Source organism: Macaca nemestrina, chromosome 17, assembly GCF_043159975.1.
Source record: "Macaca nemestrina isolate mMacNem1 chromosome 17, mMacNem.hap1, whole genome shotgun sequence".
In the NCBI taxonomy this organism is placed as follows: Eukaryota; Metazoa; Chordata; class Mammalia; order Primates; family Cercopithecidae; genus Macaca; species Macaca nemestrina.
The window spans coordinates 64,722,126-64,864,480 of NC_092141.1; the positions used below are offsets into that span (position 1 = coordinate 64,722,126).

General features: G+C 41.4%; 15 protein-coding genes and 1 pseudogene across 25 annotated transcripts; 9 read left to right on the plus strand and 7 right to left on the minus strand.

The window, feature by feature from the left end:
* Window positions 1-4,361: 4,361 nt before the first annotated feature.
* On the minus strand, window positions 4,362-5,069 carry LOC105472179 (keratin-associated protein 4-3-like). Of its 2 annotated transcripts, XM_071082003.1 has the most exons (2): window positions 4,648-5,069; window positions 4,362-4,542 (listed from the first exon to the last, which is right to left on the minus strand). In XM_071082003.1, exons 1-2 carry the CDS (start codon window positions 5,067-5,069, stop codon window positions 4,362-4,364), a joined length of 603 nt encoding a protein of 200 aa, XP_070938104.1. The 2 variants fall into 2 exon arrangements, with proteins under 2 accessions (XP_070938104.1, XP_070938103.1); XM_071082002.1 differs by having other exon boundaries at window positions 4,362-5,069.
* A 10,148-nt stretch (window positions 5,070-15,217) lies between these two features.
* LOC112424975 (keratin-associated protein 4-2) lies at window positions 15,218-15,808 on the minus strand. 3 transcript variants are annotated; one of them, XM_071082005.1, is made up of 3 exons: window positions 15,558-15,808; window positions 15,386-15,512; window positions 15,218-15,307 (listed from the first exon to the last, which is right to left on the minus strand). In XM_071082005.1, exons 1-3 carry the CDS (start codon window positions 15,806-15,808, stop codon window positions 15,218-15,220), a joined length of 468 nt encoding a protein of 155 aa, XP_070938106.1. The 3 variants fall into 3 exon arrangements, with proteins under 3 accessions (XP_070938106.1, XP_070938107.1, XP_070938105.1); XM_071082006.1 differs by having other exon boundaries at window positions 15,218-15,472; window positions 15,650-15,808; XM_071082004.1 differs by having other exon boundaries at window positions 15,218-15,808.
* Window positions 15,809-21,505: 5,697 nt separating this feature from the next.
* LOC105472410 (keratin-associated protein 4-3-like) lies at window positions 21,506-26,417 on the minus strand. Its single transcript, XM_071081926.1, has 3 exons — window positions 26,302-26,417; window positions 25,977-26,213; window positions 21,506-21,731 (listed from the first exon to the last, which is right to left on the minus strand). The coding sequence occupies exons 1-3, from the start codon at window positions 26,415-26,417 to the stop codon at window positions 21,506-21,508; spliced, it is 579 nt and encodes a 192-aa protein (XP_070938027.1).
* Window positions 26,418-34,993: 8,576 nt separating this feature from the next.
* Window positions 34,994-35,746, minus strand: LOC105472181 (keratin associated protein 4-1). The gene has a single exon (XM_011725203.2). The coding sequence runs from the start codon at window positions 35,687-35,689 to the stop codon at window positions 35,306-35,308; it is 384 nt and encodes a 127-aa protein (XP_011723505.2). The 5' UTR covers window positions 35,690-35,746; the 3' UTR covers window positions 34,994-35,305.
* A 5,586-nt stretch (window positions 35,747-41,332) lies between these two features.
* On the plus strand, window positions 41,333-42,537 carry LOC139359370 (keratin associated protein 9-1). The gene has a single exon (XM_071082008.1). The coding sequence runs from the start codon at window positions 41,473-41,475 to the stop codon at window positions 42,319-42,321; it is 849 nt and encodes a 282-aa protein (XP_070938109.1). The 5' UTR covers window positions 41,333-41,472; the 3' UTR covers window positions 42,322-42,537.
* Window positions 42,538-58,257: 15,720 nt separating this feature from the next.
* LOC139359301 (keratin-associated protein 9-6-like) lies at window positions 58,258-58,820 on the plus strand (annotated as a pseudogene).
* Window positions 58,821-71,631: 12,811 nt separating this feature from the next.
* Window positions 71,632-72,186, plus strand: LOC105472172 (keratin-associated protein 9-2). Its single transcript, XM_024789880.2, has one exon. The coding sequence runs from the start codon at window positions 71,632-71,634 to the stop codon at window positions 72,184-72,186; it is 555 nt and encodes a 184-aa protein (XP_024645648.2).
* A 5,492-nt stretch (window positions 72,187-77,678) lies between these two features.
* Window positions 77,679-78,398, plus strand: LOC105472417 (keratin-associated protein 9-8-like). Of its 2 annotated transcripts, XM_071082010.1 has the most exons (2): window positions 77,679-77,861; window positions 77,910-78,398. In XM_071082010.1, the coding sequence occupies exons 1-2, from the start codon at window positions 77,733-77,735 to the stop codon at window positions 78,300-78,302; spliced, it is 522 nt and encodes a 173-aa protein (XP_070938111.1). In that variant the 5' UTR covers window positions 77,679-77,732; the 3' UTR covers window positions 78,303-78,398. The 2 variants fall into 2 exon arrangements, with proteins under 2 accessions (XP_070938111.1, XP_070938110.1); XM_071082009.1 differs by having other exon boundaries at window positions 77,679-78,398.
* A 4,835-nt stretch (window positions 78,399-83,233) lies between these two features.
* Window positions 83,234-83,803, plus strand: LOC139359371 (keratin-associated protein 9-2-like). Of its 2 annotated transcripts, XM_071082012.1 has the most exons (2): window positions 83,234-83,392; window positions 83,441-83,803. In XM_071082012.1, the coding sequence occupies exons 1-2, from the start codon at window positions 83,234-83,236 to the stop codon at window positions 83,801-83,803; spliced, it is 522 nt and encodes a 173-aa protein (XP_070938113.1). The 2 variants fall into 2 exon arrangements, with proteins under 2 accessions (XP_070938113.1, XP_070938112.1); XM_071082011.1 differs by having other exon boundaries at window positions 83,234-83,803.
* A 5,023-nt stretch (window positions 83,804-88,826) lies between these two features.
* On the plus strand, window positions 88,827-89,396 carry LOC139355368 (keratin-associated protein 9-2-like). Of its 2 annotated transcripts, XM_071082014.1 has the most exons (2): window positions 88,827-88,985; window positions 89,034-89,396. In XM_071082014.1, the coding sequence occupies exons 1-2, from the start codon at window positions 88,827-88,829 to the stop codon at window positions 89,394-89,396; spliced, it is 522 nt and encodes a 173-aa protein (XP_070938115.1). The 2 variants fall into 2 exon arrangements, with proteins under 2 accessions (XP_070938115.1, XP_070938114.1); XM_071082013.1 differs by having other exon boundaries at window positions 88,827-89,396.
* Window positions 89,397-94,357: 4,961 nt separating this feature from the next.
* Window positions 94,358-95,205, plus strand: LOC139359372 (keratin-associated protein 9-2). 4 transcript variants are annotated; one of them, XM_071082018.1, is made up of 2 exons: window positions 94,358-94,721; window positions 94,875-95,205. In XM_071082018.1, exons 1-2 carry the CDS (start codon window positions 94,432-94,434, stop codon window positions 95,098-95,100), a joined length of 516 nt encoding a protein of 171 aa, XP_070938119.1. In that variant the 5' UTR covers window positions 94,358-94,431; the 3' UTR covers window positions 95,101-95,205. The 4 variants fall into 4 exon arrangements, with proteins under 4 accessions (XP_070938119.1, XP_070938117.1, XP_070938118.1 ...); XM_071082016.1 differs by having other exon boundaries at window positions 94,358-94,638; window positions 94,753-95,205; XM_071082017.1 differs by having other exon boundaries at window positions 94,358-94,560; window positions 94,708-95,205.
* Window positions 95,206-100,202: 4,997 nt separating this feature from the next.
* On the plus strand, window positions 100,203-100,742 carry LOC105472170 (keratin-associated protein 9-8). Its single transcript, XM_011725186.2, has one exon. It carries the CDS (start codon window positions 100,203-100,205, stop codon window positions 100,740-100,742), a length of 540 nt encoding a protein of 179 aa, XP_011723488.2.
* A 9,489-nt stretch (window positions 100,743-110,231) lies between these two features.
* Window positions 110,232-110,801, plus strand: LOC105472171 (keratin-associated protein 9-8-like). Of its 2 annotated transcripts, XM_071082019.1 has the most exons (2): window positions 110,232-110,360; window positions 110,409-110,801. In XM_071082019.1, the coding sequence occupies exons 1-2, from the start codon at window positions 110,232-110,234 to the stop codon at window positions 110,799-110,801; spliced, it is 522 nt and encodes a 173-aa protein (XP_070938120.1). The 2 variants fall into 2 exon arrangements, with proteins under 2 accessions (XP_070938120.1, XP_011723490.2); XM_011725188.2 differs by having other exon boundaries at window positions 110,232-110,801.
* A 14,820-nt stretch (window positions 110,802-125,621) lies between these two features.
* Window positions 125,622-126,647, minus strand: KRTAP29-1 (keratin associated like protein 29-1). The gene has a single exon (XM_011725185.2). It carries the CDS (start codon window positions 126,645-126,647, stop codon window positions 125,622-125,624), a length of 1,026 nt encoding a protein of 341 aa, XP_011723487.2.
* Window positions 126,648-131,474: 4,827 nt separating this feature from the next.
* LOC105472168 (keratin associated protein 16-1) lies at window positions 131,475-133,140 on the minus strand. Its single transcript, XM_011725184.2, has one exon. It carries the CDS (start codon window positions 133,088-133,090, stop codon window positions 131,537-131,539), a length of 1,554 nt encoding a protein of 517 aa, XP_011723486.2. The 5' UTR covers window positions 133,091-133,140; the 3' UTR covers window positions 131,475-131,536.
* A 5,938-nt stretch (window positions 133,141-139,078) lies between these two features.
* Window positions 139,079-139,935, minus strand: LOC105472166 (keratin associated protein 17-1). Its single transcript, XM_011725183.2, has one exon. The coding sequence runs from the start codon at window positions 139,873-139,875 to the stop codon at window positions 139,561-139,563; it is 315 nt and encodes a 104-aa protein (XP_011723485.1). The 5' UTR covers window positions 139,876-139,935; the 3' UTR covers window positions 139,079-139,560.
* Window positions 139,936-142,355: the final 2,420 nt, after the last annotated feature.

The window sequence follows — 142,355 nt, forward strand, 5'->3', positions numbered from 1 at the left end:
AATTTTAGACCAATATCCCTGATGAACATCGATGCAAAAATCCTCAATAAAGTACTGGCAAACCGGATTCAGCAACACATCAAAAAGCTTATCCACCATGATCAAGTGGGCTTCATCCCTGGGATGCAAGGCTGGTTCAACATTCGCAAATCAATAAACATAATCCAGCATATAAACAGAACCAAAGACAAGAACCACATGATTATCTCAATAGATGCAGAAAAGGCTTTTGACAAAATTCAACAGCCCTTCATGCTAAAAACGCTCAATAAATTCGGTATTGATGGAACGTATCTCAAAATAATAAGAGCTATCTATGACAAACCCACAGCCAATATCATACTGAATGGGCAAAAACTGGAAACATTCCCTTTGAAAACTGGCACAAGACAGGGATGCCCTCTCTCACCACTCCTATTCAACACAGTGTTGGAAGTTCTCGCTAGGGCAATTAGGCAAGAGAAAGAAATCAAGGTATTCAGTTAGGTAAAGAAGAAGTCAAATTGTCCCTGTTTGCAGATGACATGATTGTATATTTAGAAAACCCCATTGTCTCAGCCCAAAATCTCCTTAAGCTGATAAGCAACTTCAGCAAAGTCTCAGGATACAAAATTAACGTGCAAAAATCACAAGCATTCTTATACACCAGTAACAGACAAACAGAGAGCCAAATCAGGAATGAACTTCCATTCACAATTGCTTCAAAGAGAATCAAATACCTAGGAATCCAACTTACAAGGGATGTAAAGGACCTCTTCAAGGAGAACTACAAACCACTGCTCAGTGAAATCAAAGAGGACACAAACAAATGGAAGAACATACCATGCTCATGGATAGGAAGAATCAATATCGTGAAAATGGCCATACTGCCCAAGGTAATTTATAGATTCAATGCCATCCCCATCAAGCTACCAACGAGTTTCTTCACAGAATTGGAAAAAACTGCTGTAAAGTTCATATGGAACCAAAAAAGAGCCCGCATCTCCAAGACAATCCTAAGTCAAAAGAACAAAGCTGGAGGCATCACACTACCTGACTTCAAACTATACTACAAGGCTACAGTAACCAAAACAGCATGGTACTGGTACCAAAACAGAGATATAGACCAATGGAACAGAACAGAGTCCTCAGAAATAATACCACACATCTGATCTTTGACAAACCTGAGAGAAACAAGAAATGGGGAAAGGATTCCCTATTTAATAAATGGTGCTGGGAAAATTGGCTAGCCGTAAGTAGAAAGCTGAAACTGGATCCTTTCCTTACTCCTTATACGAAAATTAATTCAAGATGGATTAGAGACTTAAATGTTAGACCTAATACCATAAAAATCCTAGAGGAAAACCTAGGTAGTACCATTCAGGACATAGGCATGGGCAAAGACTTCATGTCTAAAACACCAAAAGCAACGGCAGCAAAAGCCAAAATTGACAAATGGGATCTAATTAAACTAAAGAGCTTCTGCACAGCAAAAGAAACTACCATCAGAGTGAACAGGCAACCTACAGAATGGGAGAAAATTTTTGCAATCTACTCATCTGACAAAGGGCTAATATCCAGAACCTACAAAGAACTCAAACAAATTTACAAGAAAAAAACAAACAACCCCATCAAAAAGTGGGCAAAGGATATGAACAGACATTTCTCAAAAGAAGACATTCATACAGCCAACAGACACATGAAAAAATGCTCATCATCACTGGCCATCAGAGAAATGCAAATCAAAACCACAATGAGATACCATCTCACACCAGTTAGAATGGCGATCATTAAAAAGTCAGGAAACAACAGGTGCTGGAGAGGATGTGGAGAAATAGGAACACTTTTACACTGTTGGTGGGATTGTAAACTAGTTCAACCATTATGGAAAACAGTATGGCGATTCCTCAAGGATCTAGAACTAGAAGTACCATATGACCCAGCCATCCCATTACTGGGTATATACCCAAAGGATTATAAATTATGCTGCTATAAAGACACATGCACACGTATGTTTATTGCGGCACTATTCACAATAGCAAAGACTTGGAATCAACCCAAATGTCCATCGGTGACAGACTGGATTAAGAAAATGTGGCACATATACACCATGGAATACTATGCAGCCATAAAAAAGGATGAGTCTGTGTCCTTTGTAGGGACATGGATGCAGCTGGAAACCATCATTCTTAGCAAACTATCACAAGAACAGAAAACCAAACACCGCATGTTCTCACTCATAGGTGGGAACTGAACAATGAGATCACTTGGACTCAGGAAGGGGAACATCACACACCGGGGCCTATCATGGGGAGGGGGGAGGGGGGAGGGATTGCATTGGGAGTTATACCTGATGTAAATGACGAGTTGATGGGTGCAGCACACCAACAAGGCACAAGTATACATATGTAACAAACCTGCACGTTATGCACATGTACCCTACAACTTAAAGTATAATAATAATAAATAAATTTATAAAAAAAAAAGAAAGAAATTACTTTGAGCTTCCCTCCCTGCATTCAGGTGCATGTAAGTCTAATAAATGGAATATGATGTTGTTATATTGTTAACCAGTTTCTACTGCTGCCCTGTTCCTGATTTCCAGGCTTACACAACCAGGATAACAATCTGGCTCCTGAGTGGGCCCCTGCTTCAGCACCGGCTGGTGTTCTGAGCCTGCACTGGCTCTGATGTACCCAGACGCAGCATTGTATTGAGGTCCTGAGCCTTTTTCCTCAGTCAGAGTGAACAGAAGCAGGTTCCAAGCTGTTACGGGGTTAAAACCCTGGTGAGCCCCTTTATGGTATACGAGAACAACTCTAAGATTTCCTCAAGACTTTGAATTACGGGAAAAGAATCATACGCTTGAGGAACCCAGATGATGGGTGCCTACTGATGACTCAGTGGAGATCACTTTTATTTACATTAATTGAGTTTTTTTTCTTTGTAAGGTGAGTGTGTGTGTTTTACTTAATATAAGTTTGCATTATGTTTAGAAATCTCTCATAATTTCTTCTAGTACTTTAGCACTTTCGTTTTCCCCAGCTTTATTGAGGTATAGTTGGCAAATAAAATTTTACAAATATCAAGTGTACAACATGATGCCTTGATACGCATATATTGTGAGCTGATTATCACAACCAAGTTAGCTAATAACCTATCACCTAACATAGTTACTATTTTCTGTGTGTGTAATGAGAACAATTAAGATCTACTTTTTCAGAAAATTTCTAGTACTCAATACAGTATTATTAACTATAATCACCATGCTAGTTACTAGATCCCTAGAACTTAGAACAAATGTCAGATTTTGGGATTTGACATGTACTATGGTCCTATGAGAAGTGATCACTGAGGGAAACTGAGTGAAGGGTACAGGGAACTTTGTCTTATTCAACTTCATGTTAACCTATAGTTATTTCAAAATCTATAGTTATTTACAAAAAGTAAAAAAAAAATACAACAGAGGCTAATTGGTAGTAAAAGAGAGCCTGCTTGTGTTTGTCAATCAGGCATCTTTATCTCATTGACATTTTGTGATTACCTTCATGTGTTTTTGAGTTATTATGATCCTTTCTTAAGAGAAAAGTAATCCTAGGTTGACAGAGTTTAAATACCATGTCTGAGATCATAGTTGGTATGCAGTACAGTCAGGATTCAGCCTCAACTCTGCATAATTCTCAAGTCCACAGAATATACTCTACACTGAGCTGCTTCTGTTTAAATTAGTTTAAATCACATCATGGGAGGTAGTTTATTAAAAACAATTTTTTGTGCTGGCAGTTACATTCCACAGCTTTCATACTATATGTGTTAGGTTCAAAAATGTCTCTTAAATTCTTCTCCTGTTTCTACTGTGAGACTGAATTCTGGCTTGGATAAAATCTCATTGGAGAATGCCAATTGAATGTTTTAATTGTGAGGGTGTTTGACAACGTGTACTCCTGTGTTGTGCAGAAAAAGAGACAGAAATACATACCATTGTATTAATAACAAATGAAAAGAGATAAGCATTTTTGGTGCTTTTGAACACTATGAAGTTTTATTGAGGAACATCAAACAATTCCACATAAAAATTGATTCGACAGAATAACATTAGAAAGAAACATCTAGAAGGGTATCATTTGAAGTTTTATGTATATTGAATTAGAATAAAGAATTCTAAAACATGTGATGTGGAATTTGCCTGTAAATTCAGATTCAATAGTAATAAAAAGCTTCTATAAAAGAGAATAAATACTAATAAAGAGACTGGGCTTTTTCAAATCAGTCCATGCCTCTGTTTTCATGACATCAGGAAGTCCCCAAGTTCTCTGAATAGACGCTTTCTGCCTGAACTGAAGGATGGGGGAAAGAAGGTGCACAAATCCAGAGCAGGTCACTCAGCAGCAAGAACTGCCACAGCAGATGGGGCGGAAGCAGGTTGTTCTACAGCAGGTGGTCTGGCAGCAGGAAGGGCGGCAGCAGCCGGACGCATAGCAGTTGGGTCTACAGCAGCTGGAAATACAGCAGGAGGGCCGGCAGCAGGTGGGCAGGCAGCACACAGACTGACAGCACTGGGGCCTATAGCAGCTGGAGACACAGCAGCTGGGGCGGCAGCAGGTGGTCCTGCAGCAGGAAGTCTGGCAGCAACTGGGTCTGCAGCAGCTGGAGATACAGCAGGAAGGCCTGCAGCAACTGGAAATGCAGCAGCTGGGGCGGCAGCAGGTGGGCTGGCAGCAGCTGGAGATACAGCAGCTGGGGCGGCAGCAGGTGGTCCTGCAGCAGGTGGTCTGGCAGCAGCTGGGTCTGCAGCAGCTGGAGATACAGCAGGAAGGCCTGCAGCAACTGGAAATGCAGCAGCTGGGGCGGCAGCAGGTGGTCCTGCAGCAGGAAGTCTGGCAGCAGCTGGGGCGGCAGCAGGTGGGCTGGCAGCACACAGACTGGCAGCACTGGGGCCTGCAGCAGCTGGACACACAGCAGCTGGGGCGGCAGCAGGTGGTCCTGCAGCAGGTGGTCTGGCAGCAGCTGGGGCGGCAGCAGCTCTCCTGGCAGAGATCTTGACCACAGCTCTGGTCAGAGCAGACAGAGCCACAACAGGAGTTGTTCATGGTGTCAGAGGGCGGAGTTTCTGGGTGGGTTTCCAGGAGAATGAGGTTCTGGAGTTTAGAAGTCTCCTTGAGCCACAACCTTTTATATACTGCCCCAGTTTCCTGTTGTCACTATGTTTTTCTTGTTTTTGTTTATTTAGTTGTTAAATAATTATCAGATTACACAATAGTGTTTGTCCGTTTAATGGTTTAAAATCACTGGGAAGAAAATACTCTTGTCCAGTTGTAATAAGATCTATACCATCTACTTTTCCTCGATTCTCACCTCAATGGCATCTTCTAGACCAAAATTATCTTCCTCTTCCTCCACACAGGGCTATCAAGTGATGCTTTGCATTTGGAATTGCATTTCTCACTCTCTTTTCCTGTACCCCCACCAGAATGAGATTTAGTCAGTTACACTACCAATTACACGTTTCTTCCAACGACCAAGGGAGAGGAAAGCCCTTCTGCTCAGTGTGGCATCTGGCCTGGGATGAGAAGAAAAGGTTCTATTTCGTGTGTCATTTTTGAGCAATAAGGAAAGAGATAGCTCTTCCTTTATGTGACCTTGATCACCTCTACACCACTGGAATGGGTTTCCCCGGATGTTTCAAACTTTGGGTCCTGTCCTACATCCTTAAATTCCGGGAGACTACTTATCTGGATAGCTGGTGTTACTAAAAGGTCCTAGTTTCTTAAGTTCCCACTTTACTGTCTTACAGGTTTGTGTCATGTCTCTCCAGCTGGTCTCTTGGATTCTAGAAGACATAGCCTCACTTTTATTCCTCATCTCATTTTTAATTGTGAATATTTTTCAATACAGCAAAAATGTTGAATGTTCAGAATTTGCATCTCATCAGAACTGAGTTCCAGTGCTGGGAAATTACCAGATTCATTTTTTCAATCAATCTGAAATGTCAGAAGACTTCAGCAGATTCCAGCTTACTGAATTAAGATTTTGCCTTATCCCCTAGTTAGTAGTGGGCAAACTCAGGCATGCCTTAGAATCATCTGGATGGCTTGTCAAAACACAGATTGCGAGGCCTACTCTCAGAGTTTCTGACTGCTGGGGAGAGACTTAGTTGTAACAAGTGCCCAGATGATGTAAATGCTGAAGGTTCGATGGCCACACACAGACACCTCCTGCTTCATTCTGTTCATTCAAGCTTTACAGAAGCACGTGGCTCAAGGTCCTGCCTTGTTTATAAAACAGAGGTGTTAAATGGATAATCTGAGAGACACAAGTTGTCAGCCATTGGGATTACAAATATGATGTAGATTCTCCTTCAGGGGAGCTCACAGTTTACTAGAAGGAACACACAAACACACACACACACAAACACACACACACACACACACGCACAGTATTATACTGTGATAAAGTAACCTCAAAGGAGCTCATCATAGTTTAATTAAAAGAATCATACTTAGAACAAATTAGCAAACATGACAATTTGCTGGATTAATTAATAAATAAATATTTTAATTTAGTTTGTATTTATTTTTATGATATCATAAAATTTACATCCACTGAAATGAACAAATCCCAAATGTACTGTTTGATGAGTTTTGATAAACAGGTACATCCATGTAACCCCCACACCTATCAAGATAGAGAATGATATCATTTGGCTGTGTCCCCACCCAAATCTCATCTTGAATTGTAGCTCCCGTACTCCCCATGTGTGGTGCTGTGGTATCACGGGAGGGAACCGGTGGGAGGTAATTGAATCAAGGGGGCTGATTTTTCCCATGCTGTTCTCATAATAGTGAATAAGCCTCGTGAGATCTGATGGTTTTATAAAGACCAGTTCCCCTGCACATGCTCTTTTGCCTCTGCTGTGTAAGAGGTGCCTTTGCTCCTCCTTCACCTTCTGCCATGATTGTGAGGCCTCCCCTGCCATGTGGAACTGTGAGTCTTTTTTAGAGACTCACAGTTAAACCTCTTTTTCTTTATAAATTACCCAGTCTCTGGTATTTCTTCATGCAGTATGAAAATGGATGAGTACTGAGAACATTTTCATTATACTAGAAAGTTCCCAAATGTCACTTCAGTAAACTCATCACTTCATAGAGGCAGCCATATGGGGAAATTATTAGCCATGTTCTAATAATTTTTCCACCATAGGTTAGTTTTGGTTTGAAAATTCAAACAAATAATTTTCAGCATAATTGTTTTTTTCTGTCTGTCATCTTTGCCTTGGTATGTGGCTGTGAGAGTTGCAATGTTGATGCATGCATCACTAGTTCATTCAGAGCTATACTAATGATGGGCAGGGCTTCATTTTAACTGTACCAGCCAATGTCATGGTAGGGTGACCAACTGTTTCTCATTGCCCAGTCTGAGAGCATTCCCTGAACTCAGGGCTCTCATTGCTAAAACTAGGAAGTCCCAAGAAGTAAGAGACAAGTTGTTCACTCTATGATGGCGTCCTTAAATGTCTTAATTAAGATCATTAAAGACCAAGCACCTTGCAATATTTCTATCACATTAACTTGTTTAGCAAACACTTGATTTATGAGTCTTTACTTTGTGGTCTGTGTTTGCAAAGCTGGAGAACGTGAAAGATTGAAACTATTGTATTGTGAAACTACATGGAGTCCTGAAGAGGGAGGTGTTTATTTGATTTGCTGTATATCAGGGGCTGAGGAAAAATTTTAAAAAAAACATAAAAGAAAAAGGTTTAGATTATGAGGGGAGAGGTTTCCATATAAATTTATAGGAATTAAGAAAACTCTATCACCACAGCTACAAAGGCAGGTACATTCTGAATGTAGGGAAATGTATGGAGAATCACAACCCCTCATCCAGGGGTTCTACAAGTTGGTTGAATATTAGAGTCACTCAGGGAGTGTTAAAAACTACTGATGCCTGACTCTTGCTCAGAAACATTCTGACTAACTGCTGTGGGTTATGGCCTGGGCACCAGAATTTTTCAAGTTTCTCAGGTAAAGGGCAGCCAAGCTTGAGACCCATCTGCTTAAACTGTCTGTATGACATACATTGTATAATATTCAATTGGGAACAGAAGCAACTAAAATAATTAAAATACAATTGGTAGTATCTATATAGTAGAGAAAATGATACTGGATTTTAAACACTGAATTTGGAGTATTGTAAACTAAAACACTGATAATTATCTTTGCTATTTTAGATGACTCTAATACCAAAACCGACATTCCCACATGGATGATAATGGAGCAATAGGGCATGAACCACCATGGGAAATTTCTATAGACAGCACACTGGATTTTTACAAAATGAGCCTCAAAAGCAGGCGAGATGTCTGTCATTTCATGTATTTGCTGCTAAATTCTACTCACCGTCTGGTGAAGCATACTTGATATTAACTTGAGGACCACACACACAAGTTATGCCAAGTCTATCTAAACTGTCCTTCTTTTATTATATGGAGTAGTAGAAGGAGTGTAAGTTTTTCTTTCATATTCATTTTTAAATTTTAAACTAATTTTATTGTTGTCTTTTTAGAAGTTCATGATAAAAGACCTCACTTAGGTAAACATCAAGGAAATTAGAATGAAGTGAACTCAACTGATATTTGCAATCAACACTGAAGAACATGTGTTGTGTTTACCCCGCAACCTGGACACATCGTATTAACATACCCTTTAAAGAATGACATGGGAAATGGGCTTCTCTTGTCAGGTATCGCATCTGTTATGTTAGTACTCTGACATTTTTGGAATGAAAACCTAGTATGCACTTTGGAGATAAAATGTAATTTCATTAGGTGAGTTACTGTGACTTAGTTATAAGACTGTGAAATACATAGAGAGGCCTACAAAAGGCATGTCTAATTGATAGATAAATTACCATATTTCCCATTCAATTAAGTTCCTATTTATAATAAAAATGAAATTGTATTAAAATATTTAAGAATAAGCATTAAACAATGTTACCATTCTTGGTATGAAGTGGTATGTGTAATTAGAGCAATATTTAAAATAATATGAATACCCATATGCCATTCGGGAAATCTCTTTGTTCTAAACTGTCTTCAATCACTGCTTTATCTTGACTTTTAAAATTTAAATACGATGAGTATTTCAGTTCACCTTGGATTTTAAAAAAACTTTTTAAGTGAAAAACACATATACTAAAAATGTATAACATATATACATTAATTAATTATTGATATAACGAATAATTATTAAGCAAGCATGTATGTACCCAAAGCCTTCGTCAAGAAATAGAATCTTGTCATCCATAAGAGGTGCTCCTATATGTCTTTTCTTGACTGTATCTCCCTCCCTCCATTCTAGAGGTAATCGCTATTCTGATTTTAAATCTTTCTACTTTTTTTAATAGTTTTTCAACCTAGATATGCATCCATAATAATACAGTTTATTTTCCCACATTTTAAAATGTAATCTAAATGGAATCATAGTATGTGTATTTTGTGTTTTGATTATCTTGCTCAACATTGTGTAAGAGCTGGGGCAGCAGCCTCTAAGTTAGCCCCACTATTTCCGCTTCCTGGAGCTCACGGTCTTAAGTAATTCCAACCCTTTGAGTAACTTACTTCTAACCAACATCATATGGTACATTGAATGATTAAGTTATCTTACAAAAATTGTTACTTTCTTCTTGTTGGCCAGCTCTGGTTTGCTCTCACGCTCACTCTCATTGGGTTTGATGAAGCCAGCTGCTGTAAGAGACAGTGATCCATGTGGTAACAACTCGAAGACAGCCCCCATCCAACAGCCCACAAGGAACTGAGGCTCCCTCTAATTGTCCTTGGGAGCTGAATCCTGTCAACAACCACATAGTGAGCCTGGGTGTAGCTGCTTCCTAGTTGAGGCTTTAGATGAGACTCTAGTAACAGTGAACACCTTGATTATAGTCTTGGAAAACACTGTGACGTAGAGAACATAGGTAAGGCATGCCTGAATTCTTGATCCACAGAAGCTGTGAGATAATGTGTGTTGTTTTAAGCTGTAAGTTGTGAAGTGATAATATAAGGCAACAGTAGATAACTAGTATAGATTTATCTGGTAACACACAGCCCATGGAAGAAGAGGAAGGGATCAAAAGGTGCAGAGAAGGGAGGCCCAGGCGGGTGGATCACGTGGTCAGAAGATCGAGACTATCCTGGCTAACATGGTGAAACCCTATCTCTACTAAAAATACAGAAAGTTAGCTGAGCGTGGTGGCATGCACCTGTAGTCCCAGCTACTCTGGAGGCTGAGGCAGGAGAATTGCTTGAACCTGGGAGGCAGAGGTTGCAGTGAGCCGAGATCTAGCCACTGCACCCCAGTCTGGGAGACAGAGCAAGACTCTGTCTCAAAATAAATAAAAAGTACAGAGAAGTGGAAATATTAAAATAGCTCTGGTCTTAAGGCCAAGCAGCTGACTATGTTTCGAGGGTGAGTCTTGGAGACACTCTGTTTACTAAAGCAGTAAGGAATGAGCAGGTAAGAGAGTAACCAGCATCAATGAGAAATTTAGGAGTGCCTATTCCATAAGGTCAGCATTCGTGATAAAAAGTTTTGTTATAGAACTAAGCTTCCCAAGAGTAATGGGGATGATAAGATCTCAGAATAGCAAAGCCAGGAGGTAACATTTAACTTTAAGAATGAGTGTAGGTATAATTATATGATATGCAGCAAGTGAAGAATGGCAAACTAGGGAGAGTATTTTGTGACTCACAGAGATCTATGATTATGGACTACAGAACATGGTGGTACTCAGAATAGGACATAGGTGGCCAAAAAGGCATAGGAATAGCTGTAGACTCTGTGGATCAATATCTATATCTATACTCATATCTATATCTATATCCATAGCTAGCTACATCTATATCTATATAATCTATATCCACAGCTGACCCTTGAACAGCACGGGTTTGAACAACATGGGTCCTCTTATACATGGATTTTCTTCTGCCTCTGTCACTTCTCAGACAGCAACATCAACCCCTCCTCTTCCTCATTCTACTCTCAGCCTAATCAACATGAAGATGACCAAGATAAATACCTTTATGATGATCCACTTCCACTTAGTAAACAGTAAATATATTTTCTCCTCCTTGTGATGTTCCTAGTAACATTTTTTCTTCTCTAACTTACATTAATGTAAGAATACAAAATACAATACATATAACACATAAAATGTGTGTTGATTGTTTAAGTTTTCAGTAAGGCTCTGGTCAACAATAGGTTATTAGTAACTGAGTTTTGGGAAAGTCAAAGTTATTCTTTAATTTTTGGTTGCACAGGATATTGGCACTACTAACACTTGTCTCATTTGAGGGCCAACTGTATATCTGTATCTCCATCTGTGTATATTTCAAGAGCTTAAGATTAAACGAGCAAAAAGATAAGTTGCTCCAATGGAAATTCATAAACCTTTATCCAGTTTCCGGATGTGAGTTGATTATTGGACCTAGAATGTATCAACTAAAGGAGAGGCCAGTCCTCCCAAAAACGGGGTCACAGTAAATAGTAGCCTCACTAGTCCTTTCCCATAGATACCCACAGCCATCTTCTCAGGGGAAAGTAGAATACCCATGCATTTGGATGCTGTTGGACACCAGATCTGAGTTGACATTGAAAGCTGGAAACCCAAAATGTGTAACACAAACCCCATTAGGATCTCATAATCATGGTCAGAAAATAAATGGGGTCTTGGTGCAGGTTAGTCTTACAGTAGTTTCACAGGGTGCACAGACCCACCATGGGGTCATTTACCCCGTTCTCCAAAGTAGAGTTCACCAGTAACCTTCCTTGACCTACGGAGTAAGAATTATTACAACAGGAAAGTCCCAATGGAAGCTCGTTACATTATCTGGGACCTCTCACACATTCTCCACACAAACGAGTGGATAAAAGCAAGAAATTAGAGACATATTCAAGACTTTAAAATGCAGGAGAGGTGAATACTGCCTTCATATGATTCACTAGTTCAGACCCAACAAAAACCATCTAGATCATGGCAGATGACAGTGGATGAATGCAAACCCTATCAAATAAAAATGTAATTATAGTCAATGTGATTGATGCATGTAGAATCGTTTCTGGGGCAAATGAGCACAGTCTCCAATATGGGGTATGTGGCAACCAAACTGGCAAATATATGCTTTTCAATAACCACCAGGAAGCAGCATAATAAGTGAATCCATTTCACCTGGAACAGACAGTGGTGGTAACACTCTGTGCTGAACCAGGGATATGTTAATTCTCCTGATCTTTGTCACAGTATCATCTCAAAAGATCTAGGCATTGTGAACATCCTACAATACAGCATGTTGACCCACAATATTGATAATGCCATGTGAATCAGACTTGATGAACATGAAATATGAATTCTGTGGAGATCTTGCTAAGATCCATATGCTCTAGAAGAGAAGAAACAAGGATTCCAGAGGCTGCCACACTGGTAATATTTTTAAGCATCATGTCTAGAGCATACCAGGACACCACTGCTGAATATCCGACCTGCCAGCAAGAGAGCAGCCCGGAGTCCCTCATAACGTACCATCCTATGAGGGGATCAGCCAGTTACTTGCTGTTGATGGAACTGACATACAGTCAGGCGATGAGTGCTTCAGCCAGCACCGTTACATGGGGGCCCAAGAGAACTTGATGTGGCAGTGTGGAATCCTACCTAACTTCACCTTTGGCTAATCAACCCCATATGGAGCACAAGGTATGTAGCAGTGGGCAGGTAACCATAGATACCCTGTTATCCACCCTGTTATCCACAGTATACTTTATACTGCACTATCCAGAAACAGCTGAACGGATAGTGTGATGCAACCACCTCTTGAAGCCGTAACAGAGATCCCAGCTTGGAGATGACACCCTGTGAGGTGGAGTGCTGTTCTTCGGGAGGCAGTAAGAATTATTACACCAATCACCATCACATGGTAGTGTGTCCACAATAGGTAAAATACATTAATACAGAAAACCAACATGTGGAAAGAGGAGTTGCTCACTCACCTTCATGCCCTGTGAGCCACCTGAGGGAATTTATGCTCTCTCCCAAATAACTATAAGTTTTATGGAGAGGTCCTGGCTCCAAGAGGGGAGGAGCCACCTCCAGGAGGCATAGTAAGGATTTAATTGGAATTAAAGCTATGGTTGTTAGCATAAAGAAAAGAGCTATTCCCACTGGCAATTGGCCTCATCATCATGAGGAAGCAGGACCGCTGTTATGCCAATGGGGACAGGGAGGAATATATTTAGCACTTAAGTGATCCCCTGGGGCATGCTTGGTGCTTCTACTTCCAGCCTTGACTGCAAATGAGCAAGTTCAAGGGCTCAAGCCTGATAGGGACACAATAACCAAGGCTCAGAGCTCTCAGGATGAGGACTCGGGTTACCCTACCAAGCAAGTGACCTAGACCAGAAGCGGGGGTGCCCGTGACCCCTCCTCTCATACATTTCTCTAGAAACTGCGACCAACCAGTTGGAGTGAGCCTAACGAGAGAAACAGCTGGAGCTAAGCAGTGCCAGGGGTGGACTACAGGGCTCCCTATCCTGATCCCATTTGCCAGAAAGATGCCCCATCCCCAAGCTAGTGTAGGTAGGACAGCCAGCGGCTCCCTGTGTTCGCCTGCACGCATCTCCAGGTAGTTGTCCTCAGCCTCCAGGAGCCACCTCATCTGGAGGATTCTGCCCTCTCTGCATCCTCTTCCTCTCCCATGGGTGGCCCATAGCTGGTGGTAACTGATGTAGGATTGCAAAGTTCCAACTACCTTGCCTCTCAGAAAGATGGGTCTGTAATACCATTCACATTCTAGAGCCTCCTGTGGGGTCAAATGAGAATAAAATCCTTTTGGGCTTAGCCTCTTCTACAATCCTATTCTGTTTCCCACTGTTCCTTACTGATTTCTCCTGAGAGCATTTTCTTATAAAAATCACTCGTGCAAACATCCTGGTTTTAGGTCTTTCTTTGGTGCCTTCAACTTAGCAGCATGGCTCAGGGTGAAACCTTTTTCAATATAGCCTTTTTTAGGATAAGAATCACCAACATAGTGGTTGTGTCCTATCCCTCAGATAAAATGATGTGGAAGAAAAAAACAATCGAAGACAACTAGTTTCAAAGCAAATGTGCATATTGAAATAAACACTTTAAAAATTAAAATGCTTAACAGAAGGCCAAAAAAGTAAATGAACAAATAATAGAAAAACATTTTAATGCACAAAAACTGAAAAGCAAAAAAAAAAAAACCAGCAAAATGTTCAGAGGTGTCCATTCAGGTGACAATAAACTCAAGAGTTGACCAAAATCTATGGTAACCATTCATATTGCACAAAAACATTTTGAAGGACACTGATAGTGAGATTGGGAATACTGCTGTTTTAGACTGTGTGCCCTCTGGAGCAAACCCACAAAAGAGGATCTGAGAACATATAGTATATTTGGGCAATTAACCTAAGAAACACTGGAGGAAACTTGAGAAATGACCCTGGGAAGGAGGGAAAGTCATTATAGAGTGAGTTCATGATCAGAATGTTCCTGTAGGCATCTGGAATAAATCCCAATGAGGACCTCTGGAAAACTGGTTTAACATACCCTCCACTGGAGGGAAACAAGTCAGGGCATATATCACCAACTCCCACTCATTCTCTGAGTGCTGTTCCTAGAGGCTTTAAGTCTCCAGCCCAGAGTTTGCTCCTTTATCCAGAGAAAGTCCTCAGGCAGAGTTTCAGGTGCCTGCTCTAAGGAACCATTTTCCTGTATTTGAATGGAGAGTGCTGATAGAACAGAGGTGGAGCCCCTGATATCATCTGCTGTGGTCTTCTCCCTCTGCAGGGAAGAACAGCAGAAAATTTGACGGGTAAGGACGAGAATTCAAGAAGGAAAAATAATGAGACACAATGCCCATATATTATTTGTATGCCTCAAAAATTAAAATTTATTTAAGATAGAGGAATAGCTCCATGGGATAAATTATGGTAGAGAGCAAATATTTCAATTCAGGGAACATGGGAGTTGACATATTTCAGAGAAAATTCAAACTTGTATTCATTTGGTAGAGGGTAGCAACATAGTGTTGGGTGAGCATATTTGGAGGCCAAACGCAATCCAAGAATTGGTTGGAACTGAGGTTGTCCAGGTGGCCTTGCATGATTCAGTTCACAGGTGGACTCTATCAAGAATGCTGGTGAATAAAGGCAGGTGAGTGTAGGTGAGGGCATCAGCAGCAAGAGCCACTAGAGCAGGTGGGGCGGCAGCAGCTGGACACACAGCAGCTGGGGCGGCAGCAGGTGGTCCTGCAGCAGGTGGTCTGACAGCAGCTGGGGCGGCAGCAGGTGGGTTGGCAGCACACAGACTGGCAGCACTGGGGCCTGCAGCAGCTGGACACACAGCAGCTGGGGCGGCAGCAGGTGGTCCTGCAGCAAGTGGTCTGACAGCAGCTGGGGCGGCAGCAGGTGGGCTGGCAGCACACAGACTGGCAGCACTGGGGTCTGCAGCAGCTGGACACACAGCAGCTGGGGCGGCAGCAGGTGGTCCTGCAGCAGGTGGTCTGGCAGCACTGGGGCCTGCAGCAGCTGGACACACAGCAGCTGGGGCGGCAGCAGCTGGAGATGCAGCAGCTGGGGCGGCAGCAGGTGGGCTGGCAGCACACAGACTGGCAGCACTGGGGTCTGCAGCAGCTGGACACACAGCAGCTGGGGCGGCAGCAGGTGGTCCTGCAGCAGGTGGTCTGACAGCAGCTGGGGCGGCAGCAGTTCTCTAGGCCACAGCCCTGGTCAGAGCACACAGAGCCACAACAGGAGTTGACCATGGTGTCAGAGGGTGGAGGTTCTGGGTGGGTTTCCAGGAAGATGGGTTTGGAAGGTTTGGAAGTCTCCTTGCCCCAGATCCTCTTTTATACCCTGCTAAGGCCTGATGTCATCAGCTGCAGCACTCTTTCCTTGTTGTTCAGCTGCAGCACTCTTTCCTTGTTGTTGGTGGTCCTGATAAGCAGGCAATTATCAAATTAGGCAAGTTTGTTGTTCTGGTTAACTTCATCCACACAGATGGAAACACTATCTCCTTTCCCTAATGTGTCAGGGCTCCTCAGCTCAGCTCTTCCTGAACCAACTCCTGTGGTAACTCTCTTACTATAACTTCCTCCTAGAGCTGCCATGTGACATCTGCCTGTAAGCACATACTATGTGCTTCAGCCTCATTTGCTTCACACATCATGACTACTCTTGGGTGATTACTATTCTTACAGGCCCACGACTCTTCTTGGTGACTCAGGAGGATAAAACTACATTTTAGTCTGATGGCTCGTTCATTATGGGTCAGATGGCCTGTGAAGGTTTCAGTGTGAAACAGATGACCACTGGTGTGAGAACAAGAACACTGTAGGACCTATCCCTTTTCCATCTTCTGCACTCTGAATTTTCTAGACCTTCTGATGAGAAATACAGAGCTGTTTTAAGGTGGACAACTAAGCTGTGAAAGTTTGATGTTTCCTTTTCCACAGAAACAACCCTCCAAAATTCAGATTCAGGGTCTCTTGTGGAATGTTGGCTTCAGAGAACAGCTATACTAAAAGGTCCAAGTCCCTCATTTTTTTGCTCCCTGGGTCAGATTTTCCTTGTGACTTTGCCTTTCTGCGTTCCTAGCTCTAACAGAGCACATGAACTCATCTCCCCAGGTTCCAAAATTTTCTTGCCAACCCAAGTTGGATGACTCAGTATCCTTGTCTTGCTCTAATTCACTCCCAGCCCTCTTGCTTTCTCTGTTGAATTGCTGGGCCTTGAAGATGCCCTATAGTCTGCTGCTTCCTTATAGAAGTTGCTGATCCAGTTTCACACTTTGCATCTTTGCTTTCAAAAAATAAATCAATGAAGAGAGAGAACGAAAGCAGAAAACAGATATCAAGAACAAAGGATATCAGCCTATGTTTTTTCATGTAGGGATGGCTGACTATCATTTCAAAAATGTGCAATGTTGTCAATTCGTCAACTCATCCCACCCTTGAGGAGTCAAGGAACCTAGGGAAGGGGGTGGAAAAATGTCTGACTCACCATGATGGAGATGTTTTATGAACTGGGCCGCCTCTGCAGATAATCAGGGGAGGGGTTTCAGTGTAAGCTGGTGTTTCTAAGGGAGATCCAAGAGCCAGATGGAAGGGATTGGATGAATGATAGAGATTCCCTTTCTGCTCTCAGTTGCTTACAAGTCTAATAAATCAAATTGTGGTGTTCTTACAATGCTGCTATGTTCCTAGCCAGTTCCTACTCCTTCCCTGTCCCTAATTTCCAGGTGATTCAACTGGGGTGAAAACAACCTGGGCTCCCAAGTGGACCCCTGCTTGGTGTGCTGGCTGGTGTTCTGAGCCTGCACTGTTCTCTGGCTCTGATGTACCCAGCCATCGTATTTTATTAAGGGACGAAAGTGGTTTCCATGATGCTGTGGGATTAAGACCCTGTGAGCCCCATTGTGGTGTACGAGAACAACTCTAAGATTTCCAGGAGACCTTGTATTCTGGAAAAGAATCATGCCCTTGAGAAGCCGTGATGATTGGTGCCTGCTGATGACTCAGTAGAGATCACTTTATACTAACTATTTATTATTCTTTATGGTGTGTGTGTGTGTGTGTGTGTGTGTGTGTGTTTTCCTTAAGATAAATTTAGTTTATGCTTAGGAATCTCTCATGATTTCTTCTAGTACTTTAACAATTTCATGTTTTCTACCTCTACTGAGCTGCAATTGAAATATGAAATTGTATGTATATAAGGCATACACCCTGATGCTCTGATATGTATATATTATGAAATTATTACCACAATCAAATTAGTTAACACCTCCACCACTTTACATAGTTACCATTTTTTTGAGTGTGTATAGTGACAACATTTAAGATCTACTCTTTCAGCAAATTTCAAATATACAATACAGTGTAATTAACTATAGTCACCATGCTGTACATTAGATCCTCAGAACCTATTCATCTTATAAATGAATATTTTCTCCCTTTGACCAACATTTCCTCATTTCCTCTATCCACAACCTTTGACAATCACCATTCTTTCTATGAGTTTTTAGATTCCACATGTAAATGAGATGATTTGTCTTTCATTGTCTGACCTATTTCACTTAGCTTAATGTCCTCGAGGTCCATCCATGTTGTCCCAAATGACAGGATTTTCTTATTTCATGGCTAATAATATTTCAGTGTATGTGTGTGTGTGTGTGTGTGTGTGTGTGTGTGTGTGTGTGTAAAATCCTTGCAATCTCACATTGGTGTTTGTGCCTTTGAGGACAGTCTCCTCTTCTACACTTTACAAGTTCCCTTCAGCAGGGAAAGGCTCTCAGCAGTCAGCCCAGCCTGGGATTCTGGACGGTGAAGCTGGTAGCATTTGTGAACAGGCAGGGCTTACTCTTCAGGGTCTCTGGGTGGGTAAAACTCCTGCCCAGGCCCTGAGGTTCAGTGGGGCTGCTGCCTGGGCTTTTGTTGATGTGTGGCTACTGGCTGGGATCCATGGCTAGGTGTGGTCACTGAACAGTTTCATTTTTACGTTGACTATTTTATCTGAATGAAATTTGTTTTGATTTAACAAATGAAATTCTCTCCTTTTTCTTCATTATGTACATCTTTCATTCATTTCTTTTATTCTTTCTTCCTTTTTTCCCTTTCCTTCTTTCTTTGTTCCGGAATTTGACTACCTGTTTTATAGTATATTTGAAATAATCCTTTCCATACTGCTTTTAAGACAGCTTTAGGATATAATTAATTTGTATAGACCTTCAAGTCCATTTCTGGACTCTATTTGATGGCAAACTTCACTGTTTGAAAATCTCTGGGTTAGATATCTCTAACGTGACTTCCAATTTACAAACCTATACATTTATGACTTTTTTTTATTCCCTTTTACTTGATGACTCATTGTTACCCTTTATCCCTGCTATCCATGTTCATGCTCATCTTTTAAAATGTATAATTGTCCTCAGATTCAGTCATGTAAAATCCCATTTTTAAGAGTATGGATTCCTATAAGACATAGTAATTTTCCCTACATGCTCATCCTAGGAGAGAAACAATTCAAAATAAAATACCCAGCCACAAATACCTGAAAGACATTTCTGTCTTACATAAATTATGACTTAAAAGAGTGATATAAACTCTTCAAAAATTATTTTTCCCAACAACCATATTACCAGGTTAGTGCTAAATGCACCGAAGTCCTCTAAATATTAGCCATAATTACATAGGCCACAGGAATAAATACAACCTGCATTTTTATACTTCTGGCAACGCATTTTGCCTGTTTTGTGCCTATGTTCATTTCAAAATTTAACTGAGACATAAGCTAATGTTTACCCAGAAAAGTGTATTTAGATTATCATAAGAAAAGAGTGATACCCTTACAAGAAATACTAAAATGTTAGAACTCTTTCGTCCACAAAGAAATAGAAGGTTAGCTAAGAAACTCTTAACAGCCTTGGCTAGGCACGGTGGCTCAAGCCTGTAATCCCAGTACTTTGGGAGGCCGAGGTGGGCGAATCACGAAGTCAGGAGATCAAGACCATCCTGGCTAACACGGTGAAACCCTTTCTCTACTAAAACTACAAAAAAATTAGCCAGGCGTGGTGGCGGGCACCTGTAGTCCCAGCTACTCAGGAGGCTGAGACAGGAGAATGGCGTGAACCCAGGAGTCGGAGCTTGCAATGAGCAGCCATCGTGCCACTGCACTCCAGCCTGGGCGACAGAGCGAGACTCCATCTAAAAAAAAAGAAACTCTTAAAAGCCTTAAAGTCAAGAGATAAAGAGAATAAAGATAAATTTACTAAATCCAAGAATACCAAGAATACTACTATTCAATAGCATGTCTTGCAACTAAAAAGCAGCAAATTTTACCCACAAGTAGGAAGCCGCAATACATTTTTCTAAATAAATAAATTTTAAAATTTGACCTTGAAGCAGCCAAGTTGTCCTTCAACAGGAAAATGATTGAACAAACCAAACTATGCTGCACCCATATCTTGGAATACTACTAAGCAATAAAAAGGAACAAACGAAAGCAAACGTTTTATTGCTAATAAGCAATAAAAAGGAAAAAACAAATGATACACTCAATAACTTGGATGATATCAAGGGAATTATGCAGGCTCAAAAGAAAGTCAATAACCAAAGATTAAATACTATAAGAGTCCATATATACATCATCTTTGAAATAAAATGATAGAGATGGAGAACAGAATGATGGTTGCCAGGTGTTGGGACGATGAGTGGACGGGTGTGAGTACGGCCTTATGGAGACAAAACTCTTCTGTATCTAGATCGTGATGGTGGTTACATAAATCTATACACATAATTGCATAGAACTACACACATACACATACACGCACACATGCGAGAACAGGTAATACTAGTAGAATCAGAACATGTTCTGTGGATTGTACCAATGTCAATTTCTGGGACTTGACATATACTACAGTAATCAAAGATGTGACTATTGGGGAAACTTGGTGAAAGGTACATGGTATTTTGTCATACTTTCTTTTATTCAACTTCATGTTAATGTGTAGCTATTTCAAAATAAAAAGTTTAAAAAAAACAAATTAATTGGAGGTAAAAGAAAGCATGCTTTCATTTGTCTGCCTGGCACCCAGGTTCAAGCGATTCTCCTGCCTCAGCCTCCTGAGTGGCTGGGACTACAGGTGCCCACCACCACACCTAGCTAATTTTTGTATTTTTAGTAGAGACAGGGTTTCACCTTGTTAACCAGGATGGTCTCAATCTCTTGACCTTGATCTCACTGAATTTTTATGTCAACCTTAATAGACTTTTGTGTTGTTGTGATCCTTTCTTTAGAGGAAAGAATCCTAGATTGAAGAGTTGAAGTAACATGTCCAAGATCGTAGTTGTTACGCAGCACAGAGTTCAACCTCAGCTGTAATTCCAAAGTCCATGGAATATCCTCTGCACTGAACTTCCTCTATTTAAATTGGCTTAAATTAATTAATGAATGTAGCTTATTAAGGACTTTTTTGGTGGCACTTGCAATCCATAGCCCTCATGTTACATGTGTTAGGTTGAAATATGCCTTTTTAAAATTCTTTTCCTACTACTACCATGAGACTTAATTCTGGCTTTGCTTAAAATTTCACTGGTGCATACCAATTTAATGTTTTAATTATAAAGGCCCCTGACATGTACTGCTCTGTGGTGCAGAAAAAGAAATGTACATAGACCATTTATATTAATAAGAAATAATGAGAGATGAGCAATTTTCATGCCTTTGATAGCTAAGAAGTTTTATTGGGGAATATCAAGCAATTTCAAAGAAAATGCATTCCACAGAAAAATATTAGGAAAAAAAATCTAGAAGGGGAACCTTAGAAGATCCAGGTTTTCCAAATCAGTGCTTGGGTCAGTTTGTAAGTTCCTGATATTAGGAAGTCCTCATGTTCTCTGAATAGACGCTTTCTGCCTGAACTGAAGGATGGGGGAAAGAAGGTGCACAAATCCAGAGCAGGTCACTCAGCAGCAAGAACTGCCACAGCAGATGGGGTGGAAGCAGGTTGTTCTACAGCAGGTGGTTTGGCAGTGGGAAGGGCAGCAGCAGCTGGACTCACAGCAGCTGGGGCAGCAGCAGCTAGAAATACAGCAGGAGGGACGGCAGGGCGTGGGCTGGCAGCACACGAACTGGCAGCTCTGGGACCTGCAGCAGCTGGACACACAGCAGCTGGGGCGGCAGCAGGTGGTCCTGCAGCAGGTGGTCTGGCAGCAGCTCTACTGACAGATGCCTTGGCCACAGTTCTGGTCAGAGCAGATGGAGCCACAACAGAGGTTGACCATGTTGTCAGGGGGGAGGTTCTTGGTAGGTTTCCAGAAGAATGAGGCTCTGGAGTTCAGAAGTGTCCTTGGGCCACATCCCCTTCTATACTGCCCCATTTTCCTGTCGTCACATTTTCTTTGTTTTTGTTTACTTAAAAACTAAATAATTATTAGATTAGACAATGTATGTCCATTTAATGATTTAAACCTGTTGGAAACAAAACATTCTTATCCAGATGTAATAAGCTCTATCCCATCTTCCTTTCCCCCTGATTCATGATGATGACATCTTCTAGATCACATTTTCTTCATCTTCCTCCATAGAGAGCTGTCATGTGATAATCTGGGTTTAGAATTACGTTTCTCAGTCTCCCCTTCTACATCCTCTACCAGGATAGAATTTTGTGAGTCACACTTCCAGTTTCTTGCAATGACCAACAGGGAGGAAAGCCCATCTGGTCAGTGTGGCATTTGACCCGGAACAAGAGGAAAATGTCTTATTTTGTGGGTCATTTTTAGCCATAAGGAAAGGAAACAGCCCTACCTGTGTGATAGTTGGTGACCTGTACAGGTTGGTGACCTGTGTGATAGTTGGTGACCCACTGGAATGGGTTTCTTTGAGTGTTTTGAATTTGGGGTCATGTTCTATATCCTTATATCCTAACAGGCAACGCATTTGTATAGTTGGTGTTACTTGCAAGGTCACAGTTTCTTAAATTGCTACTTTGGTGTCTTGTATGCTGGTATCATGTCTCTCCAGCTGGTCTCTTGGATTCTGGAAGACATTGCTTTATTTTTATTCTACTTACCCCGCAGTGGTAGTCTAACTTGGCCATGCATCGGAATCAGCTGAGGGCTTATTGAAACACTGTGTGCTGGGCCTGCCCTCAGCTTCCGATTGCTGGGAAGAGCTTCATTTCTATCTATAGCCCAGATGATGTTGGTGCTGAAGGTCCAGGGACCACACTTAGAGACCTCCTGCTTTATTCTGGTCATTCAAGCTTTGCAGAAGCACTGAGATAGAGGACTTGTATTGTTTGTACCACAGGTTTGTTAAATGGATAATTAGAGAGACACGTATTGCACGCCATTAGGATTACAAACATGATGCAGATTCTCCTTCGGGTGAGTTCACAGTTTATTATGAGGACCACACACACACAATTGTAATGTAATGCATTAAAATGAGATCAAAGGAGGTCATAGTAGTGTAATTCAACTAAAATAATTGTGCTTAGATTAGCCAGGCACAGTGGTGCACACCTGCAGTCCCAGCTACTAGGGAGGCTGAGGCAGGAGGACCATTTGAGCCTAGAAGGTCACGTCCAGCTTAGGCAACATAGTGAGACCCCAGCTCTCAAAAAACAAGTTTTTGAAAAAAATGAATTGGGCTTAAAGGAAATTAGCTAATGTAACAATGTGGTAGATTTATTCATAAATCAATATTTTTATTTTTTTATTTATTTCCTATAATTTTGTAAAATTTACATAAGCAGAAAGGCACAAATCCAAAATGTACTATGTGTTGAGTTTTGATAAATGGATACATTCATGTTACCCTCCCACCTATCAAGATAGAGAAAATTTTTAGATGGCTCTAATACCAAAACCGACAGTCCCATATGAATGATAATGGAGCAATAGAGCATGAACCATGATGAGAAATTCCTATAGACAGCACACTGGATTTTTTTTTAAAGAAACTCAAAAAAAAAAAGCAGGAAAAAAGTCACTCTATGTACTTGCTGCTAAATTTTATAGTCTGGAGAAACAGAAGTGATAATTCACGTGAAGACTGTACACAAAAATTAAATAAATTCTACCTAAATCGTACCTATTTTATTACACAGAGTGGTAGATGGAGTATAATTTTTTTAATTTTTTTTTTGTTTTTGAGATGGAGTCTCACTCTGTCACCACATTGGAGTACAGTGGTGCCATCTCAGCTCACTGCAACCTCCACCTCCTGGGTTCGAGCGACTCTCCTGCCTCAGCCTCCCAAGTAGCTGGGACTACAGGCACACACCACCATGCCCAGCGAGTTTTTTGTGTTTTTAGTAGAGACGGAGTTTCACCATGTTAGCCAGGATGATGATCTCCATCTCCTGACCTGGTGATCTGCCCACCTCTGCCTCCCAAAGTGCTGGGATTACAGGCGTGAGCCACTGCGCCTGGCCTATTACGAACATTTTTAAAGCCTTAAGGATGAAGAAGTTTTTAAATACAGTAGAATTTACTAATTTCAAGAATACTAGAAGTAGAATGTTTTGCAACTAAAAAGTGGCAAATTTCACCTACAAGTGGAAAGTCTCAATACATTTTTTCTAAATAAATAAATCTGAACCTGAAACACCTAAAATGCCTTTCAATATGGAATACTACTCAGCAATAAAAAGGAATAAACTGTTGATATAACTTGGAGGATCTCAGGAGAATTATGCTGATGGTAAAATCCCAACAACCAAAGATTACATATTATAAGATTCTGTATTTTATTTTATTCTTAAAACAAAATTATAACAATGGAGAACAGAATAGGGGTTTCCAGGGGTTGCATATGATGACTTTGAGGAAGAGGTGTGACCTTCTGGACATGGGACAATTCAGTATCTGATGGTGATGATGGTTACACAAATCTATACACATGATAAAATTGTATAGAACTGCACACAGACATACACACACAAGTGCATGTAAAACTGGTAAAATCTGAACAAGTTTTGTGGATTGTACCAAGGTCAGTTTCTGGAGTTTGATATGTGCTGTGGTTATGTAAGATCTAATCATCAGGGAAACCTGAGTACAGAGTACATGAAACTTTGCTGCTCTTCTTTCCCAAACTTTTGTGAATCTATAGTTTTTTGTTTTTTGTTTTTAATTTTTATTGTTTTTTGTTTGTGTGTTTTTGTTTTTGTTTTTGTTTTGAGACGGAGTCTTGCTCTGTCGCCCAGGCTGGAGTGCAGTGGCGTGATCTTGGCTTACTGCAACTTCTGTCCGCCCAGGTTCAGGCAATTCTCCTGCCTCAGCCTCCCAAGTAGCTGGGACTACAGGTGCGTGCCACCACGCCTGGCTAATTTTTTGTATTTTTAGTAGAGACAGGGTTTCACTGTGTTAGTCAGAATGGTCTCTACCTCCTGACCTCATGATCCGCCCACCTCGGCCTCCCAAAGTGCTGGGATTACAGGCATGAGCCACCGCACCTGGCCCTGAATCTATAGTTATTTTGAAATAAAAAGTAACACACACACAGGCATACATATGATGCTACTTGGAAGTAAAAGGGAGCATTCTTTCATTACCCCACCATGCACCTTTATTTGTTGAGTTTTTATGAACATCTTAATAAGCAGGCATTGTGATCCGTTCTCTAGAGAAAAGCAATCCTAGTTTGAGAGAGTTGAAGCGACATATCCAAGACCATTGTTGGTGTGCAGTACAATCAGAATTCAGCCAAAGCTCTAATTCTCAAGTCCATGGACTATTGTATACACTGAGCTTCCACTATGTAGATTGGTTTAAATCAATTCACGGAGTGTAGTTTATTGAGGACTTTCTCTTTTGGAGACAATTGCAATTCACAGGTCTCATGTTACATGTGTTATGTTCAGTGATGCCTCCCTGTAAACATTTTCCTATTTCTGCTGTGGAACTGAATTCCATTTTGGATTAAAATCTCACCGGTGAATACCATTTTAATTTTTCTATTGTACGGTCTCCTGATAACATGTACTCCTGTGTTGCACAGGAAAAGAGATAGAAATATGCACAGACCATTTCATTATTAACAAATAATGAGATGAGCAATTTTGGTGCCTCTGAATGATAAGAAGTTTTATTGGAGATCATCAGACAATTCCACATGAAAATGGATTCCACAGAAAAACATTAGGAAGAAAAAAGCTAGAAGGGGAATATTAGAAGACTTCTGTATTTTGAATCAGAATCAGAAATTCTAAAACAATTTGATGCAAAATCTGGCTGTAAATTATGATTCACTAGCAATAAAAGTTCCTATAAAAGAGAATAAATAATACGGAGCCTGGGGTTTTCTGAATCAATGCATGGGTCTGTTTGTAAGTTCATGACATCAAGAAGTCCACATGTTCTGTGAATAGATGCTCTCTGCCTGGAAGGAAGGATCAAGACAAGAAGGTTCATGGACCTAGAGCAGGACATTGAATGATCATAATGGCCACAGCAGATGGGGTGGCAGCAGGTTGTTCTATAGCAGGTGGTCTGGCAGCAGAAAGGGCAGCAGCTGCTTGATACACAGCAGCTAGGGCGACAACAGCTAGACACACAGCAGCTGAGGTAGCAGCAGGTCGCCTGGCAACAGATAGGATGGAAGCAGCTTGAATCACAGTGGGAGGGACAACAGCAGCTAGAGATACAGCAAGAAGGTCTGCAGGAACTAAAACTGCAGCAGCTGGGGCAGTAGTCGGGGGGGCTGGCAACACAGGCACTGGCAGCACTGGGGCCTGTGGCAACTGGGACAGCACCAGGTGGTCCCACAGCAAGTGATCTGGCAACAACTGGGGTGGTAACAGCTCTCCTGACAGAGGCCCTGGTCATATCTCTGGTCAGAGCAGACAGAGCCACAACAAGAGCTGGCCATGGTGTCAGAGGGAGGAGGTGCTAAGTGGGTTTCCAAAATGTTATATTTTTAAAATCTGGAAATCTCGCCCTATATCCCCTTTTATACCCTGCTGAGGGAGATCTTCTCTGGTTATTGTTTATTCTAATAACTTAGCAATTGCTAAATTAGGCAATTATGTTTTCCAATTTAAATGAAAAATAATTTTTTCCTAGTGGATTAGAATTTATCGAATTGGTTCTTCTAGAGGTCCATCTTGCATGTCTTTCTTTGTATACATCGTCTTGGTTCAGATGCTGGCTAAACATTTTAAGCTAAATGTATTGACTCTCACTCCATCTGCCCTTTCCTCCTGAACCATCTCATTGTCCTTCCTTGTGAGCCTCATCTATGTTTACAAATATTCCACCTTCTTCCGTAGATCAGGTGTCATGGGAAGCTTGACCTGGAGTAGTTCTACATGTCATGCTTTCCAATCTGTGGGTCATACCATGCCCACGATTTTTGTAGCAGCCCTTATTGGAAAATGGTTTAGTCACAGATCCACTGCAAATATAATGAAACCTCGAAAGTACAGGATCTTAACATTTGGAAGTCAAGTCATCAGTGTGCTCAGCTGTAACCAAAAATGGTCAGTGAGCAAGGAATTCCCAGGACACGCAAACTGAGCTCTCATCCCGTCTCTGGGACTTGAATCTGTTGGGAGGGGGAGGGGGAGGGAGAGGGAGGAGAGGGAGAGGGAGAGGGAGAGGGAGAGGGAGAGAAGAAAAAGAAATTCAAGTCAGGCACAGTGGCTTACGCCTGTAATCCCAGCTCTTTGGGAGGCTGAGGCGGGTGGATCACCTGAGGTCAGGAGTTCGAGACCAGCCTGGCCAACATAGTGAAATCCTGTCTCTACTAAAAATACAAAAAATTAGCTGGGCGTGGTGGTGGGTACCTGTAATCCCAGCTACTAGGGAGGCTGAGGCAGGAGAATCACTTGAACCCAGGAGGCGGAGGTTGCAGTGAGCCAAGACTGCACCATTGCACTCCAGCCTGGGCAACAAGAGCAAAACTCTGTCTCAAAAAAAAAAAAAAAAAAAATGAAATTATTGTTTGGTCTCAATAAACTTGCCAACAGGTAAAGTGGGCACTCGTTTGGGGAAAAAAATGAATTATTTGGCATTTTCTCTAACATAGGTTTTGGCTCATATATGCAAAATCTGTTTCTTTGTTCACAACAGAAATGCAAACTTTTCTCCAAATAAATAATCAACACTAAAAAAACCTTGAGGGCCAAAACAGTTTCCAATACCAAGACAGTATTAATTTATTGAGACTTAGTCACTTTATCACACATAATTCACTGCAAAGCCTAGACCATGCAAAGCAATTATAAGATTAGGAGCCCATTCTAATAAAGCAGTGTGAGGCATCTGGTCATTCGACTGACCACCAAAGTAATAGGCACAGAACCTGGAGGTCTTGTGCGTCATTAGTTTAAGTTGTTGCTTTTTATATAGTTGCTTGGTGGTATGAGTGATGGGAGGAGTAAATGTAGTAACAGATGAGAACAACGCCAGGTGCAGTGGACAAAGGGAATGAGAATGACTAGCACATTGGAAACACGGTTGTTGACTCAGGGCTGATGGTCAGGAATGACATTCAACAGCAGGAGGATTCACAGGAGACTCCGTGGGTGTGGGACCCTCCCAGCCAGGCGTGGTGGGATATAATCTCCTGGTGTGCCTTTTGCTAAGGCCGTTGGAAAAGCACAGTATTAGGGTGGGAGTGTCCCGATTTTCCAGGTGCCTTCTGTCAAGGCTTCCCTTGGCTAAGAAAAGAAATTCCCCAACCCCTTGCGCTTCCCGGGTGAGGCGATGTCCCGCCCTTCTCCATGGGCTGCACCCACTGTTCAACAAGCCCCAGTGAGATGAACCTGGTACCTCAGTTGGAAATGCGGAAGTCACCCGTCTTCTGCGTCGCTCACGCTGGGAGCTGTAGACTGGAGCTGTTCCTATTCGGCCATCTTGGAACCTCCCCCCAAGAATCAAATATTAAATTAGATAATTGTAAACATTTTTCTTTCAATGTCAGATATAATATATTTTTCTATGATATATTTTAATCTACTATTTTTTCTTCCAAATCAGCTCTTGTCATCCTTCCTTGTGTGTGTCATCTAATTTTCCAGAATGCAGCTCTCTACTCCAGTTGGCTGTCATGGGACTGACAATTTGTTACTAGGTGTCCATACATTCCTCTTTCAACCATGACTCAACCAAAGCCTAGTCTGGAAATATGGGTTCAGGACACACAGCAGATGGGGTGGCAGCTGAAGAAAGTCAATGGGAATGAAGTAATCCCCACTGTGGAATGCTGGCATGAGGGCTTGCAAAGAAGCAGAGGAATGTCCCCACAGAGAGTCACATTTGAGCAATGAGGAAGGACATGGCTGCAAGTGAAGACAGGGGTTCGTGAGTTGGGGAAAGAAATTCCAAGCAATGGATTTGGCATATTTCGCCATGTCATTAACTTGTTCTTATAGGCAATATCACTTTATTAAGGACCAAAATTGCAAATTAAATTATTGTCCCTCTGAAATAACAAAGTGATACACAATACCCAGTAGTGCAGCCTAGAAATCTGTATTTATTTTAAAAAAAAACAAAAACAAAACAAACAAACAAAAAAAAAACCCTGCCAAACATGTTCTGGGAAGATGCCCAGGAGAGAGGGTCCAGGGCCATGACTTTTCAACTCCTTGCTGGTGCAATTCCATCCATGAGAATATCGCCTAAAATAAAATACATCTGTGACTTTGTCTTCTCGAGAAGATAAATCAGGAGTAGGGCTCTGTAAAATATATAATCATAAGCCAGGCTTTTTATTAATAGAACAAAATGGGAAAGACTAAGAATTTATGACTTGAGAGGAAATCAGTATTTCTGCTGGAGCTTGTGTGGGTCGAAGACCAGTCGCCTTGTTGTTAGATGAGAGTGGCTACTTCCCTGAGCCACATGGAGACCCAGCACATGGGCAGAAGTGCCTTCTTCTGCTTGTTATCTGCAATTATTGGGAAGCTCACTGATTTAGTGTCCTTGCAGAGAGGTGCACTAGTGGATGCACCTGGTTCTTTTCTATCCAGTAAAAGTACTAAGCCCCCCTGATTACACTAGGTCGAGTTTATTTGTCTTCTGTGAAGCAAAATCTCATCACCTCTACCTCATCTTGCTGATGGGGAAGAGGTACCACCTTTCAGGAGGGGCAAGCTGAGAGGATGAAGTGAGGGCAGGGCAACCTAAGTGTTCACTAGCAGGGTTGGGAGGTCATCTTGGAAAAAGTGGGTCCTTATCATAGTCCCAGTGCAGTGTCACAGGGATTCTGTCTGGAGGTAAAGGCAGACCTTAAAGACTAGGGTTTCATAGTTCCGCCTGAGGAGATTGACTTTATTTGATACAAACCATGGAGAACTCCAGGCCTAAGGGGATTGTCAGAAACCATGGAGATTGTGAGGTTGGTAGCTCTGAGATAGAAGCCTGATACAAGCAAAGAAGTCAAAAGTTAAATACACACAGCTGGTGGAGAGGCAGCTGAAGAGTTCTGGGATTATGATCAGCTCTGGAGGTCAGACGGCTGTGAAGCAAAATTGTATGTATTTTCACATTTCCTCTCCTCTCTTAACTGATGTAAAAAGCAATTGCATAAAACAGTGTGGAAATAATTGTATTGTTGGTTCTATAATAACTGGAGAGGTAAATGCAAAGGAAATCCATGGGAGCAAAGCTATTGGACTGGGGTAATGATACCAGATGGGAACAAATCCACAGGAAGAAATGAAGAGAATGGTCAAATAAAAAGGTTAATGTAACTCTGCAAATATATACTTAGTCTTTACTCTTTACTCAGCTTGTTTGAAAGACATAGAATTGCATAAGGTGATAATTATAAGAACATATTGTTGGACTTTTACATAATAGACATATATAGTAGTAATAGCACAAAAATGGAAAGGAGCTGGAGCTACATAAAAATAAAGTTTCTATATTTCACTGAAACTAAGTCAGCATAAACGTGAAGTACATTCTGATAAATTAAGGTGCATATCTTAAGCCTTAGACTGTACACACATACATACACACACACACTCAAAGAAATTAATATGTTAAACAAGAAAAAATCCACTTAATATAATAGAAAGAAATCAAGGGCTAGGCACAGTGGCTCATGCCTGTAATCCCAGCACTTTGGGAGGCAAAGGTGGGAGGATTACTTGAGGCCTGGAGTTCAAGACCAGCCTGGGCAACATAGTGAGACCTCATCTCTACAAAAAGTAAAAAATAAAAAAAATTTAGCTGAGTGTAGTGGCATGTACCTGTAGTCCCAGCTCTTCAGAAGGCTGAGGTGGGAGAATCACTGGAGTCCCAGAGTTCAAGGCTGCAGTGAGCTATGACTGTGCCACTGCACTCCAGCCTGGGTTACAGAGACCCTATCTTGAAAGGAAGAAAGAAAGAAAGAAAAGGAAAAAGAAAGAAAAAGAGAGAGCGAGAGAGAGAGAAAAAGAAAGGAAGGAAGGAAAGAAAGATGGGAGGGAGGGAGGGAGGGAGAAAGCAAGAAAGGAAGGATTAAATTATGGTGATGGTTGCACAAAGTTGTTTGTGTAAAAACAATATATTACATATGTTAAATGATGAATTAAACAGTATGTGAATTACATATCAATAAAGCGCTTTTAAAAACTGAGGCTAAATATATTACAATAAATATGATAGGAATAGAATTACCAATTAAAAGACGGTGATGATGCATACCTACACAAATATGCCCAACTGATTTTTGTTTTTTTTGAGACAGATTCTGCTCTGTTGCCCAGGCTGGAGTGCAATGGCATGATCTCAGCTCACTGCAACCTCCACCTCCCAGGTTCAAGTGATTCTCGTGCCTCAGCCTCCTGAGTAGCTGGGATTACAGGTGCCCACCACAATGCCTGACTATTTTTTGTATTTTTAGTAGAGACAGGGTTTCACCATGTTGGCCAGGCTGGTTTTGAACTCCTGCCCTCAAGAGATCCTCCTGCCTCAGCCTCCCAAAGTGCTAGGATTACAGGCAGGAGCCACCAAGCCCAGCCCCAACTGATTTTTGACAAAGGTGAAGGAGTCATTCAATAGAGGAAGATAGCCTTTCTCAGCAAATGGCACTGGAGAAATTGGACATACATATCCCCCAAACAAAAACACACACACACACAAACTTCTGCCTAAATCTCACACCTCATTACAAACGTAAGTCACAATGCACCATGGACTTAAGTGTAAAACATAAAACTGTAAAACTTTTAGGAGAAAACACATAGGAGAAGATTTGGGGCATCTAGGGCTAGACAAATATTTCTTACTCTTAACATTGAAAATACCAATTCATAAATGACAAAATTGATGAATTGGACTTCGTGAAAATTAAAAACCTTTTTTCTGTGAAACATGCTGTTAAGAAGATGAAAAGGCGACTATAGAGTAGCAGAAAGTATTTGTCAACCACATTCCTGACAAAGTACTAGTTTCTGGAATATATGAAGAACTCTCAAATTCAGCAATAAAAAAGCAGAGTCCAATTTGAGCATGGACAAAAGACACGAAGGGTTATTTCACTGAAGAATTTATACGAATGGCAAAGCAGCACATGAAAAGATGTTCAACATCATGAGCTCTTAGGGAAATGCAAATTAAAACCAGGGGAGATATCACTACACACCTATCATAGCTGCTAAAATAAAAAAGAGACACCACCAAATGCTAATAAGGACGTGGAGAAATTGCATCACTCATACATTCCTGGTGGGAATGTAAAATGGTATAGCCATTCTGGAAAAATGGCAGTTTCTTGGAAAACTAAATATGCAACTCTCATAAGACCTAGCAATTGCACTCCTTGACATTTATATCAGAGAAATGAAGACATGTGTACACCATAACCTGTTCATGAATGTTTATAGCAACTTCATTCACCATAGCCAAAGACTGGAAACAACCAGATGTCTTTTGGTGGGTGAATGGTTACACAAGCTGTGGTATCTCTGTACTATGGAATATTTCTCAGTGACAAAAAAGAATGCACTATTGATACACTCAATAGCCAGGATGAATCAACGGAAAATTATGCTGGGTGAAATAGGCAAGTCCAAAAAGTTTCATGCTATATGTTTCCATTTATATGTAATTCTTGAAATGAGAAAATTACGGAAATGGAGAACAAATCAGTGATTTCAAGGAGTTAACAAGAAGGTGGAAGTGGGAGGGAAGTGTGTGTGGTTATAAAAGGACAACATTAGAGATTCTTGTGGTGATGGAAATATTCCATATTTTGATTGATGCAACTGGCATAAGTAGTAACGAAATTAAAGTTAAACAAAACAAATGCAGTTTTTATATACTACAAAACTGTTTATGATAAAGGAACAAAATCACAATCATACAGAGTTTGCATTGACAGATTTCTCAGCCCTTGCCATTTGAAACAGATGTGTGTACACTTGCCTGAGTATTAACAAGCAAGAAATGTGCAATGAGAATCTTAATGAGACAGCAATGACTGCCTCAGTGTAAATGACTACTAATCAAATATTGAATTTAAGAATGTGACTTTCGGTGGCTCACGCCTGTAATCCCAGCACTTTGGGAGGCCAAGGCGGGCGGATCACGTGGTCAGGAGATCGAGACCATCCTGGCTAACACGGTGAAACCCTATCTCTACTAAAAATGCAAAAAAATTAGGCAGACTTGGTGGTGGGCGCCTGTAGTCCCAGCTACTCGGGAGGCTGAGGCAGAAGAATGGCGTGAACCCGGGAGGCAGAGCTTGCGGTGAGCTGAGATCAGGCCACGCGCTCCAGCCTGGACGACAGAGCGGGATTCTGAGATTCCGTCTCAAAAAAAAAAAAAGATTGTGACTTTCTTTATGATGCTAATGCCATATTGCTCTACTGATATGATAATGTACTTTAATTTTTGCCATTTTCTTCTTCGTCCTTGTCTAAGTTTTGCTTCTAACTAAAGTCCTTAACTCTTTGGCCATTTGATATTATTTGGTTATGGAATGGCAATTATCTCGAAAACATGAGAAACTGTGATAAGTTTGTACTTCCAAAGGGAAAGCAGTTGCTAAAGAACAGAGAAAACAACCAGAGGTCTGCCTTGGAGCTAGGCTGCCTTGGGTAAGACATTCACTTGTCATGGGGAGATGAGAGGCTGCTCTAAACACGGCAACACAAGCTGTAGAGACAACACATAACATTTCTTGACAATTTGCTTCACCTATCCCAGACAAGTGTGGACAGTAATTGGTATTTAAGTATAAATGCATTACTATGGCAATTATACTAATCAAAATGAGAAATCTACCAATATTTCTCGCTTTACCTTCCTGCTGTCTACCCATGAGCTGAGTGGCTCCCCCATCATTTGCAATTACTTTCCACTGCATCTATGCTTCACCTTGACAGGCTTGGCATTACCGCTTACTGCACTCCTGCCCGTATTTTATGATCCTTCATGATTATTATCATTACTGAAAGGGATATTATTTCCCCATTTTAGAACATCTATAATTTTTTTGGTCCTTTCCTTAGGATAATTTTTATTCTATTGACTCCTGTATTTTGCTCAAGTATATATTTTTTTCATGTAGAAGTGACATCAGGCAGAACAAGCAAAGCCATGTGGCTACAGGAGACATACGTTTTGCTTGCCTGAATATGACCAAGCTTACCTGAGATACAAGAAGCCTGTAGAGTCTAAGCATATCCCAAGAGTGCGTTCTTAGCTCACAGCTTAAAATTACAGCCTGAGTCCTTCTCCTTTACAACTCTACCATTGCCTACCATTCAAACCCTTACTCAACTCCTCCCTGACTCTTCCCCAAAGAGGATATTTCCTTGTCCATGTGTGGCTCCACCTTTGACTAAGAGCTTCCTCATTTGCCTATGACTTTCATGTCATTAACATAGAGGTGATGGGATGAGGCCAGCGAAGTTTAACCTCCGCCACATTTGGTCAACAGCAACTGTTTCTTAGCTCGTCTCACTCTTGTCCTTATAAGAATGTAAACATTTTCCTCCTCTTCATTTCATGGGTCTGTGACCTGTACATCTTCCCTGTACTGACTTAACTCATTCTATTATTAAATGTGTGTATATATCTATTCCTTACGTCTTACTCTTCTCCAAGACGGAAAGTTCTCCTCTGATCAATACTACCCAACATAATCTATCTCCTTTGCTCTTTCTTCTTATTTCCAAGATTAGATGGTGAGCTCCTTGTAGGAAGCTCCTGTGCCTCCCAAATCTTGATGTGATCTCCAGAGCCCAACAGTGCAATGAACATGACAGATAATCAATCATTTTATTGATTGAATACGAAACTTTTGTTAGTTAAATACAGTGAGTTATCTTCTTTTGAAAAATTTATGAAGTCCTTTCTATAATATAGGCATTAGATTATATTTACAAAATCAGCTTTCTTTCCTGGTCATGGGGGAACCCAAACTTGTCTTTATCTTGAGAGAAATAATGCTAAAAAATAAACTGACAACCAATGCTCAAAAATAATTGAAAAAAGAAAATAGAATTTCTGATGTTAAGATAGTATTTATTGAAGAACAGTTAATATGTAATTTTGAAGGTCAAGTCAAGCATAACAATCAGAGACTTAGAGGTTTAGTCCAGCTGCATCATGCATCTGAGGTCTGAATACTGGAAAGAGATCCACAGAAAAAATGAGTGGTATGAAATGTAGATGGATGCCCTTTCACCAGTTGCTTAGTGGAATAACAGGATAATAAAGCTGGTGGCCATTTAACACATGGACAAGTTGGTATAAATGACACTTTCATATTGGTGTGATGGTGGCTGGCTCATGGTTGATAGTCCAATATGAGGTTCAATAAGAGGATCCACAGCAGCTGGGGCGGCAGCAAGTTGTACGGCAGCAGGTAGTCTGACAGCAGAGTGGGCGGCAGCAGCTGGACACACCACAGCTGGGGTGGCAGGTGGTCTGACAGCAGATTGGGCGGCAGCAGCTGGACACACCACAGCTGGGGTGGCAGGTGGTCTGACAGCAGACTGGGCGGCAGCAGCTGGGGCGACAGCAAGTGGTCTGGCAGCAGGTAGTCTGACAGCAGGATGGGCGGCAGCAGCTGGATACAACACAGCTGGGGCGGCAGCAGGTAGTCTGGCAGCAGCTGGGGCGGCAGCAGGTCTCTTGGCAGAGGCCTTGATCACAGCCCTGTTCGGAGCAGGCAGAGCCACAACAAGAGTTAACCATGGTGTCAGAGGGTGGAGGTTCTGGGTAGGTTTCCAAGACTGTGAGTTTTTCGAATGTGGGAGTCCCCTTATCCCATGTCCACTTTTATACTCAGCCGAGGAGCTGCTGTCACCACATAAAAGCTATTTCCTTGTTTTTATTTATCTTAATAGATAGGCAATTATGAAATTGGTTAATTGTGGGAAAAAAAAATCTGTATAAAAGGTGGAATGCACTTTTATTCTTTCTCTGTGTTAGGATTTGGCCAATCCAGTCTTTCCTCCTCCTCTTGTCTTCTTCTATGTGTCACCTAATTTCAAATACTTGTAATCTTACTCATCCAGCCGATTGTCAGGTGACAGATCACTTAGAACTCAGCATTCTGTGTGTCATCCTGGAAACTGTGTGTATCACAGCAGTCCTCAAATGGGATGATGTTTCTTGTTTTCTGAAGATTCTTCTGAGAAAAATAAACTGTGAAATGACTAGAAGAAAACAGCAGAAATTGTCTTAAAATATTAGAAGTGGAGTGGATTTTCTAATACAGAAAAACTTAATAGCAATGAAGACAAGGATTGAAAAAATTTGCAACAGAAAAAAATTTAAATGCCTGATTGAGAAAGAAGGCTAAAGAGCAAGCTGAAAATAAATTATAATACCTTAGCCAATCTAAAAATAAATGAGCTAATTTTCTTAATGTATGAATACCTCTTACACCTCAATGAGAAAAAAAAAAGCCAACAACCAAACAGAAAATTGAGTAAAGCATATTAACAGTCATTTCACTGAAAAAAGAAATTTAAATGCCTTTTGAGCTTCTGAAAGATGTTGAGTCTCACTCATAATTTAAGGATTTTTTTCAAATTATTATACTTCAAGTTCTAGGGTACATGTGCACAATGTGCAGGTTTGTTACATATGTATACATGTGCCATGTTGGTGTGCTGCACCCTTTAACTCATCATTTACGTTAGGTATACCTCCTAATGCTATCCCTCTGCACCCCCACAACAGGCCCCAATGTGTGATGTTCCCCTTCCTGTGTCCAAGTGATCTCATTGTTCAGTTCCCACCTATGAGTGAGAACATGTGGTGTTTGGTTTTCTGTTCTTGCGATAGTTTGCTGAGAATGATGGTTTCCAGCTGCATCCATGTCCCTACAAAGGACACGAAACTCATCCTTTTTTATGACTGCATAGTATTCCATGGTGTATATGTGCCACATTTTCTTAATCCAGTCTGTCACTGATGGACATTTGGGTTGATTCCAAGGCTTTGCTATTGTGAATAGTGCCACAATAAACATGCGTGTGCATGTGTCTTTATAGCAGCATGATTTATAATCTTTTCGGTATATACCCAGTAATGGGATGGCTGGGTCAAATGGTATTTCTAGTTCTAGATCCTTGAGGAATTGCCACGCTGTTTTCCACAATGGTTGAACTAGTTTACAGTCCCACCAACAGTGTAAAAGTGTTCCTATTTCTCCACATCCTCTTCAGCACCTGTTGTTTCCTGACTTTTTAATGATTGCCATTCTAATTGGTGTGAGATGGTATCTCATTGTGGTTTTTATTTGCATTTCTCTGATGGCTAGTGATGATGAGCATTTTTTCATGTGTCTGTTGGCTGTATGAATGTCTTCTTTTGAGAAGTGTCTGTTCATATCTTTTGCCCACTTTTTGATGGGGTTGTTTGTTTTTTTCTTGTAAATTTGTTTGAGTTCTTTGTAGGTTCTGGATATTAGCCCTTTGTCAGATGAGTAGATTGCAAAAATTTTCTCCCATTCTGTAGGTTGCCTGTTCACTCTGATGGTAGTTTCTTTTGCTGTGCAGAAGCTCTTTAGTTTAATTAGATCCCATTTGTCAATTTTGGCTTTTGTTGCCATTGCTTAACTGAACAACTTATTCATTCATCAAACCATCTACTGAATACTTACTGTGTGCCAGCTTCTACTGCATGCTCTGGGGATATGGCAGTGAATACTTGCTATTTGCGATGACAAATGTAAAATATTTAAGTTTAAAAACTTCAATAAATTAGTAAAATTATAAGGAAATTGACATTTTAATACACAGTTGGCAGGGATCTAAATTGAGGCAACTTCTTTAGATGGTAATTAACAGAATCTGAAATTTAACAGTATCTTGAATTAATTTACCATATTTTGAAATGTGCATGTGTTTTGATTGAACCGTTTCACTTCTAGAAATGTATTCAACACATGCACCTATACATACGCTCCAAGATATAAGTTCACTGGTATTCTTTGCAACATTGTTTGCAAGAATAAAGCCTGATTTTAAATTCTATTGGGGTTATAGAAGGGAAAGCCCTTGATGTAGGCAACACACACTCATGCTTAGAGGCAGTGAAGCATCACTTTCTTTTTATCACCAAAGAAACCTCTTTGACCTATTCTTGCAATTTCTCTGTATGTGAAAAATGATGTTAATTTTAACAAAAGAAATTAAGAATGTTATTTCTTTAGGCCATCCCTATCCCATGCAGACACCTACTTTCCATTTAGACCGAATTATTCAGGAAGGAGGGAAGAGGGGATGGAAGAAAGGATACAAGAACATATTTAGAATATATTTTTATGGACATATTTTATGACTGGGGTATATATAAAAATTATGAAAATTCTATTTGTTAGGCATAAGATGGTATAAAAATATCCATTCCATCTAAGTTATTAATGATTTTACTCAAATTCTCCATATCTTTGTTTACTTTTCTTCTTCAAATGACCGTTTTTGAAATAGAGTGTTTAAAGTCTCTGCTATGATTGTGGTTTTATCATTTTCCTATTTATAACAGGACTTTTGTACTTAGTTTGAATGTGGCCCAACTGTTTATGCCAACAAGAATATTAATGTTTTTCAGACCTAATTAATGTATCATAAGGAAGTCACTGTCAAGGTCAAAACAAGTGCAGGTATCATAGGCTTGGGATTCTGGTCTAACTGAGCCACAGTTCTATGGTCATTTGTTTGTTTAGAGATAGTTAGCCCTCTCTGTCTGAAGGCAGGGGAGACAGCTTAGAGATAACCCTTCTCCTTAAAAGGACTATGTTTTCAACACGGCGGTTGACTCAGGCTGGTGGTCAGGAGTGAAATTCAACAACAGGATCCACAGGAGATTGGTGGTGTGACAGCAGACTGGATAGTAGCAACTGGACCCACAGAAGCTGCAGCAGCAGCAAATGGTCTTGCAGCAGGTGCTCTGGCAGCAGCTGGTATGGCAGCAGATCTCTTGGTAGAGGTCTTAACCACGCCTCTGGTGAGAGCAGAAGGAGCTGCAGCAGGAGCTGACCATGATGTCAGAAGGTGGACGTTCTGGATGTGGGTTTTCAGTAGCCTAAGGTACCAAAGTTCATAAGCCTTCTTCTTTCCAAGTTTCCTTCTCTACTCTGCTGAAGACTTGCCAAATAACCTGGGTTATTTTCTGGCTATTGTTTATCTTACCTAAAGAGAAATTATCAGACTCTCTGATTGAAGTATGACATTGTAGCAGTTAGCCTTGGTTTTTTAAATGGGTGCAAAGGTAATTTCCATTTAATCAATTGTTTGTCCCTAAAAGCACCATTTTTTCTTCCTTTTTTGTTTTAACATCATCTCATCCATTCCCTCTTATACTTTTCAGAGTGTGTCATTTGATATTCTGAGCATAGGACGAGTCATTCTTTTGTGTTCCAACCATTTAGTTTCCTGCTCCTGAATGAGCTGCACAGCCACAGTCCCTTCACTTTGGACAGTACTTAAAATAGATGTAAACATGGATATGTTAATACCCAAAAAATTAGACCCTGATACGTTATAGCAAATAGCTGCTAATGAAATCAGCATAGCACACTTGTAAATTATGAAGAAGTTAAAAAACATTTAAGGCACGTGGCTTCAAATTTAACTTGTTCAGAATAGAATTATTCATTTTGTTTCTTTTCCAAACCAATGCCCTAATTCTCCACTCCTATGGCAAATGGTTGTTAGTCCAAATTTTCAAGCTAGGGCTGGGTGTAGTGGCTCATGCCTGTAATCCCAGCACTTCGGGAGGCTGAAGTGGGTGAATCCCCTGAGGTCAGGAGTTCAAGACCAGCCTGGCAAACATGGTGAAAGTCCATCTCTACTAAAAATACAAAAAATTAGCTGCTGGGAGTGGTGTCACATGCCTATAGTCCCAGCTACTCAGGAGGCTGAGGCAGGAGGATCACTTGAACCCGGGAGGCGGAGATTGCAGTCACCCAAGATCACGCCCCTGCACTCCAGCCTGGGCAACAGAGTAAGACTTCATCTCAAAAAAAAAAAAAAAAAAAAAAAAAAAATCAAGCTAGTGAATGTAAAGTTGTTCATTCAATAATCGTGTTTTGGTTCCAACTATGTGCCAAACCCATTCTCAGGATGGAGACACAAGTGAAGAATACTCCACCCCATCCCCTCCTTCACTATAACTTCATTCTGACTCAATGAACTGCACCAGGTCCTTTTACAGGATGAACTGGCAATGCCATTACCCATATGCTGGACCAGCAAACGGGGGCTGTGTCCACCTTCGCAGCTGAAGTCAGGATGCCTCAGCAGCAGAGATGGCAGAAATTTTTAGCCACAATTTAAGTCAGAGCAAATCAAGCTGTATCAAAGGACCATTTTGTTGCCAGTGAAAATAAGAAACTCTTTATTTCAAAAGATTAGCCAGATATGGAAATTGCTAAGCGTCCAAAACATTATGCAACTTATTCTGTCTTTTCCCCATTAATACACATGATGGAGTCATTCTCGTCCTGTTTGTTCCTGCATTTAAAACACACAATGGTGTGTGTATTTTTAAACTGCAATTCAAAGCAAAATATTTCAGTTTTCTGACTAACTGCTTTTAAACTTTAATTTGCACCACTAAACATAAACATCATGTACCCAGACATATTACCCAGGCATGTTACCCAAGCATGTTACCCAGGCATGTTTGTACTCAGGGCCATCAACAGATGTGGAGGTCAGCATGGAAAAGATTATGTCAATTACAATTGAGCCCAGTCCCCTGTTTCAGGAATTGAGGTACCAAAGTGGAGTTGCTGTTACTATTAGAATTAGCATCATTGAATCTGTGTTTGTGTGACACAGATGAAAAATTTGATGAAAAATAAATTTTAACTCAAAATATTTTAAAATATGGTTTACATTTGTCACCTTGAGTTAATCACCATGTTCTAGTGCTGGAGGGGAAAACGTAGGTGGTGACAATAGTTCTGGCCGCTTCAAGTTAGTTTCAGTTGTCAGGGGATCAGTCAGCGTACTCTGTCTTAAAGAATGGTAATTCAGGGGAGGCACAGCAGCTCATGCCTGTAATCCCATCACTCTGGGAGGATCGCTTGATTTCAGGAGTTCAAGGCCACAGTGAGCTGTGATCGCGCCACTGCACACCAGCCTGAGTGACAGAGCAAAACCTTGTCTCTAAAGTAATAACAACAATAAAATGATAATAAATAAAAATATATACTTTAGTTAAATGATGCTATTGATGTTGATCACCTCTCTCACTTCTGGAAACAAGTTCTTATGGGTTATCTATTAAGTAGAAGAATCATTTATTTTCAGAAGATTCATAGCACTTAAGGAACACTTCCTCCCTGGGCAATTCCCTATAGGTGATGAAAAATAATGTCATAAATAATAACCAGGAAAATTCTGCTCATTGGTTCCAAATTTGGGAACCAGTGTATAAAAGGTCCAGATATTAGAAGGGGTCATCAGATTCTTGGAAACTCACCTCTGAACAGGAGCCCACCCTCCATCCCTGACACCATGACCCACTGCTGTTCCTCTTGCTGTCAGCCTACGTGCTGCAGGACCACCTGCTGCAGGACCACCTGCTGGAAGCCCACCTGTGTGACCACCTGCAGCAGCACACCCTGCTGCCAGCCCTCCTGCTGTGTGTCCAGCTGCTGCCAGCCCACCTGCTGTGTGTCCAGCTGCTGCCAGCCCACCTGCTGTGTGTCCAGCTGCTGCCAGCCTTGCTGCCGCCCAACTTGCTGTCAAAACACCTGCTGCCAGCCCACCTGTGTGACCAGCTGCTGCCAGCCCTCCTGCTGTGGGCCCAGCTACTGTGGCCAAACCAGCTGTGGGTCCAGCTGCTGTCAGCCTATTTGTGGATCCAGTTGCTGTCAGCCTTGCTTCCACCCGACTTGCTATCAAACTACCTGCTGCAGGAACACCTCTTGCCAGCCCACCTGCTGTGGGTCCAGCTGCTACCAGCCTACCTGTGGGTCCAGCTGCTGCCAATCTTGCTGCCGCCCAACTTGCTGTCAAACCACCTGCTGCAGGACCACCTGCTGTCAGCCCACCTGTGGGTCGAGCTGCTACCAGCCTTGCTGCCACCCAACATGCTGTCAAACCACTTGTAGAACCACCTGCTGCCAGCCCACCTGCTGCCAACCATCCTGTGTGACCAGCTGCTTCAGCACACCCTGTTGTCAGCCAACCTGCGGTGGGTCCAGCTGCTGTAGCCAAACTTGCAACGAGTGCAGCTGTTGTCTGCCTTGCTGCCGTCCCACCTGCTGCCAGACCACCTGCTGCAGGACCACCTGTTGTCGCCCCAGCTGTTGCTGCAGTCCTTGCTGTGTCTCCAGCTGCTGCCAGCCTTCCTGCTGCTGATCCACTTGCTGCAGACCCACCACCCACCAGAGACATATTTCCTGAAACATTCTGTCAAAATTCCTATGCCCCCAAGAAACATTCCCTAAGCTTTTCTGAGAAACAACATTCTGACACTGAACTTTGTGATCATCTTCTTCCTACCATGCTTGGGATTCTACTGAAGGTATGCAGTCTACTTCACTTTTATTCTTCTTCATTTCCTCTGGATTAATGTGCCAGATGGTTGTCAGTCAGCTCCACCTAATTGACATGGACACATGGTCTCAGTCACAGGAAGTGGTCATCAGCTTTTGCCCCTGTGGAACTTAAAAAAAATTCTTAAGACTACACATCTAACTCTCTATAATGATCAATACTGATCACCTTTTTAGATATGTGCATTTTATTTAGTAGCCTCTGCCAGATTACTAAACTCTTTCATGATCACTTTTAATTGTCTCCCTACCTGGTCTTTCCTAATAAAATTTATATTATCCTGCATCTTATGGTATGATTTTTGTTCCATTTGTTTGTTTGTTTGTTTGCAGCAGTTGCTTTGTGAAGCCTTACTTTTGAGTTGTGGTTTATATTTATTATCTTGTTCAAGTCTCACAATGACCTACAAGTTGCACAGAGCAAACATTTTAGTGATGAGAAAATGATGTGCCATACAACTAGCAATAGACAAAAGAAGGTTCAATGACCAGGTCCTTTGAATCCAGGTCAAGGACACTTTTTAAAAAACATTTTTCTACAGGTAGATGCAACAGTGGTGATTGAGTGCAGGGAACACGTACATTTTAAGTCACATCTCAAGCAAACACTTTTCTATCTACAAACCACTTCCCAAATACTCTCCCCACCTCTATGACCATTAGAGACCACCTTTAAGAGTTCTAGGAATGCTTTTACACTGTTGGTGGGAGTGTGAATTCGTTCAACCATTGTGCAAGACAGTGTGGCTATTCCTCAAGGATCTAGAACCAGAAATACCATTTGACCCAGCAATCCCATTACTGGGTATATACCAGAAGGATTATAAATCATTCTACTGTAAAGACATCTGCACATGTATGTTTATTGCAGCACTATTTACATTAGCAAAGACTTGGAACGAACCTAAATGTCCATCAATGATAGACTAGATAAAGAAAATGTGGCACATATACACCATGGAATACTACGCAGCCATAAAAAGATTGAGATCATATCCTTTGCAGGGACATGGATGAAGCTGGAAGCAATCATCCTCAGCAAACTAACACAGACACAGAAAACCAAACACTGCATGTTCTTACTTATACGTGGGAGTTGAATAATGAGAACACACGGACACAAGAAGGGGAACATCACACACTGGGGCCTATTGGGGGGAAGGGGGACAAGGGGAGGGAGAGCATTAGGACAAATACCTAATGCATGAGGGGCTTAAAACCTGGATAATGGGTTGATAGGTGCAGCAAACCACCATGGCACATGTATACCAATGTAACAAACCTGCACGTTCTGCACATGTATCCCAGAACTTAGAGTAAAATAAAATATAAAAATAAACAAAAGTTTTAAAAGTGTTCTAGTCCATGAAAAGAGCTTTACATCTCTGGATTCCGATCCACCACTGAAGAATCTGTCACCAACAACTAGTGTGAGCACCATGGGTGTTCCTGGCCCTACCCTCACCAGGAGGAACCTCCTCTTTGCTGTCATGGTTGAGCGTCTGGGTATCATTTCATTCACCTTAACAGAAATTAGGATTAAGAATCACCTTTGCAAAGCACACAAGATTGGACCATGCTTCCTGGGTTCCCAAACTTTGGGGCAATTTTGTTTCCTAACACGAACTTCGTTAAGGGAAGATAAATTTGTACAGAACCCTAAGAATTAAGGTAACCATGCAATGGATTTATGCCCTTTGATCAAATCATGATCTCTGGGCCATAAAAGGAAACAAAATAACTTCCTGTGTTTTATGAGATAAAGAAGATAAAGCCAATTATGCTAAAGGAAGTCGAAATCAGAGTTTTCAGGAAAAAAAAGGGGAGAAATGGTAGAAAGAAGAAAATGGGAAGAAATTATGTACTTTTAAAGTCAAGATGGGCAATAGGCTGGTTCCCAAATGATGGATCCTGGATCTTCTGATGAGAAACTGAATAAGAAAGAGAATAGCCAGGGGATGCAGCAGTACAAGAGCTAACTCAGCTTTGGGAGAACACTAAGAGGCTTTGGCTGTGGCCACCTTCTTAAGAGACATGAAAGTGCTTTGGGTGAGTGAACCACTTGATGTGACAGAGATGTGTGATCTTCCTAGAGGATGTATCTGGAATTCTCTGCCAGGTTATTAACTTTCCAACAGGGGGAATCAATGGGTGAGTTGCCGACGTTTACTGAGAGCCTGCTATACACTAGGTATTGAGGTAGTTGCTCCGTCCACACTCTCTCTCTTTCCCAGGCAATCCCAAAAGGTAGGTATTAGTGGCCACACGTTCAAGCTGAGGAAGTCAGTGTTGAGGGAGTTAAAGCAACTCACATGTGTTGCATAAATGATACAACATTTTTCTGCTTTCCAAAACAAAGCTGTTTGGGGGAAGTACAGGTGAAATGAGAGATATAGTTCAATGGAAAAAATTAAGAGACAAGAAAGAGATTCACACGTATATTATCAATTGATTTTTTGACAAGGTGGCAAGTGAATATACAGAGAATCTATGGTCTTTTGAATAAACAGTGCTGGAACAATTAAACATCCATGACCAAAAAGAAAAAAAAATAGAACTTTGATTTATACATCACATATATACAAAAATAAACTCAAAATGGATCATTGGCCAAAGTGCAAAACCTAAAACTACAAAACTTTTAGAAGGAAACAGGAAAAAGATTTTGGACTGTAGATTAGGTGAAGATTTCTTAGATGAATACATAGCCCCTCAAAAAGTGGGCAAAAGATATGAACAGACACTTCTCAAAAAAAGACATTCATGCAGCCAACAAACATATGAAAAAAAGCTCAACATCACTGATCATTAGGTAATGCAAATCAAAAAACAGTGAGATACCATCTCATGCCACTCAGAATGGCGATTATTAAAAAGTCAAGAAACAATAGATGCTGGCAAGGCTGTGGAGAAATCAGAATGCTTTTACACTGTTGGTGGAAATGTAAAACAGTTCAACCATTGTGGAAGGCAATGTGGCAATTCCTCAAGGATCTAGAACCAGAAATAGCATTTGACTCAGCAATCCCATTTCTGGGTATATGCCCTCAGGAATATAAATCATTCTACTATAGACACATGCACACATATGTTTATTGCAACACATTTACAATAGCAAAGACTTTGAACAAACCCAAATGCCCATCAACGATGGACAGGATAAAGAAAACGTGGCATATACACACCATGGAATACTATGAAGCCATAAAAAAAGATTGAGATCATGTCCTTTGCAGGAATGTGGATGAAGCTGGAAGGCATCATCCTCAGCAAATTAACACAGGAACAGAAAACTGAACATCACATGTTCTCACTCATAAGTGGGAGTTGAACAATGAGAACACATGGACACAGGGAAGGCAACAACATACACCAGGGCCTGTCTGGGGTGGGGGTCAAGGGAAGGGAGAACATTAGGACAAATATCTAATGCATGCCAGGCTTAAAACCTAGATGATGGGTTGATAGGTGCAGCAAACCACCATGGCACATGTATACCGTATGTAACAAACCTGCATGTTCTGCACATGTATCCCAGAGGTTAAAGCACAATAAAAAAAAAAAAAAAAAAAAAAAAGCAAACCGATATCCAAAACACACTCCATCATATCATGGCTCTATAGATTTTTGCCCAAAAACTTTCAGTTAAAATGAAAAAAATTAAGTTGAGGTGAAATGGGAAAAAAATAGAATATGGTAAGATTGTGAATATCCAGCAAAAGTTCTGTGAACTCAATTCTAACAAAGCAGAAGATGTGGTTAATAAGGTTAGTGATGGTCTTCACGATAGCAAAGACATGGAATAAACCTAAATGCTTATCAATGGTAGACTAGATAAAGAAAATGTGGTATATGTACGCCATGGAATACTGCACAGATATTAAAAAAAGAATGAGATCATGCCCTTTGCAGCAACATAGATGGAGCTGGAGGCCATTATTCTAAGCAAACTAACACAGGAACAGAAAATTAAATACTGCATGTTCTCTCCACTTATAAGTGGGAGCTAAAAATTGAGTAAATATGGACACAAAGAAGAGGACAACAGAGAGACCTGGGTCTACTTAAGGATGGAGGGTGGGAGGAGGGTGAGGATCGAAAAACTGCCTGTCAGGTACTATGCTGATTACCTAGGTGACTAAAATATCTGTACACCAAACCCTGAAACATGCATTTTACCTATATAACAAACTTGCAGCGGTGGCTCACGCCTGTAATCCCAGCACTTTGGGAGGCCGAGGTGGGTGAATCACCTGAGGTCAGGAGTTCGAGACCAGTCTGACCAACATGGAGAAACCCCATCTCTACTAAAAGTACAAAAGCAGCCGGGCATAGTGGCGCATGCCTGTAATCCCAGCTGCTCGAGAGGCTGAGGCAGGAGAATCACTTGAACCCGGGAGGCGGAGGTTGCAGTGAGCTGAGATCATGCCACTGTGCTCCAGCCTGGGCAACAAGATTGAAACTACATACATAAAAATAAAAAAAAAAAAACCTTGAACCTAAAATAAAAGTGAAAAAAAGTAAAGAAATAAAGGCAGTGATGAAGATCTTGAGAAACAGTGAGCATCTTAAAGTCTGCAATGGCTAGGGAGAAGAGATACGCCTGGTAAGAATGTCATCTGTTCAGTAGGAAGGCAGATGCCAGAGCTTATAATAAATTTAATGTGATTTTTTTAGGACGAAGCACTGGGAGAAAAGAAGGCTAAGAGTAGGAACCTCACAGGAATTTCTTTCGGTTCATTCCATTCGCAGATGATCCCAATGAGGAAAAAGTGCCGGAGGCCTAGGGTGGAAGGAGCTAATGCAAAAATTATTCTGGCAACGTGAATTCTAAACACTACGGGGATTCAAGCATTGGCTGGACAATCGTTAGGACATTGTGCCAAGGATTCACAGTGTCTGGTAATTGGTTATTATTATTGGACTTCGGAGGTCACCTCAGTTCTTGAGATACTTCAAAGTTCCCAAATGTTTTTGTTGGATTCAAAATTGACCATTTGCTGATTTTTGAAGTCCATAAGCAACAAAATATGTAAAATTTAAAAAGAAACATGCGGTGCCATACATACTTATTAGACATTCTCTTGGAGGGAACAGGAAGGCTGTCTTCCAGGGTAGTAAACACTACCTTGAAAAATGTGCCAGTTTCTGGTCTTCAGCCTTGCACACTCCAAAAACTAGTATTATTTACATTCTAAGAGTGAAAGCACCTCTTGGAGTGAGTTCACTTTCACCAAGCCCACAACATTAGTACCAGTTGATGAATCTACGTGAGAAATAACTTAAAGAGAAGGTGACATTTTCGTGGGTCTTTTTGACTAGGATATTTTCTTTCTATAGATATACCTGCACGAAAAGTGAAATTATAACCAAAGGTTATTTTCTTTTTTATAATTAAACTTATTGAGATAATTGTAGATTCACATGCACTTGCAAGAAATAATACAAAGAAACCTCTGTACTCTTTACCAAGTTTCCCCCAATGATAACATCTTCAAAACTACAATACAGTATCACAACTCCAATAGTGACATTGATACCTTCAAGACACAGAGTAGCTCCATCAGTACAAGAATCCCTTGTATTGCCCCAAAAGGTTATTTTCTGAGCAAAGATTTGGAACATTCTAATATTCTAGAAGTTCTAATAATATGGAATGGCATCTAATGCATTTGTTCTAAAACAGATTTTGCAAGTCACTCTGGAAGATTCAAGTGCCATGTGTGGCTCTCCCTCCCCTATGCAATGCGTCGTAACCGGCACTTCTGAATTTGTCTCAGAGCCTCTCTTTTCTCTAAGCTGCCGTGGCTCACCAAACCTCCACCCCCATTTATAAGTTCCAGGTTCTTTTTAATACCATTTTCAATCAACTTGCAGTAAATTCTGCAGGCCTTGAAGCAGCCTCTCCAGTGTTCCCCAACTTCTGATACAACCTCATTTATGCCTTTGCCTCATAAAGACCTACAAAACATTTTAAATTTTGTTTACTTTTGCCGTCATATTTATGGATCATTTCTGAAGTTTCAGGCCATAGCATACAAATTATATTTTAGATGACTCTGGATTTTGTCCACTTTCTCTTTCTTCCAAACAAAAATATAAGCTACAGCCATGCAGGTCTGTCTTCAGAAACTGGCAAGGGCTCTTTGTTATCATTAGACAATAACATGACATCATGCACCTGCTTGTGTGATTCCCCCGTCACAAGCCTTCCCCTGGGATCCCTCAATGTGTTGTGATGGTTTATGCACATCCTACTGCAATTTCCTCTTCCTATGACTGCCATTAAATATAAAAGACAATTCCATACTTCCGTCCTCTATTAAAATATAATATTATTATGGACAAGACCAAGTAATGTTTTCAAGCAATAGTTTTTCATTTTCTTTGCCTCTGTTCACCCTATATAACAAAGCTTCCCTATTTTTCCACTGGAGAACCTCCATTCAGAATTTCCCCTAGATGGCAGATGTTGGCATGGTTTTACTCCAGTATGTGCTTTTAAAAGAAAAGGAATGACACTCCCTAATTCCAATCCCTGCTATAACATTGATGGTTTAAGAAGTGTGAGAGAGCCCCCAGAAGTGCCAATATTGGAAGCTCTATCAACGTCAGATTGACTCACTGGAGAATTGTGAAGTTTGTTATGTTCAGAGTTTACTCATGTGTAAAACGTGGAAAAATGGAAAAAGAATCAGAGGAACATGTATAATGATTCCCACTGAGGTTAACAAGTGTAGATTTGTTTCTAAGAGAATAAGGACTTTATGAAATTACAGAAATTTTGAAGACTGATAATACTGATATTATATGAAATTATAGAAATTTTGAAGACTGATAACACTGATATTATGTAAGTTGTTCTGAGAGATGCCCATGGTATTTGTATGATGTTTTAATACCTTCTTTCAGCTTAGATAAGAATATTGGAATCTTCTGAAAATTGATTTCAGAATCTACCCAACCTGAAAGCTTTCTACTGCACCTGTCTATTTAATATAAAAGCTTGAGAGTACTTGATAAAAGTATATATAAGTAATATAAAGGCTTGAGAGGACATTGATAGAACTTCCAACACTGGCATTTCTAGCAGCTCTCTCACGCTTCTTAAACTATCAATGTTATAGCCGGGATTGGATTTAGGGAGTGTCCTTCCTTTTCTTTTTAAAACACAGACTGGAGTAAATCATGCCAACATCTAAAGTCCCCTCAGAATGGAGTACAGATATTATGAATCCATATTCATCAGGAAGTTAGTTTTTGTTTTTTGTTTTTTTAATTTAAAAAGCTGCTCATGCTGAGAATGTAAACTAGTACAACCACTGTGGGAAACGGTGTGGAGATTCCTTAAAGAACTAAAAGTAGAACTACCATTCGATCCAGCAATTCCAATACTGGATGCCTACCCAGAGGAAAAGAAGTCATTATACGAAAAAGACACTTGCACATGCATGTTTATAACAGCACAATTCACAATTGCAAAAAATATGAAACCAGCCCAAATGCCCATCAATCAATGAGTGGATAAAGAAGAAGTTGAATATATGATGGAATACTACTCAGCCATAAAAATGAATGAATTAATGGCACTCACAGCAATCTGAATGGAATTGGAGACTATTATTCTAAGTGAAGTAACTCAGGAATGGAAAACCAAACCTAAAATCTTGTAAGTGGGAGCTAAGCTATGAGGATACAAAGGCATAAGAATGACACAATGGACTTTGAGAACTCAGGGGAAAAGATGGGAGGGGGTGAGGGATAAAAGATTACAAATTGGGTTCAGCGTACACTACTCGGGTGATGGGTGCACCAAAATCTCACAAATCACCACTAAAGAATATACTCATGTAACCAAATATCACCTGTTCCCCAAAAACTTATGGAAATAATTTTTTTTTTTTTTAAAGAAGCTGCTCAGCTCTGTCTGATGCATGATCTCGTGGTAACAGTGGAAGTGGTCAGATGTTTGACCAATCTCCAAAACCCATGTTCTGCTACCTTTTAAAGATAAAATACTTCTTAAAACTGTTTTGGCTGGGCACGGAGGCTCATGCTTGTAATCCCAGTACTTTGGGAGGCTGAGGCGGGTGGATTGCCTGACGTCAGGAGTTCAAGACCAGCCTGGCCAACATGGTGAAACCCCACCTCTACTAAAAATACAAAAAAAAAAAAAAAAAGTGAATGGTGATGTGTGCCTGTAATCCCAACTATTTGGGAGACTGAGGCAGGGGAATTGCTTGAACCAGGGAGATGGAGGTTGCAGTGAGCTGAGATTGCACCACTGCACTCCAGCCTGGGTGACAGTGAGACTCTGTCTCAAAAAAAATAAAAAATTTAAAAATTTAAAAAAATGCACACACACAAAAAACCTGTTTCTTCCTTTCTTAAATTAAATTTCAAATTAAATTTTTTATTTTTTAAAGAATAGAGATTGGCATGCAGTTGTAAGATGTGATACAAGAGATCCATGTACTCTTTGCCCAGTTTCCCCCAAAAATAACATCATCCAAAATTAGAGAAAAACATCAACACCAGCATACGATACTGACATTGACATAGCCAATGTACAACACATTTCTGTCACCACAAGGATCTCTTTTGATTGTTCTTTTACAGCCACACTCACCTCCCTCCCACACCCACTCCCTTCTTTACACCTGGCAACCACCAATTTGTTCTTCATTTGTGTAATTCTGTCATTTCAAGGATGTTTACACAAAAGGAATCATACAGTGCTTAACACTTTGAGATTGGTTTTTTCAACACAGCATAATTCCCTGGAAATTTAAACAGATTGTTGAACAGTTTTTCCTTTTTGTCACTGTGAAGTACCCTCTGGTATGTATGTACCAGTTTGTTTGACCATGTGTTGAAGGACATCTGGGTTGCTTCCAGTTCAAAGCAGCCGTAAACATTCATGTACAAACCTTTGTGTGAACAAGTGTAATTAGTGAGTTGTATGGTAGTTGCATGTTTAATTTTTCTTTTACAAAGTCTAGCTGTGTTACCTAGGCTGGAGTGCAGTGGCACTATCTCAGCTCACTGCAACCTCTGCCTCCCGGGTTCCAACGATTCTCCCGCCTCAGCCTCCCGAGTTGCTGGGATTACAGGCATGCGCCACCACGCCCTGCTAACTTTTTGTATTTTTAGTAGAGATGGGGATTTACCATGTTAGCCAGGCTGGTCTCGAACTCCTGACCTCAGGCAATCCACCCACCTCGGCCTCCCAAAGTGCTGGGATTACAGGCATGAGCCACTGTGCCCGGCCAGCATGTTTAATTTTTAAGCAACAGCATCAACCGTTTCCAGAGTGTCTGTACCATTTTACATGTATGACTGATTCTGTTTCTTTGCATACTCACCAACATTTATTTTAGCCATTCTGATAGGTGTGTTAACTCATCGTGGTTTTAGTTTACATTTCCCTAATGGCTAATGACGTTGAACATCTTTTCACATGCTTATTTGTAATCTGTATATCTTCTTCCATGAAATATTTCTTCATGTCTTTTGCCCATGCTGTACTTTTAGTGTTTGCTTTCTAATTGTTCAGTTTTTAAAGTTCTTTGTATATTCTAGGTACCACTCCTTTGTCAAATATGTGATTTGCAAATATATATCATGTATAGTTCGCAGCTTGTCTTTTCCTCCTCTGTTCTTTTGCAGAACATAAACCAATTTATTAATTCTCTTTAATGGATCATGTTTTTGGTGCTACCTAAGAACTCTTTGGTCTTACACGCTAAAGATTTTCTCCTATTTTTTTCTAAAAGTTTTATAGTTTTACATCTTATATTTAAGTTGTAATTCATTTTGAGTTAGCCTGGGCGACAGAGCAAGACTCCGTCTCACAAAAAAAAAAAAAAAAAAAATTAGAGTTTTTTTTCCTCTAGATATCTAATTACTCTAGAATAATTTGTTTAAAGGGATAGCTTTCCTCCATTGAATTGTTGGTGTACGTTTATCAAAATTCGGCTAGGGATACAGCCAATCCTTAAACAATGCAAGGGTTAGGAGCAGCAAACCTCCACACAGCTAAAAATCTGCATATAACTTTTGACTTCCCCAAAACTTACCTACTCACAGCCTACTGTTGACTGTAAGACTTATCAATAAAATAAGCAGTCAATTAACACATATTTTGTATGTTATATGTATTATATATTGTATTTTTACAGTAAAGTAAACTGAAAAAAAAGAAAATTCTATTAAGAAAATCATAAGAAATGGAAAATATGTTTACTGTTCTTTAAGTGGAAGTGGATCACCATAAAGGTGTTCATCCTGGCTGTCTTCATGTCGAGTAAGCTGAAGAGGAGGAGGAAAAGGAGGGGTTAGTCTTGCCGTTTAATTAGTGGCAGAGGCAGAAGAAAATCCACATGTAAGTGGACCTGTGTACTTCAAACCTATCAATTGTATTTGTATAGGTCTATTTCTAGGTTCTTTGTTTTAATCCATTCATTTAGCTGTCTATTTCTCCTTCAGTACCACACAGCCTTGATTACTGTAGTTACATCATAAATCTTGAAATTAAATAGATTGATCCCTTCCACTTTATTCTTTGAAATTGTTTTAGCTATTCCAGTTCTTTTGTCTTTCTATATACATTTTGGAAGAATCTTATTGATATCTACTTTTTTAAAAACCTGCTGTGGTAAGTCCTGTACATGTTTTTTAAATTTACACCTAAGTATGTTTTAGAGGGATTGTGACATTTTATTTCAACTTCTGTGTCCATGCATTCATTGCCCATATATAGAATACAGCAGATTGTGTATGTTTATCTTGTAGCTTCCAATCTTTCTAAACTCATTCATTAGTTCTCAGAGTTTGCTTGCTTATTTGTTTGTTTGTATTCATAGATTCCTTGAGATTTTCTATGTAGACAATCATGCTATCTACAAAGAGAAACAGTTATATTTCTTCCTTTATTTTTGTTTCTTGCCTTATTGTGCTGGTTAAAACTTTGAGCACTGTGTAGAATAAGCAGTGAGATTTAATATTTCCAATTTAGGGGAAAGTATTCAATCTTTCACTGTCATTTATACTTTCAAAGAACCAGCTCCTTGTTTCACTATTTCACTTTGTTTTCTTTATTATTACTCTGTTTTCAGTTTCATTGATTTCTGCTTTTATATTTATTATTTCCTTCCTTTTGCTTGCTTTTAGTTTGTTTTGCTCTTATTTTTCTAGGTTCTTGAGGTGGGAGCTTAGATAATTGAGACTTTTCCTCTTTTCGAATATATGCATTTAATGCTATGACTTTCCCTCTCATCACAGCTTTAATTATGTCTCCCAAGTTTTTACATGTTGTATTTTCATTTTCATTCATTGCAATGCATATTTTTAAAAAATTTCCCTTAAGTCTTCCTTTCTGACCTAGGGACTATTCAAAAGTATGCTGTTTAGTTTCCAAGTGTTTGAAGATTCCCCAGTTATCTTTCTGTCATTAATTTCTAGTTTGAGTCCATCGTAGTTGGAGAACATACTCTATGATTTCAACTCTTATAAATTTGTTGAGATTGTTTTATGGCCCAAGATATGGTCCATCTTGAAATATATTCCATGGACACTTGAAATGAATGTGTGTTTTACTATTGCTGGATGGACTGTTCTATAAACGTCAATTAGATCCTGCTGGTTGATGGTGTTTTTGAGTTCTTCTGTATCTTTGTTGATTTTCTACTCATTTTAGTTCTTTTCTATCAGGACTTGAAAAATAATGAGAAATCCACATAATTTTAATTGTTTTCCCCTAAAGGTAAGGTGTTTCTTTCTCTGGTTGCATTTACAACTTTTTCCTTGTCTTTACTTTTCAGAAGTTTAACTACTATGTGTGTTGGCACAAATTTCTTTGAGTTTATCCTGTTTGGGATTTGCTCACCTTCTTGAATTTGTAGGTTTATGTCTCTTGCTAAATTGGGGGGATTTTCAACTATATTGTTTTTGAATACTTTTTCAGCCCTGCTCTTTTTCATCTTTCCTTCTAGGACTCTGGTGAGATGAATATCAGATAGTTTTTTTTAGTCCCACAGGTCCCTTAAGCTCTGTTATATTTTTAGGCTTTTCCAGTGTATTTTCTCTGTTGTTTGGATTGGAAATTTTCTAATGTTTTATCTTCTAGTTCACTGATACTTTTCTTTTTACCTCCATTCTGCTGTTGAGCCATCAACTGAACCTTTTATTTTAGTTATTGGGTTTTTCAGTTCCAAAATTCACATATATCGTTTTATCTTTTATTTATTTGTGACAATTTGTACTCTTTCATTTGTGTAAAGTATATTTTAAGCATACACTTTATGTTTTGCTCATTGACTTTTGTTTTTTTTTAGATGGAGTCTCGCTTTGTCACCAGGCTGGAGTGCAGTGGCCCGATCTTGGCTCACTGCAACCTCCCTGGTTCAAGTGATTCTCCTGCCTCAGCCTCCTGAATAGCTGGGACTACAGGTGCGCACCATCACACCCAGATAATTTTTGTGTTTTTAGTAGACAGAGGGTTTCACCATGTTAGCCAGGATGATCTCAATCTCTTGACCTCAAGATCCTCCCACTTCAGCCTCCCAAAGTGCTGCAATTGCAGGCATGAGCCACCGCACCTAGCCTCATTGATGTAATTTTATCATGACTGCTTTAAACTCTTTGTCAGATAATTCTAATATATCTGGTATCTCAACATAGGCATTTATTGATTGCCTTTTTTCATCCAGTTACATATCTTCCTGGCTTTGGATGTTAAGTGATCTTTTATTAGTACCTGGCCCTCTTTGTATTACGTTATGAAACTCTGGATCTTATGTAATCTTTCATTTTGGCTGGCTTTCTCTGACATTGTTCTAGCAAGGGACTAGGGGCTACCTCATTACTGTCACATGAAGGTAATGTGACAAGATTAATTCCCTGAATAGATTAGTTCGCTGAATAGATCAGTTCCCCTATTCAGCCTGTGCTGACAAGCAAGGTAGGGGAGCACACCATTACTGCGAGGCAGAGATGAGAGCTCCGGCCCTCCACATGGTCTCCACTGACACTCTATGTCTACATCTATGTCTGTTGGGGACGGGGGTCTTTACTGGCTGGCAGAGATTAAGGTTTCACAGCCCTACTTGGCCTTCTCGGACACTATCTCAGTGGCGGGTGTTAGGGAAACTCATCACAGCTTCTCAGGGATGGAAGTCTATCTCCCCACCCGGCTTTTACTGGTGTGACTGGCAGTGAAGCCATAGTTGTTTCTGGAGCACAGCAGATACCTTCTAAATGTTTTTCTTCTTGCTAAGCCACCTCTTTTCTGACCCTTTAGGTAGAGAGAAGCATTTATTGGAACTTTGTGTGTGTGTGTGTGTGTGTGTGTGTGTGTGTGTGTGTGTGTGCGTGCGCGTCCATTAGAGTTTCAGAGTTGCAGGCTTCTCAAGCTCCAAGTCTGGGGTACTTGCAGCAAAAAGAAAACCCAGAGAACCCCACCTTATTGTTCCTTAAGTCCTGAGGCTTCTAGCCTGGCTGCTTTCTTCACTTCACCTTTCAGAGTCCTCTTGTGTTTGCTTTGTATATAATATCCAGAATTTTTAGTTGTACTTAGCAGAAAGAATGTGGAAAAGTATGTCCACTCCATCTTCCCAGTCAGCAAATCTTCAACTGGGTTTTAACTAAACATAATAAATGCATTTAAAGACATAAGGGAAGCTATTACCAATATTGACAAATACAAACACACACACACACACGCGTGCGCGCGCACACACACACACACACACACAATGAATAAAAACCAACCAGAGACAATATCCTGCATTGGTGTTAATATTTTGGTTTTGATCATTGGGCTGTGACTAAAGAAATACACACTGAAGTACATAGGGATAAAGTGGTATTTAGTGATAATGGGAAATTCTATCTGCAAGTTACTTTTAAAAACCAACAGTAGTAACACACACATATATATATATAGAAATAATGTTAGAGAAGCATGGTAAAATGTTAACGTTTGAGGAATCCAAGTGAAGGCATATGGAAATCCTTTGTACTATGTTTAGAACTTTCTATGAGTATGAAATTATTTCAAAATGAAAAATTAATAAAAAACAAACATGTATAATGGGGGGGGAGACACAACCAAGCACAATATCAGATACTAAACTAATAATGGAGCATACAGTCATTAAAGTACACAATAAGTGAGATAAACTGCAGAAGATATACTGACTTGGAAGACCAAAGCGGAAGAATCTATAATGTAAAGGAAAGAAAAATGTGTAACTCGTTTATAATGAAAATATTACATATCAAGACTTGTGGGGTATTATAAAAATGATCTTTGATAAAATGTATACACTTTAAATAGCCTTTAATATTTAAATATTAAACAAGAATAAAACAAAAATAAATGAACTGAGAGTTCATCTTAGTGAATAAGAAAAAGAAAAACAGTCAAAATAGCATAAAATGTAAATCAATGAACTAGTTAACAATGATATTAGAGTGAAGATGAACAAAGCCAAAATTTGTTTCTTTTTCAAAAAAACTAATAAATGATAAGCCACTGACAGGATTGATCAAGAAATGTAAAGAAGACACAAATAAATAATATTCTGGATGAAAATGAGAACATATCCAGCAATAAAGCTGAAAATGTTCCACAATCAAAGCTGGAAAAAAGTATTTACATGGAAAAGATGAGCTTGGATTCTGATCACTCATCATGTACAAAAAAAAATCAATTCCAGGTGTATCAATAGCTTGAAGGTCAAAAAAAATCTTAAACCCTCACTAGATAATGTATGTGAATTTTTTTTATTTTTAAGTAGATAAACACCTCCTGACCAAGACAAAAATATCATTATTTGAAAAGAAATGATTGATAATTTTAACTGGATCAAGCTTTACAAAATTTAACCATCAGAAATCACATTTCAGACTGAGAGAAGGAACTGTGATAAACCCCTTTGATGCCTCTCTCTTCTCTGTTCTCTATGTGAACTCTATTTCTTCTGGCATTTGGCCATAACAGCTGGAGCTGCTGCAGCAGGTGGGCTGGCAGCAGGGTGTGCTGCAGCAGCAACAATTTTGAAAACACACAAACCCGTATGTTTCTTGTTTTACCCCATGTGTCTTCCTTCAGGGATCATAACCCAAAGCTGATTGTCATCCAATATCTTCAGACAGTTGTTTTATATATTTACAAAGCTTTTATTATTGTTTATAACAGGAAGATAAATCATATACTAGCTTCTACATTACAGGTGGCATCAGAAGCCCTCCCTAAACTTGGTTTTAACTCATCACCATGCCTCAACATCATCCTATCTTCAGAGGTGCTTCCAAAAGTAAATAGCAATAAGGAAAAATAGATGGTGACCAACAATGGTCCTGACATCTCACCAAGCTACATAGTGCCTGTTAAATGACCAAATACTGTACTCAGCTTTAAAAATGAGGATCAGCGCTTAATTGATAGGGAGAATGATTCATTTCTCAGTTCAGAATAGTCCTGACTGGTTACTTGTCAATTAAGAGAGCAAATAAATCAATTACTCAAAGAAAATTCACAGCACTGAAGAAACAACTTCCTCCCTGGGACATTTCCCAATGAACTAGAGAAATTCACATAAGCAATATCAAAGACAACTTCTGCTCATTGATCCAAACTTTGGAGTACCATGTATAAAAGGTTCAGATTGAATAGGGTTATCAAACTCTAGGAAACTCACTTCTGAACAGGAATCCACCCTCCACCCCTCACACCATGACCGACCGCTGCTCCCCTTGCTGCCAGCCTACGACGTGCTGCAGGACCACCTGTGTGTCCAGCTGCTGCCAGTCTTGTTGCCCCCCCCAGGTGCTGCAACACATCCTGCTGCCAACCTAGCTGCAGTGCACCCGTCTACTGCCGGAGAACCTGCTACCATCCCACGTGTGTCTGCCTGCCTGGTTGCCTAGACCAGAGCTGTGGATCCAGCTGCTGCCAGCCCTACTGCCTGCCACCCAGCCTACTGCGAAGCCACCTGCTGCAAGACTACTTGCTGCCAGCCCACTTGTGTGACCAGCTGCTGCCATTATTCCTGGTGCAGCACACCCTGCTGCCAGCCCAATTGCCGTAGGTCCAGCTGTTATGGCCAAACTGGCAGTGGGTCCAGCTGCTGCCAGCCCATCTCCTGTGCACCTGTCTACTGCAGGAGAACCTGCTGCCACCCCATGTGTGTCTGCCTGTCTGGTTGCCTAGACCAGAGCTGTGGCTCCAGCTGCTACCAGCACTGCTGCTGCCCAGCCTCTTGTGTGTCTAGGGACTGCCAGCCTTGCAGTTATTGATCAACTTACCACAGATCGCTATCTACATGGAATAAAGTTCCATGATCAGACCAGCCAGATATATCCATTTCTTTCTTTTACTTTTTTTTTTTTTTTTTTGACATAATTTTGCTCTTGTTGCCCAGGCTGGAGTGCAATGGCATGATCTCAGCTCACTGCAACGTCCGCCTCCTGGGTTCAAGCCATTCTCCTGCCTCAGCCTCCTGAGTGGCTGGGATTACAGGCATGCACCACCACACCCGGCTAATTTTGTATTTCTAGTAGAGACGGGGTTTCTCCATGTTGGTCAGGCTGGTCTCGAACTCCTGACCTCAGGTGATCCACTCACCTCAGCCTCCCAAAGTGCTGGGATTACAGCCATGAGCCACCACACCCGGCCCTTATTAGATCTTTACAATGATAAATATCATTTTGTTTCAACATAATACTCATGTTTGTGACTTCCCATGACGACTCTGTATTATCTTCCTAGCTGCAAGGAGGGTTATTTATTTCCTAATAAAGTCTTTACTATAGTGCCTCCTGTATTGTGTTTTGTTTTGTGTCTATGATTGCTTTGCATCTCACATATATTATCTCATCTAAGTAACATAGTAGCCTCAAACATGGACAGAACCAAGATGAGCAAAGTGGCCTGCATCGTGTCATGTAGCTAAGGATGGACAGAATCGGCTCTAGGCTCAGGGTTTCTGATTTCAGCTCTGCTGCTGTCACATTTATAGATTACTATAAAGAAGAAATTAGGCCGGGCGCGGTGGCTCACGCCTGTAATCCCAGCACTTTGGGAGGCCGAGGCAGGCAGATCACAAGGTCAGGAGATCGAGACCATCCTGGCTAACACAGTGAAACCCCATTTCTACTAAAAATACAAAAAATTAGCCGGGTGTGGTGGCGGGCACCTGTAGTCCCAGCTACTCGGGAGGCTGAGGCAGGAGAATGGCGTGGACCCGGAGGCAGAGCTTGCAGTGAGCAGAGATCGCCCCACTGCACTCCAGTCTGGGCGACAGAGCAAGACTCCGTCTCAAAAAAAGAAAGAAATTATACTAAGGACTTAGCACGGGGAAGAGGTGCACTTGAAGTTGTTCTCCGACAATGGAAACACCAATTCCATGCACTGATAGATCATTTTCTAGTAACAAAGTTCATCCCAAATTCATTCCCCTAACCAATAGCCACATCTTAAGAGCAACAATTTGTTTTAAGAGCCCTCCTGAATCACGTGAACATTTTATTTTCTCAGTCTCTTGTCAGCCGCTGGTGAACGTCTTTAAATATTTTTGAGCACCCATTGTGTTCCTGCCTCTGTCCTGGGACTTTGGTGTGAGAGGCTCATCTACAAATACTTGTTTGTTGAAGTCATGGAATTGGCGTTCTGTATGTCCTCCTTCTTCCGGTCACCTAAATAAATGGTAATAGGAGATTAAGTCACTCCCCATAAAACTTAGGCCACACTTCATTTGCACCCAAACTTTGAGAGATAATTTGTTCCCACGTCAAAACTTTTTATTCGTGGCTTACTGTTTTTTACTGCAGTAAAATACACATAAAATTTACAATTATAATCTTTTTTTTTTTTTTTAGATGGAGTCTTGCTCTGTCGCCAAGGCTGGAGTGTAGTGGCACGTTCTCAGCTCACTGCAACCTCCGCCTTCCAGGTTCAAGCAATTCTCCTACCTCAGCCTCCCGAGTAGCTGGGACAGGCGTATACCACCATGCCCAGCTAATTTTTTGTATATTTAGTGGAGATGGGATTTCACTATGTTGGCCAGGCTGGTCTCAAACGCCTGACCTCATAATCCACCTGCCTTGGCATCCCAAAGTACTAGGATTATAGGTATGAGCCACCGTGCCCAGCCACAGTTACAATCATTTTTACATACACAGTTTAGTGGCAGTAAATACATTCATGTTGTTAGGCAACTATCATCCATCTCCAGACATTTTTTAAATTTTTAAAATTATTTATTTTTTATTTTATCAACTTTTATTTTAAGTTCTGGGATACATGTGCAGGATGTGCAGGTTTGTTACATAGGTAAATGAGTGCCATGGTGGTTTGCTGCACAGATCAACCTATCACCCAGGTTTTAAGCCCAGGACCCATTAACTGTTCTTCCTGATGCTCTCCCTCCCATTGCCTGTGACAGGCCCCAGTATGTGTTGTTCTCCTGCTCCACCATGTGTGCATGTGTTCCCGTCATTCAGCTCCCACTTATAAATGAGAACATGTCGTTTTGGTTTTCTGTTCCTGTGTTAGTTTGCTGAGAATAACGGCTTCTAGCTCCATCCATGTTCCTACAAAGGACATGATCTAGTTCCTTTTTATGGCTGCAAAGTATTCCATGGTGTATATGTATCACATTTTCTTTATCCAGTCTACTCTTGATGGGCATTTGGGTTGGTTCCATGTCTTTGCTATTGTGAATAGTGCTGCAGTGAACATACATATGCATGTATCTTTGTAATAGAATGATTTCTATTCCTTTGGGTATATACTCAGTAATGGGATTGCTGGATCAAATGGTATTTCTGGGGATGGTGCTGTCGGGCCCAGATACTTTTCCTATGGTCTTCACAACTCATAGACCAGGAGATTCCCTCAGGTGCCTACACCACCAGGGCCCTGGGCTTCAAGCACAAAACTGGGCAGCTGTTTGGGCAAACACTGAGCTAGCTGCAGGAGGTTTTTGTTTTGTTTTGTTTCGGTTTTTTGGTTTTTGGTTTTTGTTTTTCTTTGTCTTTTTTCATACCCTAGTGGTGGCTGGAACGCCAGTGAGACAGAACCATTCACTCCCTGGAAAGGGGGCTGAGGCCAGGGAGCCAAATGGTCTTGCTCAGTGGATCCCACCACCAAGGCACCCACCAAGCTAAGATCCACTGGCTTGGCTGCCAGCACAGCAGTCTGAAGCCAACCTGGGACACTAGAGCCTGGTGCAGGGAGGGATGTCTGCCATTACTGAAACTTGAGTGGGTGGTTTTCCCCTCTCAGTGTAAACAAAGCTGCTGGGAAGTTCGAACTGGGTGCAGAACCCACCTCAGCACGGCGAAGACACTGTGGCCAGACTGCCTCTCTAGATTCCTCCTCTCTGGGCAAGGATTCTCTGAAAGAAAGGCAGCAGCCTCAATCAGGGGCTTAGAGATAAAACTCCCATCTCCCTGGGACAGAGCACCTGGCGGAAGGGGCAGCTGTGGGCGCAGCTTCAGCAGACTTAAACGTTCCTGCCTGCCAGCTCTGAAGAGATCCACTGCTCTTCCAGCACAGTGCTCAGGCTCTGCTAAGGGACAGACTGCCTCCTCAGGGAGAGACATGCCTCCTGACGGAGAGACACCTCCCAGTAGGAGTCAACAGACACCTCATCCAGGAGAGCTCTGGCTGGCATCTGGCAGGTGCTCCTCTGGTACGAAGCTTCCAGAGGAAAGAGCAGGCAGCAATACCCAGGCACACAGGGTCTGGAGTGGAGTTCCAGCAAACTCCAGCAGACGTGCAGAGGAGGAGCTTGACTGTTAGAAGGAAAACTAGCAAACAAAAAGCAACAGCATCAACATCAACAAAAAAGATGCCCACACAAAAACCCATTGGAAGGTTACCAATATCAAAGACCAAAGGTGGATAAATCCATGAAGATGAGGAAAAACCAGCACAAAAAAGGCTGAAAATTCCAAAAACCAGAATGCCTCTTCTCCTCCAAAGGATCACAACTCCTCGCCAGCAAGGGAACAAATCTGTACAGAGAATGAGTTTGATGAATTGACAGAAGTAGGTTTCAGAAGGTGGGTAATAACAAACTCCTCCGAGCTAAAGGTACATGTTCAAACCCAATTCAAGGAAGCTAAGAACCTTTATAAAAGGTTACAGGAACTGCCAACTAGAATAATCAGTTTAGAAGAGAACATAAATGACCTGATGGAGCTGAAAAACATAGCACGAGAATTTTGTGAAGCATACACAAGTATCAATGGCCAAATGGATCAAGCAGAAGAAAGGATATCAGAGATTCAAGATCAACTTAATGAAATAAAGCGTGAAGGCAAGATTAGAGAAAAAAGAATAAAAAGGAATGAACAAAGCCTCCAAGAAATATAGGACTATGTGAAAAGACCAAACCTATGTTTGATTGGTGTACCCGAAAGTGATGGGGAGAATGGAACCAAGTTAGAAAACACACTTCAGGATATTTTCCAGAGAACTTACCAAACCTAGTAAAACAGGCCAACATTCAAATTCAGGAAATACAGAGAACATCATAAAGATACTCCTCGAGAAGAGCAACCCCAAGACACATAATTGTCAGATTCACTAAGGTTGAAATGAAGGAAAAAAATGTTAAGGGCAGCCAAAGAGAAAGGTTGGGTTACCCACAAAGGGAAGCCCATCAGATTAACAGTGGATCTCTCTGCAGATACCACAAGCCAGAAGAGAGTAGGGGTCAATATTCAACATTCTTAAATAAAAGAAGTTTCAACCCAGAATCTCATATCCAGCCAATCTAAGCTTCATAAATAAAGGAGAAATAAAATCCTTTACAGACAAGCAAATGATGAAGGATTTTGTCACCACCAGTCCTGCCTTACAAGAGTTCCTGAAGGAAGCACTAAATGTGGAAAGGAAAAACTGGTACCAGTGACTGCAAAAACATGCCATATTTTAAAGGCCATCAACACTATGGAGAAACTGCATCAACTAATGGGCAAAATAACCTATTAGCATCATAAAGACAGGATCAAATTCACATATACATTGTTAATCTTAAATGTAAATGGGCTAAATGCCCCAATTAAAAGACACAGACTGGCAAATTGGATAAAGGATACAGTGTACTATATTCAGCAGACCCATCTCATGTGCAAAGACACACATAGGCTCAAAATAAAGTGATGGAGGAAGATTTACCAAGCAAATGGAAAACAACAACAACAAAAAAGCAGGTGTTGCAATCCTAGTCTCTGATATAACAGACTTTAAACCAACAAAGATCAAACAAGACAAAGAAAGTCATTACATAATGGTAAAGGGATCAATGCAACAAGAAGAGCTACCTATCCTAAGTACATATGCACCCAATACAGGAGCACCCAGGTTCATAAAGTAAGTTCTTAGAGACCTACAAAAAGACTTAGACTCTCACACAATAATAGTGGGAGACTGGCTGGGCAAGGTGGCTCACACCTGTAATCCCAGCACTTTGAGAGGCCAAGGTGGGTGGATCATGAGATCAAGAGTTCAAGACCAGCCTGGTCAACATGCTGAAGCCCTGTCTCTACAAAAAATACAAAAACGAGCTTGGCATGGTGGTGCACACCTGTAATCCCAGCTACTGGAGAGGCTGAGGCAGGAGAATGGCATGAACTCAGGAGGCGGAAGTTGCAGTAAGCCAGGATCGTGCCAGTGCACTCCAGCCTGGGTGACAGGAAAAAAAAAAAAAAAATAGTCCGGGTGCAGTGGCTCACGCCTGTAATCCCAGCACTTTGGGAGGCCGAGGCGGGCAGATCACAAGGTCAGGAGATCGAGACCATCCTGGCTAACACAGTGAAACCCAGTCTCTACTAAAAATACAAAAAAAAAAAAAAAAATAGCAGGCATGGTGGCTCGTGCCTGTAATCCCAGCTACTCAGGAGGCTGAGGCAGGAGAATTGCTTGAGCCCAGGAGGTGGAGGTTGCAGTGAACCAAGATTGCACCACTGCACTATAGCCTGGGCGACAGAAGACTCCATCTAAAAAAAAAAAAAAAAGTAGGAGACATTAACACTCAAATGTCAATATTAGACAGAACAATGAGACAGAAAATTAACAAGGATATTCAGGATTTGAAATCAGCTCTGGACCAAGTGGACCTAATAGACATCTACAGAACTCTCCACTCCAAATCAACAGATATACATTCTTCTCAGTACAACATAACACTCTAAGTTTGACCACATAATTGGAAGTAAAACAGTCTCTCAGATCACAGTGCAATCAAATTAGAACTCAGGATTAAGAAACTCACTCAAGGTCGGGCACAGTGGCTCACGCCTCTAATCCCAGCACTTTGGAAGGCCAAGGTGGGCATATCACAAGGTCAGGAGATCGAGACCATTCTGGCTAACATGGTGAAACCCTGTCTCTACGAAAAATACAAAAAAATTAGACAGGCATGGTGGCACGCGCCTGTAACTCCAACTACTCAGGAAGCTGAGGCAGGAGAATTGCTTGAACCTGGGAGGCAGAGGTTGCAGTGAGCCAAGATCACGCCACTGCACTACAGCGTGGGTGACAGAGTGAGACTCCATATCAAAAGAGAAAAAGAAATTCACTCAAAACCACACAACTACATGGAAACTGAACAACCTGCTCCTGAATGACTACTGGGTAAATAACGAAATTAAGGTAGAAATAAATAAGTTCTTTGAAACCAATGAGAACAGAGACACAATGTACCAGAATCTCTGGAACACGGCTAAAGCAGTGTTTAGAGAGAAATTTACAGCACTAAATGCCCACATGAGAAAGTGGGAAAGATCTAAAATCGACACCCTAACATCACAATTAAAAGAACTAGAGAAGCAACAGCAAACAAATTCAGTAGCTAGCAGGAGGCAAGAAATAACTGAGATCAGAGCAGAACTGAAGGAGATAGAGACACAAAAAATCCTTCAAAAAATCAGTGAATCCAGGAGCTGGTTTCTTGAAAAGATTTACAAAATAGACTGCTAGCCAGACTAATAAAGAAGAAAAGAAAGAAGAATCAAAGAGACACAATAAAAAATGATAAAGGGGAGATCACCACTGATCCCATGGAAATACAAACTACCATCAGAGAATACTATAAACACCTCTACGCAAATAAACTAGAAAATCTAGAAGAAATGGATTAATTCCTGGATACATACACCCTCCCAAGACTAAACCAGGAAGAATTCGAATCCCTGAATACACCAATAACAAGTTCTGAAATTGAGGCAGTAATTAATAGCCTACCAACCAAAATAAAATAAAATAAAATAAAAAGCCCAAGACCAGACAGATTCACAGATGAATTCTATCAGAGGTACAAAAAGGAGCTGGTACCATTCCTTCTAAAATTATTCCAAACAATAGACAAAGAGAGTCTCCTCCCTAACTCATTTTATGAGGCCAGCATCATCCTGATACTAAAACAGTGCAAAAACACAACAGAAAAAGAAAACTTCAAGCCAATATCCCTGATGAACATTGATGCGAAAATCCTCTCTAAAATACTGGCAAATCAAATCCAGCACCACATTACAAAGCTTATCCACCACAATCAACTCGGCTTCATCCCTCCGACGCAAGGCTGGTTCAATGTACGCAAGTCAATAAATGTAACCCATCACATTAAAAGAACCAATGACAAAAACCACATGATTATCTCAATAGATGCAGAAAAGGCCTGCAATAAACTTCCACAGCCCTTCATACTAAAAAACTCTCAATAAACTAGGTATTGATGGAACGTATCTCAAAATAATAAGAGCTATTTATGACAGACCCACAGACAATATAATACTAAATGGGCAAAAGCTGGAGACATTCCCTTTGAAAACCGGCACAAGACAGGGATGCCCTCTCTCACCACTCCTATTCAACATAGTATTGGAAGTTCTGGCCAGGGTAATCAGGCAAGAGAAAGAAATAAAGTGTATTCAGATAGGAAGAGAGGAAGTCAAATTGTCTTTGTTTGCAGATGACATGATTCTATATTTAGAAAACCCCATCATCTCAGCCTAAAAACTCCCTAAGCTGATAAGTAACTTCAGCAAAGTCTCAGGATACACAATCAATGTGCAAAAACCACAAACATTCCTATACACCAATAATAGACAAGCAGAGAGTCAAATCATAAGTGAACTCCCATTCACAATTGCTGCAAAGAGAATGAAATGCTTAGGAATACAAATTACAAGGGATATGAAGGACCTCTTCAAGGAGAACTACAAACCACTGCTCAAGGAAATAAAAGAGGACACAAACAAATGGAAAAACATTCCATACTCATGGATAGGAAGAATCAATATCATGAAAATGACCATACTGCCCAAAGTAATTTCTACATTCAATGCTATCCCCATCAAGCTACCATTGACTTTACTCACAGAATTAGAAAAAAAACTACTTTAAAGTTCATATGGAACCAAAAAAGAGCCCGTATAGCCAAGACAATCCTCAGCAAAAAGAACAAAGCTGGAGGCATCATGCTACCTGTCTTCAAACTATACTACAAGGCTACAGTAGCCAAAACGCATGGTACTGGTACCAAAACAGATATATAGACCAATGGAACAGAATAGAAACCTCAGAAATAACACCACACATCTACAACCATCTGATCTTTGACAAACCTCACAAAAACAAGCAATGGGGAAAGGCTTCCCTATTTAATAAATGATGTTGGGGAAACTGGCTAGCCATATGCAGAAAACTGAAAGTGGACCCCTTCCTTACACTTTATACAAAAATTAACTCAAGATGGGTTAAAGACTTAAACATAAGACCTAAAACCATAAAAACCCTAGAAGAAAACCTAGACAATACCATTCAGGACATAGGCATGGGCAAAATCCCTATCAAAAAGTGGGTGAAGGACGTGAAGAGACACTTCTCAAAAGAAGACATTTAGCTAACAAATATATGAAAGAAAGCTCATCATCACTAGTCATTAGAGAAATGTAAATCAAAACCACAATGAGATACCATCTCACGCCAGTTAGAATGGCAATCATTAAAAAGTCAAGAAACAACAGATGCTGGAGAGGATGTGGAGAAATAGCAACACTTTTACACTGTTGGTGGGAGTGTAAATTAGTTCAACCATTGTGGAAGATAGTGTGGCAATTCCTGAAAGATCTAGAACCAGAAATACCATTTGCCCCAGCAATCCTATTACTGAGCGTATACCCAAACGATTATAAATCATTCTACTATAAAGGCACATGCACACATATGTTTATTGCAGCAGTGTTCACAATAGTAAAGACTTGGAACCAACACAAATACCCATCAATGATAGACTGGATAAAGAAAATGTGGCACATACACACCATGGAATACTACATAGCCATAAAAAGGATGAGTTCATGTCCTTTGCGGGGACATGGATGACGCTGGAAATCATCATTCTCAGCAAACTCACACAGGAACAGAAAACCAAACACCACATATTCTCACTCATAAGTGGGAGTTAAACAATGAGCACACATGGACACCGGGAGGGGAACATCACACACCGGGGCCTGTGAGAGGGTGAGGGGCTAGGGGAGGGATAGTATTAGGAGAAATACCTAATGTAGATGACAGGTTGATGGGTGCAGCAAACCACCATGGCACATGTATACCTATGTAACAAATTTGCACGTTCTGCGCATGTACCCCAGAACTTAAAGTATAATTTTTAAACAATAGGCCATATCAAATAGCCTAGATGTGTAGTAAGCTATATGATCTAGGTTTAAGTACATGCTACAATGTTTGCACAATGACAAAATTACCTAATGGTTCATTTCTCAGAACATATCCCCATTGTTAAATGACACATAACAGGATTCACGTTTTGGTAAAAATTAAAAACAAAATTTAACCAAAAAAAGAGAGCAAAAAGGAAAGATACAACACAGCATGTGATAAAAATTTATAACATATCCATTCAATAAATGATAAACTCCTGATACATATATATCTTATATAAGTTTATAGACAATGATCTCCATTTTATCTATCTATCTATCTATCTATCTATCTATCTATCTATCTATCTATACACTAGTCAGGACATATATCCAAAATCTACAAAACACTAAGAAACTGACAACCATGAAGAAGTATGGGTAGAAGACTTGAACAGGCATCTTATGAAAAAAGAAAGAGCAACAACCAATGCCTAATAGACATTAGTCATCAAATAAATGCAAATCTAAAACACAAATACATACCAGTACAATTCAGAAGGTTCACAATATTAGGATCAAGCAGGAGTCACTACCAGTTGTAAAATGTTGAAACACTGCTTTTTTCTTTCTACTAATGCTGATTATACGTGTTTCCTATGACATGGCAATTTCACTCCCACATATATACCCAGAGAGAAGAATTTGAATACCCCATTCCCATTTAAGAAATATTCATTTTTCAAATCCTTATCAGACTAGTATAAATTTGGCTAGCCTCAAAGCCATCCATTCTTTTTAAGATGGCTTTGCATAACTTTGCTCTTTTTCTTTTTGTGTAACTTTGAAGTTCCAAGGGCAATCTAATTTATCTTATTTTTCTGTCCAAAGCCATCTCTCTGTAGGGCCTAAATAGTGATACTTCTTACATGTTAATGTAAACTTTCACTTCATTCATTTCTGCCATAATATTTAAGAACCGATTATGATATTCTATCACACACGTCTCCTTATATTCTCAGGAAACTCAGTGTTTCCTTTCCACTATCTTCAAAACTCTACATGTAAAACTCAGTGCAATAGCCCTGTTGTTAGAGAGCTGCATGGGCTCTCATGTTTTGTATGTTTATAGATTTTGAATATATGTTCACAGTGTTACATAGTGTTTTATAGATTTTGGATATATGTTCACAGTGTTATATAGTGTTTTATAGATTTTGGATATATGTTCTGACTAGTGTAGAGATAGATAGATAGATCCACCAATCACATTTTCCCCCAGGTTCTCCTCAATGAATTTAACTGATACCTACATATCCTGATGTAATTTCCTCCTCCTATAATTTGAGTTGCAGATTAAAGACAACTCCTTACTCACGTTCTCTAGATTAATACAGTATTGTTGCAGAAATGACTAAGCATAGATTTCAGATAATTGGGCTAGACTTCATTGTTTCTGTCAAAGAAGATAAGAAAGACAACAATTGGGCTACAAGTATCTCCTGGGAGTTCCCCCCATGGGATGTGTGTGTCAGAAAGGGACCCATGGGATAGTCTAGTCCTCCTGCTGAAGAGAACTGTTGACCCCCAGCCCACACTCTGCAACAGAACTGCTAGAGTATCTCATGGGACATGAAACTGCCTTCAGAAAAACCAATACAGGGGGTCACATCAAGGTCAAATTTGGCACAGAAGGGTAGGAATTTTGTTGTATTCAGAATTTCTTTAGAGAAGGTAGAGGAAATAGAGTAAGAATGGGAGAATATATTTTTGGAATGCAATGATCATAAGTATCCCAAACAAAATATAAATAAGCAAAATCCAGTAGCATATGCATATGATCATAACCACATGAATTGTTTTCAAAAATACAAGACTGGGCTAACATTTAGACATTAATCAACTTTTTAAATAACACACTTTGGGAGGCCGAGGCAGGTGGATCACTTGAGATCAGGAGTTGGCAATCAGCTGGCCAACGTGGTGAAATCCTGTCTCTATTAAAAATACAAAAATTAACCAGGCATGGTGGTGTGCACTCATAGTCTCAGCTACTTGGGAGGCTGAGGCAAGAGAATCTCTTGAACCCAGCAGGTGGAGATTGCAGTGAGCAGAGATTGCACCACTGCACTCCAGCCTGGGTGACAAAACAAGACTCTGTCTCAAAAAACATAAAATAAAATAACATTTACTGGAAAAGGTAGAATAATCATTACATTATTTCAGCTTATAAAGAAAAAGGATTTTGTAAATTTCAATACATTTTTAGTTTTCTATCTCTCAGAAAATAAGGACTAGAACAAGCCCTGTTGCTATGATGAAATGAATCTACAAAAAAGACAGAAAGCATCGTAATTAATTGTGAAATCCTGAGAGTTCTCCTTTCTATCCGAAGAATATAAAAAGACACACACTACACCATTCTATTAGACATTGTCCTGGAGGGTCTATGCCTGGACAAGGGCAAAAAAAAAAAAAAAAAAAGAAAGAAAGATTGAAAATACTCTTATAAAGTGGAGAAAACTATTACTATTTTTTATGAGTCATGACTGCACATGTACAATTTTCTGTCACACCAAAAAAAAAAAAAAAAAAAAAAAACCACACAAAATACAAAAAGTATTAGAATCAAAAAGCTAGGACCAGAACTCAGCTTGATTTGCCCGAATCTAGAGCACTTATGTCGCACAGAGTCCCACATTCTCATGCTGGTAAACCTCTCAGTCACAGGCAAATCGGGATAAATGGCCACACCATCACGGAAACCATTTGGTGCTTTCTGAATCCCAGTGGACTCCTTTTTCTACCCACCTGCTTTGGTGTAGCTCTGCATTTTGCAACACATTGTGCCAAACACCCTTTCCCTAGTGAGTTTAAGAGAACTGGAAGACACAGAGGGAGCAGGTTGTAGCGAGAAAGATGCTTGTTACTCTTGAATTAGACTTTTGTGGGTGAACAGGCTTGGGGCCGGGCATGGATTCAATGCATCACTGTGAATATATCAGCATCACGCGACTGCCCACAGACATTTCCCAGTCTACATACAGCCAACCATGAGGCGGGGCAGAGAGAACTATCTGCCTCCCACATCACCAGGAACTATCACATGACCGGATGATGGTCAGAGCAGGAATGATGCTGATAATGAGACTGACTTCCTTTTATCTGAAACGAAGTTTTTATGAGTAATTCTCAATTAACAAACAGATTAAACACTTACTTTCAACAGATTCATAAGATTTCAGAAACAACTTCCCCTTTGACGATCGCAAAGGGAGTATGAAAAACAATGTAAACAGCAACAAGGAAAAGTCCTGCTGATTGGTGGAAACTTTGGAGGCCAGGTGTATAAAAGGTCCCGATTGCAAGGGGTCATCACATTCTGGGAAACTCACCTCTGAATAGAAGCCCACCTTCCACCCCTGACACCATGACCAACTGTTGCTCCCCTTGCTGTCAGCCTACGTGCTGCAGGACCACCTGCTGCAGGACCACCTGCTGGAAGCCCACCTGTGTGACCACCTGCAGCAGCACACCCTGCTGCCAGCCTTCCTGCTGTGTGTCCAGCTGCTGCCAGCCCACCTGCTGTGTGTCCAGCTGCTGCCAGCCCTCCTGCTGTGTGTCCAGCTGCTGCCAGCCCACCTGTGTGACCAGCTGCTGCCAGCCCACCTGTGTGACCAGCTGCTGCCAGCCTTCCTGCTGCAGCACACCCTGCTGCCAGCCCACCTGCTGTGGGTCAAGCTGCTGTGGCCAAACCAGCTGTGGGTCCAGCTGTGGCCAGACCAGCTCCTGTGCACCTGTCTACTGCAGAAGGACCTGCTACCACCCCACATGTGTCTGCCTGCCTGGTTGCCTAAACCAGAGCTATGGATCCAGCTGCTGCCAGCCCTGCTGCCGCCCAGCCTGCTGTGAGACCACCTGCTGCAGGACCACTTGCTTCCAGCCCACCTGTGTGTCCAGCTGCTGCCAGCCTTCTTGCTGCTGATCAAGTCCCAAGACAACCACCGTCCTCACACAACAACTTTCTGCTCCACTGACTGATCTTTTGGGGGACTAATTTACTTTGCTGCTGACAGCCACCGTGCTCTCACCCAAATTTTTATGAATTCTCTGTATGTTTAAAATCTTGGGAATCTGCTAGATGGATGTCAGAATACTTCATCCTGTTTCTCTTTTTTCTTACCCCTTGTGGATCATGTGCCAGCTTCGTGTGCTCTCAATTTGGAGTCATGGTCTCAGCTGTGACTCTAAAGTCATGAGCTTCATTCTCTGCTTCTAAGGAATTTAGGCTTCTGCAACTGAGCAATAATCCTTGCAATCATATATTTGTTTTCAATATCCTCTTCATGGTTCTTCTATCCTTCTTTCTTCTTTTCATGATAACTTTGGGTTGTGTTCCTGGTAGCAGAGATTCTTAACTCTATGTTTCTGAATAAACTCTGAACCATCTTCATCTCATATGGTGTTTTGTTTTATTTGAAAGCATTCCTGATATGGGATTTACATACGTATCACATACCATAGGTATTATCCAATTTGATTCTCAAAACAGATGGTCATCTATTATTGCCTTCATTTTTCACCTGAAAAAAATTTAATATGCGATGTTATGTAGCTAATAAGGGACAGATTCTGATCCAAGCTGAGGTCCTCTCTTTCTGGCCAAGGACACTTACATTTAATTCTCAATATAGTGGAATGACATTGGAAGTCAGCAATAGCAAGACATGCACTTGAGTTTATTTAACAATGAGAGGAATAATCTCTCATATTTGCAGATAATATTCTTGTTCACAAAAGAATTCCCAAATTAATTTCCCACACCTCAGTGAGCAACAGCTGCATAATATGGCAGCAGGGACTGCATTTAATGGCTGCCTTGAATGCAGGGATCTTTTTATCTCAGCCTCTGACTAGCCAATCATTCAATTCATCTGCATTGGAAAGATGCTTGAGAATTCATTATATCATCATGAGAGAGAGTCTCGTCTGAAGTGACTCATTCTCAGTATCATGTAAATAAAATTCTTATATGGCCTCCATCTCCTGAATACCTAATGACAAAGTAAATGAAACTAAGTTATTCCTTGTAAAATACAGACAATACCTTATGCCACATTGAAACAATTTGTCCCCTAATCGAAATGTTATGAGGAAAATTAAGTAAGGAATTAAGCTGGGAATTGAGAAAGTATGCAATGGGTATGTAAGACTTGACACAATCCATAATCTCTGAACCAAGGAAGGGAATGAAATAACCTTCTGCATTTTGTAAGACCAATATGAGGCATCTAAAGAAACTGAAAACTCCCAGCACTTTGGGAGGCCAAGGCAGGCAGATCACGAGGTCAGGAGATCGAGATCATCCTGGCTAACATGGTGAAACCCCGTCTGTACTAAAAAAACAAAAAATTAGTGGGATGTGGTGGTGGGAGCCTGTAGTCCCAACTACTCAGCAGGCTGAGGCAGGAGAATGGTGTGAACCTGGGAGGCGGAGCTTGCAGTGAGCCGAGATGGTGCCACTGTACTCCAGCCTTGTTGACAGAGCGAGATTCTGTCTCAAAAGAAAAAAAGAAAAGAAAAAAACAAGAAACTACAAACTGTGTTTCCAGGGCAATCAGAAGAATGTAAGAATGCAAAGTAGAACTTGTGCATTCATAGAAGTCATGATAGACAGAGGTTGGTGCTTTTGGTCCTGAACTGATGCAAGTTAAGCATTCACTCATGGAAGGATTGATTGATACTGGCTCTAAGAGAAATAAAAAGTTTAGGGACCTGGGTCACCTTCTTGGGACCTCCTACCAGCATGGGAGTGGTGGAAATACCTCTAATGAGCTAACAAAGTAGATTTCCATGATAGATGCCAACTTCTGAGACTGTGAATCTAGATGCTCTGAAGACTTGGCTAAGAGACAACGGCCGCTTACTGTGATCATTGTTCAGGGATGAAGTAAAGGAGATGAAAACTAGGACATTCTCTTTGACCAGCATCAGTTATGAATGATGAATCAGTTCAGCATGTCTACTGTACAGTAATGTCACTATAGTTATAAACACTTTATCACATACCTGAAATTTGCCAAGAAGTTAGATCTTGAATGTTCACACCACAAAAATAAAAAGGAAATGGTAACTACATGGGCTAATACATATGTTATTCCCAATGAATATATATATATTAGAGCTTCACCTTTCATACCTGAAATAGACACAATTTTTATTTGTTAATTACACCTCAATACAGCTAGAAAAAGTATTTAGTTGATTTAGTTAATTATTACAAAAATATTCTTCAACATGAAAATTAGAAATTTTCTGAACAAAAACACTAATTCTGGGCTGCCTACCATAGGATGGGTATTGGCTAAAGGCTATGTGTACATTATTATTAATTCTTTTTTTTTGGAGGGGGGAACGGGATGTAGTCTTGCTCTGTTGCCCAGGCTGGAGTGCAGTGGTGTGATCTCGGCTCACTGCAAGCTCTGCCTCCAGGGTTCACGCCATTCTCCTGCCTCAGCCTCCTGAGGATCTGGGACTACAGGCACCTGCCACCACGCCCAGCTAATTTTATGTATTTTTAGTAGAGACGGGGTTTCACCATGTTAGCCAGGATGATCTCGATCTCCTGACCTTGTGATCTGCCCACCTAGGTCTCCCAAAGTGCTTGGATTACAGGCGTGAGCCACCGCACCTGGCTATTACTAATTCTTTAACAAACTTTCAAAATAGGTATTAACGTTCCCTTTGTAGAGATGAGAAAATCGAGGCTGAGAGAGTTAGTGTATTGTCATAGATTAGTTTCTCCCAGAAGAGACTCTGAAAAAAAGATTCCAGTGAAAGTAGTTTACTGGGAAGTGCAGATCACATTGGTAGGGATTGGGAAAGTGATACAGAAAAGGGTTCACTATTAAGTCAGTATCACAGTCACCAACTAAAGCTTAAACTAAAGGGAAAATTATCAGAAATGATGAAAAACACACAGCTAGAATTATCCTACTTCAGGAATGAGGAAGCTAGTCTTTATACATCAGCTCTCCAGAATCATTGGTTGAGTGTTTTTCTCTGTGTTGCCTTCCCAGGTGACATGACTTCTTACAGCAGCAATACAAGAGCCCTTAGGCACAGTGATGCAGAGTCTAACAGATGGAAATTAGTCCAAGCACACTACGATCTAATATATATGGATGCAGTCATGAAAACTTGTCTACGATCCACAATTAGCTCCACTCAAGTCAAATCTTTGCTACTTAAATGTGATGGACAGCCACAAGCTCTAGAAGAAGGAAGAAGAGGAGGTGAGAAAGAGGAGTAAGAGAAGGGACAGAAGATGAGTGGAGGAGAAGAAAGAAAGAAAGAAAGAAAGAAAGAAAGAAAGAAAGAAAGAAAGAAAGAAAGAAAGAAAGAAAGAAAGAAAGAAAGAAAGAAAGAAAGAAAGAAAGAAAGAAAGAAAGAGAAAGAAAGAAAGGAAGAAAAAAAGGAAGGAAGGAAGGGAGAGAGAGAGAGAAAGAAAGAAAGAAAAGGGAGGGAGGGAGAGAGAAAGGAAGGAGAGAGAAGAAGTAAAGGAAAAGAAAGGAGAGGAAGTAAGATGTAAAATGAATACCAGTGAAATAGCAACACTTACTGCTGCTGTAATACAGTGCACCTGAGATTCACAATCTCCATTAATTACCACCAGTTCTATTCTCCTTTCATCCCTGGCCAGCACTTCTTGGTCTAGGTAACCACATGAAGAAGTAGCTCAGAACTTCCTTCCTGAAGGGTCTGAGCCTCTAGTTACTATACCATCGTCCACTGGGATTGCTCATTTGTGGTTATCATTGGGCATGGACACTCTATGAGATTCGCCAGTGTTATGGGTTAATTTGTGTCCACCAAAATTCATACACAAGTAAAAGCATTTGAAATGTTACATGTTAAGACAAAGTCATATTGGAAACAATTGGTCCTCTGATTAAATATGACTGATGTCTGCATAGAAAGGGGAAATTCAGAGACAGTATGCGTATAGTAGAAAAATTATGTCAAACACACATGGAAATGATAGACATCAACAAGTCAAGGAGAGAAACGTGGAACAGACACTTCCCTCACAGCCTTCAGATGAAAACATTGCAAACACCTTAATTTTGGAACTGTGAAAAAATAAATTTAAGCCACTTGGTTTACAGTAATTTATCATGGCAGTGCTAGTAAGTTAATATACTTACTAAGTATCCTGAGCTATAAATACATTCTGCTATACTATATGGCTTAAGGATAATTACCCCTCACCAAATAGTAACTCCTTTCTCTGTCTGCTGCTCTGCTGACAGGAAGAGTCCAAAATGACTAGGTGATACTGATTCCTTTTGATTATGACAAACAAATAGAGAAGCAAATACTATACTTTTTATTCACATGAAAACTTTAAAAAGCCAAAAGTTACCTACTGGATTACAACTTGATAGAGTGATTAGTTGTCCTTGAGAAAGAGTAAGAGGATATAATTGGGAGAGAATGGGATTAATTTCTATTTCCTAACCTGGTAATGGGGACATAGATGTATTTACAATATAATATTATATCAAGTTGGAAATTAATAATTTGCATTTTTCTCAAATGAATGGTATACCTAGAAAATGGTTTAAACATATTAGAACTCCATGATGAATCAGGTATCATCTCAACTCATCTAATTCTTCATTTTAAAAAATGGAGAGAAGAAATGACGCTTACTGTGCTAGTAACTAGGTTTAAGGCTAGAGCCACAGCACATGCTGGTTGGTCTGCATCTCAACCAGTTATGTGATAGAAAGTCCTACATTCTCATCCTGGTAATCCCCACACTCACAGGTAAGTCAGAATGACTGGTCGCCCCAGGGCATACATTGCTTTATGCTCTCTAAATCCCAGTGGAATTCTCTGCATCCACTTGCTCTCAATCTGCTCTGCCACATGGAACACACTCTGCCAGATACTCTCTTCCCAAGTGACATTCAAAGAACTGAAAGACACAGGTGGTCAGGGTTGCACAGAGAGATACCTATTAGTGTTCAATCAGAATTTGGTGGGTGAATAGTCTTGGCACCAGGCATGGATTCATTTTGTCACCATAAATTTATCAACATCATACTTCTCCCCACAGGCACTTCTCAGACCACATTCAGCCAACCGTGAGGCTGGGCAGAGAGAAGTACGTGAGTCTCCCATTTTACCAGGACCTATCACATGACCAGATGATTGTCAGAGCAGGAATGATGCTGATGATGAGATGGGCTTCCTTTCATCTGAAACGAAGTTTCTATGAGTAATTCACAATTAAGAAACAGATTAAACACTTACTTTCAACAGATTCATAACTTTTAAGAAAGAACTTCCCCTTTGACAATCCCAAAAGGATTGTGGAAAACAATGTAAATAGCAACAAGGAAAAGTCCTGCTGATTGGTGGAAACTTTGGAGGCCAGGTGTATAAAAGGTCCCGATTGCAAGGGGTCATCAGATTCTGGGAAATTCACCTCTGAACAGAAGCCCACCTTCCACCCCTGACACCATGACCAACTGTTGCTCCCCTTGCTGTCAGCCTACGTGCTGCAGGACCACCTGCTGCAGGACCACCTGCTGGAAGCCCACCTGTGTGACCACCTGCAGCAGCACACCCTGCTGCCAGCCCTCCTGCTGTGTGTCCAGCTGCTGCCAGCCCTCCTGCTGTGTGTCCAGCTGCTGCCAGCCCACCTGCTGTGTGTCCAGCTGCTGCCAGCCTTGCTGCCGCCCAACTTGCTGTCAAAACACTTGCTGCCAGCCCACCTGTGTGACCAGCTGCTGCCAGCCTTCCTGCTGCAGCACGCCCTGCTGCCAGCCCACCTGCTGTGGGTCAAGCTGCTGTGGCCAAACCAGCTGTGGGTCCAGCTGTGGCCAGATCAGCTCCTGTGCACCTGTCTACTGCAGAAGGACCTGCTACCACCCCACATGTGTCTGCCTGCCTGGTTGCCTAAACCAGAGTTATGGATCCAGCTGCTGCCAGCCCTGCTGCCGCCCAGCCTGCTGTGAGACCACCTGCTGCAGGACCACTTGCTTCCAGCCCACCTGTGTGACCAACTGCTGCCAGCCTTCTTGCTGTTGATCAACTCCCAAGAGAACCACCGTCCTCACACAAGAACCTTCTGCTCAATTGACTGATCTTTTGGGGGACTAATTTACTTTGCTGCTGACAGCCACTGTGCTCTCACCCAAATTTTTATGAATTATCTGCATGTTTAAAATCTTGGGAATCTGTTTGAGGGAGGGCAGAATACTTCATCCTGATTCTCTTTTACCTTCCACCTTGTGGATCATGTGCCAGCTTCGTGTGTTCTCAATTTGGAGTCATGGTCTCAGCTTTCACTTGAAAGTCAAGAGTTTCATTCTCTGCTTCTAAGGAATTTAGGTTTCTGCAACTGATCGATAAACTTTGCAATTATATTGTTGTTTTCAATATCGTCCTCATGGTTCTTGTATCCTTTTTTCTTTTTTCATGATAACTTTGAGTTATGTCCCTGGTAGCAGAAATTCTTTGCTATGTTTCTGAATAAAGTCTGAACCATCCTCATCTCATATGCTGTTTTGTTTTATTTAAAAATATTTCTGATATGGGATTTACACATATATCACATACGATAGGTATTATCCAATTTGATTCTCAAAACAGACAATCATCTGTTATTACCTTTTTTTTGAGTTGAGAACAATTTAATGTGTGATGTTATGTAACTACTAAAGGGCAGATTCTGGTCCAAGGTGAAGTCCTCTCTTTCTGGCCGAGAGCACTTACATTTAACTCTCAATATAGTGAAATGACATTGGAAGTCAGCATTAGCAAGACTTGCACTTGAGTTTATTTAACAGTGAGAGAAATAATCTCTCATATTTGCAGATAACGTTTTTGTTAACACACACAAAAAATTACCAGCATAATTTCCCACACCTGAATGAGGAACAGGTGCATGATATGGCAGCAGGAACTGCATTTAATGGCTGCCCTGAGTGCAGGGACTGTGTTTTCTCAGTCTCCAACCAGCCATTCATTCACTTTTACTGCAACAAAAAATGCTTGAGAATGTATTGTGGACTCATGAGAGGGAGTCTATCTGAAGAAACTTTTACTCAGTATCATGTAAATAAAATTTTTATGCAGCCTCTGTCTTCTGAATACCTATTGATGAAGTAAATGAAACTAAGTTATTCCTTGTAAAATACAGACCATACATTATGCCACATTAAGACAATTTTTCCATTACTTGAAATCTTATGAGGAAAATTAACTAAGAACAAAGCTGAGAACTGAGAAACTGCACACTGGGCGTGTACGACTTGGCACAATCCATAATCTCTGAGCCGAGGAGGGAATAAAACAACCTTCACATTTTGTGAGGCCAATATGAAGCATCTAAAGAAACAAAAAATTTTTGTTTCCAGGGAAATCAGAAGAAGGTAAGAAAGGAGCAAAGTAGAACTTGTGCCTTCATAGAAGTCATGATAGACAGAGGTTGGTGCTTCGGGTCCTGAACTGATGTAAGATAAGCATTCACTCATGTAAGGATTGATTGCTACTGGCTCTGAGAGAAATTGAAAAGTCGGGGACCTGGATCACCTTCTTGGGATCTCCTACCAGCATGGGAGTGGTGGAAATACCTCTGATGAGCTAACAATGTGGATTTCCATGACAGATGCCAACTTTTGAGACTGAATCTAGATGCTCTGAAGACTTGGCTAAGAGATAACGGCCACTTACTGTGATCATCGTTCAGGGATGAAGTAAAGGAGATGAAAGCTAGGACATTCTCTTGAATAGCATCAGTTATGAAACATGAATAAGTTCAGGATTTCTAATGTACAGTAATGTGACTATAGCGAAAAACACTTTATCATATATCTGAAATTAACTGAGAAGGTAGATCTTAAATGTTCACACCACAAAAATAAAAAGGAAATGGTAACTACGTGACCTAATAAATATGCTATTCACAATGAATATATATATCAGAGCATCACCTTGTATACCTGAAATATACACAATTTTCATTTGTCAATTATACTTCAGTACAGCTAGAAAAAAATGTATTCAGTTGATCTAGTTAATTATTACAAAAATATTCTTATCTTCAACATGAAAATTAGGAATTTTCTGAACAAAAAAACACTAATTCTGGGATGCCTGCTACTGATGGGTATTGGCTAAGTGCTTTGTGTACCTTATTATTAACTCTTTAACAAACTTTCAAAATAGGTATTAATGTTCCCTTTGTAGAGATGAGAAATTTGAGGCTGAGAGAGTGAACGTATTGTCATAGATTAGTTTCTCAAAGAGGAGACTCTGAAAAAAAGATTCCAGTGAAAGTAGTTTACTGGGAAGTGCAGATCACACTGGTAGGGATTGGGGAAGTGATACAGAAATGGGTTCACTATTAAGTCAGTATCACAGTCACCAACTAAAGCTTACGTTAAAGGGAAAATTATCAGAAATGATGAAAAACACACAGCTAGAATTATCCTACTTCAGGAATGAGGAAGCTAGAGTCTTTATAAATCAGCTCTCCAGAATCACTGGTTGAGTGTTTTTCTCTGTGTTGCATTCACAGGTGGCATGACTTTCTACAGCTGCAATACAAGAGCCCTTAGGCACAGAGATGCAGATTTTGACAGATGGAAATTAATCCAAGCACATTAATATCCAAGATATATGGGTGCAGTCATGAAAACTTGTCTATGACCTACAATTAGCTCCACTCAAGTCAAATATTGCTACTTAAATATGATGGACAGCCACAAGGTTTAGGAGAAGGAAGAAGAGGAAGAGAGGAAGAGGAGGAAGGGAAGGGGCAGAAGATGAGAAGAGGAGGAAAGACGAAAGAAAGAAAAACAGAACAACAGAGGGAAGGAAGGAAAAGAAAGGAAGAAAGAAAAACAAAAAAAGAAAGAAAGAAACAAGAAAGAAAGAAGGAAAGAAAGACAGAAAGAAAGAAAGGAAAGACAAGAAAAGAAAAGAAAGAAGGAAGAAAGAAAGAGAAAAAGAAAGAAAAAGAAAAAGGAGGAAGTGAGATGTAAAATGAAGGCCAATGACATAAGCTACACCTACTGCTGCTGTAATACAGTGCACCTGAGATTCACAATCTCCATTAATTATCACCAGTTCTATTCTCCCTTCACCCCTGGACAGCATTCTTCTTGGTCTAATTAATTGCTGATAGAGTAGCTCAGAACTTCCTTCCTGAAGGGTCTGAGCCTCTCGTTACTATACCACTGTCCACTGTGATTGCTGTTCTTACTCATCTGTGGTTATCACTGGGCATGGACGCACTACGAGATTCTGCAGTGTTATGGGTTAATTCGTGTCCACCAAAATTCATACACAAATAGAATCATTTAAAATGTTATGTGACAAGACAAGTTCATATGGGAAACACTTCGGTCTCTGATTAAATATCACTGATATCTATAAATGGGGGAAATTCAGACAGTATGATATAGTAGAAAAATTATATGAAACATACATGGGAATGATAGGCATCTGCAAGTTAAGGAGAAAGACCGGAAACAGATCCTTCCCTCGCAGCCTTCAGACGAAAACAACATTGCCAACACCTTAATTTCAGACTAATAGCCATTGGGACTGTGAAAAAATAAATTTAAGCCACTTGGTTTGCAGTAATTCATCATAGCAGTGCTAGTAAATCAATATACTAAGTAAATCTTCTGAGGTATAGATATATTCTCCTACACTGTATGGCTTGAGGATAACTACCCATCATCAAATAGTAACTCCTTTCTCTTGTCTGCTGCTCTGCTGACAGGAAGAGGCCAAAATTACTAGGTGATAAGGATTACTTTTGTTTATGACAAAGAAATAGAGAAGTAAATACTACACTTTTTACTCACATGAAGACTTTAAAAAGCCAAAAGTTACCTACTGGATTACAACTTGATAAAGAGATTAGCTGTCCTTGGGAATGAGTAAGAGGATATAATTAGGAGAGAATGGGATTAATTTCTATTTCCTAACCTGGTAATGGGGCCATAAATATATTTACAATATAATACTATATCAAGTTGGAAATTAATACTTTGCATTCTTCTCAAATGAATGGTATACCTAGAAAATGTTTTAAACATGTTAGAACTCCCCGATGAATCAGGTATCATCTCAGCTCATCTAATTCCTTCATTAAAAAGAAATATGTAGAGAGAAGAAATGATGCTTACTTTGCTAGTCACTAGTTGTAAGGCTAGAAGCACAGCTCATACTCGTTGGCCTGAATCTCAAGCAGTTATGTGATAGAAAGTCCTCCATTATCATCCCGGTAATCGCCACACTCACAGACAAGTCAGAATGAATAGTCATGCCCGGGCTTAGATTGTTCGACGCTGTCAAAATCCCAGTGGATTTCCCTGCATCCTCCTGCTCTCGATCTGCTCTGCCACATGGAACACACTCTGCCAGACACCCTCTTCCCAAGTGATGTTCAAAGAACTGAAAGACACAGGTGGTGAGGGGCACACAGGGAGATGCCTGTTAGTCTTGAGCTAGAATTTGGTGGGTGAGTAGTCTTGGGCCCAGGCATGGATTCCTTTTGTCACGGTAAGTAGATCAGCATCATGCTTCTCCCCACAGATGCTTCCCATGCCACATACAGACAACCATGAGGCTGGGCAGAGAGAACTTCCTGAGCCTCCCAGATCACCAGGAACTATCATATGACCAGACGATGGTCAGAGCAGGAAAGATGCTGATGATGAGATGGGCTTCCTTTCATCTGAAACGAAGTTTCTATGAGTAATTCACAATTAAGAAACAGATTAAACCCTTACTTTCAACAGATTCATAACTTTAAAGAAAGAACTTCCCCTTTGACAATCCCAAAAGGATTGTGGAAAACAATGTAAACAGCAACAAGGAAAAGTCCTGCTGATTGGTGGAAACTTTGGAGGCCAGGTGTATAAAAGGTCCAGATTGCAAGGGGTCATCACATTCTGGGAAATTCACCTCTAAACAGAAGCCCACCCTCCACCCCTGACACCATGACCAACTGTTGCTCCCCTTGCTGCCAGCCTACGTGCTGCAGGACCACCTGCTGCAGGACCACCTGCTGGAAGCCCACCTGTGTGACCACCTGCAGCAGCACACCCTGCTGCCAGCCCTCCTGCTGTGTGTCCAGCTGCTGCCAGCCCACCTGCTGTGTGTCCAGCTGCTGCCAGCCCACCTGCTGTGTGACCAGCTGCTGCCAGCCTTGCTGCCGCCCAACTTGCTGTCAAAACACTTGCTGCCAGCCCACCTGTGTGACCAGCTGCTGCCAGCCTTCCTGCTGCAGCACACCCTGCTGCCAGCCCACCTGCTGTGGGTCCAGCTGCTGTGGCCAAACCAGCTGTGGGTCCAGCTGTGGCCAGACCAGCTCCTGTGCACCTGTCTACTGCAGAAGGACCTGCTACCACCCCACATGTGTCTGCCTGCCTGGTTGCCTAAACCAGAGCTATGGATCCAGCTGCTGCCAGCCCTGCTGCCGCCCAGCCTGCTGTGAGACCACCTGCTGCAGGACCACTTGCTTCCAGCCCACCTGTGTGACCAACTGCTGCCAGCCTTCTTGCTGCTGATCAAGTCCCAAGAGAACCACCGTCCTCACACAAGAACTTTCTGCTCGACTGACTTATCTTTTGGGGGACTAATTTACTTTGCTGCTGACAGCCACCATGCTCTCAACCAAATTTTTATGAATTCTCTGCGTGTATGAGTCTTGGGAATCTGTTTCACGGATGGCAAAATACTTCATCCTGATTCTCCTTTTCCTTCCACCTTGTGGATCATGTGCCAGCTTCGTGTGTTCTCAACTTGGGGTCATTGTCCCAGCTTGACTCGATATTCAAGTGCTTCCTTCTCTGCTTCTAAGCAATTTAGGTTTCTGCAATTGATCAATAATCTTTGCAATCGTATTTTTGTTTTCAATATCCTCCTTATGTTTCTTGTATCTTTGTTTCTTGTGTTCATGATAACTTTGGGTTATGTCCCTGGTAGCAGAAGTTCTTAGCTATATGATTCTGAATAAACTCTGAACTATCCTCATCTCATAAGGTGTTTTGTTTTATTTGAAAGCATTTCTGATATGGGATTTACACACATATCATATACCATAGGTATTATCCAGCTTGATTCCCAAAACAGATGGTCATGTATTGTTACCTTCATTTTTTTGGCTGAGAACAATTTAATGTGTGATGATATGTAGCTAATAAGGACAGATTCTGATCCAAGCTGAGGTCCTCTCTTTCTATCCAAGGACACTTACATTTAACTCTCAATATAGTAGAAATGACATTGGAAGTCAGCACTAGCAAGACATGCACTTGAGTTTCTTTAACAACGAGAGGATTAATCACTTATATTGGCAGATAACATTTTTGTTCACATAAACTTAATTTCCAACTTAGTTTCCTGCACCTCAGTGAGCAAGAGTTGCATGATATGGCAGCAGGGACTGCATTTAATGGCTGCCCTGAATGCAGAGATCTTTTCATCTCAGCCTCTGATCAGCCATTGATTCCATTCACCTGCATCAAAAACTGCTGGAGAATTCATTGTGGACTCATGAGAGGGAGTCTCATCTGAAGAAACATATTCTTGGTATCATAAAAATAAAATATTTATACGGCCCCCTGTCCTGGATACCTATTGACAAATTAAATGAAACTAAGCTATCCTTGTAACATACAGACCATACATTATGCCACATTAAGACAATTTGTCCCCTACTTGAAATCTTATGAGGAAAATTAACTAAGAACAAAGCTGAGAACTGACAAACTACACACTGGGCATGTACGACTTGGCACAATCCATAATCTCTGAGCCGAGGAGGGAATAAAACAACCTTCACATTTTGTGAGGCCAATATGAAGCATCTAAAGAAACAAAAAACTTTTGTTTCCAGGGAAATCAGAAGAAGGCAAGAAAGGAGCAAAGTAGAACTTGTGCCTTCATAGAAGTCATGATAGACAGAGGTTGGTGCTTCGGGTCCTGAACTGATGTAAGATAAGCATTCACTCATGTAAGGATTGATTGATGCTGACTCTGAGAGAAATTGAAAAGTCGGGGACCTGGGTCACCTTCTTGGGACCTCCTACCAGCATGGGAGTGGTGGAAATACCTCTGATGAGCTAACAATGTGGATTTCCATGACAGATGCCAACTTTTGAGACTGTGAATGTAGATGCTCTGAAGACTTGGCTAAGAGATAACAGCCACTTACTGTGATCATCGTTCAGGGATGAAGTAAAGGAGATGAAAACTAGGACATTCTCTTGACTAGCATCAGTTATGAAAGATGAATAAGTTCAGCATGTCTAATGTACAGCAATGTGACTATAGTTAAAAACATATTATCATATATCTGAAATTAACTGAGAAGTTACATCTTAAATGTCCACACCACAAAAATAAAAAGGAAATGGTAACTACGTGACCTAATAAATATGCTATTTACAATGAATATATATATCAGAGCATCACCTTGTATACCTGAAATATACACAATTTTCATTTGTCAATTATACCTCAGTACAGCTAGAAAAAATTTATTTAGTTGATCTAGTTAATTATTACAAAAATATTCTTATCTTCAACATGAAAATTAGGAATTTTCTGAACAAAAAAACACTAATTCTGGGATGCCTGCTATCTGATGGGTATTGGCTAAGTGCTTTGTGTACCTTATTATTAACTCTTTAACAATTTTTCAACATAAGTATTAATGTTCCCTTTGTAGAGATGAGAAATTTGAGGCTGAGAGAGTGAACGTATTGTCATAGATAAGTTTCTCATAGAAGAGACTCTGAAAAAAAGATTCCAGTGAAAGTAGTTTACTGGGAAGTGCAGATCACATTGGTAGGGATTGGGGAAGTGATACAGAAAAGGGTTCACTATTAAGTCAGTATCACAGTCACCAACTAAAGCTTAAACTAAAGGGAAAATTATCAGAAATGATGAAAAACACACAGCTAGAATTATCCTTCTTCAGGAATGAGGAAGCTAGAGTCTTTATAAATCAGCTCTCCAGAATCACTGGTTGAGTGTTTTTCTCTGTGTTGCATTCACAGGTGGCATGACTTTCTACAGCTGCAATACAAGAGCCCTTAGGCACAGAGATGCAGATTTTGACAGATGGAAATTAATCCAAGCACATTAATAGCCAAGATACATGGGTGCAGTCATGAAAACTTGTCTATGACCTACAATTAGCTCCACTCAAGTCAAATATTGCTACTTAAATACGATGGACAGCCACAAGCTGTAGGAGAAGGAAGAAGAGGAAGAGAGGAAGAGGAGGAAGGGAAGGGGCAGAAGATGAGAAGAGGAGGAAAGACGAAAGAAAGAAAAACAGAACAACAGAGAGAAGGAAGGAAAAGAAAGGAAGAAAGAAAAAGAAAAAAAGAAAGAAAAGAAAGAAAGAAACAAGAAAGAAAGAAGGAAAGAAAGAAAGAAAGAAAGAAAAAGAAAGAAGGAAAGAAAGAAAGAAAGAAAGAAAGAAAGAAAGAAAGAAAGAAAGAAAGAAAGAAAGAAAGAAAGAAAGAAAGAAAGGAAAGACAAGAAAAGAAAGAAGGAAGAAAGAAAGAGAAAAAGAAAGAAAAAGAAAAAGGAGGAAGTGAGATGTAAAATGAAGGCCAATGACATAAGCTACACCTACTGCTGCTGTAATACAGTGCACCTGAGATTCACAATCTCCATTAATTATCACCAGTTCTATTCTCCCTTCACCCCTGGACAGCATTCTTCTTGGTCTAATTAATTGCTGATAGAGTAGCTCAGAACTTCCTTCCTGAAGGGTCTGAGCCTCTCGTTACTATACCACTGTCCACTGTGATTGCTGTTCTTACTCATCTGTGGTTATCACTGGGCATGGACGCACTACGAGATTCTGCAGTGTTATGGGTTAATTCGTGTCCACCAAAATTCATACACAAATAGAATCATTTAAAATGTTATGTGACAAGACAAGTTCATATGGGAAACACTTCGGTCTCTGATTAAATATCACTGATATCTATAAATGGGGGAAATTCAGACAGTATGATATAGTAGAAAAATTATATGAAACATACATGGGAATGATAGGCATCTGCAAGTTAAGGAGAAAGACCGGAAACAGATCCTTCCCTCGCAGCCTTCAGACGAAAACAACATTGCCAACACCTTAATTTCAGACTAATAGCCATTGGGACTGTGAAAAAATAAATTTAAGCCACTTGGTTTGCAGTAATTCATCATAGCAGTGCTAGTAAATCAATATACTAAGTAAATCTTCTGAGGTATAGATATATTCTCCTACACTGTATGGCTTGAGGATAACTACCCATCATCAAATAGTAACTCCTTTCTCTTGTCTGCTGCTCTGCTGACAGGAAGAGGCCAAAATTACTAGGTGATAAGGATTACTTTTGTTTATGACAAAGAAATAGAGAAGTAAATACTACACTTTTTACTCACATGAAGACTTTAAAAAGCCAAAAGTTACCTACTGGATTACAACTTGATAAAGAGATTAGCTGTCCTTGGGAATGAGTAAGAGGATATAATTAGGAGAGAATGGGATTAATTTCTATTTCCTAACCTGGTAATGGGGCCATAAATATATTTACAATATAATACTATATCAAGTTGGAAATTAATACTTTGCATTCTTCTCAAATGAATGGTATACCTAGAAAATGTTTTAAACATGTTAGAACTCCCCGATGAATCAGGTATCATCTCAGCTCATCTAATTCCTTCATTAAAAAGAAATATGTAGAGAGAAGAAATGATGCTTACTTTGCTAGTCACTAGTTGTAAGGCTAGAAGCACAGCTCATACTCGTTGGCCTGAATCTCAAGCAGTTATGTGATAGAAAGTCCTCCATTATCATCCCGGTAATCGCCACACTCACAGACAAGTCAGAATGAATAGTCATGCCCGGGCTTAGATTGTTCGACGCTGTCAAAATCCCAGTGGATTTCCCTGCATCCTCCTGCTCTCGATCTGCTCTGCCACATGGAACACACTCTGCCAGACACCCTCTTCCCAAGTGATGTTCAAAGAACTGAAAGACACAGGTGGTGAGGGGCACACAGGGAGATGCCTGTTAGTCTTGAGCTAGAATTTGGTGGGTGAGTAGTCTTGGGCCCAGGCATGGATTCCTTTTGTCACGGTAAGTAGATCAGCATCATGCTTCTCCCCACAGATGCTTCCCATGCCACATACAGACAACCATGAGGCTGGGCAGAGAGAACTTCCTGAGCCTCCCAGATCACCAGGAACTATCATATGACCAGACGATGGTCAGAGCAGGAAAGATGCTGATGATGAGATGGGCTTCCTTTCATCTGAAACGAAGTTTCTATGAGTAATTCACAATTAAGAAACAGATTAAACCCTTACTTTCAACAGATTCATAACTTTAAAGAAAGAACTTCCCCTTTGACAATCCCAAAAGGATTGTGGAAAACAATGTAAACAGCAACAAGGAAAAGTCCTGCTGATTGGTGGAAACTTTGGAGGCCAGGTGTATAAAAGGTCCAGATTGCAAGGGGTCATCACATTCTGGGAAATTCACCTCTAAACAGAAGCCCACCCTCCACCCCTGACACCATGACCAACTGTTGCTCCCCTTGCTGCCAGCCTACGTGCTGCAGGACCACCTGCTGCAGGACCACCTGCTGGAAGCCCACCTGTGTGACCACCTGCAGCAGCACACCCTGCTGCCAGCCCTCCTGCTGTGTGTCCAGCTGCTGCCAGCCCACCTGCTGTGTGTCCAGCTGCTGCCAGCCCACCTGCTGTGTGACCAGCTGCTGCCAGCCTTGCTGCCGCCCAACTTGCTGTCAAAACACTTGCTGCCAGCCCACCTGTGTGACCAGCTGCTGCCAGCCTTCCTGCTGCAGCACACCCTGCTGCCAGCCCACCTGCTGTGGGTCCAGCTGCTGTGGCCAAACCAGCTGTGGGTCCAGCTGTGGCCAGACCAGCTCCTGTGCACCTGTCTACTGCAGAAGGACCTGCTACCACCCCACATGTGTCTGCCTGCCTGGTTGCCTAAACCAGAGCTATGGATCCAGCTGCTGCCAGCCCTGCTGCCGCCCAGCCTGCTGTGAGACCACCTGCTGCAGGACCACTTGCTTCCAGCCCACCTGTGTGACCAACTGCTGCCAGCCTTCTTGCTGCTGATCAAGTCCCAAGAGAACCACCGTCCTCACACAAGAACTTTCTGCTCGACTGACTTATCTTTTGGGGGACTAATTTACTTTGCTGCTGACAGCCACCATGCTCTCAACCAAATTTTTATGAATTCTCTGCGTGTATGAGTCTTGGGAATCTGTTTCACGGATGGCAAAATACTTCATCCTGATTCTCCTTTTCCTTCCACCTTGTGGATCATGTGCCAGCTTCGTGTGTTCTCAACTTGGGGTCATTGTCCCAGCTTGACTCGATATTCAAGTGCTTCCTTCTCTGCTTCTAAGCAATTTAGGTTTCTGCAATTGATCAATAATCTTTGCAATCGTATTTTTGTTTTCAATATCCTCCTTATGTTTCTTGTATCTTTGTTTCTTGTGTTCATGATAACTTTGGGTTATGTCCCTGGTAGCAGAAGTTCTTAGCTATATGATTCTGAATAAACTCTGAACTATCCTCATCTCATAAGGTGTTTTGTTTTATTTGAAAGCATTTCTGATATGGGATTTACACACATATCATATACCATAGGTATTATCCAGCTTGATTCCCAAAACAGATGGTCATGTATTGTTACCTTCATTTTTTTGGCTGAGAACAATTTAATGTGTGATGATATGTAGCTAATAAGGACAGATTCTGATCCAAGCTGAGGTCCTCTCTTTCTATCCAAGGACACTTACATTTAACTCTCAATATAGTAGAAATGACATTGGAAGTCAGCACTAGCAAGACATGCACTTGAGTTTCTTTAACAACGAGAGGATTAATCACTTATATTGGCAGATAACATTTTTGTTCACATAAACTTAATTTCCAACTTAGTTTCCTGCACCTCAGTGAGCAAGAGTTGCATGATATGGCAGCAGGGACTGCATTTAATGGCTGCCCTGAATGCAGAGATCTTTTCATCTCAGCCTCTGATCAGCCATTGATTCCATTCACCTGCATCAAAAACTGCTGGAGAATTCATTGTGGACTCATGAGAGGGAGTCTCATCTGAAGAAACATATTCTTGGTATCATAAAAATAAAATATTTATACGGCCCCCTGTCCTGGATACCTATTGACAAATTAAATGAAACTAAGCTATCCTTGTAACATACAGACCATACATTATGCCACATTAAGACAATTTGTCCCCTACTTGAAATCTTATGAGGAAAATTAACTAAGAACAAAGCTGAGAACTGACAAACTACACACTGGGCATGTACGACTTGGCACAATCCATAATCTCTGAGCCGAGGAGGGAATAAAACAACCTTCACATTTTGTGAGGCCAATATGAAGCATCTAAAGAAACAAAAAACTTTTGTTTCCAGGGAAATCAGAAGAAGGCAAGAAAGGAGCAAAGTAGAACTTGTGCCTTCATAGAAGTCATGATAGACAGAGGTTGGTGCTTCGGGTCCTGAACTGATGTAAGATAAGCATTCACTCATGTAAGGATTGATTGATGCTGACTCTGAGAGAAATTGAAAAGTCGGGGACCTGGGTCACCTTCTTGGGACCTCCTACCAGCATGGGAGTGGTGGAAATACCTCTGATGAGCTAACAATGTGGATTTCCATGACAGATGCCAACTTTTGAGACTGTGAATGTAGATGCTCTGAAGACTTGGCTAAGAGATAACAGCCACTTACTGTGATCATCGTTCAGGGATGAAGTAAAGGAGATGAAAACTAGGACATTCTCTTGACTAGCATCAGTTATGAAAGATGAATAAGTTCAGCATGTCTAATGTACAGCAATGTGACTATAGTTAAAAACATATTATCATATATCTGAAATTAACTGAGAAGTTACATCTTAAATGTCCACACCACAAAAATAAAAAGGAAATGGTAACTACGTGACCTAATAAATATGCTATTTACAATGAATATATATATCAGAGCATCACCTTGTATACCTGAAATATACACAATTTTCATTTGTCAATTATACCTCAGTACAGCTAGAAAAAATTTATTTAGTTGATCTAGTTAATTATTACAAAAATATTCTTATCTTCAACATGAAAATTAGGAATTTTCTGAACAAAAAAACACTAATTCTGGGATGCCTGCTATCTGATGGGTATTGGCTAAGTGCTTTGTGTACCTTATTATTAACTCTTTAACAATTTTTCAACATAAGTATTAATGTTCCCTTTGTAGAGATGAGAAATTTGAGGCTGAGAGAGTGAACGTATTGTCATAGATAAGTTTCTCATAGAAGAGACTCTGAAAAAAAGATTCCAGTGAAAGTAGTTTACTGGGAAGTGCAGATCACATTGGTAGGGATTGGGGAAGTGATACAGAAAAGGGTTCACTATTAAGTCAGTATCACAGTCACCAACTAAAGCTTAAACTAAAGGGAAAATTATCAGAAATGATGAAAAACACACAGCTAGAATTATCCTTCTTCAGGAATGAGGAAGCTAGAGTCTTTATAAATCAGCTCTCCAGAATCACTGGTTGAGTGTTTTTCTCTGTGTTGCATTCACAGGTGGCATGACTTTCTACAGCTGCAATACAAGAGCCCTTAGGCACAGAGATGCAGATTTTGACAGATGGAAATTAATCCAAGCACATTAATAGCCAAGATACATGGGTGCAGTCATGAAAACTTGTCTATGACCTACAATTAGCTCCACTCAAGTCAAATATTGCTACTTAAATACGATGGACAGCCACAAGCTGTAGGAGAAGGAAGAAGAGGAAGAGAGGAAGAGGAGGAAGGGAAGGGGCAGAAGATGAGAAGAGGAGGAAAGACGAAAGAAAGAAAAACAGAACAACAGAGAGAAGGAAGGAAAAGAAAGGAAGAAAGAAAAAGAAAAAAAGAAAGAAAAGAAAGAAAGAAACAAGAAAGAAAGAAGGAAAGAAAGAAAGAAAGAAAGAAAAAGAAAGAAGGAAAGAAAGAAAGAAAGAAAGAAAGAAAGAAAGAAAGAAAGAAAGAAAGAAAGAAAGAAAGAAAGAAAGAAAGAAAGAAAGAAAGAAAGGAAAGACAAGAAAAGAAAGAAGGAAGAAAGAAAGAGAAAAAGAAAGAAAAAGAAAAAGGAGGAAGTGAGATGTAAAATGAAGGCCAATGACATAAGCTACACCTACTGCTGCTGTAATACAGTGCACCTGAGATTCACAATCTCCATTAATTATCACCAGTTCTATTCTCCCTTCACCCCTGGACAGCATTCTTCTTGGTCTAATTAATTGCTGATAGAGTAGCTCAGAACTTCCTTCCTGAAGGGTCTGAGCCTCTCGTTACTATACCACTGTCCACTGTGATTGCTGTTCTTACTCATCTGTGGTTATCACTGGGCATGGACACACTACGAGATTCTGCAGTGTTATGGGTTAATTCGTGTCCACCAAAATTCATACACAAATAGAATCATTTAAAATGTTATGTGACAAGACAAGTTCATATGGGAAACACTTAGGTCTCTGATTAAGTATTACTGATATCTATACATGGGGGAAATTCAGACAGTATGATATAGTAGAAAAATTATATGAAACACACATGGGAATGATAGGCATCTGCAAGTTAAGGAGAAAGACCGGAAACAGATCCTTCCCTCGCAGCCTTCAGATGAAAACAACATTGCCAACACCTTAATTTCAGACTAATAGCCATTGGGACCGTGAAAAAATAAATTTAAGCCACTTGGTTTGCAGTAATTCATCATAGCAGTGCTAGTAAATCAATATACTAAGTAAATCTTCTGAGGTATAGATATATTCTCCTACACTGTATGGCTTGAGGATAACTACCCATCATCAAATAGTAACTCCTTTCTCTTGTCTGCTGCTCTGCTGACAGGAAGAGGCCAAAATTACTAGGTGATAAGGATTACTTTTGTTTATGACAAAGAAATAGAGAAGTAAATACTACACTTTTTACTCACATGAAGACTTTAAAAAGCCAAAAGTTACCTACTGGATTACAACTTGATAGAGAGATTAGCTGTCCTTGGGAATGAGTAAGAGGATATAATTAGGAGAGAATGGGATTAATTTCTATTTCCTAACCTGGTAATGGGGCCATAAATATATTTACAATATAATACTATATCAAGTTGGAAATTAATACTTTGCATTCTTCTCAAATGAATGGTATACCTAGAAAATGTTTTAAACATGTTAGAACTCCCCAATGAATCAGGTATCATCTCAGCTCATCTAATTCCTTCATTAAAAAGAAATATGTAGAGAGAAGAAATGATGCTTACTTTGCTAGTCACTAGTTGTAAGGCTAGAAGCACAGCTCATACTCGTTGGCCTGAATCTCAAGCAGTTATGTGATAGTAAGTCCTCCATTATCATCCCAGTAATCGCCACACTCACAGACAAGTCAGAATGAATAGTCACGCCTGGGCTTAGATTGTTCGACGCTGTCAAAATCCCAGTGGATTTCCCTGCATCCTCCTGCTCTCGATCTGCTCTGCCACATGGAACACACTCTGCCAGACACCCTCTTCCCAAGTGATGTTCAAAGAACTGAAAGACACAGGTGGTGAGGGGCACACAGGGAGATGCCTGTTAGTCTTGAGCTAGAATTTGGTGGGTGAGTAGTCTTGGGCCAGGGCATGGATTCCTTTTGTCACGGTAAGTAGATCAGCATCATGCTTCTCCCCACAGACACTTCCCATGCCACATACAGACAACCATGAGGCTGGGCAGAGAGAACTTCCTGAGCCTCCCAGATCACCAGGAACTATCATATGACCAGACGATGGTCAGAGCAGGAAAGATGCTGATGATGAGATGGGCTTCCTTTCATCTGAAACGAAGTTTCTATGAGTAATTCACAATTAAGAAACAGATTAAACCCTTACTTTCAACAGATTTATAACTTTTAAGAAAGAACTTCCCCTTTGACAATCCCAAAAGGATTGTGGAAAACAATGTAAACAGCAACAAGGAAAAGTCCTGCTGATTGGTGGAAACTTTGGAGGCCAGGTGTATAAAAGGTCCAGATTGCAAGGGGTCATCACATTCTGGGAAACTCACCTCTGAACAGAAGCCCACCTTCCACCCCTGACACCATGACCAACTGTTGCTCCCCTTGCTGTCAGCCTACGTGCTGCAGGACCACCTGCTGCAGGACCACCTGCTGGAAGCCCACCTGTGTGACCACCTGCAGCAGCACACCCTGCTGCCAGCCCTCCTGCTGTGTGTCCAGCTGCTGCCAGCCCACCTGCTGTGTGACCAGCTGCTGCCAGCCTTGCTGCCGCCCAACTTGCTGTCAAAACACCTGCTGCCAGCCCACCTGTGTGACCAGCTGCTGCCAGCCTTCCTGCTGCAGCACGCCCTGCTGCCAGCCCACCTGCTGTGTGTCCAGCTGTTGCCAGCCTTGCTGCCGCCCAACTTGCTGTCAAAACACTTGCTGCCAGCCCACCTGTGTGACCAGCTGCTGCCAGCCTTCCTGCTGCAGCACACCCTGCTGCCAGCCCACCTGCTGTGGGTCCAGCTGCTGTGGCCAAACCAGCTGTGGGTCCAGCTGTGGCCAGACCAGCTCCTGTGCACCTGTCTACTGCAGAAGGACCTGCTACCACCCCACATGTGTCTGCCTGCCTGGTTGCCTAAACCAGAGCTGTGGATCCAGCTGCTGCCAGCCCTGCTGCCGCCCAGCCTGCTGTGAGACCACCTGCTGCAGGACCACTTGCTTCCAGCCCACCTGTGTGTCCAGCTGCTGCCAGCCTTCTTGCTGCTGATCAAGTCCCAAGAGAACCACCGTCCTCACACAAGAACTTTCTGCTCGACTGACTTATCTTTTGGGGGACTAATTTACTTTGCTGCTGACAGCCACCATGCTCTCACCCAAATTTTTATGAATTCTCTGCGTGTATAAATCTTGGGAATCTGTTTCACGGATGGCAAAATACTTCATCCTGATTCTCCTTTTCCTTCCACCTTGTGGATCATGTGCCAGCTTCGTGTGTTCTCAATTCGGGGTCATGGTCTCAGCTTTGACTCAAAACTCAAGATCTTCATTCTCTGCTTGTAAGGAATTTAGGTTTCTGCGATTGATCAATAATCTTTGCAATCGTATTTTTGTTTTCAATATCCTCCTTATGTTTCTTGTATCCTTCTTTCTTGTGTTCATGATAACTTTGGGTTATGTCCCTGGTAGCAGAAGTTCTTAGCTATATGATTTTGAATAAACTCTGAACTATCCTCATCTCATAAGGTGTTTTGTTTTATTTGAAAGCATTTCTGATATGGGATTTACACACATATCATATACCATAGGTATTATCCAGCTTGATTCCCAAAACAGATGGTCATGTATTGTTACCTTCATTTTTTTGGCTGAGAACAATTTAATGTGTGATGATATGTAGCTAATAAGGACAGATTCTGATCCAAGCTGAGGTCCTCTCTTTCTATCCAAGGACACTTACATTTAACTCTCAATATAGTAGAAATGACATTGGAAGTCAGCACTAGCAAGACATGCACTTGAGTTTCTTTAACAACGAGAGGATTAATCACTTATATTGGCAGATAACATTTTTGTTCACATAAACTTAATTTCCAACTTAGTTTCCTGCACCTCAGTGAGCAAGAGTTGCATGATATGGCAGCAGGGACTGCATTTAATGGCTGCCCTGAATGCAGAGATCTTTTCATCTCAGCCTCTGATCAGCCATTGATTCCATTCACCTGCATCAAAAACTGCTGGAGAATTCATTGTGGACTCATGAGAGGGAGTCTCATCTGAAGAAACATATTCTTGGTATCATATAAATAAAATATTTATACGGCCCCCTGTCCTGGATACCTATTGACAAATTAAATGAAACTAAGCTATTCCTTGTAACATACAGACCATACATTATGCCACATTAAGACAATTTGTCCCCTACTTGAAATCTTATGAGGAAAATTAACTAAGAACAAAGCTGAGAACTGACAAACTACACACTGGGCGTGTACGACTTGGCACAATCCGTAATCTCTGAGCCGAGGAGGGAATAAAACAACCTTCACATTTTGTGAGGCCAATATGAAGCATCTAAAGAAACAAAAAACTTTTGTTTCCAGGGAAATCAGAAGAAGGCAAGAAAGGAGCAAAGTAGAACTTGTGCCTTCATAGAAGTCATGATAGACAGAGGTTGGTGCTTCGGGTCCTGAACTGATGTAAGATAAGCATTCACTCATGTAAGGATTGATTGATGCTGACTCTGAGAGAAATTGAAAAGTCGGGGACCTGGGTCACCTTCTTGGGGCCTCCTACCAGCATGGGAGTGGTGGAAATACCTCTGATGAGCTAACAATGTGGATTTCCATGACAGATGCCAACTTCTGAGACTGTGAATCTAGATGCTCTGAAGACTTGGCTAAGAGATAACGGCCACTTACTGTGATCATCATTCAGGGATGAAGTAAAGGAGATGAAAACTAGGACATTCTCTTGACTAGCATCAGTTATGAAAGATGAATAAGTTTAGCATGTCTAATGTACAGCAATGTGACTATAGTTAAAAACATATTATCATATATCTGAAATTAACTGAGAAGTTACATCTTAAATGTTCACACCACAAAAATAAAAAGGAAATAGTAACTATGTGACCTAATAAATATGCTATTCACAATGAATATATATATCAGAGCATCACCTTGTATACCTGAAATATACACAATTTTCATTTGTCAATTATACCTCAATACAGCTAGAAAAAAATGCATTTATTTGATCTAGTTAATTATTACAAAAATATTCTTACCTTCAACGTTAAAATTAGGAATTTTCTGAACAAAAACACTAATTCTGGGATGCCTGCTATCTGATGGGTATTGGCTAAATGCTTTGTGTACATTATTGTTAACTCTAACAAACTTTCAAAATAGGTATTAATGTTCCCTTTGTAGAGATGAGAAATTTGAGGCTGAGAGAGTGAACGTATTGTCATAGATTAGTTTCTCATAGAAGAGACTCTGAAAAAAAGATTCCAGTGAAAGTAGTTTACTGGGAAGTGGAGATCACACTGGTAGGGATTGGGGAAGCGATACAGAAAAGGGTTCATTATTAAGTCAGTATCACAGTCACCAACTAAAGCTTAAACTAAAGGGAAAATTATCAGAAATTATGAAAAACACACAGCTAGAATTATCCTACCTCAGGAATGAAGCTACAGTCTTTATACATCAGCTCTCCAGAATCACTGGTTGAGTGTTTTTCTCTGTGTTGCATTCACAGGTGGCATGACTTTCTACAGCTGCAATACAAGAGCCCTTAGGCACAGAGATGCAGACACTGACAGATGGAAATTAATCCAAGCACACTAATATCCAAGATATAGGGATGCAATCATGAAAACTTGTCTACGATCACAATTAGCTCCACTCAAGTCAAATATTTGCTACTTAAATATGATGGACAGCCACAAGCTCTAGGAGAAGGAAGAAGAGGAAGAGAGGAAGCCAAAAAAGAGAAGGGACAGAAGATAAGAGGAGGAGGGAAGAAAAAGAAAGAAAAACAGAATGAGAGAGAAGGAAGGAGGGAAGGAAGGAAGGAAGGGGAACGGAGGGAGGCGAGAGGGAGGAAGAGAAAGAAAAAGAAAGAAAGAAAGAAAGAAAGAAAGAAAGAAAGAAAGAAAGAAAGAAAGAAAGAAAGAAAGAAAGAAAGAAAGAAAGAAAGAAAGAAGAAAGAGAGAGGGGAAGGGAAGGGAGGAAGGAAGGAAGGGAGGGAGGAAAGAAGGAAGGAAGGAAAGAGAAAGAAAGAAAGAAAGAAAGAAAGAAAGAAAGAAAGAAAGAAAGAAAGAAAGAAAGAGAGAGAGAGAGAAAGAGAAAAAAGAGAAAGAAAAGAAAGAAAGAAGAAGGAAAGGAAAAGAAAGGAGAGGAAGTGAGCTATAAAATGAAGGCCAATTAAATAATCTACACTTACTTCTGCTATAATACAGTGCACCTGAGTTTCATAAACTCCATTAATTACCACCAGTTCTATTCTCCCTTCACACCTGGCCAGCACTCTTGTTGGTCTAGATAACTGCCTGATAGAGTAGCTCAGGGCTTCCTTCCTGAAGGGTCTGAGCCTCTAGTTTCTATACAATTGTCCACTGTGATTGCTGTTTTTACTCATTTGTGGTTATCGCTGGGCATGAACACATTATGAGATTCTGCAGTGTTATGGGTTAATTTGTGTCCCTCAAAATTCATATTCAAATAGAATCATTTAAAATGTTATCTGATAAGACAAGTTCACATTGAAAACAATTAGGCCTCTGATTAAATATGACTGTGTCTATTACAAGGGAGAAATTCGGAGACAGTATGCATATAGTAGAAACATTCTGTCAAACACACATGGAAATGATAGACATCTACAAGTCAAGGAGAGAAACCTGGAACAGATACGTCTCTCACAGCCTTCAGATGAAAACAATATTGCCAACACCTTGATTTCAGAATAGAGGTCTTCATAACTTTGATAAATAAATTTAAGCCACTCTTTTTCAGTAATCCATCAGGGCAGTGCTAGTAAATTAATATACTCAGTAAACCTCCTGAGCTATAGATATATTTTGCTACACTATATGGCTTGAGAGTAATTATCCCTCGCCAAATAGTAACTCCTTTCTCTCTCTGCTGCTTTGCTTGTATGAAGAGTCCAAAATGACTCGGCGATAAACATTACTTTTGTTTATGCCAAATAAATAGAGAAGCAAATGCTATAATTTTTATTCACATGAAAACTTCAAAAAGCCAAGACTTACCTATTGGATTACAACTTGATAGAGTGATTAGCTGTCTTTGGGAATGAATAAGAGGATATAATTGGGAAAGAGTGGGATTAATTTCTATTTCCTAACCTAGTAATGGAGCCATAGATGTATTTACAATATAATACTATCTCAAGCTGGAAATTAATACTTTGCATTCTTCTCAAATGAATGGTATACCTAGAAAATGTTTTAAACATGTTAGAATTCCACGATGAACCAGGCGTCATATCAACTCATCTAATTCCTTCATTAAAAAGAAAGAGAGAAGACATAATGCTTACTGTGCTAGTAACTGGGTTGCAGCTAGAGCCAGAGTGCATGCTGGTTGGCCTGAATCTCAATCAGTTATGTCATAGAAAGCCCTACATTCTCGTCCTGGTAATCGCCACACTCGCAGACAAATCAGAATGACTGGTCACTCAGGGCGTAGATTGCTTGATGCTGTCTAAATCCCAGTGGATTTCTCTGCATCCACCTGCTCTCAATCTGCTCTGCCACATGGAACACACTCTGCCAGACACCCTCTTCCCAAGTGACATTCAAAGAACTGAAAGACACAGGTGGTGTGGGTTGCATAGAGAGATGCCTGTTAGTCTTGAATCAGAATTTGGTGGGTGAATAGTCTTGGGCCCAGGCATGGATTCATTTTGTCACCATAAATATATCAGCATCATGCTTCTCCTCACAGACACTTCCCAGTCTACATACAGCCAACTATGAGACTGGGCAGAGAGAACTTCCTGAGCCTCCCAGATCACCAGGAACTATCACATGACCAGATGATGGTCAGAGCAGGAAAGATGCTGATGTTGAAATGGGCTTCCTTTTATCTGAAACGAAGTTTCTATGAGTAATTAACAATTAAGAAACAGATTAAACCTTAGTCTGTTTAACCTTAAGGAAGCAACTACCCTTTGAGAATCACAAACGCACTGTGGAAAACAATGTAAACAGCAGCAAGGAAAAGTCCTGCTGATTGGTGGAAACTTTGGAGGCCAGGTGTATAAAAGGTCCAGATTGCAAGGGGTCATCACATTCTGGGAAACTCACCTCTGAACAGAAGCCCACCTTCCACCCCTGACACCATGACCAACTGTTGCTCCCCTTGCTGCCAGCCTACGTGCTGCAGGACCACCTGCTGCAGGACCACCTGCTGGAAGCCCACCTGTGTGACCACCTGCAGCAGCACCCCCTGCTGCCAGCCCACCTGCTGTGTGTCCAGCTGCTGCCAGCCCTCCTGCTGTGTGTCCAGCTGCTGCCAGCCTTGCTGCCGCCCAACTTGCTGTCAAAACACCTGCTGCCAGCCCACCTGTGTGACCAGCTGCTGCCAGCCTTCCTGCTGCAGCACACCCTGCTGCCAGCCCCCCTGCTGTGGGTCCAGCTACTGTGACCAAACCAGCTGTGGGTCCAGCTGTGACCAGACCAGCTCCTGTGCACCTGTCTACTGCAGAAGAACCTGCTACCACCCCACATATGTCTGCCTGCCTGGTTGCCTAAACCAGAGCTATGGATCCAGCTGCTGCCAGCCCTGCTGCCGCCCAGCCTGCTGTGAGACCACCTGCTGCAGGACCACTTGCTTCCAGCCCACCTGTGTGTCCAGCTGCTGCCAGCCTTCTTGCTGCTGATCAGCTCCCAAGAGAACCACTATCTTCTCACAACAACTTTCTGCTCAACTGACTTATCTTTTGGGGGACTAGTTTACTTTGCTGCTGACAGCCACCATGCTGTCGCCCACATTTTTATGAACTCTCTGCATGTTTAATATTTTGTGAATCAGCTTCAGGGATGGCAGAATACTTCGTCCTGATTCTCTTTTTCTTACACCTTGTGGATCATGTGCCAGCTTTGTGTGTTCTCAATTTGGAGTCATAATCTCATTTTTGACTCTAAAGTCAAGAGCTTCATTCTCCTCAGCTAAGAAACTTAAGTTTCTGCAAATGATTAAGAATCTTCACAACTATGTTTTCTTTTCAATATATTCATGATTCTTGTATCCTCCTTCCTTCTTTTAATGATCACTTTGGGCTATCTCCCAAGAACCAGGAATCTTACCTATATATTTCTTAATAAATAAATTCGGAACCATTCTTCATCACATATGGTGCTTTGTTTTATTTGAAAGCATTCCTGATATGGGATTTACGCATATATCACCTACTGTATGTATTACCCAATTTGATTCTCAAAACAGACAGTAGTGTATTATTGCCTCCATTTTCCAACTGGGAAAATTTTAATGTGTGATGTTATGTAGCTAACAGCGGACAGACTCTGATGCAAGATTGCATCTTCTCTTTCTGTCCAAAGACACTTACAATTAACTCTCAATAAAGTAGAAATGACATTGGGACTCAGCACTAGCAAGTTATGCACTTGAGTTTATTTAACAATGGAAAGAATAATCTCTAGTGTTTGGCAAGAGATAACATTTTCGTTCACAAAAGTCTTCCCAAATTAATTGCCCACGCATCAGTGAGCAACAGCTACATGGTACAGCAGCAAGGGCTGCATTTAGCAGCTGTCCTGAATGTGGGGATCCTATTGGCCTATACCAGCCAATCATTCAATTCACCTGCATCAGATAAATTTTTTAGCATTTTTTTAAGGTTCAGGGGTATGTGTGCCAGTTTATTTCATAGTTAAATTGTGTGTTGCAGGGTTTGGTGTACAGATCATTTTGTCACCCAGATAATAAGCATAATACCAGAGAGGCAGTTTTTTGATCCTCGTCCTCCTCCCACACTTCACCCACAGGTAAGTTCCAGTGTCTGTTGTTCCTGTCTTTGTGTTCATATGCATTCAATGTTTGGCTCCCACTCTTATGTGAGAACATGTGGTATTTGGTTTTCTGTTCCTGGGTTAGTTCCCTTGGGATAATGGCCTCCAGCTCCATCCGTGTTGCTGCAAAGGACATCATCTTGTTCTTTTTTCTTTTTTTTTTTTCTGTATAGTATTTTATGGTGTACATGTAGCACATTTTCTTTATCCAATCTACTTTGATGCACATTTTAGTTGACTCTATGTCTTTTCTATTGTGAGTAGTGCTGCAATGAACATACGCATGCATGTGTCTTTATGGTAGGACAATTTATATTCATTTCGATATATACCCAGTGATTGAATTGCTGGGTCAAATATTAATTCTAAGTTCTTTGAGAGATCCCAAAACTGCTTTCCACAATGGTTAAACTAATGTACAATTCCACCAACATTGTGTAAGTGTTCCTTTTTCTACAAAACCTTGCCATCATCTTTTATTTTTTGACTTTAATAAGAGCCATTCTGATTGTGTCAGAGGGTATCTCATTGTGGTTTTAACTTGCATTTCTCTAACGATCAGTGACGTTGATCATTTGTTCATTCCCTTTTTGGCCGCTTGAATGTCTTCTTTTGAAAAGTGTCTGTTCATGTCCTTTGACCACTTTCTAATGAGATTATTTGGGTTTTGCTTGTAAATTTGTTTAACTTCCTTACAGATTCTGGATATTAGACCTTTGTTGGATAGATAGCTTGCAAATATTCTCTCCCGGTCTGTAGGTTGTCTGTTTACTCTGTTCATAGTTTCTTTTGCTGTGCAGAAGCTCTTTAGTTTAATTAGGTTCCATTTGCCAATTTTTTCTCTTTTTGCAATTACTTTTGGTGACTTTGTCATAAAATCCTTGCCTGGCCCTATGTTGGGAATGGTATTGCCTAGGGTGTCTTCAGGGTTTTTACAGCCTTAGGTTTTACATGTATGTCTTTGATCCATCTTGAGTTGATTTTTGTAAGGAAGGGGTCCAGTTTCAATCTTCTGCAAATGGCTAGCCAGTTATCTCAGCACCATTTATTAAATAAGGAGTCTTTTTCCCCATTGCCTGTTTTCATCAACTTTGCTAAAGACCACATGTTGTAGGTGTGCAACATTATTTCTGGGTTCTGTATTCTGTTCCACTGGTCTATGTGTCTGTTTTTGTACCAGTACCATGTGGTTTTGGTTATTGTAGCCTTGTAATGTAGTTTGAAGTCAGATAATGTGACGTCTTCAGCTTTGTTATTTTTGCTTATGATTGCCTTGGCCATTCAGACTCTTTTTTGGTTCCATATGAATTGTAAAACATTTTTTTCATCATGCTGGAAGGCTGTCATTGGTAGTTTGATAGGAGTAATATTGAATCTGTAAATTGTTTTAGGGAGTATGGCCACTTTAACAATATTGATTCTTTCTACCCATGAACATAAAATGTGTTTCAATTTGTTTTTGTCATCTCTAATTTCTTTGAGCAGTGTTTTGCAATTCTTGTTGTAGGATTTTTCACCTCCCTGGTTGGCTGTATTCCTAGGTATTTTGTTGTTTTTTTGTGGCTATTGTGAAAAGGATTACATTATTGATTTTGCTCTCAGCTTGGATGTTGTTGGTGTATAGGAATGCTACTGATTTTTCTACAATAATTTTGTATCCTGAAACTTTGCTGAAGTTGCTAATCAGATCAAGGAGCTTTTGGGTAGAGACTATGAGGTTTTCTGGGTGTAAAATCTTATTCACACACAGAGATAGTTTAACTTCCACTCTTCCTATCTAGATACCTTTAATTTCTTTCTCTTGCCATATTTCTCTGGCTAGGACTTCCATTACTATTTTGAATAGGACTGGTAAGATATGGCATGTTTGTCTTGTTCTGGTTTTCAAGAGGTTGCATCAAAAACTTTTCAGAATGTATCGTGTCCTCTTCTGAATAGATTAATTCCTTTGTATCACATAAATCAAATTCATATCTGGCCTCCTTCTCCTGAAATTTCATTGAAAGAGCAAAATGGAATTAAGTAATTCCATGTAAAACACAGACCATACATTATGCAACATTTAGACAATTTGACTTCCTGATAAAAATGCTGTCAGGAAAATTAAGTAAGGACAAAGTTTGGGATTGAGACACTATGCAACAGGCACATATGACTGCATAATCCATAATCTCTGAGCTATCTGATGGGTTAAAACAATCTTCTATGTTTTATGAGGCCAAAATTAAACATCTAAAGGAAATAAAGATTTGCGTTTTCAGGGAAATCAGAAGAATGTAAGAAGGACTAAAAGTAGAAAAATGTGTGCATTCATCGAAGTCATGGTAGACAGATGGCTGGTGCTGTTGGCCCCAAACTGATGATGCAACCAAGTATTCACTAATGGAAGGACTGATTTATACTGGCTCTGAGAGAAATAGAAAAGTCTGGGGCCTGGGTTACCTTTGTGGGACCTCCTACCAGCATGGAAGTGCTAGAAATACCTCTGATGACCTAACAATGTAGACTTCCAGGACAGATGCCAACTTCTGAGACTGTGTACCTAGAATGCTTTGAAGACTTGGCTAAGAGACAAAATCCATTGACTGTGATTCTTCTTGGGTGACAGGGTAAAGAAGATGAAGACCTAAAACATTCACTTTGGCCAACATCAGTTATGCAAGATGAATAAGTTCTGTAGACCTACTGTACAGTAGTGTGGTTATAGCTAAAAATACTTTATTTTATACCTGAAATGGCAAGTATGTGAGCTAATGAATATGTGAATTAGCCACACTGTGGTGAAAATCTCACTATATCTCACTATATATATATGTATATATATACACACACATCACTTTGTATACCTTAAATACATACAATTTTTATTCATCAATTATACCTCAATAAAGTTTATAAAAACCATATCTAGCAGTACATCAAAAAGCTTATCCGCCATGATCAAATTGGCTTCATCCCTGGGATGTAAGGCTGGTTCAACATATGCAAATCAACAAACATAATCTATCACATAAACACAACCAATGATAAAAACCACATGATTATCTCAATAGATACAGAAAAGGCCTTCATTAAAATTCAACATCCTTCATGTTAAAAACTCTCAATAAACCAGGTATTGATGGAACATATCTCAAAATAATAAGAACTATTTATAACAAACCCATAGCCAATATTATACTGAATGGGCAAAAGCTTTAAGCATTCCCTCTGAAAATGGCACAAGACAAGGATGCCCTCTCTCACCACTCCTATTCAACATAGTATTGGAAATTCTGGCCAGGGTAATCAGGCAAGAGAAAGAAATAAAGAGCATTCAGATAGGAAGAGAGGAAGTCAAATTGTCTTTGTTTGCAGATGACATGATTCTATATTTAGAAAACATCAGCATCTCAGCCTAAAAACTCCTTAAGCTGATAAGCAACTTCAGCAAAGTCTCAGGATACAAAATCAATGTGCAAAAATCACAAGTATTCCTATACACCAACAATAGACAAGCAGAGAGCTTGTCATGAGTGAACTCCCATTCACAATTGCAACAAAGAGAATAAAACACCTAGGAATACAACTTACAAGGGACATGAAGGACCTCTTCAAGGGAAACCACAAACCACTGCTCAAGGAAATAAGAGGGGACACAAACAAATTGAAAAACATCACATGCTCATGGATAGAAAGAATCAATATCATGAAAATGGCCATACTGCCCAAAGTAATTTATAGATTCAGTGCTATTCCCATCAAACTATCCTTGACTGTCTTTGCAAAATTTTTTTTAAAACTACTTTAAATTTCATATGGAACCAAAAAAGAGCCCATATCACCAAGACAATCCTAAACAAAAGAACAAAGCGGGAGGCATCATGCTACCTGACTTCAAACTATACTACAAGGCAACTGTAACCACAACAGCATGGTACTGGTATCAAAATAGATATATAGACCAATGGAACAGAACTGAGACCTCAGAAATAACACCACACATCTACAACCATCTGATCTTTGACAAATCTGACAAAAACAAGAAATGGGGAAAGGATTCCCTATTTAACAAATGGGGCTGGGAAAACTGGCTAGCCATATGCAGAAAACTGAAACTGGACCCCTTCCTTACACCTTATACAAAATTAACTCAAGATGGATTAAAGACTTAAATGTAAAACCCAAAATCACAAAAACCCTAGAAGAAAAACTAGGCAATACCATTCAGGACACAGGCATGGACAAAGACTTCATGACAAAAATGCCAAAAACTATGGCAACAAAAGCCAAAATTGACAAATGGGATCTAATTAAACTAAATAGCTTCTGCACAGCAAAAGAAACTATCATCAAAAAGAGCATACAGCCTACAGAATGGGAGAGAACTTTTGCAATCTACCCATCTGACAAAGGTCTAATATCCAGAATCTACAAGGAACTTAAACAAGTTTACAAGAAAAACAAACAACCCCATCAAAAAGTGGGCAAAGGATATGAACAGACACTTCTCGAAAGAAGATTTTTATGTGGCCAACAAACATGAAAAAAAAAGTTCATCATCATTGATCATTAGAGAAATGCACATCAAAACCTCAATGAGATACCATCTCACGCCAGTCAGAATGGCGATTATTAAAAAGTCAGGAAACAATAGATGCTGACGAGGCTGTGGAGAAATAGGAACACTTTTTACACTGTTGGTGGGATTGTAAATTAGTTCAACCACTGTGTAAGACAGTGTGGCAATTCCACAAGGATCTACAACCAGAAATACCATTTGACTCAGCAATCCCATTACTGGGTACATACTCAAAGGAATGTAAATGATTCTACTATAAAAGCACATGCACATATATGTTTACTGCAGCAGTATTTACATTAGCAAAGACTTGGAACCAACTCAAATGCCCATCGATGACAGACTGGATAAAGAAAATGTGGCACATATACACCATAGAATCCTATGCAGCCATAAAAATGAGTTCATGTCCTTTGCAGAGACATGGAAGAAGCTGGAAGCCATCATTCTCAGCAAAGTAACACAGGAGCGGAAAACCAAACACCGCATGATCTCACTCATAAGTGGGAGCTGATCAACGAGAACACATGGACACAGGGAGGGGAACATCACACACCAGGGCCTGTCGGGGGGGCCGGAGAAAAGGGGAGTGAGAGCATTAGGACAAATACCTAATTCATGTAGGGTTTAAGACCTAGAGGACAGGTTGATAGGTGCAGATCACACCAGCAGGTATTGAAGAAGTGACACAGAAAAGGGTAGACTATAAAATTAGTATCACGGGGACCAACTAAATCTTAAACAAAACAAAATACTACCAGAAATAATGAAAAACAAACAAATTAGAATTATCCTACTTCAGGAATGAGGAAGCTAGAGTCTTCACAAATCAGCTCTCCGGAATCATTGGTTGAGTGTTTTTCTCTGTGTGGCATGCACAGACGACTTGACTTTCTGCAGTTACAATACAAGAGCCCGTAGGCACAGAGATGCAGATTCTGGCAAATGCAAATTAGTCTGAGCACACTAAGATCCAAGATATAGGGATGGGATAAGGAAATCCTATCTACAACCTACCATTTGCTCCACACAGACTCAGTCTTTGCTTCTTAAATGTGGTGGGCGGCCACAAACTCTAGAAGAAGGAAGAGGAGGAGGAAAGGAAGAGGAGAAAGAGGACAAACGGAAAATAAGAGGAAGAAGAAAGACAGAAAAATGAAAGAAAGAGAGAGAAGAAAGGAGGGAAGGAAAGAAGAGGGGAAGGAAGAAAGGAGGGAAGGAGAGAAGGAAGGAAGAAGGAAAGGAGGGATGGAAGGAAGAAAGGAAGGAGGAAAGAAGAAAGAGAAAAGAAAGAAAGAAAGAAAGAAAGAAAGAAAGAAAGAAAGAAAGAAAGAAAGAAAGAAAGAAAGAAAGAAAGAAAGAAAGAAAGAAAGAGAAAGAAAGAAAGAAAGAAAGAAGGGAGGGAGGGAGGGAAGGAAGGAGGGAGGGAAGGAAGGAGGGAGGGAAGGAAGGAAGGAGAAATTAAAAAGCAAAGAAAGGAGGGGGAGAGATATGTAAAATGAAGGCCAATGGAACAAGCAACAGTTACTGCTGCTATAATAAGGTACACCTGACAGTCATAATCTCCATTAATTATCGAAAGTTCTATATTTCCTTCACCACTGTCCAGCACTTTTGTTGCTCTAGATAATTTCCTGAAGGAGTAACCCAGACGTTCCTGCCCAAAGGGTCTGAGCCACTAGTTACTGTACCATTGTCCACTGTGATTGCTGTTTTCACTCCTGTGTGGTTATCACTGAGCATGGACACACCACGAGATTCTCCAGTACTATGGGTTGAATGTCTCCCCCAAAATTCATATTCAAATAAGGTCACTGAAATGTAATTAGTTAAGATCAGGTCATATTGGAATAAGTTAGGCCTCTGATTCAATAGGACTGGTGCCTGTATAGAATGGGGAAGTTCAGAGGCCATGTGCATCTAGAAGGAAGATCATGTAAGAGACAGGTGGAGAAGACAGACATCTACAACTCAAGGACAGACACCTGGAACAGATACTTCCCTAACAATCCTCAGGTAAAAACAACCTTGTCAACACCTTAAATTCAGGCTGCTACTCTTCAGAACTGTGGGAAAATAAATTTAAGCCACTTGGTTTGTAGTAGTTTATCATGGCAGTGCTAGTAAATTAACATATTCAGTAAATCTCCCGAGCTACAGATACATTCTTCTACATTCTATGCCTTCAGAATAATTACCCCTCACCAACTGTGTCCTCTGCCTTCTGCTTAGCTGACATAAAGAGTGCAAAATGAGGCCGGGCGCGGTGGCTCAAGCCTGTAATCCCAGCACTTTGGGAGGCCGAGACGGGCGGATCACGAGGTCAGGAGATCGAGACCATCCTGGCTAACACGGTGAAACCCCGTCTCTACTAAAAAAATACAAAAAACTAGCCGGGCGAGGTGGCGGGCGCCTGTAGTCCCAGCTACTCGGGAGGCTGAGGCAGGAGAATGGCGTAAACCCGGGAGGCGGAGCTTGCAGTGAGCTGAGATCCGGCCACTGCACTCCAGCCTGGGCGACAGAGCGAGACTCCGTCTCAAAAAAAAAAAAAAAAAAAAAAAAAGAGTGCAAAACGACTAGGTGATAATTATTACTTGTGATTATGCAAAAGAAACAGAGAAACATATATTATAATTTTTATTAGCACAGAAGTAAAAAAGGAAAAGCCAAATTGACCTACAGGGTTACAACTTGACAGAGTGATGAGCGGTTTGGGGGATGAGTAACTGAAAGGGAATGGGATTAATTTCTATTTCATAACCCGGTAATGGGAACATAGATGTATTTACAAAGTTATATCAAATTGGGAATTAATAATTTGCATTCTTCCAAAATGAATGGTGCACCTAAACAATGTTTTAATATGTTGGAACTCCAAGACGAATCAGGTATCATCTCAACTCATCTAATTCCTTCATTAAAAAGAAATGGAGAAAGAGAGAAGAAATGGCACTGACTATGCTAGTACCAGAGTTAGGGCTAGAGCCACAATTCAGGCTGGTTTGACTAAATCTAAAGTAGTTATGTTACACAAAGTCCCACATTCTCATCCTGGTAAGCCCATCACTCCCAGACAAATCAAGATGAATGGTCACCCCAGGGCAAAGATTGCCTGATGCTATCTAAATCCCACTGGACTTCTCCTTGTACCCACCTGCTTTGATTCTGCCCTGACACACAGAATGCACGTACCAATCACCCTCTTCCCAAGTGACTTTGAGGGAACTGAAAGACACAGGTGGTGTGGGTTGTACAGAGAGAGATGCCTGTTAGTCTTGAATCAGATTTTGGTGGCTGAACAGTCTTGAGCACAGGTATGGATTCATTTTGTCATTGTGAACATATCAGCATTGCGCTTCTCCCCACAGACGCTTACCAACCTAGGTATAGCCAAAGAAAGAGGCTGGGTAGAGAGAACTTCCTGAACCTCCCCAGTCACCAGGAACAAACACATAATGAGAAGATGGTCAGAGCAGAAACGATGCTGATGATGAGACAGGCTTCCTTTTATCTGAAACAAAGTTTCTATGAGTAAACACAATTAAGAGACATATTAAACCCTTACTTTCAAAAGATTCATAATCTTTAGGAAACAACTTCCCCTTTGACAGTCCCAGACTGACTATAGAAAACAATGTAAACAGCAACAAGGAAAAGTCCTGCTGATTGGTGGAAACTTTGGAGGCCAGGTGTATAAAAGGTCCAGATTGCAAGGGGTCATCACATTCTGGGAAACTCACCTCTGAACAGAAACCCACCTTCCACCCCTGACACCATGACCCACTGTTGCTCCCCTTGCTGCCAGCCTACGTGCTGCAGGACCACCTGCTGCAGGACCACCTGCTGGAAGCCCACCTGTGTGACCACCTGCAGCAGCACACCCTGCTGCCAGCCCTCCTGCTGTGTGTCCAGCTGCTGCCAGCCCTCCTGCTGTGTGTCCAGCTGCTGCCAGCCCTCCTGCTGTGTGTCCAGCTGCTGCCAGCCTTGCTGCCGCCCAACTTGCTGTCAAAACACTTGCTGCCAGCCCACCTGTGTGACCAGCTGCTGCCAGCCTTCCTGCTGCAGCACACCCTGCTGCCAGCCCTCCTGCTGTGGGTCCAGCTGCTGTGGCCAAACCAACTGTGGGTCCAGCTGCTGCCAGCCCAGCTCCTGTGCACCTGTCTACTGCAGGAGAACCTGCTACCACCCCACGTGTGTCTGCCTGCCTGGTTGCCTAAACCAGAGCTGTGGCTCCAGCTGCTGCCAGCCCTGCTGCCGCCCAGCCTGCTGTGAGACCACCTGCTGCAGGACCACTTGTTTCCAGCCCACCTGTGTGAGCAGTTGCTGCCAGCCTGTTTGCTGCTGATCGGTTCCACAGAGGACCATCATCCCCATACAATAACCCTCTGGCAACAGATTTATCTTTTAGAGGACAAATTTACTTTCAAACTTCGATGACAACCAACAAAGTGAACTTAGGGTGAACCTTGCTCACCCTAATTTTTGTGACTTCTCTGCATGTTTAACACTTTGTGAATCAGCTTAAGTGAGGGTAGAGTACTTCATCCTGATTCTCTTTTTCTTTACACCTTGTGGATCATGTGCCACCTTTATGTATTTTCAATTTGGAGTCATGGTCTCAACTTGACTCTAAAGTCAAGAGCTTCATTCTGTTTCTCTAAGAAACTTAGGTTTTGCAACTGATCAATAGTCTTCACAGTCATGTTTTCATTTTCAATGTCCTCCCCATGGTTCTTGTATCCTTATTCCTTTCATGATCATTTTGGGTTATCTCCCTAGAAACAGGGACTCTTACCTTTATGTTTCTTAATAAACTCAAAACTGTCCTGCATCTCACATGTTTTTTTTTTAATTTTACAGCATTCCTGATATGGGATTTACACACATATTGCATACCATACATGTTACCTAATTTGATTCTGAAAACAGACAGTCATGTTTTATTACCTCCACTTTCCAGCTGAGAAAATTTTAATGTGTGATGTTATTTAGCTAAAAATGGACAGACTCAGATTCAAGGTTGGGTCTTCTCTTTCTGTTCAAGAGCACTTACATGTAACTCTCATTAAAATAAAAATTACATTGGGACTCAGCACTAGCAAGACATGCACTTAAGGTGACTTAACAATGGAGGAATAATCTCCTGTATTTGCAGGTAACGTTTCCATTCTTATATGGCCTCCTTCTTCTTCTCCTGAAAACATATTGACAAAACAAAAGGAACTTAAGTTATTCCTTATAAAATACAGATGCCATCTTTTGAGACTGCATATCTAGAATGCTCTGAAGATTCCAGAAAGAGAGAAAAGCCACTGATTGGGATAGTCACTGGGTGATGGGGTAAAGGAGACGAAGACCAAGCACATTTTCATGACCAACATCAGTTATATAAGATGAATAAGTTCTGCAGATCTGGTGCACTCTAATGTGGATATAGTTTAAAATACTTTATTGTATACCTGAAATTTGCTGAGAAAGTGGATCTTAAGTGTTCACACCACAAAAATAAAAAGGAAATGGTAACTATGTGAGCTAATAAATATATGATTATTTCACAATGAATATATATATCAAAACATAACCTTTTATACCTTAAATATACATAATTTTTATTTGTTAATTATACCTCAATAAAGCTAGTAAAGAATTTAGTTGATCTAGTTAGTTATTATAAATATATTCTTGTATTCAATATTAAAATTATTTTTTAAGTTTTCTGAACAAAAGAACTAATATGTTCCAGGTTGCCTACTACTTGATAGGTAGTGACTAAATGCTTTATGTTCACTAATATTTATTCTCTAGGAAATGTTCAAAGTAGGTATTAGTGTTACCATTGTAGAGACGAAGGAATTGAGACTGAGAGAGTTAATGTAATGTCATAGTGTGGTTTCTCCCAGAACAGATACTGAGAAAAATATTCCAGTGAAAGTGTTTTATTGGGAAGTGCAGATCACACCATTAGGGATCAGGGAAGTGATACAGAAAAGGGCACACTATTGAGCCAGTAAGTATCACAGTGACCAACTAAAGCTTAAACCAAAGGGAAAGCTATCAGAAATGATGGAAAACACATAAATTAGCAATCTCCATCTTCAGGAATACGAGAGCTAGAGTCTTGTAAATCAGCTCTCCAGAATCATTGGTTGAGTTGAGTGATATTCCTTTGTGTGGAATGCACAGGTGACATGGCTTTCTGCAATTGCAATACAAGAGCCCTTAGGCACAGAGATACAGATTCTGGCAAATGGAAACTGACTCAAGCACACTAAGATCCGAGAAATATGGACAGGATAATGAAAATGTTATCTATGATCTGTCATTCGCTCCACTGAGATCCAATCTTTGCTTCTTAACTATGATGGACAGCCAGAAATTCTAGGAGAAGGAGGGAGAGGAGGAGAGAAAGAAGAGAGACAGAAGGGTCTGAGCTGCTGGTTACTATACCATTGTCCACTGTGATTGCTGTTACTCATTTGTGGTTATCACTGGGCATGGATGCGCTCTGAGATACTCCAATAGTTGGATTGATTTGCTTCCCCAGAAATTCATAGCCAAATAAGGTCATTGAGAATGTAACTGGTTAAGTAAGGTCACATTGGAATAAACGGGTCCTCTTATTCAATATGACTGGTGTCTGTATGAAAAGGATGGTAGAATGGAAGGGAGGGAAGGTAAGAGGAAAGGAAGGCAGGAAGAAAGAAGGGAAGGAGGATATAAAATAAAGGCCAAATAAAACAAGATACAGTTACTGCTGTAGTAAGGAGAAGGGATGAAGGAACATCCAACAATCTAGATATTTTGTGGAGACCTCAGAATCATTAACATTAAGTAGAAGGTTCTTAGGCATCCAGGTAAATCACCCTGATCTAGATTTTAACAATGAGAAGGACTTGGAAAACAAAGGTTAGTGATGATAAGCTTGCTGCAAAAGGATCATCTAAAAATTTGTGATAGCAAGGCAAAGAAATGCTTGCTTGGCTGGAACTGCATTCTGCAGAGCAGGAAGATAATTGTCATGTTTACAGGAACATGAATGTGATTTTCCAGCAAAGGGCACTGGAATAGAGGATGGAACTAAGAGTAGGGAAGTGCTTAGAAAAGCCATTCTGATTGCATAGTCACAGATGCTTCTAATGAGGAAAAAGTTCAGGGGGTCTAGGGTGAGTACAGAAACTCTCCAAAAGCCCTTAAAAAGATTTTCCTAGAAATGGAACAGACCACCCCAGGTGTATGAATTTCCATTTACTACACACTTAAGCATTGGATCTGGCAACACATGGCAGGAAGTTTATCAGGATTCCTTCGATGCCTGAGATTCTTTGAGATCCTTAAACACTCTGTCTTGCCCCATCATTATTTGATTAGCTAATTGCTAACAGGTTGTTATTGTCTAAACTTCATAAGCATTCACATACATAATGCTTTAAAGAAAGCATACACACTGTCATGATAATTGGCATTCCCTTGGAGATAAAAATAAATTAAAAAAAAATAAGGACTGTCTCCCCAAAGGCATGCAATGTAGAATTCACAACCTTGATAAATGTATCTGGGTCTGGCCTTTAGCCTTGCAGACTCAGAGACCTGATTTTATTTACATTCTAAGGGTTAAGCCACCTCTTAGAGCAGACTCCTGTTAGCCAAGCCCATAAAGCAAGGATGTCTATTTATTAAATTACAGGAGAATTAAGTAACAGGAACTTCTAAACCACCACATGAGTAAGGAATCAGACAGGAAGTTATATAAAGTAAATGTTGAATGACACTTGACATGTTCATTTCACAACAGTTCTCACCAATGGAATGTGAAAATTCATAGTCCCTCTCCTATGGGCAGTTGCTTGGTGGGGCACTGCCAACATTCGCCCCAGCACTTGTCTTAACCCTGATTTTCTGTGGTTCAACAATACCCTAATTTAAGTTTCACATTTTTACATCTTCAATTAGACTTGAATCAATTCCTCAGACTTTGAATATATCCATCTTTTTAACGTGGCGCTACATAATTTAGTTTTGATCATTTTGAACATAGATTCCAAGTCTTAGATGATATCTGACTGATATCATGCACTGATACCAATGCATTCTCATTCACACCATTGCATGGTGAGCACCCATGATGAAATTCATATTTGGTTTAGTTCGTGTCTACCATCATATCTGTTGACTATTTGTAATATTTCTATTGCTTGGGCTTTGTTTATCTTTCTTATCTCACAAAGTCTTTAAAAAAAGATTACTCTGTGATACAGAATTGTCATCATAATGATAACGTAGAATTATCGCCAGAGTGTTGGGTTGACTCTAATGATTTTGTGTGTGTCTTTGTTCATCTGGTTATAATCTAACATCACCAACTTGTTATGAGTGACACACCACATACTTCTTCCTTCCCCCCTGCTGTGAGTTACAGTGGTGACTGGACTATAGTTAATTTATTCTTCTTAGAATTTGAATTACACATAAAAGACAATCCCTAGGTTAGGCCCTCTAGTGCAATGTAATATTGTTATGGAAAGAACAGGGATTAATTTCAGAAAAACCAGCCTGTGTTTCCTCCATTCAAAGTAGGGAAAGCTCGGCTCTTTCATCATTGGAAACCTTCTCCTTAGAACCTCTTCTGACACATGGTTCAGATAAGGCAGCTTGGGGTTTTTCTTGTGGATATGCTGGAAATAAGAATGAATGTTATATTCTAAGATCAAAAGCTGGGATAAGTTTAATTAAATTGTAGATTTGGAGGTAACTTATGTCGAAAATACAGGAATAAAAAATCAGAAATAAAATTAAAATGATTTCCACTTAAATAAATATAGACATTATTCTAGAATATAAATCAAGAAAGCCTAAATTGCATAGATTGTATAAACTCGCTAAGGAAAGCATGCAAGCCTTATCCATCCTTCAATATCACTGTGTTCCACAGTGGTTGTGGCCTATCCCAGACCAGAAAACCTTCAGATCCTCTTCCTAAACAAAAGCATTCCTTATGCAAGATAAGGACAAGGTAAAAACCAAGCTCTTCAGCCCCAGTCAGATTCCTGCTTGGAACAAAGATTAAGACTGAAAGGGTCAAATTTCAACAATCTTCTACCCTTTAAGGTTGATTCCTAGCAAAATCAATCCAGTTCTTTCCAAGCAATCTCTTTTAAGTGACCAATAGTAATAAATATATAGCAAAGCATAAGTATATTTGTAGCAGGATGGGCCGCAGACAAAACCTCTCAGACACCAAGTTGTAGAAGGAAAGGTTTTATTCAGCTGGGAGCATCGGCAGGCTACTGTCTCAAAATCAAAATCCGAGCTCCCTGAGCGCACAATTTCTGTCCCTTTTAAGGGCTCACAACAAAAATTAGCCGGGCACAGTGGTGGGAACCTGTAGTCCCAGCTACTAGAGAAGCTGAGGCAGGAGAATCACTTGAAACCAGGAGCGGAGGTTGTAGTGAGCCAAGATCAAACCACCGCACTCCAGCCTGGGTGACAGAGCAAGACTCTCTCTCCAAAAGACAAAACAAAAAAAACCTCACAGACACTCTCAGATAAATTAAAGAGGCTTCTAAGAAACTTAAGGGCATTGTCCTCAGCTATTACATCAGGGGCCCAAGTGTTTATCTCTAGATGATTTGTGGGAATAACTTTTGTCTAATAAATTCCAAGAAGATTCACAGGAGAACCACAAATTTTTTCTAAAAATTACGTATACAAATTTCCAGCTTGAACAGAGGCACGTCTCACACAGTGGCAGACGAGAGAAGAGAGCTAGCACAGGGAAACTCCCCTTTTTAAAACCATCAGATCTCGTGAGACTCATTCACTATCACGAGAACAGTGCAGGAAAGACCCATCCCCCTAATTCAATCACTCCCACTGGTTTCTTCCCACGACACATGGGAATTGTGGGAGTTACCATTCAAGATGAGATTTGGGTGAGGACACAGCCAAACCATGTGGTAAGGTTAGGCTGTAAAGGGACTGTGACTTCCACTTGAATGTCCTCTCTCTTGCTCTCTCTCTTTCTCTTGGCTTCCTCTGGGAGAATCCAGATGCTGTGCCATGAGGACAATCAGCCAGAGTATGGAGAAGCCCATGAGGAAAGGAACTGATATCTCTGGCTAACAATTGGTGCAAACCAGTGGCCTTCCAGTGCCTACATAAATGAGCTTGGCAGTGAATCCTTCCCTAGTTGAGCTATGAGATGACAGCAGCCCCAGCCAACACCTCAACAACCATCTAATAAAAGACTCCAAGCTAGAGGTATCTAGCTAAGCCACACCTAGTTTTCTAACCCACAGAAACAGTGAGATAATAAACATTTGTTGTTTCAGCCACTAAGTTTTGAGATAACTGTTATGCAGCAATAGATAACTAATATAATGAAACAGGTCCATGTATCAAAATGCACAGTTCTTAAAAGCAATAATGAAATTTAAAAGTAAATTGCATAATTTTACATCTCATATGTAAATTCTTAAATCTGCAATCCTTCATATTTGGTCTTGTTTAAATACTTTATAAATACGAGATGTTGTTTATATTTTTATATAAATTAACTGTTACTGGGAGGATATACAATAAAGTTATGATAGAAGTGATATCTGAGATGAAAAAAGGGAAATGAGACTGAAGAGGGGTACAAAGGGGACTTCAACTTTACAAGTCTAATGTGTCATTTCAATTAATATTTAAAGATCCAAAGCAGAAGTAAGAAAATGCCAATCTGGGAGGCAGGTTCTTGTAATATTTTTCTCAAAATTTTCTTGTGTTTTTAAAATTGCTCCCCTGCCCTGAACATAAGGGTAAAGAAAGATTTAGTTACATGTTCAGGCTTGGCAGAACATTGCTTATTAAAGGGGATTCAGATGTTTTATGGACAAGCTCTAGCAAACTTAAAAGGAGAAAATAAATGCTATGTCATTTAAACTGTTGCCAAGCGTGGTTAAAGATACAAAGCTTCTCAACCCATGTTTCACATCTGACATGTTTAGAATGTGAAGTTTGCATGTTGGCAGACGGCCAGTAAACACATTCACCTATAAGACTGAGAAATCTGTCATTGGAACAACAAAAACTGTGAGATAGACTTAGATGGATCAGAAAAAAAAAAAAACTATTATAAAATGAAATTCGAAGTTTCAGGTATCTTGAGAATCCTGGTATCAATAAACAAATTATTAAAGTTAATACAACTCCTTAAACAATGTCTGCATCCTCTTGTAAGAAACATTGTTGAAAAGTCTGTGCAATGTGAGATGAGGTGCCTCTGCTTCCCAGAGCCATATCCTTCCTCTAGCATGATGGAAATCTCCATGGAAGATGTGGGAGAGAGAATTTGAACAGGGTGTCCATCAAAATGTCATTTCTGGAAGACATTCTATCCATGGTAATTCCTTTCTGCTGTCAAGTTCCCTCTCTCTCCTTCCTTTTTTAAAAAATATTCTTTTGGGACCTCAGTTATAAATAATTGAATTATTATCATCTGTGATTTTGGCATGGTCTCTCTCTTATTTATTTTTTATGTACTTACATATCAGTTAATTTACTTCTTCTTCTCCCTTTACTCCCTTCTTTTCCTATAGGCCTCTATGCTATTCTGTCTAATGTATATTCAATGCACATTAAATTTATTTAATTCATTTGTATATATCCTTATAAAGTATTTATTGTTTAGTACACATGTACTTTATATAAATAGCATTCTGGTTTGTCCTTAAGCAGAATTTTTAAAAACCCATCTATGCAACACTATGTATATGTAATCTACTGTTACTAATTTCTGCACAATACTCCATGAAGAGAATCACCAAGTTGCCTACCCACTTTCACAGTGGTGGACACCAACTTTCCTTTGACGTTCTTGCCACCACAGTGATGCTACAGTGAACATCCATATGTACATCTCTCTATGGACCTGTGTGAGAATTTTCTGGAAATACACACTCAGGTGCAGGATTGCTGGATCATGCAGCATCACTTACATAATTTACATAAATAGTTTCAGATTGTTCTTTAAAGTGACCAAATAAGCCAACAATCCCATTAGCAATGCAAATTGCTAATGTAAATTCTCACTCCCACCAACACTTGGCATTATATAGCACATGAGTCAGAAAACTATGGCCCATTGATATGGGAGGGGGGCAGGGGGCAGGAAGTGCTGGGAGAAGAAGGCTGGGTCCCTGGCGAGGACTCCACCCCAACTGTGCCCATGGACCTAGGGAACAGGAATTTCTGAATGAATGAGAACAGGCATTTCTGTTTTTGTGTCCAAATGTTGCAATTCCCAAAACCACCCTGGCCCACTACGCCCTCATCCTGTGCCTGGTGGGAAGAGACACAGGCAGCTGGACATCCAGAGAAACAAACCGGGGGAAGAGCACACCGACAGGCGGCGGCAGACGCCAGCAGGCCGGCAGGCCATCGACTGGGGAAACCACGGAGAGTTTGTGGGGGCGGGGTGGGAGGAGCCTGACTGAGCGGCCCAACTCCAGAGGAAACCACCTTCCCACTCCATCCCCCTTCTGGCTCCACCATCTGCTGAGAGCTACTTCCACTCAATAAAACCTTGCACTCATCCTCCAAGCCCATGTGTGATCCGATTCCTCCGGTACACCAAGGCAGGAAACCCTGGGATACAGAAAGCCCTCTGTCCTTGCAATAAGGCAGGGGGTCTAATTGAGCTAACTAACACAACCCACCTATGGAGGGAGGCTAACCTGAAAGAGTACCCTGTACACACATCCACTGGGGCTTCAGCTGTAAACACTCACCCCCAGACGCTGCCGTGGGGTCAGAGCCCCACAGCCTGCCCATCTGCACGCTTCCCCTAGAAGTCTGAGCAGCGGGGCACGGAAGAAGCCAGTCATGCCCCCATTGCCATGCCCCCATTGCACGCCCTGCGAGGGGAACAAGGAAACTTTTCCCGTTTCACCATGAGCCAAATAGAACCCCAGCCCGTTTTTACAAAGTTTTATTAGAACCCAGCCACACTCATTTGCTTACATATTGTCTATAAATGTAATGATACAATGCAATGGTACAATGGCAACATTCAGTAGTTGCAACAGAGACCATGTGCCCCACAAAGCCTAAATTATGTGCTCTCTGTCCCTTTACAGAATAAGTTTGCTAGGCTCTAATAGAGCACTCTATTTTTTGCAAATCTAATACCTGTAAAGTAATATGTAATTGTTATTTTAATTTTGAAATCTCTCAGAAATAATACTTTCGAGAATTCTTTCACAGGCTTTCTTAAGGATTCATCTTCTACGAAGTTCCATTCATGTCTCAAGAGAGATTTTGCACAGGGTGTCCACCAAAATGTCATTTCCGGGAGACATTCCATCCATGGCAATTCCTTTGTGATATGAAGTTCCCTCTCTCCCCCCTCTGCTTTTTGTTTCTAGTTTTCTTTTTGGACCTCAGATGCAAATAATTTAGTCAATCACATTTCTTATTTTATGGCATACTAAAAATTTTTCCTTCCAAATCTCTTTCCCATTGGTTCCAGAGTTGCAAGAGGCTTTAGTCTTAATCAGTTTGAGAATATTTAGAACCTCACAGAACACATCAACAGACTCACAAGATCATGTAAATAAATGAGCCCTCAGAGGTAACATAAACTAACTTCTTCATGTTGTGGATTAGGACATTGGTCTTACATAAGGTCATACAGTAAATAAGTGGCCAGGATGCAACTCAGTCCTTCTCCTTTGAGCCATGGTCTAGTGCTTTTTCCTCACCACCAACATAGAGGTCCTCCTCTGAGTTGCATTTGCAGGTAGGTCATAAGGCAAACACCCATACTCTTGTCCCTCAGTGACCAGTGAGATTACACTGTGAAGTTCCTAATTAGAAATAGAACTGTCCCCTGCACCCTTTGATCAGTGCTTTTCTCAGTGGCAAGTTAGTTGAACCCAGCAGGCCCCTAGCTAACTTGCAAGTCCTAGTCTCCCTGCAAAGGAATTGCCAACAGGGAAGTATCTTTATGTAATGGTGGTTCTCGTCTACCACATTCCTGATCACCTTTCCACAGGATACACTTTGACTTGAATGCTAAAGGTTAATGCACTGATTATTTCTTTGCTGCTATACAAATAAACTTTCTAACTAGTGATTTAAAGAGAAGGGGTTGGGGGCCGGGCATGGTGGCTAACGCCTGTAATCCCAACACTTTGGGATTTTTTTTTCTCAAAAAAAAAAAAAGAGAGAGAGAGAAGGGGTTGGGGATTGGGTGAGTCCTATATTCCATATAAATAACCAATATATAATTTATTTTAATTAGGCCCATAACATTTCATCGAAAACTTCTTCCCTGGGATGGAGTAAAACATCATAAGAAAAACAAAGAAAAATCACACTTACTAGTGCAAAAGGTATGGCTTTGGTATGTTGAGGCACCAGAATAGGAAAAGCTGCAAGTTTCTGGGGAAGTTATCTCTATACAGAGCCCACCCTCCACGCCTGACATCATGCCCCTCCCTTCCACTCAGGTCCCAGCTCAGCCTATGCACAGACAGTGTGGACCTTGATGTCTCATTATTCCAGGGCTCTTTTGGTTAGTTTTCCTTCATCTATAAGGGTTTTTTTAGAATGTCCCACACATACTGGCAAGACCTATTTAACTACTGAGAACCACAAACCACGGTGATTGAGAGGATTGAAACAACAGATGCTCAGCCAGTGAGCATCAGGTAAGTTTATGAGCAAATCCTAAGGTCCCTCCTCAGGCTGGGGAGAAGGCCCGATCTAGGAGAAAGTCAGGGCACTGGTCATAAAGACATAAGGACAGAAGCCCAATCATTTAAACTGGGACAGGAGTCATCCAAAAGACAGGGGGCAGAAGGGGGTGATATCAGCTGGGCCAGTTAGATGGGGAAGGCTAAAATGCTAAAATCAGTCTTTTAGTGCTCTTTACTCAGGTTTGGCTAGGCATGTTTTATAGGCCATTGTAAATTATGGAGCAAACAAATCAACTTAAGTGCAGCCATATAACTAAATTGAAATGTGGTGTGTGTGTGTGTATGTGTGTGTGTGTGCGCATGTGTGTCTGAGTGTGTGTGTGAGTGCATGTGTATGCATGTATGTATGTGTGCATGTGTGTGGGTAGAAAAGGTACTGAAGGCAATAGCCATACATAGTTAGAAATAAGAGGAAAATACCTATCAGAAGACTAGAACAGATCTAGCTACTTGAACTGTTGAAATGATAAGCCCACCTGTATCTAGGGATTCAAGAAGCAGAATTACCAATGCTGACATTAGTCAATTCAACTATGGGTAGAAATTCTCCAGCTAGACATTTCCATGTTCAGATGCTAGATTTTGTTCTTATGGCCATCCCCCTCTTTTTTGACCCAGAATCTTCTTTCATGACTGTGACCCTTGCGATTCTGAAACTGGGGATAGAACCACTAATAATCTCTCTACAGCTCCAAAGTATACATCAGTGACAAAAAAAAAAATGTGAACTATGAAGATTTGTGTTCTAGTTACTAAATTATTGCTGCTCACCTACAAGTACACCCTTCATTGCCTGCTCTATGATAATACAGAGGGATCCTATGAATATTTCTCCTTGGCCAGCTGACACAATGTTAAACTTTGTCAATAGAAAGGACTGGAAAGACACTGGGGGAAAGATGTATTCTCTCCCTGGCTTCTGTGTTCTTCACCAGGCACAAGCAGCACATGTGGATTCAGTGGTGACCAACTCTTGCAATGCACATGGCTTTCCACAGAGCAAATTTCCAACAAGTCCACCAGTGTGGCATCTCAGCAAACCTCACCACCATCCAGTGAGTCACAGCTGTGTTCTCTCCAACACAGTCTGGACTTCAGCCTGGGGGTGAGGGTGGGGAATTATCTTCCTATCTCAGACCTAGGAGCAGTAACAGATTTTAATATCTGCTATTCCTATATTTTTTAGTGTTCTCTTTACCTCCCACTAGCCAGTCCCCCTTTATCTCAATCCCCTGTAATAGTTAATAATTCTTTATATTAACCTTCTGTGTACAAATTAATATATGGATTTTTCTCCCTCCTGATTAGACTCTGACTGATAAAGAATTGGTACTGGGAATGGTACCAGGAAGAAAGATTGATTTGGTCATACCCTTGGGCTTGAGCACAGTGCTGAGATTCTTGCCAGTGGGAAATGAAATGAAAATAATCCATATGGTGTAGCATCATGATTCATCAAGCCGTCACTTGTGATTAATTGTGGCGAGGTACCAATCAAGTCAAGTGTCATGACAGTCAAATGGCCACTTGACCCTCATGGATGTAATGATGACTGTAAGGACTCAGGTGGTGCATCGTTTTGGGGCTTTTGAGTGCTGGCAGAAAGAAAATCTTGGGCCCAAGTCATTTAACCCTGAGTTCAAGTCACCATCTAGAGTTTCCATGACAACCCTAAAGGAATCACTTATTTCTTATAGCCACAGGGCCAAGATTTCTGAAAATCAAACACAACATTTATTTGTGTGAGATTAACTCTGAACCTCCGTTACAGTGGAAACAAGTAAACTGACCCTCCACTGTCTTGAGAAGAGTGGTGTGCTCTTATTGAAAATCCTGTGATAACCTCAGCTGGAGTGGCCTTGAAACAGGATGCTTGCTCTCCTTAGAATCCACCACAACCACCCCTGTTGCCACGAGATTCATAACTAGAGTCAAATTTCAACATATTCTAAGTGGACAGGAGCATGCTACAACCCAGGAGAAACTTGCTTACACACCAAAAGACTTGCAAGATTTTACTAATACATATCTGCAGAAACCTGCAAGAACGTGTACAAAAAATAGACTTTTAAAGGTCTAGACCAAGGAAGGAGGAATATAACAACAGATTGACCCAAATTTGTTGATGTGATGGCACTCACTAGAGATTTCAGATTTATCACATTTAACCATGCAACTGGAGGCGGCTAAAATAGCTTGTTTAATGGACTGAAACTTGAATTCAACAGTGATCTACATGTAATGAGGCTGAGATGCCAGAACTTCTCTAGCATGATGTGGAGGAGAGAGACCAAAGGCACAGGGAAAGAGAACATTAGACTGCATTTACCATACGCAGTGTGCATCCCACAACTATGTTCCACATAAAAGCCTAGAAGACACCCCCTTCATTGAGAAATACATCAACAAGAGGAGTCCTTGAACAGCTTTGTGTTAGTTAACTCTTCACTGTAGGCCAGATGGTAGGGGCTGACCTCCTCCAAATGGACTCCCTGGTATCAGAGGGGAGTAGGGAATCCCAGAGCAGCAGAGAAAAGTTAGCAGTACTTACCCACCCCAAAAGATAAGGTAGGAACATCTACTGGGAAAGACAGGAGGAACAGACCAACCATCAAAGTACCTTGGCCTACGGGGCTCTTTGGCAGTGGCTCATTGATCATAGCGTCCCTAGAAACAAAATGTGTAGGTGGCCTATTAGAGCATAACTTGGTCTACTCAACAAACTTAGGGCCTGGTAGCCAAATATTGTGACTTGAGTTGTTGCAGTAGAGGGTCATGACCTTTCATGCAATTTTAGATCTAAATTATTTCACAGACACAGAACTCCTTGATTACAGGAGAGGCTGAATCCCCGGGAGGAAAGACCCTGTACCACTGCTGTAAGAAAACACTGTAAATCTTCCCCTAAGATTTCCCCAAAAGAAAATCAGCCTACCCATTTAAGTTCCCTTCAACTAATTGTTCTTAAAACTGTCTCTTAAAGTGTCAAAAAAGCAGCAAACAAACTGACAAAAAAATTCTAAAGAGTTTTTAATTTTATTTAAATTGGTAACTAGGTAAATTGATCATTAAAATGAATCTTGGCCGAGCGTGGTGGTTCATGCCTGTAATCACAGCACTTTGGGAGGCCAAGGTGGGCAGATCACCTGAGATCAGGAGTTTGAGACCAGCCTAACCAACATGGAGAAATCCTGTCTCTACTAAAAAAAGAAAAAAAAAAAAAAAAATTCAAAAATTAGCTGGCGTGGTGGCACATGCCTGTAATCCAAGCTACTCGGGAGGCAGAGGCAGGAGAATTGCTTGAATCTGGGAGGTGGAGGTTGCAGTGAGCTGAGATCATGCCATTGCACTCCAGCCTGGGCAATAAGAGCAAAAACCCATCTCAAAAAAAAAAAAAATTGAATTAACCCTAAGCAATTCTCCATGGCCAATACCTCATGTTTGTTTTCATCTGTGGCTTTCCAGAACCATTTTTGCTGTTGACTTCCTGTCTACTCACTGTGGGGAAAGTGAGCCCACTCAGCTCAAAAGAATCCTTGGTGCGGCCGGGCGCGGTGGCTCAAGCCTGTAATCCCAGCACTTTGGGAGGCCGAGACGGGCGGATCACGAGGTCAGGAGATCAAGACCATCCTGGCTAACACGGTGAAACCCCGTCTCTACTAAAAATACAAAAAATTAGCCGGGCGTGGTGGCGGGCGCCTGTAGTCCCAGCTACTCGGAGGCTGAGGCGGGAGAATGGTGTGAACCTGGGAGGCGGAGCTTGCAGTGAGCCGAGATCGCGCCACTGCACTCCAGCCTGGGAGACACAGCGAGACTCCGTCTCAAAAAAAAAAAAAAAAAAAAAAAAAGAATCCTTGGTGCTGAAAATTTTGGAAGCCAGTGAACTGTTCGCCCTTACTCTCGTCCAGCGGGAGAATCTATAATCCTAGACACCAGCTACCCTTGCAGACCAATGCAGACCCACTGACTTAGATGACTCAAGCTCATTGTGCTCAAATGTGACCTGAAGGAAATCTACATAGGGGTGAGCATAGGAATGAAAGCACTCCAAGAGTCTTATTTATCATACTTAACCAGTCACATTTTTATTAGCAGCTAGCAGCAAAAGGGTCTTCTGAAAGACCAGGCAGCATCAAGAAAGATAAACAAGAGAGGATTTGCTAAAGTGAAATGAATTGACATCATCAGGAAATGCAAGCAGCAGTGTGATAGTCCATGGTTGCTGAAAGGTATTCTTGGTTAAGAAAGATCTCTTTGTGCCTGGACAAGTTACCTGGTCAGCACCTGGAAAGAATGTGGAGGTAGACTCACGGTAAAGTTAGAAAGCAGGCAGCATTTGTACTCGGTGGGAGGCAGGCACCCAGGGATGGCTATGCATTTATAGACAGCGGCAGACCCTCAGAGGAGGTGTGAAGAGTGCTCCATTAACAAAGTGTTGCCTTGCAGAAGCTGGACTCACAGCTGGATTGGCATGAAGTTGGCAAGCAATTGGAGGCACCACTGGGTGATGTGCCTAAACCAGTCACACAGCAAGCTGATTTGCAGCCACTCTGGTTATAGGAAGTGGGTCCATCACAGGTTGGTTGGCCAGAAATCACAGTGTCACAGGAAGCTGGTTTGCAACAGTCCTTTGCGGAACAAGGGACCTGGCAGTTAGCCACTGGCTGGTAGATGAAGCATGTGGAAGCAGCCGGTTGGCTGTGAAGTGCCTGGCAAAGGGAAGGGACGCAGCAAGTAGTATTGCAAGAACTGAACACACAAGTCGATGGCTGGCAGGAAACAGGCATGTAGAGGGCTGATTGGCAAGGCTTGAAAATATAGCAGATGGGTTGATAATAAGTTGATTTACAGGGCTGGCCTTCACCACTGACGGGTTGACATGAACTTCCTTGGCACCCAGTTGGTTGGCATGGACTAACTGTACAGACGGTTGGTAGGCAAGAAGTTTCCGGACAGGAGGTCACTTCAGAGCAGGATGGCTGGCAGGATCCAGCATCACAGCAGACTGATTGGCCACAAGCTGCCTGACATGATCCAGACATGCAGACAGATTCCTGGCAGGATTTTTGCTGGCAGGGACTGGCATTGCAGCACTTTTCCTGACAACAAGTAGATTCCGAGCAGGATGGCTGACATGAGCTAACCAGACAAGGAGGCTGACCAGTGCCAGACTGATAGCAGGCTGCGTGGGAGCACATAGGTTGGCAAACAAAACCCACACAAGATGTTGCTGGGATGCAGGTAGGTTGACACGAAGCAAGATCACAGCCACTTGGGGCACCAATGGATGGCTGACAGCTTTCTTGGCATGTGACCAGTTGCCACGTTCTGCTGTGGCAGGAACTAGGCAAACAGAGAGCATGCCGAAAGTCGCTTCTAATTGGGTATGTGGTGATGGTGGGCACAGCTGGAATGGCTGTGGTGTTTCCAGGACAACAGCTGTCTGCCATGGTGCTGGTGCTGACCTTTCTGGGAAGTCGCAAGCTCAGTATACCTGCATTTGAAAGACATCCGATACAGAGGGGCTTTTATAGTCCTTCACTAGGGGTGGTGGCACGACATGCAGCATCTTTCCTTGTTATTGTTTTTACTCACTTGCATGCAAATATCTGATTAACAGGCTTCAGGAGCCTGGGAGATGTTGTTCCAACTTTGAAAATGTGTCTGTTGAGTCGGGAGTTCTGCACTGCATTTGGATTTGTTGACACTGCGCCTGCTCTTGGATGAGCTGTCTCTTTTACAGGTTGCTCCCCAGCCTTACTGAAGCAGGCCTTTCCTGGCACTAACCTTTCATCAGGAGGCCTCTACCAAGCCAGAGCGGCCCTGCTCTTCCTCCAGGAATGCAGCTTTGCGCTGTTCAATCAGAAATGAAGCCTTGACCCAGTTTGGGGAGGGGGTGTCAAGACGGGAAATGGAAAATTAGTCCATGGAACCCAGGGACACTTAAGTGTCTCCACCTCTTTTTAAAACCTTCCCATTTAGCATTCCTGAAACTTGTTTACTGTACTATTACTAATAATAACAATAGAAATGGCTTTCATTTATTGCATAGTTACTAGACCAAGCCCTTGACTGCATTTTTCATTGGATCCTCACAATGACTTTAGTAAGTATAATTGTCATCACTATGTTAGAAGTGGCAAAAAAAAAAAAAAAAGTAATAAATACAGAAGAAACCAGGTTTAAAACGAAGTTAATATTAAAATGTAAAACTTCATTGGCCTTTTTAGGAAGCCTAAAATCTCCCCCAAATTGGTTCCTCTCAATATTTTTTTAGAACAGAAAAGAAAAAACCGGAAGAAGTGGCAAAACTAACTCATAGATTTTAAATCATGTTCCCAAAATTATGCAAATGATAAGACATAGAAACAAAATTCAAACCTAGCTTTGTCTGACTGCCAAACCCCTAATGTTAACCACCTATTAGACTCCCTGATTCTGGGGAGGCAGGGAGAGGGCGACACTGATATAGTGGCTGCAGGCTGACACTCCTATGGCAGCAGGCCGGCTCGTGGGCAGGTTGCCCAGGCCCCACCCAGGGGATCCTCCGCCCATTCCAGTGACTGTAATCAGCAACTAGACCACACTGGTGTGAGTACTTACCTCTGCTTATCAATACACTCAAACACAGTCTTTTAATTTTGGAAATTTAAAAAACTGCCAAATATTTCATCGAGAAGGATCAAACCCACCCCAGGGCATCAACAGCATATGAATTCTATACAAATAAAAACACAACAGCCAGAAGTGATAATAAAAAAAAAATCACTGAAAAGTGGTGTTAACGTTAAACCAATCTCTTCCAAGAGGAATTCATGAGGGACTTTCTTGGCCCTTCTGCTTTTCCTCTGGGCTTGTCCTGGCTCCGCATCACCAGCCAGGTCCAGTGTTCTACACCAGCCAACGTCCTGGCCTGGTTCATGCTGGAGCGCATGACGGAGTGGAAAGATCATGGTGCGGGGAGCCAGATGGGGCTGGCCTTGATTTCTGGGTCTGCCACTAACTCAGTCTGTTGGATGTGTTAGCTATTTACCTAAGTCTCCAAAGTACGGCGATTTCATCAACTGCATTGCCGTGTCTCAGATTCTTTTTTTATGGGTGTTTGTTTGTTTTGGTTGCTTCACAAATTATTGAAAATACTGGAAACGCTGGAGGGTACTTTGCAAACCCCCAGCTACAAAACGCCTTCTCCTTGGCACCCTCCTCACCCTCATTTTAAAAAGAAGAGAAACGTTTTTGATCAGAACAATGTCTGGAAAACCTTCTCCCCTGTCATTGAAATGCCTTTTTCCCCACAATTGGTTTCTATGTCACACCATGGATCACTTCTTTTGCCCTCCTTCTTGTCTCTATTCATGTTGGCATCTTTCAATCTGCAAGAATCCATGCACTGTGGTTTATTGCTGAATATTTACACCCCAAAGCTCTTCATCTTCCCAAAGGAAGTATTTAATACTTTCAGTCTTACTAAATATGTCAATCAAAATGGGAACATGAGTATAATTGAAAAATCACATCAACTTCAGTCCAATATCCTATACCACTTTTATAGTTTTAACGCAATCCATTCTCCATCCATTTTTCTCTAAGTGATTCTGCTCTTGTTTTCTTTCCTCCTAAAGGAACCTCTCAATCGCAAGAACAGCTGTCTTGCTGTAGTTCAAGGCACTAAAAACACGCAGTGTATCAACAAAGACACCTTGTGACCACATTGAGAAATATGATGATCCACACAGAACCTAGGCTTTGGAAATAATTGGGTTTTAGTCATTTGCATGTTACTTATTAGCCACGACAATCGTGAATTTTATCACTCCCTTCATATATGTGTGTGTGTATATATATGTATGTTTGTGTATGTGCGTATGTGTATAAAGGCATGTATACTCATACATATGTGTGCCTGCGGTTTTTGAACAATACACTCATGTATGTTTGAGTGTGTGTATATATATACACACACATTATATTAATATACATAAATATATACACACGTATGGTTTTCCGGAGCTTGTTTATATCAATCAACATTATGTTGGTAAGATTCACCCATGCTATTGCATGTCCCCGTGTCCAGTCATTTTCACAGTATGATATCCCATTGTGTGAATATACTACAATTTACTTGTCCATGGATGGGCACTTGGATTGTTTGTCCTTCAAATTCTGCATCTTATGTACAGGGAAAAAATAGGAGAGAATACATATTACTTCACAGAATTGCTGTAATCCGTATGAAATACTTAGTCCAGTACTTGGTACAGAGGTTCAAAACCCTAGCCAACTCCTCTCTCTCTCTCTCTCTCTCAGCTGTTTTTTTGTTTTTGTTTTTTTAGACAGAGTCTGTCTCTGTCACCCAGGTTGGAGTGCAGTGGCGCGATCTTGGCTCACTGCAACCTCCTCCTCCCGGGTTCAAGCAATTCTCCTGCCTCAATCTCCTAGTAACTGGGACTACAGGTGTGCGCCTCCACGACCAACTAATTTTTGTATTTTTAGTAGAGATGGGGTTTCACCATGTTGGCCAGGCTGGTTTTGAACTCCTGACCTCAGATGATTCGCCCGCCTGGACCTCCCAAAGTGCTGGGATTACAGGCATTAGCCACAGCATCCGGCTGGCCAGCTCCACTCTTGACTCTGGAAGGAGACAATGATAAATCCCAATGGCTTGATGAGACAGTAACTCCAACATCAATGTGGTAAGTTTTGCTTCTGACTTTCTCCCTCTGCCATAGTCTGACCCAGTGATTCTCAAACAGGGATGATTTTTGCACTCCCAGGCAATGTTTGGCAATGTCTGGAGACATTTGTGATCATCACCCTCAAGGGATGCTACTAGAATCTGGTTCATAGAGGCCAGCGATGCTGCTTAACATCCTACAATTCACAGGACAGCCATTACAACAAAGAATCACCCAGCCCAAAATGTCAATAACACTGGCGTTGAGAAGCCCTGGTCGACCCTCACACTGTGCTCTTGATGACTCAACCTGCACCTTGAGGACAAGGAATAGGCCTCCATTCTGTGCAGTAAGTGTAGGGAGTGACTGCTTTGAAGAGACTCTGTCCTTGGAGATTGTAAGATATGGAATTTATCCTATGAGTGTCTTGGAGGAACTAGGAGAACATAAACAAAATTCTCACACAAGAAATCCAAGTTACCCAACCTTCTCTGCTGTAAGTATGATCTCTGATCTCCACTTATTTTTCTTCCACTGTGGACCCAAAAACAATTGGCTTCCTTTCCTCCCTGGCCTCTCTATATCCAGAACCATGTTCTTCCATTGAGTTCTCCACACCAAGGCCAGAGGAATGTTCCAAAACCCAGTGCTCTTCCTGTCGCCTCCCTGCATGCAGCCCCTTGATGCCTTCATGTCAGCCCTGCAACAAACCCAAACACCTCTGTCTAGCATGCAAGGCCCAACATAGACAGATCACTGTCTACAATCTGACCTCGTGGCTCATTCCTCAAAGAACAACTCTGCCCACGCCTCACCTAATGAACAATTTGCTCTCAAGCCCCATTCACTTGTACATGTCTCCTTTGCCTAGAAAACTTTTCCTTTCCTGTTTGTAGCTGGTTGATTCATGCTCGTACTGAAAGACTCGATGCCAGTATCACATTCTCCAATAATTCTTTCCTTGTTCCCCCACCACGCTCTGCTGAGTTCATGGTGCTCTGTGCTTATCTCCGAGTACTTGGCACAAAGGAATGTCATAATTGTCTTGCTGCCCACCAGAGAGTGAGCTTCTTGAGAGCAAAGACTGAGACTTCTGTTTATCCTTAGAGCTAAACACAATCCCTGGCACCTAGCTGCTATCTAATAATGCCTGAGGGATGGGTGGGTGGATGGATGGTTGAATGAAGCTGCTGTCGAAGAAAAAGCAAGTCACCGATGAGACTATGGCATTAATGGAAGAGCAAGGAGAACAGCAAGTCGCTTCAGCTTAACCACCTTTATTGGACAGTTACATGTTTTACTTGATTGGAGAAGTCCCTAAGGAACACAAGCATGCATAGCAAGGGAGCACATACGTGGTGACAGAAAAGACTACGTGCAGGAAAGAGACCTGAGATGATGTGGCAAAGCAGTTCTTCTCAGCTTAATTGCAGCAGAAGACAAGAACCTGGAATGTCTCCCTCTCACTGTCCAGAAGGGCTTCATTTCAGTGATCAGGATACTGACATTTCTGATGAGTTCTTTGAGGTGTAAGCAGATGGTGAGTAACAATGCAGAAAGAAAGAGCTCCTAGCTAAGTCATAATGAGCTTTGGGGAGGACAGTGTAGTTTTGTCTCTAGCTGGTGGCTTGCTTTGCAAGAATTGGGGAGCTGAAGCCAGTTTAGCAGTTGGCAGGCTTGCTGGCAGCAGGCTGAGCTGCTGCAGCCTCACGGTTGGTTGGGCTGATGGGTTTGGCCTCAGTGGGCTGGCAGGGACCCTCTTCTGAGACATCCGCCTTGCAGGGGGTTGAGTCAACACAATCCACTTGGCTGGAAGTGGATTTTTTGCAATCCCGTTTGCAAGAGTCGGACTCAGTGCAAGACGGGCGGAAGCAGACTGGGCGGTAAGAGTAGGAAGTGACACAGGCTGGGCGGCGCAGGATGGAGTAGCATGGGCGGTAACAGGAGGGACGGCAGGAGATGGATGTCACATATGGCTGCCTATAGGTGAAGAGTCCAGAGCAGATTGGGCGGCAGATCGGACGGGAGACCGGGCGGTAGGAAACCGTAGCACTGCAAGGCTGTTTGCTGGAACTGGGTATGTAGAAAGTCCTAGGACAAGTTGGTCGGCAGATGGCAGATGCAGAAGACCCTGGACGGCAGGAAAGAGGTCGGCAGGAGGTAGATGGGCAGGAAACTGGCTCAGGGCAGACAGAATGACGGCGCTTGACTACATAGCAAGTAGGTTGGCATGGACTGGGCACACAGACAGCTGGTGAGCAGGGGCTGGGCTCAGAGCAGATGGGTTGGCAGATACTGGAGACACAACAAGAAGGCTCTTGGCAAGTGCTGGGGACACAAGATGGCTCGCACAGGCTCTGAACACAGCAGACAGGGCGGAGGCAAACTGGCTCACAGACCAGAGCCACACAGGTGGCTGGCTGGCAGATGCTAGACTCTGAGCAAGATGGCTCACAAGGGCTGGGGTCACAGCAGACAGCCTGGCAGCCACTGGTCACAGAGCAGGTAGGTGTCGGGCACACCGGCTGACAGCAGGCAGGCTCACAGACCACAGGTTGGCAGGAACTAGGCAGGGTGCAGACAGCTGAACAGCAGCTGGGCTCACAGACAACTGGCTGGCAGCAGCTGGATTTGCAGAGGACAGGCTGACAGGAAGTGGGCACACAGAGGACTGGTTGGCAAGAAGTGGTCTCAGCGCATACAGGTTGGCAGCAGCTGCTCACGGAGCAAGAAGGCTCACAAATAGCAGGCTCACAGCACACAGGTTGAGCACAGCTGCTCACGGAGCAAGAAGGTTCACAAATGGTGGCCTCAAAGCACACAGGTTGGCAGCAGCCGCTCACGGAGCAAGAAGGCTCACAGGTGGTGGCCTCACAGCACACGGATTGGCAGCAGCTGCTCACGGAGCAAGAAGGCTCACAAATAGCAGGCTCACAGCACACAGGTTGGCAGCAGCTGCTCACAGAGCAAGAAGGCTCACAAATGGCAGGCTCACAGCACAGGGGTTGGGCACAGCTGTTCACAGGACAGGAGGGCTGACAGCACTGTGGTCCACAGCTGGATGATCCGCAGCTATCTTGACAAGTCACCAGCTGCCATGTCTGGCTCTGGCAGGAACTGGGCAGGCAGATGGGGCCTCCACAGCTCACCTCGGTGGAGCAGAGAGAGATGGCTGGCACGGAGAAGCATTTCCTAGAACAGCAACTACCAGACATGGTGGAGGTGGCCGTGCTTCCTTGTGCTGAGTGCTGAGAGGTCGCTGCCTGACTGTGACAGCTCCCTGACGCCCTCACTTTTATATCCCCTCACTGGCGTGTTCTGTTTGGGACTCCTGCATCTTTTCCTCATTGTTGTTTGAGCCAGTTTGCAGAGGAACATCTTATTATACCACCGTTTGTTGATCTGGAAGCTGTTTATCTACCCATAAGGAAGCTGTTTATTTATTGATGTGCTAAATTTGGAATCCTCAGAGCTACAGATAGTCTTGGAAGAAGCACCCTCACCTCCAAACTGGATGATCTATGTTTCTGAGCATTGTGAACAGGGAAAGAAGAATGAAACTTATAATTTATCCACCTTCTAGTCTTCCATACAAGGCCCTGGGTTGGGTTCAGAGGATGCCACAGGAATAAGACCTATTCACCCATTCTCTTGAATCTTATTGTCTAGTGGGCAGATAAGCATGCAGACAAACTCACTGCAATACAATGATAAGTTCAACAACAGACATACAGAGATTAATTGAGAGAAGAGGTGATGAATTCAGTTGGGAGAAGAACAACTGGACTGGATTTTAAATGACTGCACCTCACAGCAATGATCTTACTTAAAACCACCAGCAATCCCACGAGGCAGAGATTTTTCTCCATCATGAGAAATGAATAAATGGGCCAGGAACCATGGCTCATGCCTGTAATCCCAACACTTTGGGAGGCTGAGGCAGGCGGATCACCTGAGGTCAGGAGTTTGAGACCAGATTGGCCAATAAGGCGAAACCCCATCTCCACTAAAAATACAAAAATTAGCCAGGCATGGTGGTGCACAACTCTAATCCCAAATGCTTGGGAGGCTGAGGCAGGAGAATCACTTGAACCTGGGAGGTAGAGGTTGCAGTGAGCCAAGATCAAGCCACTGCACTCCTGCCTGGGTGACAGAGATAGACTCTGTCAAAAAAAGAAAGAAAGAAAGAAAAAGAAAGAAAGAAAGAAAGAAAGAAAGAAAGAAAGAAAGAAAGAAAGAAAGAAAGAAAGAAAGAAAGAAAGAAAGAAAGAAAGAAAGAAAGAAAGAAAGAAAGGAAGGAAGGAAGGAAGGAAGGAAGGAAGGAAGGAAGGAAGGAAGGAAGGAAGGAAGGAAGGAAGGAAGGGAAAGAGAGAGAGAAAGAAAGAAAGAAAGAAAGAAAGAAAGAAAGAAAGAAAGAAAGAAAGAAAGAAAGAAAGAAAGAAAGAAAGAAAGAAAGAAAGAAAGAAAGAAAGAAAGGAGAAAGAAAAAGAAATGAAGAAATGGGGGCAGAGGGTCAGAAAGTTTCAGTCACTTGCTGAAGATCACACACAGCCTGTCCCTGATCTAAGGCTGCTGTCCCTCCTTCTCACCAACCTGTCTAGACCTACCTTTCTCAGAAGACTCCGTCAAAGTCACATACCGTTGGCTCAGCCCACCGCCATCCTCCATGCTATCCCATAAGCATAGAACATTGGCTTGACCTGTCCCTGGAAAGCATGTGACCCAGCCTTTCTGCTCCTCCTCAAGCATTCATTAGACCTCCAGGGTCTTCCTTGCTTTTAACGATTTTGACAGTTCCTTTAAAAAAAAATTTTTAAAAAGTCTCCAAGACCCAAAGGGTAAAGAGTGAAAACAGGAGACTTCTCAGGTGTGTCTCTCAAAGACTTTGTAAACAAGAGACTCGTCTTTGCTACTCTTGAGACAGATGAAGGGAGAAATGAATCGTAGGTTTCTGAACACCAGGACTTAACATCTTGCTCAGTGAACGGCCTAGTTTTCCTCCACCATGTGTTTTCATCAACACAAAAGGCAGGCTCTTGCTTGGAAAAGCTGAGGCATTCTGCCGTCCATTGTGCCATCCATTCATCCCTCCCTTCATTTATTAATTCATGCAATCATTGACTCAGTTTCTCTTTTATTTCTGCACTCAATTCAGCCAACACTGGGTTCTGTGTGATGGATACAAAAAGAGTGAGTTGCAATTCTGGCCACAAGGAGCCTAAGTTTAGAAGAGAGATAGACACATCTATAAGCAAGTATGGTACAGACTGCAAGTGTTGTGAAAGAGGGATGCAGGGGGTGGATGCAGCAGAGAGAGATAGCTGGCATGGAGAGGCATTTCCTAGAACAGCATCTGCCAGACATGGTAGAGGTGGCCATGCTTCCTGTGAGTGCTGAGAGGTCACTGCCTGACTGTGACAGCTCCCTGAGACCCTCCCTTTGGAGGCACCCAGGAGAAATATTGACATGGTTTTTGGAGGCTGGGCATGGTGGCTCACACCTGTAATCCCAACACTTTGAGAGGCTGAGGTGAGTGGATCACTTCAGGTCAGGAGTTCGAGACAAGCCTGGCCAACATGGAGAAACCCCGTCCCTACTAAAAATACAAAAATTACCTGGGCATGCTGGCATGTGCCTGTAATTGCAGCTACACTTGGGAGGCTGAGGCAGGAGAATTGCTTGAACCCGGGAGGCAGAGATTGCAGTGCACCAACATGGCACCACTGCACTCCACCCTGGGCGACAGAGCAAGACTCTGTCCCAAAGAAAAAGAAAAAAAAAAAAAGACACGGTTTTTGGGGAATTAGAGAAGCCTTTGCAAGTAAAATGAAGGCTCAAAGAGAGTGGACAGGGCTGGGCGCAGTGGCTCACGCCTGTAATCCCAGCACTTTGGGAGGCCGAGGCGGGTGGATCACGAGGTCAGGAGATCGAGACCACGGTGAAACCCCATCTCTACTAAAAATACAAAAAATTAGCCAGGCGCGGTGGTGGGTGCTTGTAGTCCCAGCTACTCAGGAGGCTGAAGCAGGAGAATGGCGTGAACCCAGTAGGCAGAGCTTGCAGTGAGCCGAGATCACACCACTGCACTCCAGCCTGGGCGACACAGCGAGACTCTGTCTCAAAAAAATAAAAATAAAAATAAAGAGAGTGGACAAAAAGGGGATCATAAAGGCAGGAAAAGGATAAGATGTGGAAATCAAAGACATAGAGCACATTACATTTGGCAAGCAGCAAATGATTCAACATAGCCAGGATGAAAAGCAGATGGGATAGGAGGGAAAAGCAGTGGGGCTAGAGGGGTTACTAGGCATCCAATCATGAAAGGTCTTGTGGACCATGATTAAGAAGTTGTGTTTTTTTAATGATAATAAGGGTTTAAGCAGGGGAGTAACTTGATTGGGGTTGCCCTTTCAGAAAGATGTGTGCCCTCTCTCTGGAGGTGGAGAAGGGAGGGTGAGGGCAAGTCTGAAGGCAGGCAGACCATTAGGGGTCTGTGGCAGTTACTCAGAAGTTTCATGGCAACAACCTGAACTGGGCAGGTTCGGAGACCTGAGAGATGGGTCGTGGTGGCTGAAAATGGAAGATTAGGAACAGGGAGTGCCATTCTTTTAAATGTGGCTCTCAAGCAGTGGGCAAAGAGGACTTTTGGACAGGCCTGCAGAGGGAAAGGTAGAGCAGCCGCTGAGACCCTTCTCTTTTCCATTCACTTCTCTTCCTCAGCTAAACCAGCGGTGAATGGAAGTCCGCCCCACAAACAAATTTCTCATAAACTCTCTCAGCCCAGAAACCCATCCATTGTGCTGCAATGTTGTCTGTTCGAAGAATCCTTCCCTGCTAAATGAAAAGGAGGTCATTCAATGATGTAGCCCATTTCTACTTTATTCTTCTTTACAGCTCTTATCACCCCCTTGACCTCATATAAACACCATGAGGGCAAGGACCTTGTCTACACACAGATGTATACCCAGCACCCAGAGCAGCAGCTGATACATTGGAGGCACACAATTAGTATTTATTAAACGAATAAATGAGAACCTCTGTGGATAGCTAAGAAGGGCAAGCCTGTATCAGTAATTCAAAAATCACTACCTCTGCTTATGCATCCAGGAGGCACGACCATGAGCAATAGGATAATCAGCTGCTCTGAATCACAGCTACTCAATGCAGACTCTCTGGGCTCTGGACAGGTGCTTCCCATTGGCAGCTCCTGCTCTGGTTGTGGCTTTGTCTTGGGGGTTAAAGAACCAGTTCCTAGGAGGCCAATTCCAGCCAGAATGAAAATGGGTCAAATAGTAGAGTCTGAAACTGAGCCAGGGCAGAGTCAAATCTCAGGTTCTCTCCAAAAGAAGACACTAATAATACTGCTGGGTTCGTAAATGAAAGAAAAAAAATGAAAACACAATGACCTACCACTATATATCTGTTGGAAAGGCTAGAAATAAAAAGACTGATAATATTAAGTGTTAGCAAGGACATAGACACTGGAACTCTCAGACATTGCTGGCTGGAATACAAAATGCTGTGGCCACTTTGCAAAACAACTGGGCAGTTTCATATAAGGTTAAGCAATCACTTACCATTTAAACTTCCATCCAATTGCTACATATTTATCCAAAATAAAACATACGTTCACCAAAAAAAAAAAAAAATTCTACGAGAATGCTCATAGCAGCTTTATTCATAATAGCCAGAAACGCAAAAGAATCCAAATGCCCGTAAGTAGGTGAATATATTTTTAATGTAGTTTATCTATACAATGGGATACTATTCAGTAGAAAAAAAATGAATTATTGATGCCTGCAACAATAAATAGATACAAAACATGTTAGGCAAAACGAAAAAGAGTTCACACTGCATTATTTCTTTTATATGAAATTCTAGACATGGTGAAATCTATAGTAACATAAAGAACAGGTTGATGGTTGCCAGGGTCTGGGGATAGGGGAGGAACTGACTATAAGGGCAAACTGGGGAATTTTTGGGGTGATGGAAAGTTCCATAAAGATCTTGAGTGCAGTGGTGATTACATAAGTATGTACAAATGTCAGATCACATCATACTGTTCAGTAAAAATGGGAACTTTTTATTATATGTAAATTATATTTCAATAAAGTTGACCATAAAAAAAGAAACAAAAAAATTTTTAAAGAAAAAGGTAAAAGCAACATAATCCCAGTTTTTATCATAAATATGCTTAGAAAAGAGTCTGGAAATCTTATCAGTAATAAACCGAGTGGTGAGCCTTCAGAATACTATTATTCTTTATATATTTTTGCATTTCTTCATTTTTCAAAGATCATTGCTATGCTTCTAATCAGAAAACAATTTTTCTTTGTCAAATGAAACATCACTTTGTAGGCATAAAAGTAAACGTTATTTTTCCAGGGCAAGAGCAAAATTAGTTGTATTCTACACACAGCTTAAGATCACTTTCAACAAGAGGTTGAACCAACTATCTTTTGAGTTTTAAGCTCCCAGGTAGACCCACACACCTCGGCTGGGCCCTGCCTAGCAGAGGTATACTCACTCCCTGCTCCCTAGGACTCAGGCAGAAGACACATAGCTGGTTCCAGGTAAGACAACCTAGCACGGAAAAATGAGACTGGGCCGAGCATGAGGCTGGAAGAAGAGACTGTGCTGCGCAGAACATCCTCAGAAACTGTGAATTCACAAGCTTTGCCATTAGAAATCCTTTCCATTCAGAACCAATCTTGTTTTACCAACGCCTCCTCTCCGACTTTGCCAGAAAGTTCTGATCAAGCCTGAAGCCCTCCTGCAGAGCCATCCTAGGAGAACTGTAGTGCAGAAGAAAGCCATGCCCTTCAATCACCATTACATGTGGCCAGCATCAGCATTTGCCCAGGAGGTTTTAAAAACGCAGGTCCCGGGAACTCTAGGCCCTAGAGCTAATGGGTAAAATCTCCAGTGATAAAACCCAAGGATCTATATTTTTAAAAGCTTTTCAGGTGAATCGCATGCAGCACACGGAAGCTTCCGTCTAGATCTACGGTTCTCAAACTTCAGTGCATAAGAATTATCTAAGGTTCTTGTTAAAAATACAGATTCCCAGGCCACGGTTGGGTGGATTCCGATTCTGTATGTCTTAGGGAGGGCCTCAGAATCTCCAGTTTTAACAAGCTCCCAGGTAATTCCGATGCAGGTGATCCAAAAACCACATTTCAAAAACCCTAAGGCAGATGCCAGAGTGAATTTTTCTAACCCAGTCCTCAGCAGGGAGATCAAGGAAGAGGCAAGAGAACTAATCAGGTTATGCCAGCATGCTCAAATTTATTAAGAGGATCACAAAGAAGGTAGACTTGTTTTTGCATCTCAGAAGCAGCAGAAAGCCAGGGCGAAGGATCAGTCCCAAAGACACCTTGAAGAAGAGGATGTCTTATAGTACAAGACATCGAACTTCACGTGAATCGATAAGTATTGGGGATTCACCCTTGAGCTTGGGGTCACTTTGTGGTGACCCAGTTTTAATGTTGCATCAGAGTACGGCTCTTGTTCTCAGTGCCTTGAAATACCAGAGCAGGCGTTGGAGAACAAGCTCTCCTCTGCAAATCAGAGAAAGGCAAGACACTGTCTTGGGGGCATGGAAGGTTCTGTACACGAGGGGCTGTCCCCCTGGAGCAGATGGAGGCTTTCGGTGGGATTGCATCAGTGGCGGAGGGAGAGGTCTTCATTTTGTGTCGCATACAGGTGTGGGCTGGCAGCACACAGGCCCACAGCACCCGGAGCCGCAGCAACTGGACCCACAGCAACTGGATCCGCAGCAGCCACCCCCGCAGCCCCCGCAGCCTCCGCAGCCTCCGCAGCCACCCCCGCAGCCAGATCCACAGCAGGATGATCCGCAGCAGCCGCCCCCGCAGCCAGAGCCCCCGCAGCCACAGCAGGAGCCGCAGCAGCCACAGCAGGCCGGCTGACAGCAGCACTCTTCACAGCAGTTTTGCTCCTGGGTGCAGCAGGTGAAGCAGTCCCCCGGGCAGCACCCCATGGTCCCGGCCTGTCAGCTCGCAGGTCAGTAACGCAGCCGGAGTTCCCCACGACTGACCGTGGCCAGCCAGTTGGACGGCAGCTTTTATATCCCCTCACCCAGGCACGAGGGACGGGATGTTTTCTTTGTTATTATTTGTGCAAGTTGCCATAAGACCGGCTCATTAACTGGCTGTTTGTTTTCCGGTCCTGAGTACCTCAACTCATAAAACGCCCCACTCCTGCCAACTGCTGTTTGTCCAGAGGGTAAAAATACATCTTCGAAAAGACCTGTCATCATGGCCAAGCATCTGCCAGCTGTCATTAGCCTAGGTTGAAGATAGAAGGGAGAAGCCGCCACAGCCTCTGGCTCTGGAATGAGGCGCTCACCTCCCACATCTTCCCAGGTTGGTGATGGACCCCATCTTCCATGGATGCTAGTCCTGGAAAGGCAGACCCGCAACAGCCGAATGCCCTGTTCCCCCTGACACCAGTGGAGGCTGCTGAGAAGGCCTGATCACGTGGCTTCTCCCAGGTGGAAATGGCATCCTCATCCCGGTTCATGTGAGCCAGGCAGGTGTTTGTGTCTGTGTGTGGTATGGGGAGTGTGCCACACATTTAGGCTTGGCCCGTGAGCATCAATCATGAGTAATAACTGCCCTGTGAAATGGAGAGAGACTCATCGTAAAGCTGCAAGAAGCTGGTGAGGCACGGTCTGTCTTGGCTACGTGGTGAGCTGAATACTCACACTTCTCTCTAAATAGATGGGAAGAAACTGAAATCAGAACCTTCTACCCACCCCCACTCCAGCCCCAGGCCTTTCCTTGATGGGGAAAGGAAGAGATGCAGGAAGGGGAAGAAGAGGAGAAGGAGAGGAAGAAAGGAAAGAAGAAAAGAAGGAAGCAAGCAGGAAGGAGATCAGTAAATATCCAAAACCCTACATTAAAATGGGAATGTTAGGCACTTTTTTTAAAGAGCTCCAACCTTATAGACCATCTGGCAGAAGGAGAAATTAGAGTAAAAAATACCCAGTGTCATCCCAAGGAATAAAATGCCTTTGGAAGGAGTCTAAAATCTATAGATGGTTCAGGTCCATGTGTAAATTCTGAGATGGGTCAAAATTTCTGTCTCTTTCTTGGACTTTAGTACCTTGTCTCCTCTTGGAGTGCCCATGGCAGCCCTGGAGCTGGAATACACAACATCTAGTAGGGATGGAGGACAGAAGATAGGGGTGGGGTGAGAATGGAAGGAGGGATGAGAGTAAGGATCTGGATCAAGGGATCCAGTCCTTCCCTTTTCATTTCCCTTTCTTTTTCAGATGGGCTAGAAGTAAGACAGCCTCTAAGAAGGGCTAGAAGGACTAAGGACAGGGTGGGGGTCCGGAGGCTGAATGATGAATGGGTTACTTGGATCTGAGATGATACTCAATACTTCACAGGATATGAAATTTTAGAGCTGGGAGGGACCCCTGAAACATCATCTGGTCCAGGGATTTATGTCAGAATTGCCTAAAAGGGGGCCTTTTGAAAAATACAGATTCCCAAACTGTATTCCAGTCCTTATGATAAATCAAAATGTGTGCTTATGAGAACTTGAGAAGCTATATATTTTAAACTTTCTCAGGTAACTCAGGTTACATTAGGAAACACTGATATAATCTAATCCCATTATGACCATCACCGCCAAGCACTTGTGTTTTACAGAAGATGATACCAAGGCCCAGAGACGACACATCCGTGGTAAATTGGACCCATGGCCCAGATGTTCGCCCTCCTGGTCCAGTGTTTCTTCCACCATACCACGTCCACAGATGGGCACCTCTGAGTGAGCATAATACAGCAATGTCTATGGCAGACACGTCCTTTTCTTTTTTTTTTTTTTTTTTTTTTTTTGAGACAGAGTCTCACTCTGTTGCCCAGGCTGGAGTACAGTAGCTTGATCTTGGCTCACTGCAACCTCCACCTCCTGGGCTCAAACAATTCTCCTGCCTTAGCCTCCCAAGTTTCTGGGATTACAGGCACGCACCGACAAGCCCGGCTAATTTTTGTATTTTTAGTAGAGACAGGGTTTCACCATGTTGGACAGGCTGGTCTGTATCTCCTGACCTCAGGTGATCTGCCCGCCTCAGCCTCCCGAAGTGCTGGGATTACAGGCGTGAGCCACCACGCCCAGCCGACACATTCTTTTACTTACTTACTTATTTACTTACTTACTTATTTATTTATTTATTTATTTATTTATTTATTTATTTATTTTGAAAAGGAGTCTTGCTCTGTAGCCCAGGCTGGAGTCCAGTGGTGCGATCTTGGCTTACTGCAAGCTCCGCCTCCCAGATTCACTCCATTCTCCTGCCTCAGCTTCCCGAGTAGCTGGGACTACAGGCGCCCACCACCACGCCCGGCTAATTTTTTGTATTTTTAGTAGAGACGGGGCTTCACCGTGTTAGCCAGGATGGTCTCGATCTTGTGATCCACCCGCCCCGGCCTCCCAAAGTGCTGGGGT

What these genes read in the sequence shown, in the direction of transcription:
- LOC139359370 (XM_071082008.1), top strand. Translation starts at nt 41,473, where the DNA reads ATGACCCACTGCTGTTCCTCTTGCTGTCAGCCTACGTGCTGCAGGACC.
- LOC105472168 (XM_011725184.2), bottom strand. Translation starts at nt 133,090, where the DNA reads ATGTCTGGTAGTTGCTGTTCTAGGAAATGCTTCTCCGTGCCAGCCATC.
- LOC139359371 (XM_071082011.1), top strand. Translation starts at nt 83,234, where the DNA reads ATGACCAACTGTTGCTCCCCTTGCTGCCAGCCTACGTGCTGCAGGACC.
- LOC105472181 (XM_011725203.2), bottom strand. Translation starts at nt 35,689, where the DNA reads ATGGTTAACTCTTGTTGTGGCTCTGCCTGCTCCGAACAGGGCTGTGAT.
- LOC105472417 (XM_071082009.1), top strand. Translation starts at nt 77,733, where the DNA reads ATGACCAACTGTTGCTCCCCTTGCTGTCAGCCTACGTGCTGCAGGACC.
- LOC105472170 (XM_011725186.2), top strand. Translation starts at nt 100,203, where the DNA reads ATGACCAACTGTTGCTCCCCTTGCTGCCAGCCTACGTGCTGCAGGACC.
- LOC112424975 (XM_071082004.1), bottom strand. Translation starts at nt 15,808, where the DNA reads ATGGTCAACTCCTGTTGTGGCTCTGTGTGCTCTGACCAGGGCTGTGGC.
- LOC105472166 (XM_011725183.2), bottom strand. Translation starts at nt 139,875, where the DNA reads ATGGGGTGCTGCCCGGGGGACTGCTTCACCTGCTGCACCCAGGAGCAA.
- LOC105472171 (XM_011725188.2), top strand. Translation starts at nt 110,232, where the DNA reads ATGACCCACTGTTGCTCCCCTTGCTGCCAGCCTACGTGCTGCAGGACC.
- LOC139359372 (XM_071082015.1), top strand. Translation starts at nt 94,432, where the DNA reads ATGACCAACTGTTGCTCCCCTTGCTGTCAGCCTACGTGCTGCAGGACC.
- KRTAP29-1 (XM_011725185.2), bottom strand. Translation starts at nt 126,647, where the DNA reads ATGGCAGACAGCTGTTGTCCTGGAAACACCACAGCCATTCCAGCTGTG.
- LOC139355368 (XM_071082013.1), top strand. Translation starts at nt 88,827, where the DNA reads ATGACCAACTGTTGCTCCCCTTGCTGCCAGCCTACGTGCTGCAGGACC.
- LOC105472410 (XM_071081926.1), bottom strand. Translation starts at nt 26,417, where the DNA reads ATGGCCAGCTCTTGTTGTGGCTCTGTCTGCTCTGACCAGAGATATGAC. An exon ending in ACTTGCTGTGGGACCACCTG is followed by an intron (nt 26,214 to 26,301) that starts GTGCTGTCCCAG and finishes CTGCAGTTTTAG; the next exon opens with TTCCTGCAGACCTTCTTGCT. An exon ending in GGCCATTATGATCATTCAAT is followed by an intron (nt 21,732 to 25,976) that starts GTCCTGCTCTAG and finishes CACCTGCTGCAG; the next exon opens with GACCACCTGCTGCCGCCCCA.
- LOC105472172 (XM_024789880.2), top strand. Translation starts at nt 71,632, where the DNA reads ATGACCAACTGTTGCTCCCCTTGCTGTCAGCCTACGTGCTGCAGGACC.
- LOC105472179 (XM_071082002.1), bottom strand. Translation starts at nt 5,069, where the DNA reads ATGAACAACTCCTGTTGTGGCTCTGTCTGCTCTGACCAGAGCTGTGGT.